The following is a 140,209-nucleotide window of genomic DNA, read 5'->3' as shown; positions in this document are numbered from 1 at the left end:
TGATTGAGATCTCTATTTTGATTTCTTGGCTTTATAGTTTAGCATTAAATGTGCTTGTTGGGATCTGATAAATGTAGCTGTAATGGCATGATTTATTTGCATGTGTATACAACTGATGATCTTTAAGTCACTACTGTGCATAACCTGCTCCCCCCACCTCCAGAGTGATAGCTAACCAACTCAAACAGCAACTAGAAAGGAAAATAAAGGAAAGACCCATGGAAATGGCACACAGACAAGGACAGTGGATGAGTGGTACTATTGTTCCTTTAAAATGAGAGGACAAAAAAGGAAACCGGGTGATTCAAACATCAGTTCCTGTCCTGACCACGAACTGCCTGGCTTCTGCCTGGTTTGGACAGGAACCAAGAGTTACTCCATCTCTGATATGTGTGGCATGTTTGGGTTTCTCTGGACATCTCTCTCATCTCCTCTACCTTTGATGTTTCTCAGAGGTTTTGGATTTGATGTTCAGGCTCAGACTCTCCAAGTGGGACATGTGCAGGCACTTGTATCCCAGTGATCGAGGACCCAAAACATCAGGGCCTGGATCTCACCAACAGCACATCTGTGAGCCAGGGCAATGGTGTCTGTTAGGGACTTTGTATCTCAGGTAGCACTGACCCCAGTGCTGGCAGTAAGAATTATAGAATGGTTTGGGTTTGAAGGGACCTTAAGATCATCCAGTTCCAACCCCCTGCCACGGGCAGGGACACCTTCCACTAGACCAGGTCACTCAAAGCCCCATCCACCCTGCCCTTGAACACTGCCAGGGATGGGGCAGCCACAGCTTCTCTGGGCACCCTGTGCCAGTGCCTCACCCACCTCACAGGAAAGAGCTTCTTCCTAATGTCTAATTTAAGTCTACTCTCTTCTAGTTTAAAGCCATCCCCTGTTGTCCTATCACTTCACGCCCTTGTGAAAAGTCCCTCTCCAGCTTTCTAATAGGCCCCTTTTAGGTACTGGAAACTGCTCTAAGGTCTCCTCAGAGCTTTCTCTTCTCCAGCTGTCTTCCCCAGCTGTCTCAGCCTGTCTTCATAAGTTATGCAGGGTAGGAGCATGCAGGAGTCGTCCTACAATGGCCTTCCAGGAAGAGTGAACAGTGTTTGGGACCAGTCAAAACTGTAGTGAAATATGTTCATTTCCCTAGAGAGTTTTTTTCAGTCAGCATAAATGCTGTTGATTTCTGTGGCCTTTGGAGCAGTCTTCCTTGTCCATATACCAGACATGAATTTAATAAACACAAAATCCCTGCTTTGGTCTTAATATTACTGAAGACATGAACTGAATGTGTAGAAGTACGCAGAACTGGTAAAACAGTTCCTGAACTGTTATTGGCAAAATGGAAAGCTGTAAGTCTTGAAGTGTTAATGTGGAAAAGCTAATGCCTTTTCCACGGACAAACGTTTAAAGTATTTTGTTCCCTATATTTTTGAAATCGTAAAATAAAGAAATGAAAAATCAGTCAGTAGTTCTTGAAATGAGAAAACAGGAGATCTTATTCCTAACAGACCACAGTAGCGTAACCTATATATAGTCATGCACTTTAGCTCTCTTGATGCTGCTTTTGCACAAAATCCTTCTGTCCCAGAAACATTTCGGCAGCTAATGAGCAGTATGAAACGTGGCCTTGGCAACTGTCAGGTTGCTGATGCACCGTGCTTCCATGTGTTTAGCTATTTCCTTCTCTTGTTTTTGCCCTCAGAGTTGAAATGACGTGGGTATTTCTTCTTCACTGACTGAAGCAAAGTAACCTTGGAAAAGTTATTTTGGGTCCATAAAAGCATGAAAAAAATTCCACTTTCAGAACAAAATGAAAAGAAAAAAAAAGAATTTAAAGGGTTTTTTGGTTATTCAGTGGAAAGTTTAATTTGTTTTGAGATTAAGTATCCATTTTATTTCTTTAATATTATCGTTGTTATTATTATTGGTATCATTATTATTATTAAATCCATGCAAAGTTGACTTGATTTTTTTCTCAAAAGTACAGGTATGCAGCATTCCTAGATATGGGGAAAGGGTTTACTCCTCCTCATTCCTCTGTTAAGACGATGAACTAATTCGCCCTAAATTTAAGGAATCCCTTTGTTTTCATCCCATCACGTCTCCGCTCCGCCTCTCCCAAGTCCCCTGCCTTAGGGGAGCGGGGTTGGGGCGGGGCTAGGCTCGGGGAGGGGGCGTGGCCGCAAGGGGGCGTGGCCTGCGGCTGCTGCCGCTCTGCAGCGGTGGGTCCGCACGGGGGCGCTGTGGCGCAGCGGCAGGAGGCAGCCGGAGCGTGCGGCGGCGGCCGGGGTCGGGGCCGGGGTCGGGGTCGGGGTCGGGGTCGGGGTCGGGACCGGGACCGGGGCCGGGACTAGGTGAGTCGCGGCGGTCGCTCCGTAGCTCGGAGTCGCTTTTCCCACATGTAAATATTTGCACTTTCGGCCTGTTTGATGTGTCGGCTCTCAAGAGACAAGGCGATAATAGGTGCCTTTGTAAGGTCACAACCGCTTGGGATTGCTTCCCCCCCCCCTTTTCAGGATTTTAGGAGCCCTTTCCCTCTCCAGCTCCTGAGGCGCTTTATCTAAACCCTGCTGGCATTTCAGCTATTTTAGTTAGTTATCAGCGCCATCCGTCAGCAATTTGCTGTTGTGATTGGCACTTGCTTTTTTTACAGCGCTCTGCTTTTTCTGTTGCCATGATAACATATTGTGCCATGTTTTCAGATCCTGGCCGATTTCGCCATATGGTTTCCATATGGGAACATGCTGCTCTTGTTAGCCACCTTCGAAGCAGCCTGTCAGCCAGGTCCCCGCTCAGAAACAAATAAATTGTCTAGTGTCTACTGTATTTCCTTTCAGGCCGCACTCTCCACTTTAAACTTGGCAGCATTTCAGAACAATCAAAATCCAATCAGCAGCCGTGCTAACTCCATATGTTTTATTTCCAGACGACACGAGGTGGAGGAAGCTGGAACTATTCTTGGCATGTAGCAGCGTTCAGGGTGACATGCCACAGATCACGGCGGTACCCAGAGCCCCATTCAGTGCAGAGAGGTGGTCAGGTTTCCTGCAGAAAGCTGCAGCCGGCCAAGCACTGCAGATCAAATTAGTTTTCCTGGAAAGTGGAGCACCTCTAATAGAGAGTGAAACAAATGTAAACTACAATTAGTTCGATGTGTTGGAAATACGCCGGAGTCCTCTGGAGCTGAGCCTTACAACATAAACAAACTTGACAGGTTACCTTTCTTTAAATGGTGTTTTAAACGCGGTCATTACTCCTGTCATGGGTCTGTTGGCATGTTCTGCTGGGCTGTGTGCTGGAGTCCATCCGTCAGTCTCCTGCCTCTAAAAACGGTGCAGCCTGCATCTGAATGTGAAGCAGCATGTCAGGAGGAACGCATGTGCACAGGCAACAGCAGTTTCTCCTACAGAGCTGCTTGGCATCCCCTGGGATTAGGCCTCTCCCTGCGAGTTTGAGCTAGGTCTAGTTTATTCTAGTCTATTTTTTCCTAGTCTGGGTTATTAGGTGTAGGTGATGACTGCAGTGCATGACCTGTGTTGGCAGGATCACTGGCATTCACCACAGCTCACCTGCCTGTGCTTTATGAAGGAGAGAGGTGGATGTAACAGGGTCAGGTTAGTGCCTGTGGTCTTGTAGCACCTCACACCAGCAGCAGGTTTGATCCTAGGCAAGGCACCTGACCCAGCAGCACGCAGGGATGAAGGACACAGAGCTGAGGAAGCTACTTGGTTAAAAGTAGGCAGGAGGCACAAGGCAATGTTGGGACTTGTGCTTGTATCAGTTGAGTGCAGACACCAGGAACCAGCTCTCAGAGCAAATTGTTCCTGCTTGGAGAAGTGCTCATGTTAAGGTGTGCAGGGAGAAAAAAGTCAAGCACACAGGAAAATCAGTTCTGATCCCAAAGGGACTGCAGTTCTCAGAAGAATGCAAAGAGAAGAATGAACCAAAACTAATGTGAGAGGGTAGGTTTGGGTTGGTGGCAGCTTGAACACAAGCCTGGGCCAGCCATGCAAGTAAAGAAGGAGTTGCAGAGTGGTTTCATGGAGACTGAAGAGAGCAGCAGGCTCATCTCCCAGCCTGTGGTCCTGTTGCGTTTCTCCCTCTGGCTGCATGTTGGAAGTCCAGCATAGTGCAAGCGAAGTCCTCCATTTTGAGACTTTTCCTGAAAGTGAGTTGTAGCCCATTCCGTGAGCCTACGACAGAGTGAGGAAAGCTCTCTGCCAAAGTGCAGGAAGCACCAGCAGAGCTGTTGAATGTTAATCCAATATTTAATGTTCAGTGGGTTGCCAGTAGTTATAAAACCGGTCATATGGTTTGATGGCTGTATACAGCTTTCTGTGGTTACTTTACATCTGGCTTCAAGAGTGACAGATTTGAGAATATCACTAGGATGTCTGTTAGGAAACACTGTGAGGCCTTAGGAAAGGCAATAAACCAAGATTTGTCATTGTCAGGGAGCTGGCTTGAAGGATGCTTTGAAAAAGCACTCTGCGTGACCTTCGAGTGCAGAACAAAGTCAAGCTCCCAGGCATCAAAGTAATGCCACATGTCAGGAAGACCCGACATGTATGGAAAGCCTAGAAGGTGATAGCCAGCATGAGGCAAACGTGCAGATCAGTGCTAATTAAGTGAGTGGTAATGTCTGAGTGAAAATAGCTGTCGGACCGTTCAGCTGTGGTGTTTGACAATGCAAAATGCTGGTGAGTGTGGAGGAAGAGATGCACAAGCAGGACTCCCAGAGCCTGCCTCTCTTCCCCAGGCTCTCTGGAAGGAAAACACAGTGCTACACACATGGCTTTCCCACTGGGAGACTGACAGAGGGATGAGAGGTGTTGGTGATGTCTGTATGGTGCTCCTGGAGGGAAGGAGGGAACTGGGGCTGCACCAGCAGAGAGTGGCTGTGTTGGTTCATGACTGTGCTCATTACCAGAAAAGCTTTGGTCAGGTTGATGACGGTGGAGGGTAAAGGACGTACGGGAACGAGTGCTGGAGTGGATAGTTTGGGGATCCACAGACTGGTAATGTTTTTGGTTCAGATCAGAAACCCATAGGGCTTTGAGGCAATGAAGTGGCCAAACTAGTGCCTATATCTGCTTTTTCTAGTATTCTTCTTTCCCTTGGAAGTGGAAATATCCTTCCTAAGGCATATAGCACACAGACAACCTTTACGGGTAAAACTTTACCTTTCAAGTGTGAATGTTTATGTGATGAACAGAGCGGAGAGCTTTGCACTCTTGAAGGAGGTCAGAAGGCTGGGGGAGTTTGGGACACATGGACATGAGGGTCTCAGGTTTGTCAGCAGCAATACCCAGAGCCTGATCTACAGGAGCTTGGAAACAGGGGTTCTTTTCTTTGTAGACCTCTTTTTCCTTATTCTGTTATTCAGTCTTGTTCACCTCCTGGGTTCAATATCCCTTTCCAAGCTTTTTGTTTTCCTGCACCTTTTGAGTCTTTCCAGCCTTCCCTAAATCCTGACCCACGTCCTCTCTTTGTGAAGCATTTTCTTTTCCTTCCTCATTACCTCATTATTTGTTTTTCACAATTGCCTTGCAAGCTGTTCCTTCCTTCCCTCCAGTTTGCTTGGTTTATTTGCACATCCCAGCTTGTTTTTCTTTCTAGAAGGAAGAAATGCAGAGGCTCACGTAAAATATTGTACAGAATAAAAGGTACGGCTTTCATCATTGTTTTACTTTACAGTAGTAAACGTCTTCATATATTTAAATTAACCATGTTGATGCGCTCAGGCTTTGCCCCTTCCCTGAAGCAGTATCAGGGGCTGCAAGTGTCTGCAGGGCCTGTCCTTGGATGGAGCAGGAAGCGGGACATGTCCTCTCTTCTTTCTCTTGCTTTCCTCTGTAGGATGCTTGCTTTGTTGGCCTCTAGAGGACAGCTGTTTCAATAAGAGCAGACAGGAGCAAGTCACAGGGATTAATATTTTCAATTTCATTTTAATTTAATTATTTTTTTTTAATTTTAATCTCGCCACGGTTGGAGTGTTGGGTCTTTCTCTTCCTGCCATCCCTCAAACACTGAATGCAGAAATAGCAGGATTAGTCTAGTCCAACCAATGATCTGTTTCCCCCATTTTTTGTCATTTTCCATTGCATTTCACCAGATGAAAAGAACAGACATAAACCATTTTCAATTCTAAGGTGGAACAATTATAATTTTATTATTTGTTATTAATTCAGTTATTAAAGCCTGAAGCTGAACCCAGAAATCAAACAGCAGGTTTTGAGATGGTTTTTATAGCTGCCTGTATTCCCCCTGAGAAAACCATGAAATTAAAGCTTTGGGCTTTTATTATCCTGTTTTCCCTAATGAGATGCATCTCTGTTGCCTAAACAAGGAGATGTGAATAGACTGAAGGAAACACAGAGCAAGTCAAGTCCTTCAGCACTTTTGTGGTGGCAGAAGCTGCTCGGGACAGCTCTTGATCCAAGGTATGTTGAATGCAAGGGCAGGAATCACTAGGAAGCAGGAGGGCAGTGTTGCCACGTCGTATGAGTTTGAGTGCTCTGGTACTTGCTGCTTTCCTTTAAACCCCCGCTGCCCTCTAAGCGGCGATATTTAATGTGATGGAGCCCGGCGTCGGGGAAACCGCACTGCTGAGTGAAACCCCGGTGTTTGCTCCCTGCTCCTCTGCTCCAAGTTCAGTTTTGGGTCCCTGCCGGGACAGTTTCTTTGCGAAATGAATTCGTGGCTTACGATGCCATGAGTCAAAGTTTTCTTTTGTCTGTAGTACTGAATGCTGCTTAGACCAGCGATGTTGTTCACGTTGGGTGTTTGGTTTTACAGATTATGCTTTGGAGCAACCTGCTGCTAGCGTAACTGCACTATGTCTGATTGTGCCCAAAGTGAATTTGGTGAGTTCCTGCAGAAAACACGTTTTAAATAGAAAACAAATAAGCAGGGCCTTGTTCATTTATATGCTTCTGTAAGAGGCTTCATTTGAGGAGAGGGAGAACAAATAACCTGCTGTTCAGTGACAGTGTTTTAACTCATACTAAAAATAATATACAAAATCAAAAAGCCAGCCTCCAGCCTGTCCACAAGCATATACATAAGTCTGCTTGTGCATGTCTATTATGATAAAGTATATTAGGCTGATTTATGGAATTATTTTGGGGGGGAGGGGTTTGCTTGCTGCAAAGTATCAATTTTACAGTGATTTCCATCGAGAGAAACAGAAAGCCAGTATTTGAAATTATTGTTGCTGTCTTCCTCCTTGAATTCCTTTCAGTATCGGTGAAATCAGTAAGAGCTTTGCCTTTGATCAAATGATCTGGGGCTGGGCGCTCAAGGTTGCATTGGCTTTTAGCTGTATTTTCCTTTTTCAGGTGGGTCTATGATACATTTAATGTTTAACCTGAATGTTCCACACATTTAGGTGCAGGGCAAAATGCACATGCAAATTGGATAACAGTAAAACCTGGGGAGCATTAACAGTGTATTCAGTGCCTTCCAAGTATGTAAGTAAGTTGCACACTGTGTAGAAACAAAAAACTACCAAGTGAACCTGCTTGGAGCCCACCGCTGCAGTAGGATGCATCTTGACGCTTGAGGAGGTAACCGCTGCTCTCACACCACACAGGCAAACCTGCCCTGTACCTGGTGAGTGCATTTTGTGGTGGGCACAAAGAATGGACTCTGAATTCAAGTGGCAAAAGGTGATTTTCAGCACCATCTTTTTCCTCCTGCAGGTGCTGTCCTTCTGGGCTTGGAAGGGGTGTTCGCACCTCCAGAGGCTGCTTGAGTTCAGGACTTCTGGTCCTTGCTTTTCCAGGTGTGACAAGAACTTTGTAATGACTAGTGTGGTGCCAGGGGCTGTTAGCAGAGATCAGTGAAGGCTGTGGCAGAGTGTGGCTGTCTGGGGAATTGAGAAATTTATGCTCTTCATATAGAGAAAGAGACCAGAAGGCCATTAAAATGACAGGGTGCAGATAGGCAGAGAAGAGGCAGGGGAGAGCCATCCATAGGAGCTGGATTTTCTGGCCAGGATTTTTCAAGCCAGAAGGGGGTCTAATGGGAAGGGCAAGATCAGCAGCTGAGCTTCAGCCTTTGCTGACCAGGCACTTGTGCTGTACGCACCACCTCTCCCTGCAGACCCTCAGACAAGATGGTTTATCTTAATTTTTTCCTTCATTTTAAGAGCACAGGCTCTGTGGTAACCCCGTAGTTCCCTGCTCCCTTTGGGCCTCTCCATCTCTTCCCGTCTCCCCTGGCTGCTGTTTGCTATAAACACAAATGGTTTGCTGAGCGGGACCGTGGCGTGGTGGAGATGTGGGATGGCTCCACAGAGCTGGAGGAATTACTTTTGCAAGAAAGGGTGTGATCTCAGATGGTAGGTACTGTGTGTTTGCGTAGCCCTTCCTTATTCTCTAGACTGGAGTAAAGCACAAGTTACGTGTCTCTTTCCTGTGAAAGCTTAGCCAGCAACAAATAACATGAGAATGAACAAGGATAAGGGAAGGAAAGTGACTCAGGTTGTCTGTCCTTCAATAAAAGGATGAAGTTCAACAAGGCCAAGTGCAAGATCCTGCGCTTAGTTTTGGGCAATCCCCAGCACAACTACAGGCTAGGTTAAGAATGGATTGAGCAGCCCTAAGGAGAAAGACTTGTGGGTGCTGGTTAACAAGAAGCTCAACATGAGTTAGCAGTGTGACCTCACAGCCCAGAAAGCAAATGGTATGCTGGGCTGCATCAAAAGGAGCATGACCAGCAGGTCAAGGGAGGCGATTCTGCCCATCTATTCTGCTCTGGTGAGACCCTGTCTGCCGTCCTCCATACAGCTCTGGAGCCTCCAGCACAAGAGGGACACGGAGCTGTTGGACCAAGTCCAGAGGAGGGCCATGAAGATGATCAGAGGGCTGGAGCACCTCTGCTATAGAGGCAGGCTGAGAGTTGGCCTTGATCATCCACAAGAAGAAAAGGCTCCAGGGAGACCTTATAACAGCCTTCAAGTGCCTAAAGGGGGCCTACAAGAAATCTGGAGAGGGACCTTTTACAAGGGCATGTAGTGACAGGACAAGGAGGAATGGCTTTAAAATGAAAGAGCATAAATTTAGATTAGAGATTAGGAAGAAGTTCTTCCCTGTGAGGGTGGTGAGGTGCTGGCACAGGTTGCCCAGAGAAGCTGTGGCTACCCCATCCCTGGCAGTGTTCAAGGCCAGGTTGGATGGGGCTTGGAGCAACCTGGTCTGGTGGAAGGTGTCCCTGCCTGTGGCAGGGATTGGAACTGGATGATATTTAAGGTCCCTTTCAGCACAAACCATTCCATGATATAGCAGTTGCACTTAGTGAACTCAAACTGTAAGAAATGGTTGAGTCAGTCACACGGTTTTTGAATTGTTCCTTCTAACATTTGCAAGTGAGTGAAAAGTTGTGGAAAACCAGGGCTCAATCTGCTCCTTTAGGCACCTGCAGAAAGCACTCAAGTGAACTGGCACCCCTGAGAGAAGGTAAACCTTGATCCTGGAAGTTACTCTTCATGCCTCCTCTGTGGAAGCATTTGAAGGGGATCCTTAGGAACACAAGCTGTTTTCAGAAGCCAGGAGGAAGGTGTCTGTGGGTGTCTCAGCAGGCTGTTTGGTAGCCTGTCCTGATGGGGAAGAAGAGCTGAACTCCCTTGGAGGGGGCTCAGTGTTCAGCACCTTCCTTGTGCTTGTCTCTGTGAGACCAGGACAGGACAAATTGTGAGGAGAAGATAGTTCTAAAACTATTTTTTCAAGCTTTGTTTTGTACATGTTCGTGTTTCTGTGGCTTCTGGTCACAGCACCTCCTTACACAAGCTAAAGTGATGAAGGAGCCAGAGCTGCTTTAATGAAAGTGCAGTTAAGGATCTGTTTTGTTGGCATGTTTTCCGAAGGATGTTCAGCTGTCAGGGCAGACAGACAAACCTCGCCAAGGGATCCTAGCAGGCTCGTGTCACATCAAAGGTCCTTTTTGTTTGTCTCCTTTGCAGCCGGTTATGCCACTGACAAGCGAGCAGCAGAGGCTGGGTGTCCCTGGCACAGCTGAAAACACAAGGGAGGGGATGACTGGCTGCAGTAGCTGGGATGCAGGGAGTGTCCATAGGACCCCAAAGGAAGCTGATGGGAGTGCAAAGCTGGGCTTTCTGGGGAGGCTGCCAGTGGTGTGCTGGTGTCAATGGCCCCCAGGGAGCTGTGGGATAACTATAAGAAGTAACTTGTGAAAAGTGACTGAGGAAAAGAAGCCTTGTGTTCCCTGAACGAAGGAATGAATGAACAAATGAACACATAAATAAGTGAATGAAAGAAGAGGGTGAGTAGCGGCTGCATCCGCAGGGGTCTGAGCCTGATCTCTGTGAATCAATTCAGTCACTGCTGCCTGGACTAAATGCTTCAGCAGTGACTTGGTGGAAAGCTATGGCCAAACTGTCTCAGAAATACTACCCCTGAAGTTTTTGCATTAGAGATGCTTGCTAAGGAATTGCTTGGGCCTTTGTAGTCTCTACCCACGTGGTTTAGAGAAGAGAGGGCAGAGCCAAGAGGATGCACACAGCAGGGGGATGCTTTTGGCCCTGCAGCTGCCAGCTTTGAGGATGCTGCCAGGTCAAGGGGGAGACATTCAAGCCAGGGGGTGGACTCCCAGCCCAGGAAAGGTTACACTGGTTACACTGCAAAGGTTAACACATCGTCGGCCCTCCACCCTCAGCCCAGAAGGGGAGAATCAGCAGTGCAGGCATTGACTGGTGCACCCTGTACCTTTTGAGGGAGGAGAGACACATGGCAGTGGGAATGAGGTGGCTCTGAGGGCAGGAGGGTGCGTGACCCTGCCTGCCCTGGGGTATAAGCCTCCTCTCGGTGACATTCCTGGCCACCTTTTTCCCCATCCCCTTCCTTGGGTCCCCATCTATTCCAGATCCTTACAGCTGCCTGTTTTCCCTTGTCTTTTTCAGCCCTGATACTAGGCCTGGGGAATGGCAGTGCTTGCCCTGTCTCATCTTCAGAGCCTTGCAGGGTTGCTAGGGGCTTACAGCCTTTCTGATGGTTTTGCTGTGATTCTGCGTCCCCAGTTTCATGTGAGCAGCACTGGGCCCATGGGCTGTAAAAATCTGAAGGAAACAATGTGTTCTATGTTGCTGATTATTGTTATTTTTTTAGTGCCTAACATACGCTGTTTTGCATAGGAGCAGTTTTTTTTAAAGTGTGTGCAAAGTGGGCAGGGAGACATCTCGGTGCTGTAAATTTGCCTTTCTGCATATAGAGAAGAACAAACAGCAAAACCTTCACTGGTTGCACTTTCTCAGTGCAGCTTTCTGGCATCTGTCAACTCTTCTTCCACCAGAATTCGTGCTACAACCCTAGGTGTAAATACAGCAGCACAGGACAGGCATAGCACGAAGCATGTATATTCGACACAGCAAGTACTGAGACGTAGCCAAATAGAGCTCAATATATTGTTTGGGTGGCTTTCAACATCCCAACCAAAAATAAACATCAGTTGTGCTTCTCTCGTCTCTGTGTTGAAAAGCAGCCTGTGGACAGAAGAAAGAAACCCCAACACTTGCCATCCTGTACTGGTGTGGCACACGACCTGTGAGTCAGAGATGCTACCTCATGGTACAGGGGTCAGTGGCAGTAAATCCACTGGAGACGTGATGAGTGACGGCTATGAAGGTAGAGCGAGTTGGCTGCCCCAACCCTGGCGGCTGGCAGCCTGGCTAGCAGGGCCACGGCTGTGCCAGCCCGCTGCAGCCAAGCACAGCCAGCCTGAAGCCAAGTCCCTTGGCACAGGAGGAGGATGGTCTGGCTCCACCTTGCAGCTGTGAAGGACAGCGGAGGTGGCAGCCCGGAGCAGGAGGAGGACGGGATGTGCTGTGCAGTGAGGTGTGGGCTGATGTTATGTGGCCAGATGTTGGGACACAGGGAAGGAGAGGAGAGAAGCCCTGCAGCTGGGAGGGTTTGTGAGTGCTGCTGCATGGTGCTTGGGGTTTTAGGCCCAGCTCAAGGACTGTGCACCGAATCTTGTTGCCTCAGTGTTCCCAGTGAGTGTGGTGGGACTGGTCATGAAGCCCACAACTCATCTGTGATCAGCCCTTCATGTGCTTTAGGGTACTTTCCTAGGAAATGGATGAAGCGTCCAAAGAGCTTCTTCATTGAGATGAAATTCAGAGACAGAAAGTAAAAAACTGATGTGATAAGAAACTGAAAGAAGGAACTGGAAGTGTTACGTTATTACTTTATTTTATGAATGTGAAGCATCAGCCAGGAAATCACTGAGGTTGAGGAATGGATTTTAACAGCACAGAATCACCCTCCCAAAATGCAGTCTGTCCTTCTGACAGCAAAGGAGCATTTCATATTTTACAGGTAGATCTTGTCAGTGAAGAATTTTGAAGGCCCTACACTGAACCCAGCTGAGGGATTGCGCTGTTTCTTTTTGTAATTGCCACTCCTCTCAGTTATGTACTCATTTACTGGGTATTGTTAAAACCCAGATCCTTATTCTCAATCCTCCTAAGGCCTGAACTTATCTTATGCTTCTGCAAAGTCATAGGAATGGCATAAAATCACTCCAAACTCTCAAAATGAGGCTCCAAAGGGGACACCATGTCTGTGTGACAAGAGCAAGGTTGTGCCCCCAAGTCTCCTGTCTTTTAATTGTTAATGGATGACTTTTCAAGAGATTATTTTATGAGACTCGGGATTTGGGTATGCGATGGCAGAACAAAAGTTGCAAAACCCCTGTAAGTACTCAGGGAGAGCAAATAACATGTTGTAGACTGGTTGATTATTTGTCACATAAGCAGTCTGTATTTAGAGAGTTAGTTACATAAAAAATATAGTTTCCATAGCAAGAAGTGAGAACACCCACCGGTGTTAGGCAGTTGGGAACAAGCAGTTTATATGCGAGCTAGAAGGAGGAGGAACATAAAGAATACCCTTCAGCTTTCCTAACTGCTGTTTTACTTGGACCGCAAAAGTACCCTAAATGTTGCTGAGAAAACTTCAAACTTTCTCCAATGTGCTCAAGAACCCAGACCCACATCTTTCATTGTCACTGGCTGAGTGCACATATTTACTTGTAGGGCACTTTTACGCAGTGTGATGGAGACATTAAGCTTGAGCCTGGTCTAGTATTCTGGAAATAACTCACCATTTGGGAGAGGAATAAAGGGTGTTAATCTCAGCTCCTTGGCTGAAAGTCCTAGTAAATTTTTTACTTCTCCATTCCCAAGAATAGGCGCAGTGTTCCTCAAGAATAATTCATATTCAGACTGTTACTCTGTGTATAAAATTTCAGTGCACCAGTGCACAGCTAATCCTTAGAAGGAAAAGTTGCCCTCAAAACCTAGCCAGCTCTGCAATACTTAATGGACTTGAATGATAGGCGAAACGTTGAAAGAATGAAGTTAAATGTATTTCACGGGGAAAGAAAAAAACTTGGGAAAACTCTTGGGCAAATCTTTTACAGATGGCAGACAGCTTAATTGCTGTGGTAAACTTGTCTGACATTTCTGGACAAATCTGGGTGCCACGGTAATCCAGAGAACCCACTGGACACAGGTTGGAATGGCTTGAAACAGAGACGGCCACGTCTTCATTTTAGCTGAGTTGCTAAAGTTTCACCCAGGTTTTTGGGGGTGAGATTTTCCTTCCTTATTTTTTTCCATGTAGCTCCTTTTACTAATTAAGAAGTTGTACACGTATTATTTGGACAGGAAAGCAACACAGGCTTTAAATGAAGTGAATGAGGTTACAGTATTCCCCTCTACCAAATGTCTTCGTGGAAAGTTTTATGCTGTACACAGCTGGACAAACTTCAGGAAAAGAAAAAAAAAGGGTTTTCTTTTCTGCATGGAGCATTGTGCAGGACACAGCACTGACTGCAGGGGCACAGCCTCCAGCTGTTGGTGGAAGTGTAAGGGCTCAGGTGTGACTTCTTACTCTGCGCTTACCAGTCTGGTGACCCAGTCTGCATCTGATGCCAGTGTGCAACGTATTGCTTTTAAGAGCTGATAAAGTGCTGAGTATGCTGCTGCTTTACAGGTGGGTCTTGTTCTGGTCTCTTTCCCTGCACATTTTTCTCCTTTAAGGACAGTCTTCCTGGCAGTGAGCAATCCCCCAATGGATAATATAATTTCAAGACAAAAATAAACCTGGCAGGGAAGTCAGGATTATAGAGCACTGTCATTCCTCAAAGTATTTAAAAAAATGCTGGAATATCTCATTACCTGCCTAGGTAGACCCCCTTCAGGGTTTTACTCTGCAAGGTGAGTGGTTGGCACTGCTAGTTTGCAGGTCGGTGGCTTGGCAGGCCAATGAACCTTGGGAATGTTCAGTATTCAAGGCAGGTGTGTCCCAGCAATGGTGAATCGGTGCTGGGGCATTCTAGAAGAGGGTCTGTGCTACTTTGTCATTTCCTAAAGGAGGCTTTGTGGAGGCCAGGGGGGAAGAGGCACAACGAGGGGGCTGGATGGGCTGTGAGGGGTCACTGGGAAAGAGGGCTGGATAGTGGAGATCAGAGCAGAGCTGGCCACAGGTGTGCAGGGAGAAATGTTTTCTTTGGGGCAGGCAGTGACAAACCCCTCTGTGCTGTGGGCTGAGGAGCTTTGGGAGCTCAGGCTGAGGAAGAGAAAGTGCTGCCTATGGGGACCCTGCAATGGGGGTGTGTGCTGTGGGCTGGGGAGAGATCAGCATGGGCACAGTTTCTGGAGGAGACTAAGGTGGGTCACCAGCCTGACAGGAGCCTTATGTGCATCACATTGTGTGAGGGACTAAAGTGACAGAGAGAGGCAAGCTGGGGAAACAGGTCCCCAGCACTTGCACTGAGGAGGGGCTCTTCCTCACCAGGTTTGATGGTTGCCCCGGGAAAATCCCTCCAAGGTCGTGGTGCAGTCTGAGCTCCACTGACATACCTGCAATGCCTTTCATTAAAAAGCACAGCAAACAAACAGAAAGGATAACAAAAAAGAAAGGTTCAGGACAGGACCTGCTACCAGTTACTTCCTGGTTGAACTGGTAGGAGAATATGAGAGGTTTTTTCTGTCTCTCCTCTCTTTATCTGCCTCTGTGTGCATACTCTCCTGCCAAAGACACTGGTTTGGGCTTCCTGCGCACTGCCATGTGCTGCACATTTTGCTTTCCCTGCAGAGTGTGTCATAATGCACCTGGAGGAGGTAGAGGATTGTGTTCAGCAAGTTCAATGCAGCTTATAGGTTTTGGGAGTGATGTTATTCTTTTATTTATGAACAATTTCAAATAACCAGCACCTTTCTGGATGTGTTTGTTAAACATCTTAACAGCCTGCTGTTACTTCTGCTAATGTGTTTTCAGATGCTCTTTGTAAGCCTGGCTGTCCCTGCTAACAGGTTTCACCTTCCTCACATTCAATGAGGAGAATGGCCTGGCAGATTCTGTGTTCCTATGGGAAACAGGTGTTTCTATTTGAACATGCTTGCCTTTTTCTTCCATTTTTTCTCTGAATACAAAGCACGACCTTCTGCAGAGCGGCTTCCATCAGCATCTCTACCCAAGAGTGGAGGAACTCTTCTGGTTGGCATTTCTCTCTTCCCTGCACACTCAAAGGCAGCTGTGCTACTGAGCTTGTGGGTGGTGCGAGTGCCACACATCCTGCCTAGAAAGGAAGGTCCAGAGAGAGTGGGATGGGAAATGCAGGTTATACTCAGAAAAGGATGAGGAAAGTGCCTCTCTGGCCATCAGGTTGCAGGGGAAGCACTTGATGAGCAGCTCTGACTCAGCTGGAGCAGTTCCTGCAGAACTGGGGCCATTCAACCCTCCTTCAGGATCAGACATGACATACATCCATGGTTGCCCTAGCAACACTGGGTGAAACCCTCTAGTCCATACAGTAAATGGACTTTTTGGGAGTGTCTTGAATGGGATTGTTGTTGCAACAAAAGACTGTTGTTTACCATGATGCCTCACATGAAACCCCCTTTCTAGTCAATGGAGAGAGACAGGAACTTCCAGGAGTGATTAATCCCAGGTATTTTAGACACTGACTTCAGGATGGGATGGTTCACCGGCTACAATTTTTTTATCTTTCTCCATTGACAGGTCTGCTACCAACTTCTCCAGCTTTCAAGAGATGAGATGAGATAGATTGGTTGCTTTATCCCACAAATGTGGGACCAGAAAGATCTCTCTATGAGGCAATTTTATGTCTTCCTGTTTTATGTCAATGTAATAATCTGCTCAGTGGGATGTACAATGGGAAGTTTATTGTCTCCTCGAGGGAATCTGGTCCCATGTTTGTGGAGCAAGTAACAAAATCCTAATAACTGTCTTTGTTCATCATTCTCCCTGAAAAGAGAGACAGGTACTTCAGAAGGGTGCGTTTGTGTGTTAAATGGGTAAGGAGTCCATTAAATAACCTGGGAAGGGTGGGTTCCTCTTCTTTGTGCAGATTAGCGGAATTCACATAGTTGTGGTGGTTTGTTTTTGGGTTTGGTTTTTTTTTTTTGTTTTCGTTTTCTTTTTGTTTTCTTTTTTAGAAATGATCAGGGATGTAAACTGCTGTTTAATAAATTGATTTATTTTCTCATCTGGTGTTGTAGGTGAAGAACTGCACTGAATAATATGTACATTTATCTGGTCTGTTAGTTTCATCTGCTAAGGAAGGTCTTTGCATCAGGTGATGCAGTGTATGTCATTCCTGTTCCCTGAGCATGTTACAAAACCAGATTTGCTTGAATCTGGAAAACACTGTATTTCAAGCCTGACTGCAAAGCATCTGCTGCTCAGGGCGATTGAAAGTGTTCTCCATCCAGAAACCTGCAAGCATTTTGCAGAGAAAATGCATGCTTTACTCTCTCTTCCCAGCAAGGATATGGGGGTACAGGCGGGCATCCTGGGAGCATGGCCTTGGAGCCACCTCAGTCCTGACCCCATTGTGCAAGTCGCTTGGCACAAGCACACCCTGCTTTAATAGTGACATGATGAATAACCTTGTCATCCTAACAAGGCCATAAGCATGGTACAGGGATACTGGTAACCCGAAATAATACCTTTCATTACAGAGATAATAGGAGAAAAGCCTAGAGGCTTTCCAGGCATGAGATCCTCTTCCCTTGCTTATATCCTACCGTGTGCCTGTCCCATGGCATTTATGCCTGAAGCCTTTTGCAGGCTGTTGCTACAATATCTGTACTTATGAAACAAACCCCAGAAATAGGATTGCTGTTCTGCCACTGAACCCAGGCCAGGGCAAAGTGGGAGGCAGTGTCTGCTGGCAAGAGGTGCTTTCATCAGCACTTCAGAGGGAATCTGAATGCCTACCAGTGAGGAAGCTGTGAGATTAGTTGTGCTAAAACCGAAGCTGACTCACCCACATTTAATACCTTGTGGGAGAAATTTAATTCTTTACTTCTGTATTTATGAGATGAATTTGATTTAATATCGAGCAGATTATGGACAGGTGGAAACTGGCATGTGGTCTACTGTAATATCCAAGTAGAAATATGAGTGTAGCATGCTTAATTTACCACCGGTGGTAAAAGTAACATATCTGAATGTATTGCTGTTGCAGAAGCTTTTAAAGAAAGCTGAACCAAAACACCAAAGCAGAAGATTGTGGCAGAAGATTCAGGTTCTCTGTTGCTCTTTCCTTTGATGCTATATTCATTATGGTCTCCAGTCCACCTCACTCTGCTCTACTGGCAAGTAGCAAAATGACAACATTTTATCCTGCTGTTTGTCTAGCAAAAGCTCCTTTCTTTTTAAATGTACAGCTCCCGAGCATACTTGACTACCGAAGTGAATAGGAGCTTTGTAATAGGAAGCACAATATGATTCAGCTCTTGAAGGTGTGGAAATTTCATCTTTAGATACTCAGAGGGGTATGTTCTGAGTTGTTTTTTCCTGTATGTACCCAAGTTGCATTTAGTTGACAGCTAATGTTTCTAGCCAGATAATGAGTGTATTTCTCAGAAATTGTACACAGAGGATTTCTTAAGGGTTTTCTTCATTCACTTCCTATTTTTAGAGTTGCATGTAATTCACAGTGCTTCTTTCTCCATTATAATAAGGCGGCAGGTGTTCAATTAAATTAAATAATTGTCAAATGTTGTTTTTCCTCTTCTTTACAGGTAGGGCTGAGAGATCATTTTCTAGGGTTTAAAAAAAAAAATTCGGCACAATGGAAACTTATTTTGAATAGGGGTCAAATGGATTCAATGGAAAAAATGCAAGGTTTTCATGGAATCATGAGAAGATTTGGCTTTGAAGGTACCTCTGGAGGTCCCTAGTCCTGTCCCCACATCCCAGATTAGAACCAGAGAATCACAGAATGGTTTGGATTAGAAAGGACCTTAAAGATCACCTAGTTCCAACCCCCCTGCCATGGGCAGAGACACCTCCCACTAAACCATGTCACCTAAGGCTCTGTCCAAGCTGGCCTTGAACACTGCCAGGGATGGAACATTGCCAGCTTCCTGAGGCAGCCTGTGCCAATGCATCACCGCCCTCACAGTGAAGAAGTTCTTCCGTATATCTAACCTAAATCTCCCCTGTTTAACTTTAATCACACTGCCCCTCATCCTATCACAGTCCCTGATGAAGAGTCCCACCCCAGCATCCTTATAGGCCCTCTTCAGATACTGGAAGGCTGCTATGAGGTCTCCACGCAGCCTTCTCTTCTCCAGGCTGAACAGCCCCAACTTTCGCAGCCTGTCTTCATACGGGAGGTGCTGGGTAACTTTGAAGCCAGATGGCTCTAGTGGTTCTCCAGTTGAGTTTTGACACTGCAGATTGGAGACTGCTGGCGGCTGCAGAGGAGTTTGTTGCAGTTGTCCAAAATTAATCCAAGATAAAACATCAGGTGAGTAAATGCTGTCCCTGGATGGATGCCTGGTGTGATGCAGAGACTCCAGACCGAGGACTGGCCTGCCATGGGTAGCTGGACCCAGACCCTTTTATGGCCTTGTTTGTCTCTTTTAATGTGGGGGTTTCAGGAGCAATTTCTTTGGTGACTCCATGCTTTTGCATGGCTTTGGATTGGCAAAGTCATTGTACTTTGCTGTGCATTCAGACCTATGGTTCAGTACTCTATCAAATCATTAAAATGCTAAGAAACATGGGCTTTTTCCTTTTATACTCCATGGACAATAGAAAATGCTTTCAAGCAGGATTTTAGCAGCTTTCTTGCTTTGACATTAAAAACATTCTTGTGCAAAGCAACAATCACACAAATTGCTGTAATAAACTGTGCCATTTATAGCAACATGAACAGTATTTATCTGCTATTGGTAGTATTTTGGACAAAATCTGTGTGTGGGCTTGTGTTTAAAAAAGAAACAGTGGAGGAAGAACACAACACAGAGGAAGAATAAGCCGTTGACTAAAAATTTGCCTGTTGCAGTGGCTGTGATAAACCCATGCACTAATACTAATTTTAAATTATCTTGGTTTTGAAACTGCAGGAGAGCTGATTTTTGGCAACTTCTAATCACGTCTTTACTTCCTGAGACTGATTTTATTAAAGCATCTTATAGTGATCACCTCAAAACCAGTGATGTTTGGAACTGTCAGGTAACAACAGGATAATGTTAACCATCACTCTGTGTCGTAAGTCTTGGGCTTGCTATGGAGTGAGTAAGTGAGTGTTTGGAATATAGCCCATAGAAACTGTTATTGAGTTTGCACTTGCACACTTACCACCTCAGTGAGTGGAATCTTTCAGGTTTCTGAGGACTGGCAAAGGTGTAGGAGCAGGATTTTCTCATTTATCTTTCAGTGGATTCTTTTCATGTTCTGGAAGTAAACCAATTGTTTGTTATCCCACCTGGCATGCTTGATGTGTGAAAGTCTCCACAATGACGGAGACAAATGTAGACAGTTATGACTGCTGTCAAGCTATGCAGGTGATAGAGTGCTGTGCAGTTTTTCTGAGAACCTGAGGAAAATACGATGTGTTGGTCTGAATTTATTTCATGGACTGACACTCCCCATGTCATGGTTGGCCCTGGGTGATGTGTTCACAACTGTAATGGAGAGAGGCTAACCAGCCTTCACACAAAGTCTTTGCAAGAGGCATCGGGGTGGGAAACAGCCAGGCTTGGACACTTTTGAGATGCTTTTTGGTGGTGGTGGTAAAACGGGATGAATACCACTGTCACAGCCTTTACAGGGAAAGGAACCTGTTACAGCCTTTGCTCTAATCTGTCACATAACGCACACCATTAAATTTCACCCTGACTAAGGTCTGGAGACTGTAAATGCTTTCCCCAAATGCAGTCTTTTTTCCCTGCTTCTTCCTGCCTGCCTGTTCGAGCAACCTGCCACTGTTTGTCAGCAGGCTCTAACATATGCCACTGTGGAAAAGAAGGCGACATGCCGCTGAGGTAAAGAAGACTTTTCTTTATTAAACCTTTTAGCGTACAGTCCCCTCTCCCTTGGGTGCTAACACCGAGGGAGGGCATGGACGAAGAGCTGAAACCAAGCCAGAGCCATGGCAGCAAGTATCGGATGACTTCCCTGTCACTGGCTTGCTGCGACGGAGGCATTGGCTGCTGTAGAAGCGCTGACTCTTTGTGAGTGAACTCCGTGAAAGTGCAATAGTAGGTACTGTATGCTAACTCAAAACCTAATGTGTTATTCCTGGCTTTTATATACCTGGTTACCCATGGGTAAAGCTACATGATATTTATTATAGCAAGGCAGGACTGCTTTGTAATCTGAATATGCTGCATTCACACCACTGACTTAAACAAAGTGTTTCTTCATTTCTCTAGCCATTAATGGTTTTCTCATAAGAAACCATGAAGTCAGTTTTGTTGTGTTTGTCAGCTGGGTTTAGACTGTGTGTATTTTGTTCCACAAAGGGGTTATTCAAAAACTCCCCTTCAGTCTTAATTAATTGCAGACCTGATGGAAGGCGAGCCCGGTGGGGCTGGAGAGGTTCCCGTCTGGTTTCCATTTCGCCTGCAGGCTGTTTGTGGAAGCACAGCTGGCTCCTGGTGCTGGGACCTCAGCTGCTCGGCGCAGTCGCACCAGTCTGCCACAGTGAGGGGTGAGTGCTGGTATTGACAGACATCACTTATTTATTGATTGGCCTGCAGCCCATTGGGGTTGTATGGAGGCAGAAAGTAGCTGTGTGCTGGCAAAAGAGCATGAAAGCCCCAAACAACCTTATCCAACTTCCAACCTTATCTCCTTCAGGTAAAGGCCTGTGTGACTCTTTTGGAGGCAAACCCCCTATTCACAGCAATTAAATCTTATGACATTTAGCTGTGCTTTCTTTCAGTTCTCGGTCTGTTCCAGGATTTCCTCCCTGCCCTCTCCCAGTGCCAAGGTCTCCTACTAGGGAACCACTCAAAGTGAGGGTTTTCACAGCGATCCCACCACCTTAAAGTGCCAATGTGTATTTTACCACAACTGTGAAAGCCAGATGTGAAGCAGTAATGCTCCCTGTGAAAAAAAACTTATCCTTAATAAATGTACACACTGTGTGAGTACCCTGGCTGGCTTAAACTCCTCAGAGCCTCTACCTACCCTTTTAATTTATGCCTGCTGTAGGTATACACAAAGCCCAGAGATTACTTCTCTTTCCCCAGGAGAATATTTTCTATTGAGTTTGGCTGTGCAGAGCTCTCTTTTGCAGATGAGTTACGAAGCGCAGACCAATAAAAGCAGGAGGCTTCTCCAAACATTGCACAACAGCATGTCGGGATGAAAGGTGGATCCACGGTCACGTTGCCCTCCGGGAAACTGCATCTCATCGCAAAGCACTGCAATTTTAAAAAGCACTACACAAGTCCCCTGCAAAGAAAAGTCATGTGTAAATACCATCTCCCTGGGGCAGAAAGAGGGTCTCTCTGAATGAAGTTTGAGCTTGCATCTGCCTGCTGGGTAGTACCCATGGGGAAAGCAGGGTTTGGGGAGCCACATGGTGCCAAACAAGAGAGGAGGTGAGAAATCCTGCTCTCACCGTGCACAGCCCCTCATGTTACACAAGGGCTTGTGCTGTGTTGGCTACCAGGGTGAGAAACAAGGGCAAATGTGCTTTGTGCTTCAAGCAGCTTTAAGTTTAGTAAATTAAAAGTGAGACATAAAAATGCCTCAGGAAATGCCAAGGGTGGTCCTGGCATAGCGCATGACAACAATTTGTTACTTGGTATTTTAGCATCTTCTGCACAGACAGACCGGGATTTCTGAGCTTTACAGGAAAAGTGGATGCTGTAAGAAGGATGGAACTGCTAAAAGGGCTAGAAATTATCTCAGCAGCCAAGCAGACAGCAGATGCAGAGTGCAGAAATGAGGCAAGATTTACTGACTGGTAAGTTCAATAAGGATGTTGCAGTAGGACATACCAGGTCAGAACACTTATTCCAGTACCTTCCTTTGATAAGTGATTTCAGATGCTTTCAAGGACAGAGTGGGAAACCCCATGGTAAAATGGAGTGAAATGGGAAAGAGGTGAAGGTATTAAGGAACCCTGGAACAGGGTAAGCAGCTTCAGGTTGCTGCACAGGACACGGGAAACCTGCCCATGCTGGGTAGGATACAGCTGTCTCACATCTCACCCTGTGCAGCTGGTTGGGTAGGTGACACGTGGGGCAGAGGGCTCTCACACCAAGGGTGGCACAGATAACCCAAGGCAGTGAAAGCTGGGCTGTATCAGTAACGTGCATACTGTGAAAGACCTAAGGAGATCATCTCTTCATGTGTGAAAACAAACAGGAGATTATTCCTGCCACGTGGCATGGTTACTAAGGGAAGCTGGCACCCACAGCTGTTAGGGAGCTGTGCCTACACTGTCTTGCTAAGCATCGAGGGTGCTGAGCAAGAAAAGCTGGGAGAAGGATGCTCAGCTATACATTGTCGTGGCTGGTGGAGGTTGTCGAGCTAAGCATAGAAGTGATGCAGCCAAGAAAACTGTGCTGATGCCATGAGAAAGAATACATTTCTGTGGGCAGGACCTGTGTGACAGGTCAGGCTAAGAGTGCTTTAGGCACCAGCGCCTTTTGGGTCCTTACGCACATTTCTCATGGCATTTCCGACTGCTCTGAATGCTGTTTGTGCTACTGGAGGAAGTTGGGTCCCATCGCACTGACGCTCCATGACAAACTGCTTGCTGATCTGTTTGTTGGCTTTTGAGATTAAAAGGATTTCTAAGATACACAGGCTTTCCATATAAAATTGCCACACAGGTCTAATGAATTATTAGCCAATCTGTTACACAAACACCTATTATCACAAACTGATAAAAATTACAGAAAATCTTTCAACTAAAAAGAAAGAAGGGATACGGTTCCTCAGTGCAAAAAGGAGGGTGAACCCCTAGAAATCATGGCACAAACAAGATGTAGTGAAAAATCATGCAGGAACCTCTCCTTTGAAAGGGCTATAATGAATGCCTGACACGGCACAAAAACACTTAAAGGCTAGACACTTCAGAAAAGATGAACCTGCTGCTTTCCACCTCCACCTCCCCCCCAAAAAGAGAAAGGGAAAAACAAGCAGGAAAAATTACAGTCTTCAGCAAAGGTGTGCTGTTTGTCTTTACATGTGCTGCAGAAAAATGTTGAGTATTCACTTGAAATTACTAAATTCAGAGGGGAAAAGAAGCTTCTGATCTCCTCCCATTTTCCAAAGCACTCACCTACAGAGTTCAGGCACATGAGCCCTGTTGACTCCATCAAGTGATTATGGGAATTGAGGGGTTTGGGCAACATTTAGACACAAAAGTTCTGCCAGGGTAATGGTCAGCCCTCTGGCTGCAGGCAGTGCACACAGGCAAAAATGCTTTGCCAATACATATTACAGGCATGGTGACCCGTGCAAGATATACAAAAGCAAATCTGTATGCTTGAAGGGCTGAGTCTATATTAAGACTTTTGCTGTCATAAAAATGTCGTAACAACAACAGCAACAAAATCACAGCAGTTATATCTGACCACAATAATTAGGCAAAAGTTTTATGTGACTATTTAGCTTAAAAAAAAGCCATGTCTTTCAACCTCAGCATCAACTTTTGGGATGTGTTTACAAAAGAGTTGTGGCAGGTGAGTTGCAAGTCAGTAGAGCTCAAGGGATTGACGTGAGAAACATGAAAAAAAGAAGAAAGCTGGAATGATGCTTTTCAGTCAGGTGAAATACAGTTTCACTGTTGCAAGCTTTTAGGAATGATTAATAGAAACCTTCCCTCCTAGGTTTTTTGGGGAACTAATTTCATTTGTTATTTTGTATATCTTGTACTGGGTCAGAAAGACACAGGCTTGAGGGGTTTCTTTCCACCTCTGACTTGGCTGGGCTGGAGTTGTTGGAGCATAATAACAACTTCTGAAACTGCTCTTCCCATCAGCTTTCCTCTTCATTGGTAACAGCCTTGAACAGCTGCTGACGTACTGCTACAGAAGAAATGTTTTCTGTCTGAAGCGCAGTTTAATCAGATGTGGGGCACTGCTCTAATCGGTGCTGCTTGATCAGTGTTTGCAGTCTAGTTAACTTCACTAGGTATGGGGCAAGCTTTTACTACAGACCACAGCACCCAGCAGGCAGGACCAAGGAACTATTACAAGCAAGCTGAAAGGTCATGGACATTAGTTTCAGGGAAGAAGAAGAAAGTCCAGCTAGAAAACTGTTAAAGCAAAATAGTTGCATAAAATAGGACAACCCAGATTATCAAAAGCAGTTAAAACAAACTTCTGTAATGATGACTGTAAGCTATTTGCCAAAGGTAGTAAAAAACCAGAATTATCCTTTCAGGTCTGTGGTTTAGACCACAGTGTCACTGATAATGCCCAGCAGGAGGAAGAATAAAATGATGGAGCTGAGATGCTGAACTAAAAACAGGGTCCCATCTGTCTGACCCGGTAATCAGTGAAGGATCTGTCCTTCTCTAATGCCTGAGAAGTGTCAGCACAAGCTGAACCTGAAGCCTGAGTGATGTTTTTCTTGCCAACCTCTGTTAGTGTCTCTTTCTTTAAGACAAGTTTAATCATGTTCCCAGGCATGGCTGTGCAGATACAGCACTGAAAGCCTGCAAGAGATTTCTGTAGCAAGCTACCCTTGAACTGGAACTGTCCTTGTGCTATGGCACTAAGACTTTCTCAGGTACTCTCAGAAGCTGATGAGACATGGAAGACCCTCAACTGCTCACCCAAAGACCTCCACAAATTCAGAGCAGTCGCAGTATTCCCCTTATGACTTTCCTGGTCATTGCTGATGTGTTGCAAAAGTATCTGTATGTAAACGCTCAGTTTGCCATGCTATGTCCAGCCCTCTCCTCCCACCAACAGCTGCTGTGGTGATGACTCTTCACGTCACCTGCAGAGCAGATTGTGCAGCATCTCTGGTATAATTGGGCAGAGGGATAAATCTGGTTAAGAAAAGAGAGAAACTTTATTTCCACAAAAATCCTTTTGGAAGCAGAGATGATGGATGGAAAAACCCCACCAGCGGGACTTTAGGAGAATATATATTTCAAAGCTTGCCAGTGTGTGGCAGTGGTCCTTTAGTAATGGCAGTCACACAAAGTAAAACACAGTTAAGTTGAATGCCTTGCAGTGAAGGTCAACTTGAAAGGGGGCCCAGACAGCCGCTCACAGGGCACACACAGGATTCAAAGACACCAATTTTCAAGACTCCAATTAAATAAAACATGTTTTTTAAAATAAATGGCTGCAAGATCTACAGTAGCTTAACCTGAGGTGTGACAGGAATGGATTGCCAATAAAACCTTCCAAGGAGGAGCAGTTTAAAGGATGCCTTTAACACTTTTCACAATAAAATAGTTTTCATAAGCAGCTCATGTATCTCCCAGGCTCCCTTGGATGTGCTGCTGCTGAGTGATTCTGCAGTCATTAATGGATTGCAAACTCCCCTTTCCCTGCAACCAACGTCAAATGATTAACAACTTAGTACCTTTCCGGGACAATAGCCTCCTTTGAAATATGCTTTGAAATGCTCTGTGTTTGAGTAATGGGCACAGCTGAAAACCACAGAGGGTTGGATATCTCACTGCTTTTAGGACCTCTGGGAAACTCCCGTGGAAAATCTGCCTTGTTTACAACTTAAGCTCTCAACTGTGGGGGCATTGCTTTGGCAGCAGCCTGTAGAGATGAGAGGCAAGCACAAGGACAAGCCCAGATCCGTTTAAGGACTAAGTTTGAAGCTGTGATCTCGCAAATGTCCAATCATCTTCTGCCTCAGCCTGGAAGCACATATTCTGCACCATTCACAGGGCCCAAGGAGCGGGGCGATGTCCTGCACAGGAGCCACCGTGGCTTCTTCTTGCATTTGGGTCATCTCTTTGCTGACCCAAATGTTTCCTCTGGATTTTATCCAAAGGCTGTTGCATGTAAAACAGAGACACTGCTGAGATCGGGGAGTAGGTGTTCCTTTACATGACTGTCCTAACCGTTGGGAAGAGGAGAATGAAGAAGAAGTAGTGAGATCAAGCTGTCTGCAAACAAAGATTTGCCAGTAGAGTGAGACAGGGAAGAGGAGAGCTCTTCTTGGAGCATGGGAGTGATGGGTGACTGGTTCATTTGACCCTTACTGGCTCTTCTAGGAGGTGCCTGTGTTGGATGCCAAGGTGTGACTGAGCCACAATGTAACAGTAAGCATGCTGAAGTCAATTTGCTTTACATTTTGTTCTCCATTTTTTTCCCTACTCTCAAAAGCACATGGGTATCACTGCAGGGTGGTAGGACGGGGGACATGGCTCTCATGGTCATAAATTAGAGCTTTGTGTGCACTCCTAAGAGGTGCTGTTACTGCACAGGGGCTGTACAAGGCAAAGGGGAGAGTGCTGAAGGCACAGCATCAGAGGCAAAGAAAATGAATCTCTGAATTCTGAGCCAGGTTCACGTTTAGCCTGCTAATTTGAAGGCAAAATGGTGGCTAGTTGCATGAATGGTTTTTACAAACACTTTGGGGTGTATGCAGAACTCCTCTTGCCCGAGACAATGAGCTACTCTGCTGACTGCAAATTCAGCGATTGTATTTTCAAATAGTTACCTTGGCATTTGGGTGGTATATGCCTGTAAGAGACTCTGTGCACATTTAAAATGCCTTGGCAGGCAGCATGACCTGAATCACCTCTTTTTTAGGGTGAAAACTCAGTGGAAAACTTTTCAAAGAGGTAAATATCTGAAATGCTTCTGCCAAAACCCTTTCCCCCCTCCCCAATCATCTGATTGGAAGGGCAGCATAACAGTGCTGACACAGTGTCATGGTTTAACCCCAGCCAGCATCTGAGCCCCACACAGGCACTTGCTCACTCCCCCTCAGTGAGAATAGGGAGAGAGAATCCGAAGGGTAGAAGTGAGAAAACTTGTGGGTTGAGATAAAGACAGTTTTTTGGTAAAGCAAAAAGTCGTGCATGCAGGCAAAGCAAAACAAGGAATTCATTCACCACATCCCATGGGCAGGCAGGTATTCAGTCATCCCCAGGAAAGCATCACATGTAATGGTTACTTGGGAAGACAAATGCCGTCACTCTGGACATTCCCCACTTGCTTCTTCCCCCAGCTTTACATGCTGAGCATGACCCCATATGGTATGAGTAGCTGATTCTCCTGCCAGCCACAGCCAGAGCTCCCTCAATCTATTGTGAACTTTACCTTCATTGACCAGGCTGTATTGTTTCTCTCTTGCAGATAACCAGACATGGAGCCTCATGGACCTTCCCTCATGCTGGTAGGGGCATCTGAATGAAAATCAGTGTCAATGATTCTAAACTTGCAAGTTTGCTAACACGAGTCTGAATACAGCTGAAGTACAAGGAAGATGCCTCACATGGGTGTTACGCTCTGTGCTGCACGGCCGTGGTCAGTGACTGTGGCTGAGAACATGAACTTTGGTGGGAAGTATCTGGCTGTGCTGTTTCAGGGACGATTGAGCACATGATTAACACAAGACATATCTAAACATAGATGGCAGAACAGTTTAACTAATCATTAAACTGTACATTTTATAGCTGTGGCTCTAAAGCTCTACAGGCTGCTCTCCTCAAACTCAGCTTCTGTGGCAGCACAACCACCCCAGTTTGAAAACAGTGGCAAGCAGCTGGGGAGTAAGATCACCTCTAAATCTATAGCATCTCGAACCAAAACTGTGTCTAGCCATGCCCTGAGAGAGGAGGCTCTGCCTGACCACAAGCCTCTTAGACTGACCTGCACCTCCAGATACAGTAGTGAAATAAGTTTAAAATACAGTGAGAGGTTGCCAGAGCCCTCAGAATTTATAAATCCTTACAGCAATTAAGGGATTTTGCCTTCATAATCACCCTCTGATAGGGAAAGCATGCATTCTCCTTCTACCAACTGTAAACAGATCTACAGGATTAAGTGGCTGCAGTAAGGTCATGCAGGAAGCTCTGGTTGCACTGGAAGTCTTGGTGCAGGCCTGTGAACCCTGGCCTGGCTCCCTAGTCGCTGGCTGACTGCTTTCCTGAGGGAATAGAAGGCAAATTTGCATCTTCTAAGTGCTTACTGTATTACTGAGATCAAGGATTTGCATTGCTGTCTCAAGTTCCTGATTTCTATTATTAGGTCTATTATATATTTCTCTGTGTTGAGTTTGCTGTAATAAGAGATAATAAAAGATATAAAGACATAATGTTGTATCTCCAGACACCATTTCAATGTGACTGGGACAGTAAGGAAGCAAAAACTGTGCTTAAACCAGACTACTAATTTAACACATCTACCTTACCAAGCTCTAAAATCCAGAAGGGAGCTATAACTAGAGCCTGTTGCAGTCTTGAGTTTCACTGCAATGTGTTGGTAGAAAATTGTGTAGGAGCATGGCTGAATGAATGGAGATAAATAGTATTGGGCAATTTAATTTTTATTTCCTTCCATTTCGTTGATGTGTGTTTCTTTAGCTGCATGTCAACGTCAAGTATTTCACAATGAAATTCTTTACTGATGTGTGCGCAGATCTTTCTCCTTTGATAGCGCAGCATAGGGGTTTGCTTGCCTCATTAAGTTTATTTTAAGAGTGTCCCATTTGAATGAAGTAGAGTATGCCACAAGCTCTCACTTCTTGTATGGGCAGAAAATGTAATTCTGCTGGGGTGGGGCATGCCAGGAAGAAACAGCAGTGCACACTGGTAGCTCATCACACTGGTGTTTATCTGAAAGGCATACATTCGGCAAGTCACACCTCCTCCCCTAAGAAAAAGAGACGTTTCCTCCGTAGGCATGTTTAACTCTTAAGATTTCACACTGCAATTATCCAGGAAAATTTGCCCATCTTATCTTTAGAATAGACTCCTGTGAAAAGAAAATGATCACAGATGTGGACACATCAGACAAATGACATCAAAAGAGCAACATGACTGCTGCTGCAATGCTGAGAACAGATGTCAAGTCCACTGCAAATAGCTGGCCAGGCTGTGCAGAGGTTATTCAGCTGGCAGTGTGGATTATTTGGTTACACACCATATTCCCCTTCTGCCCTGCTTCCAAACCTCTCAAAAGCAGAACGGACAGTGTAACAGGTTTGCCATGTTACCTTTAATAATAGTTTTCTTCCTTTGCAATCTCTGATTTTGTTATTGTGGCTGCTGTCCTATTTTAGAGAGAGTTTTCAGCTGAGGTCTTTCTCAACTACTTAAAATGTTTTGCTAAAAATTGTGCAAAGCAAATCCCAAGGGAAAAGCAAGACCTGTCCCAAACAAACTTTGCTAAAGAGGAGATTAGATTTCAAGTAATACCAGAGTTTGTAATAGAGAACATTTGCTTTAAGGGTTGCTGAAGATAAGCCATTTCAGGAAGGAGAAAGGCTCACTAGGTAGCAGAATGAATAGAGAGGGAGATCTTAGGAATGTGGGAAGAAAAGGAAACGACCAAGAAAGAGAACACAAAGATGGGAAAACAGGCTAACAGTGGCAATGGAGAACCGGGTAAACAGTATTAAACCAAAAATCCACTCATATTTGTGCATATAATTAAGGAAATTTCTTAATCATTCTTTCCTTTCATTTGCATGTGCTTGTCACAACCGTTAGGTCAACTGAACTGTTCTGCCACAGTGGTTCAAAGCATGATTATTTCAAAGCTGCAGGTACAAGTGTTTGCAAAGCAAATGGAAAATCATGCCGTGTTAATGTTAGCACTGAAATGACTTGCCTTGTCCTCCAGTCAGGAAATGGAAACAATGGCACACAGCTTTATGCGACCAACAAAACTTAATTGCCAATAACAAATAGTCCCAGGGAACTGTTGAAGAACAATTGATGGATGCTAACTGGGAGATTGCATCACTTTGAATCATGAAAGCATGTATGGAAATAGACATGTTGTTGGGTATTCCAAAGATAGAAAATTGTGGTGTCACTGGGTAAGCTGTTTGACACAAACATGCAAACATCTTCAGTTAGGGGAAAGTGGGCTTAAAGTTGATGTTGGAGGGAAGAAGAACCAGAATCTGAAGTGTAGTGTGAAGGCAAAATGATTGACTGGGAGGAAATAAGGGAATTCGGAAATCTGATAAGAAAACTGGCAGCAGAGTTTTGGCTGTTCTCTTTATAACCTTGGAAGTGCTTAGAAATTGAATAGCTTTTAATTCTGACAACCTTAGTATTAAGCTAACTGGCCTGCCCCTTCCTCCCTGATAGATGAACTTTTAATGATGTTTGCTTTTTTCCAGCTCTGCTACATCACTGCGTCATTTTCTCTGCCTCCTCAGATGATGGGTAACTAAAGATAGTAACTCTTTCTTACACAGGTTCTTGACAGCTGGCAGTAAATGACCCATGTCCCTGCAGATACATTTTTGGTTCATTTATTCCGTCATTTGTGTTTCACTAATCCTAATTCTCGTTATCTTCCAGGCTCCTGCTCCCTTCACCTGTAACTGCCTAGGGTTGCCCTTACAACCTGAACTTTCACAGAGCTCTTGTGCTTTTCTCTCTCTCTGCACTCCATTTCTTCCACTTCTGTGTATTTGCACTGAATTTCTAAGGCCTCTGAAGAGCTCCTCTTTGTGATCTCCCCTGCAGCACTCCTTGCCAGCCCTGCTTTGGAGGTGATGGAAAGAAATGCTGCTCCTGGGGAGTTTTTTGGATTGGTTCTGCATGAAACCTTCAAGAACACCTGGTAGGTGTAGGCAAAATGGTGCCATTTATTGGTGGTGAGTGCATACCAGCAAAACATGTGATACCTCCTGCTCGTGGCAGAAAAAAGGAAAACCACTTTGATGAAGTATTAAAAGATTGTTTTACTTTCACAGATTCCACAGAAAATTCAGTACAGCCAGAAACTAAAATACCACTCTGTATACAATGGCACTATTGACTCTGTTTTGCTTCAGGCATATAACGTAGGCACTTTGGATCACACCCCTGTCTTTCCTGGTCTCTTTCTTGACTATATAGGGAATCTGGTCAGCTAACTTTGGTCTTGAATCACACCCGCAGCAGATGACTAACGCTGCCCTAAACATATTTTGTAGTATAAACCCTCATCATTTCCACTAAATGGTTGTAGTGCTTTTCTCTTGGCAAACATGATACTAGAAGTACCCAGAGGCATCATGCAGGTGACCTTGGCCAAGCAGGTAGCTCCCATCCATCCCTACCACTGCAGGAGAAATAGCCAGGCGAGGAAAGCTCTCCTATCCTAGGACAGCATGGCTGGCCAGGCAGCCACAATGCCAACTACTTGTCTCCTTGGATTATTTACTGGTACCCTCCCCATTCAGTGGCTCCCCAGGTGGTGGGTGTTTGTGGGAGCTGGCTACAGCATGGCTTCTCCCCTTTGCCCCCATGCTTTTTCTGGGTACCAACTGATGCAGAACAAGAGTGGTTCCCTGCCAGAGAGGGGAGAGCGAGGGGAAGGAGCAGCAGGACTTTCTGGGGCTCCCCCCATGTACTGTGCACAGCCTGTGGGCAGCAGCTGCTGCAGAGCTCATGCCCTCCCCTGTGCAAACTGAGCTAGTATTTTCCCTAGGTTTTTTCAACATCCACCTCATGGTTTCCATTTTCCTTGCATCCAGATCTTCATCTTTTGCTTATTTGTCCAGTTTTACATAGGAAGGTTAATGTTTGTGAAGTCACATCCTTGGTGGGGGGGAAGCCTCCTCTCTTCAGCCTCCCCAGGGTGGGCACAGCCCTGCCCAAGCACTCACCATCCGTTTCCAAGCTCTGAGCCCTCTTCCTAAAGAGGAACCAGGTGTGATAAGGGGTTTCTTTGTGGACGGTGCAATCAATGTGCTTGTTCAGTGCTAAGGCTGCCTGACTCCTGCCTGTATCAGTGGGGAGGTATTCAGATACCTGCTGTGGGTACAGCTGAAGCGAGGTGCCTGTTCAGCAGAGATCCCAAGCAGTTCTCCACCAAGGATGTCTCCCACTCCCTTCTGGCCCACTTCCCTAGCTGATTGCTTTTCCAGCAGTGCTGTCACACCTTCCCATTCGCCTTTTGCCCAACCAGGTCGGTTTTCAAGCTCTTTGTGGCAAGGATGTAATTATTTAAATTGCTCTCTGTAGTTACAAGCAGCCTATAAAACTAATAACTTGAAACAGTGCCCTAGCCTAGATAATATGACCTGGAATCTGAAACGCTAAACTCCAGTGCAGGTAAATGTGTAGCTGGTGTGGGTGTGCTACCAAATTTCTGCTGAACCATCAAAATGCCTGAAATGCTCCTGAAAAACTTCCTAATGCACTTGGGCCCACCCCCCTCTTTCTCTCATTTTATTTTAATGGTCATGGCTGTGCAATGCTTCAGCAACACATCCAAAACCTGTGTCTGACCCAGGGGTGGATGCTGCAGGGGGTGATGTGAGGAAGGGTGTGATTGTTGCTCATTAAGCCCTTCCTTGATACACACAGACCAAGCTTTTGAATCAAAAATTAACTCAGTGTAAGTTATCATGTTCAGTCAAATCTCATGTGAAGAGGAAAAACCCTAGAAAGTCGTTGAAGTGTGGCCCATTCAGACTTCCCAGCTGTAAACCACTTGAGTTCGGCGCCTGACAGGACTCAAAACCATAGGTGGTGCTGCTGGATGGCACACCTTGCACCAGCCAAGCTCTGCTCACCTGCGCCAGCCCAGAGGCAAAGGAGTTTGCCAGAAATAAAAACCTTTGTATTTTACCAGCTTGTATAAACGCTGGTCCCTACGGAAAAGGAATAAAGTTGTCCTTTTCCCCCCACCTGTGAGCCATTAGGGAAAGTCAGAGGAGCTCCTTTTAAAGCAGTTGAAGCTGTGCTTTGCTTTGATGGTTACCTGCCTTATCAGCCCAGCTCTGCAGAAACCATACTCAGTGTTTAGTGTTTGAGCCTCTGGGCAGTGAGATCACAGAGCTGAGATATAAATACGAGTGTGTAAGAATAGGCGGGACGGCAACTGTGGCTTTCTTCTTGTTTCATTGAGTCACAGGGTACCTGACCCTTACGGCAATGAGAATTAAGGGTACAGATGGAAATATAAAGTGGAAAACCCCATCTATTTTGCGTAATAGCAATCAGAGACCTGGCTTTGTGGACTAGAGAGATCTAATGCTTTGAGGCAGGACTGGAGATGGGGAGGTTGTAAATCCCCCATCCTGCTCCCATAACAACCTCCCTGTCCGTGCCTGCATGGCAGCTGAACCACCCATGAGCTCTGGAAAATGCTCTCACATTTTTCCCCCTCGCCTTTTTAAGAAGCTGAGCTCCAGCACTGACAGCCTGGCCAGCAGAGAAGGTCAGGGCTGCCCTCAAGAGCTGGGTGTTTCCTCATCGTGGGTGTGAAAACAGCAGCCCTAACCCAATTCCCCAGCAGGAAACATTTCTTACTCCTACTCTGCTCACTTGATGCTCTGCCCCGGCAGCCAAGCTGATGGAGAGCAAACACCTCTGCCAGCCATCGGGAAGGGCTCCTGGTGTGAGAAGGTCTGTGGGCTGTGTGGAACACAATGCTCTTGCAAAGGGGAAGGAGGCTTGGGAGCTACCTGGCTTGTTTGGGGAGGCACAGCAGTGTGCTCCAAGACAAGCTGCTTTCACTTTGTTTCAGTCCTCCCACCCAAGAAAAGGGAGTAATATTTGCATGCCGACCCGGCCAGGGTGTTGGGAGGTGGCAATGAATGTCTGCACAGTGCTGCAAACATAGAAGGTGTTATACAAATGTGAAACCTTTAGGTGTCAAGCAGTGTATTTGAACGTTGCGGGAAAGGGAAATACGGCGCTCAGACAGTTGTGGGGCGAGCAAGACAGGTTTATTGCAGATGGGAATGTTTAAACTCGCAAATAGACAGGGTGCCAAAATGCATTTATTAAGAGGTGATGGACAGCAGGCAGTCCATAAAGTATGTGCCTCCTGACCAGGCAGTGGATACAGAGGGGTGAATGGCTTAAGCTGTGCAGGTTGCCACATCGATAACCTGGCCAGCACAGTGATCTGAGGCACCCAGTGTCTGGGAGGGTGCAGGGCAGAGGTGAAGGTGTGTGGGAAGGAACCTGATGTTTCCTACAAGCCACGTATGAATAGAGCCAGAGCGGTAAAAGAGCACTGCAAGCCCTTGCCTGCAGATACTTGTCAATGCTGTTATCAGACACAGGAGAAGCATTTGTGTTGCTGCAAGGGTGATGAGTGCTGGAAGTGCCACCACTTCACTGCCAAACACCATGCCCTATGGGGCAGGCATGTCTCTACTCCCATGGGTGCCCTGGCTGCTGTGCTGTGCCTCCATCCTGCCCTGAGGGTGCAGAGAAGGGGAAAGGCATTGTTCCCCTGCACTGCTTTCCTTGGCAGAGCTGGATCTGCGGGGTCAGGTTACCAGCACACTCAGCCTGAACAGCAGAATTTGGCCCAGGGTATTTCCCGGGGTTGCATGTGGCCAAGGGAATGTTTTCCTCCTGTGAGGGGTAATGGGGTGTTAAACAGTAACTTCATGGGGTGGATGGCACTCATTGCAGGGAGCACCCCAACAGCATTCATTGATATGAACATGCCTTCCACAGCCACCACAGCTCTTTTGAAAGGGCAGAAAACACATTGTGAGGAGAGGAGATGTGGTGATGCTTTATTGCATCAAGATACGCTAAGCCAGATGTTCAAAGGGAGAGAGAGAAAGTCTGAGTTAATGTCCTTACAGAGCTGTGAGCCCTGGGCTGGTTCCTCAGTGGAAGGAACGAGCTTTGCAGCACAGCCTCCCCATAGCAACTGACACAAACAAACCCCGGGCTGCCAGGGAGTGATGTTTGAAAGGAAAGGGTAAGGGAACAGCCAAACTATTTTTGTATTTCCGAACTACGCAGCAGCTATTTTTTACTTCTGCATGCTAAATTCTCATTGTGCTGCATTTGCTTGCTGGGTGATATCCCTTCGTTTCTTTTAGCTGAAGTCCCACCTATTCGACTGAAGAGCTTCACACTTCTGAGTGACTGCATGTCTTTATAAACCCATGTAATGCTCCAGCCCCTCGGTGTTTGCCAGGTGCCTCCTGGCAGAGCTGGGATGTGTGTTGTGTAGGTGTGAGCACTCTCCCTGGGTTACTACATCCCTCTAAGGGCTAGAGACAGCCTGCCAGCCACCAGGCTGCAGGGGATCCTGTGTGGCTCCATGCCACCAGGTGCCATCTTGGACATCTCTGGCTCTTATGCACCTTGGAGGGCTTCTCCCCATGACCAGACTTGGATGCAGGCAGTGGGGATGGTGAAGGGGAAGAAGGAAGGACATTGCTTTGCCCTATACCAAGCTGCAGGGGACACTTAGCACCTGTGCCGGCTTATCTGGGGTACAAGGGTTGCTGTTAACCCTAATAGCAGTTGCAGTAGTAATTAGGTGTAATAGCCCTGATCAATGAGACATTGAAACTTGAGAAGAACAAGCCCGTGGACTCAAGTGAGGTCATCAAATGGCCAGTTTGATGAGGTGAAGGTGTGAGCTAGCAGCCCTAGCAGCTGTGAGCATGTGCACCCGAAATTCTGGTGGTAAGACTGGTACTCAAGGGCCCCAGCACTTTATGCCAGCAGGGAGGCATTGAAGAGCACCTTAGCAAACCCTCCATTGAAACAGGTCTTCTTCAGATATGAAAGGCAATGATGGCCTCAGTTATGAGTAGCAAGAGCTTGGGCAGGAAACATCTCTCCATACAGCTCCTGGAGGTGAGGGAAGTGCTTTCTTTGAGAAACAAAGACCCTCTGGCTGCTTACATCACCAAGGCTCCCTTTACTGTCAGTGGCAGAAATAGGTGTGTTTTGGGCATGAGTCAACTGGCCTATTTTTGCTTTCTGACTGAGAGTAAGGTGAATTGCTCTGGATTTTCCTCTTCCTTTCCGTTGGTTGTAAAGGGAGAGTTAGCTCAGATGAACTCTGTGCCTCCAGTGGATCAGATGAATTGCCACCCCAAATGAGTTACTGAGCGTTAGCTGGTGTATTGCCTAGCATTAGCTAGGTGATTGCCTAGCCTGGGCAATCATAAGGCAATTGCAGTTAGCTTTACTCATACTGCAAGAAAGCATGTTGGGATTCCTGCGTGAAGTGTGAAGAAAGGAGAAATTCAGGGGCTCAGCAACCAAAGGCCAGCTGTGAGGAAAACAATGCTGCCATGGTTTCTCCTATTAGTTTGACTTTTCTGTTAAAAGATTCCTCAAGTATTTTGGTGGGAAGAGTTTCTCAGAGCCACAAAGGAATTTACTTCAGAGATAGCTATCTTTTTTGTGCTTCCAATTGCTTTTATTTTTCCACTAGCTTTGAACATCAGGCTGAAGGGCATAGCTATAGTACAAAGAAAAGAGGATGGATCCATGCATACAAGAGTTGTGGTTTCCCATCTGGTAAGCTTGGGTTAGGACACTACTGTGTCAGGCAGCGTGCAGCCATTTCCATACTAAAAGCAGTAGCAGTTGCTGGTGGTCATCATACTTTTGACATTTTTCTCCTGTAAACTCCTATAGGATCAACAGCTTCGTTCAGTAAGCAGCCACTGGGGCCCTGACCTGGAAAGGAGCCCTTGCTGGATGGTAAGCTTGTACAGCCATCAGCGGTGTGATGGACGTCATACCAGCTCCTGCTACAATCATCTTCCAGAAATCCTTCTTCTTACTGGAAATTTGTTGTTTATGGAGATGCTAATCAAGCCTGTACTTTTCTCTGGGCTTGTAACACACTCGGAGGTCAAGTTTCAGCATGTGATATGTTACATGCTAAGGTATGAATGAATCAACAGAAAAACTAATGAGATTTCAAACACAGAGACAAGTTAGAGCCACTTCTTTAGACCTATATACAAATTTGGCTTAAAAAAAAAAACAAAACTATGTACTTGCCAGGGGTTATAGCTGCTTGCTCAGTGCTTGTTAAGCAATCCGGTACTTCGCGTTCCTGCCTGTCATGGCAGAGACCTATCAGCTGAGACATCCACAGAGCGTCTGCTGCCTGGTGTTTGGAGGAACGGCTCATTTCTATTTGGGCGTGTATGTGTAGGAAATAAAAGAACAATAACACCATTCTTCACACGCCTAATAAAACGGTCCTTTGTTCTCTCCTCCTTGATGTGCTGGAGGAAGGTCGCTGGAAGTGCCATTGTTTTCCCAGAGTGCTTTTGAAGGGCTTTAGTGTGATTCTGTCCTCTGCTAAATTCAATGGATTTACTTGTTTTCAGAATATTTCAGACAGAAATATTCCAGGAGAAAGCTAAGATACTAATTCTGTTTTGCTGCTTGCATTAGGAACGAACCCTGGAAGCTTTCTAGGCTCATTTGTTTGCATAGTAAGACATGTCTGAAAATGCTTTGTTAATGATTTCAATCTAGTGAGTCTATAAAGAGGTTGAGGCAGTTGGATGGGGAAAACCATTCCTTATGCCTATTAGCCCTTGCTCTGCAGGTCAGGCTGGGGCAGATCACCTGCCCACTCTCCCCTTGACACAGTTCAAATGACCAGCACCATTCAAGCAGGCTGTAACTAAGCAGTTCCTAATTTCAACAGAAGAGTACCACAGAAGTGAAAAGGGTGGTCCTGCTGCCAAGCTCTCATTCATGCTAATAGCATTGAAGTGAACTTTTCTTTTTTGCCTAATGTGTGCTGTACATCCGTTACACATCCTAAAGCAATTATATGAGAAAGGAACCATAAAAAGGGCTGTGTGCCCAAAACCTCACCTGTGTGTTCCAGCTATTTTAGGGAACCTAAGAAAAGCCATTTCCTCTTTCCAGAAACCATCTTTCTTTGAAGGAAGCAATGTGTGGAATAAAAGGTATTTTTTTTCAGTGCCACTGCATAGTATTTAAGGAAAGTAATAATAAGACCAGTCTCCTTCAGAGGCCAGACGAAGAACTGTTCAAGAAACATCTGCCTCCCCCCTCCCCACACCATGGTATTTCAGGAAAAGGTGAGGTGCTGTTTCCCTAGCACAAAAGCCATCTGTGTGCAGAGGATCACAAAGGATGAGACAACTTCACACCTCTGACAATGCACATTTTGGCACTGTCACTGCAGTGCACTCTTGCTTTCCTAGCTAGTCTCACCTGTGGCAAATTTCTTTTTACCTCAGTGGCAGAAAGACAGAAGGGTGTTTCAGAGAGTGAAAAGCATCAAGGACGTACTTACAGCTCCGTGAAACACTGGAATGAGTAGGAAAAAGTGATTTAGTATCTGGAAAGTGATGGATCCCTCTGTCTATTCACATAACCCCTGGCTCTCAGCGTATAACGCAGAAATTTTTTCTCTGTAAGATGAACAGGACTGGCAAAGTGGGGGTTGCATCCAAAGTTCAGGGGGCACAGCAAAAAAAAAACCAAAATCTGAACTAAGTCTTTTGGGAAAGTGTGGCTTTGCGCTTGGAACTTGGAGTCATAAACATGTGTGAGCGTGCTGGGATGTAATGAAAGCCATGTGAAAATACACCTAAGGTATTCCCCGGGAGTTTTTAAATTGTTTATTGTTCTCAGCTATGGTCTGGAGCAACAAGATCTGTAGAGATAAGGAAAAGCTTGTTCCAAGAGAGCTGAGTGAAGAGCATGAATGTGTTTCAAAAAGAAGTCATTGACGTATCCATTCAAAAGCTGCAGCTCTTGGAGTGCCAAAACGTTGGCAAGCTGCTAGGCTAATGAGAGTGAGCCTGGAGGCTATTGTATGGGTGTAGGAAAGTCTTCTGAGATGACGTGTCAGAACCGGACTCAGACAGCCCAGGGTGAAAGAGAGGATGTCTTGGGGGAGGGAAAGAAAAATGAGAGCTATGACTAGGGATGACTGGAAGGAGAAACAGCTTGCATGGGAGTAGTATGTAGGTAACAGGAAGCATATTTACAGGGTAGGTCTGTGAATGGGACTTGAGTGGATACAAGAGCTGTGTGCCTGAGCTGGTCACACAGAAACAGCCTCTAGCTAAGGGCAGTGCAAAACCTACCAGTTGGTCTTTTGCTATATTACTTTTGCAAGGCTGCAGAGAGGCAGGGTAGGCTGTGATGCAGGGAAGCAGAACCATATGCAGAAAATGTGACAGAAAAGAGGAGCCCATGAGGTGGACAATGCTCAGATGGACATGCTCTGCCTACTTCTCTTTTTTGATTTACTAGGAAAGTGGGAAAACATGAGCAGGGAGGCATTAGTCATACCTTTCCATGTAGTCTCCAAATACATTGGGTTACTGGAAAATTCACTAATAGATGAGTGACGACTTAAAAACAAAGAGCTTTTAGGGAAGGAAGTCCCAGTTGTTAAGTGACAGTAATTCATTAGTTTTGTGATTACACGTTATAAATAGAACACTGTGAAAGACGTGCCCTGAAAAGCTGTGCAATTCCGTCATGTCGGATGGTGCTGTAGGCATCAAAAAATGAATGCTGCACAAGTAAAAGTGCCTTCCCTGCCAACCTGCCAGCTCAAGAACCTCCATGTTTGTGAGGCCAGGTGAAAATTCCTAAAAATCGAGTGGCATATATATTTATTATCACCACTGTGGGTCTGTAGGTCCCTGTGGAGCTGCAGTGACCGGACAGATAGGAAGCATCTTCTGAGCCTCTTGGAAGTTTTTCAAAGGGGATTGGTAAACAGGAAAAATCTGTTTGCTGTGGAAAATACAAAAGATAGCCTGGAAAATAGAAATATTCAGTCTTTACTGCTTTCAATTCTTTCAATGGGGGTATTAAAAGACCCTGACATAGTCAGATTTTTTTTTTCGTCTGAACAAGTGGTTTGGACACATCTTTAAAAATCTCATTTTTATATTCTGTGTTGCTACTTCATACCTAAAAACCTGAGTCCACACTGTCTTACTGGAATACTTTGCAAGCAGAACATATTGCATGGCTTATGAACACCTTCAATTCAAAATCTTTAGAAACCTGAGATAAAGTTGGAGTTTCAAAGCTATCCATACATCTCTATGTTTTACCACTTATGCTATGATGAATAGCACTGAGGAAGCATGCTAGGATAGGACAAATGATTAGAAAGGGTTTGTTTACTCTCCCAAGTCCAGGTATATGCTCCTTTTTCTAACTAACTCATCAAACTCCACATATGAGTAGGTGGATTATTTGACTCCATGATCCCCTAGGAAGCCTTTTCCAGACTCTGGCTATCCCAGTGGTCTAAACCAATTTCATTTAATTTAAATTTAATTTAATTTACAGTCTAAGCATGTGTATTCTTATGTTCTTATGATGAAACTGTCCTGGTGCTTCAACAGGTCTTCTTCCTCGGTGTTTGTGCCCAGCACACTTAGACAGCAGCTGATTTTCTTTTGAGATTTTGTTCTAGTTTCCCAAACCAAAGCTTTTAGTAAAAGTATTCTGTTAATACAGCCTTTTTTCTTCTGATTATCCTGATAACTATTCTCCATCCTAATTTGGTGTCCCTTAGAAATCTATGTTGGGAACTGGAAGCAAGAATTGTACCTGCTATTGCAAATGAGAGCTAACCAAAAGCTTGTACAGTGGCATTAATGTAATCCTTCCTGAGGTACTGTTAACAGAGATACCTCTTTGGAAGCATTTTAAAGCTGAAGTTCCCTCTTCACAGCTGCATCAAGTTATCATTCATAACTGCCTTTTGCTCAGGGGAAAAATCTTTGTTGCTGCTAGCTGATGCATTCCTTGCTTACAGCAAAAAATGAGTAGTTCCAAATGTATGACCTTGTTTTTTTGTGCTACTGAATTTCCTCCCTTTTCTGCTACTTTCTAGGTTCATGGGGTCCTCCTGTAACATGTCTGAATTGATGTTGCTTCCCAGTTTTGTGTCATCAGCAAATTTTATTAGCACATGCTGATGTTCTGAGTCAAGGTTATGACAAAAGTATTGACTAAGATCAGTGTTGGAAACAGCCCTGGGGAAGGACCCTTTGTTGCTCTGACTCTTCTCCCCGGGGCCTGAGGCCCTACCACTTTAGCTAGAGTTTTGCCCATCTCAACCTCCTCCTTTTCCGGGTAAACTTATACCTTGCTCTGCAGACTTTTTAGAACTCAGAGAGGAAAGGGTCTGATATCCAGGTCTGATCTCTAGAGTATCAGAATCAGATTTGACAAGAATAATCTATCCTGTGGTGGGCCTGTCTTGCATCTTACACATCCCCCTCCATGTCTTAAGCTGCACGGTATTTTTCCCCCCTCCAAAACACATGAAGAGTATTTGCTTGCAAACAGGTGAGTCCAGCAGGCTCACAGCTGGACATGCATGTATTTTTACCTAGGAGGGAGGATGGGGACCAGCTTGGGCATCAGCTTCCCACTTCCTTCCCTGTCCTTCACAAAAGACTTCATTTGCTTCTGTTTAATCATACATCTCTATCCCTGACTAGGTGGGCATACTCAAAACAAGTACTGAAACACAGTTTAAGCAATGTCTGTATGAAAATGTGCTTTGCTAGTGCCTGTAACTTCACAAACCACACCATTTCCCCTTCATCGTTGAGAGTCTTCTAGGAAAACTTCAGGTAAGAGCTGACCTTTTGGTCTTTAAAAACAAGCAGAAATGAGACAATTAAATGAGTAACTGTCAATTGTTTCCTAGAAGACACAGAAAACAGCACCGCAGGTTTTTCAGGTAACATCTGGCAGTGATTTATTTCTGCATCAGCTTTCGTCACAAGCAATCCACCAAGAGGAGATTCTGAGAATCTTCAGAATTCTTTTGATTCAAAAGAAAAAAGATCCAGACCCAACCTCCAGCCCCAGTCTTCATCGTAACATGAAATACAGAACAAGCAACACATTGCAAGTCTCCTTGTGGCACATGATTTTACATTGCAGCACCTTTTGCCACAAACAGGGGCACTAATCTCCTTCCAGTGGCAGCATACCCATCACAATATTCACTTCAATGTGTTTTGTGCTGCTGCAAAGACAGATTTAACCTTTCCCAGATGTATTTTCCAGCATGCAGACATGCACAAAAGGTTTGCCATTTCCTAAATTATCGTCATCACCCTGTTGCTCAGTGACAGCCTCAGGTTGCTTGTCTGTCAGAGCAGATGCAGAACAGGGCTGGCACAAACCCTGGGGCACACAAATACACAAGTGCCCCCACAGCCAGCCTGACTGCCCCAGCAAGCTCCATGGCACACAGCAGGCTGGCAGAGATCAAAGTGGGGTTTGGAGGCAGCAAGTCTTGCACTTGCCCTCCCATCCCTGTAGCACAGCCCTGGATTGCAGGAGGTCCTGGTCAGACAGGGCGGTTGCAGCCCTACCTCTGAGTGAGAATGTCATCTGGATGGTGGCACTGCAGGACTATGCCCAGGGAAAACAGCCCATGGGCATCCCTAGAGGGCTGACATTGGTATGCCAGTGCTATAGGTCATTCTGCTGCATGAGAAGCATCCCCATTGTCTGGGTACTTGCTTATCTCATACTTCCCAGTTGGTGAAGCTGTGAATGGCTTTATCCTTTACAAAGAATGAATACTGTAAGGCTATAGTTAATGGGTAAAAGCTTCATTGGCATAGCTACCAGGAGCATGGAGAAAAGTCACTCTCTCACTTAACAAAGTGGTAGCCAAGAAAGGCCAGCAGAGATGCAAGTATAGCCATAGTAGGTATATATGGTATATCCTACCCAAGTTATCTAAGGCTGTCTAAGCTATGTAAGGCGTAACATACCTTGCTTGAGGGCCCATAGTTGGCTATGCTGACACTTTTTGTCACAGACAAGCACTTGCTGTGTCAAAAAGTCCTGTGATGTCCCAGGGCAAACACCAACAGCAGCTGTGTTCCCAGGCACACAAACCTCTTCTCCCACCACCATCACCCCAAGTTGGCACCAGCCAAGCCCTATTCACTGAGGGTTTGCATCCTCTGCACAGCTAGAGGGGCCATTGCCTTCCCAACTCCAAACTGACTCCAGTGAAACAGTGAGGGGATGTGGCTTGCCATTTTTCAAGCAGTCGGCATCTTCTTGAGGCTTGGTGGCAACAACTTGTCACTGCTCCGCCAATCCAGGCATGGCATAGCATGCTATGACCACCACTTTCCCTGAAGTTATATGTTCAGCACCACTGCCAGCCTTCACCTCCCCGCTCACAAACTTGGTATCATACCAACCTGTCACGGATCAAGCTGATCCCCACAGAGCACTTACAGCAGTGCAGTTAGCTTGGCTGGTGATGAGTTGTCCTCTGAATGTGTGTGCAGGTGTGTGCCTATGCACGTGTGCTGCCTGCTGCTCTCTGCAAGGAGCAAGGGAACTCCAGCCTCACGGTGCCAGGCTGGGATGACTGGGGCTGCAAGCAGCACAGCTTTGCACTGCTGACTGGTTGAGAAACAGTAGGGTAACCTGCAGGGCGAATGGACCCTTGCTCATCCTTCACTTGTAGATCTATACCCAAACAGTGCGGACAACCCAAATTAGCGCTTGCTGAATCACACTCACCATGTCCTCTTCCTGTAATCACTGTTCACCAAGAGGTTAACATACCCCCAGTCAAAGGAACTGAAGCAAAACCATTTGTTTCAGCACCACTTACTCCTGATTGCTCTGTATTCATGTCAGGTAAGAGGGATGTAATTTGTTTAAAACTTCACATAGAAGAAGTGCTCTCTGATTAGGAAAAAGGGCAGAGAAGTACCAAGGATAAAAACATCAGGCATAGCTGGCTGTATGGTACAAGTCTAAAATAATTTCCAATTACTCAAATCAGTCAGGAATGAAGAGAAGTAGGAAAAGCTGCTTATGTCAATGAAACAGGAGTACAAACTGTGGTTTTGGATAGACAGAAAATAAACACTGCTTCTGTTACTTCTAATTTGCTGATTTGTTATAAATCTGTCATAAACAAAAACAGTAAATATACAGTCCTTTTATTAGCACTTTTTGGCTACATAAAGTAGCATTTACCTCTTGCATAAGGATGTAATACCCTTTCCAAATGAATACATCTGTGCCTACTCTTGGTATCTCCCTCTCCTTGTGTCCCTGTTAACAGGTTATTTATGAGTATGTGGTGTATTATCTAATTAGGTATATTTTCTGGTAGCTGAAACAAGTGAGAACAGCTTTATTTAGTAGATGGTAATTAAAAATGAGTGTTTCTTTGAGGAGAAAGAGGGTTCCCTTGAGTACCATTGCTTATTTTTAAAGATGCGATAAGGAAAGGTTCAGTGAGAGGAGGCAGTTCTTGCTAACACCAGCTATAATGTACTTAGAGCACACTGAAAGTGCAAGTCAGCTAATGGAAACTACAGTGGTTCCAAAAGCCAAGATAAGCTACCTGCATTACACATGGGCTCAGGTCTACAAGGCAGCATATTGCTGTGGCTTGAATGATATGTTGGAAATGGCATTTGCCAAAGTAAGATGACAATCTGAGGCAGGTGGCTTGAAAGACTTAGCCCCCAAAATACAAAGTCCTGAAAACAAGCAGGATTCACCACTGCTTTCTATAGCAAGAATGACTCCTAGCTGGCTGTAACTGTCAAGCATTAACCTACTGTTTCCAAATCTCTGAAGTAAAATCCAGTGAGAGGGATCAGAAATGCAGACTTTCCATGGTCCTCTTCCAGCTGGAGACTCTGGCCCCTGTGACTCCAAGTCCTTTGATCATGACTGAGGGTGGAGTGAGGTGTGCCAGGAATTATTTATCCCATCCTGTTTTAGGATTGTTAACCAAGTCAGTACCAAAGGAAGCTAGTAGCTACTCATCTGTGACTTGGGCAAGTTGAGAGGCTTTGATTGTACACTGAGGAACCTGGAATAAGGGAGATGCATGGTATTCACAGCAACTTCTGTTTAGAGTGGCTCATTTCTTATCCTTGGTAACTTTCTAACTCTAAGGAAAGAGGCAGCTTCTTCAAAAGAAATAATGGGATTTACAGCAGTGTTTAGAGGCATCCTTTATCTACTGATATTCCCGAGTGCAGGTTTTAGTCAAAGAGTAAAGTGCAGGTCTGATCCTAAAAAATTATCCTCCCTAGTACTGGAGAACACGCAGACTTAATTTGGTTAGCATGCACAAAGGTAGCCTATACTTTAGTCAATGCTTAAGTTAAATACCATAAAAGATGTCATACAGCAGTAAGACTAGCACACTTACCAGTCAGATATTATATGTCATAATTTGAAGACATTGTATAAGCTATAAACCAAGAGATAGCACCCAAGCAGTCATAATAGGAAGCCAAAAGTTTACTAAGAAATGATAATTCATTCAGTCTTCCAAGCTTGCTAACTCTCTATCAATTTTACCCACACCTAGTACAATTTTAGTGTCTGTCCTTACTCACCTGCTCCTTCTTGAGAGTAGGTGAGGTAAGATTCTCCTACTGCACTTTATAGCCAAGAGCTCAGCACAGCAGGAATGAGTTGAGTTGATGCCTAAATGAATCACTTGTTGAGGTACTGAAGCTGTTTGTTACCATTCCAGTCTCAAACAAAAAGGCTTCTTGAGAGTTTGCCTGTTGGTGAAGTTAAATTAGAACTGGTCTTTCTGACATTTGTGTGTCCAGTTGTGGAGTGCCCTGGACGCTATTACGCCAAGTAAGTTATTCGAACATTTATTCACTGAAGGAGAAGAGGGGATGGATATCTCTGCTTTTCTTCTGACCCGTTGCAAGTTTATTTGGTTTACAACTTCTTTTTTTTTTCTAAAGTCTGAGCATAAGCGTTGTCACTGGGCCTGCTGAACACAAGCGTGTTCCATTGTGCTACTCCCCTCCTGTCACTGAGAAACAAACCATTTGCTTTGTCGTTTCAGTTTGCACTGAACCCCAGTATTTACCTGGCATTGCTGCTGAAGCAGAATATTCATGGGGCAAATTCTTCTTTGGAAAAGCTAAACCTATTTGTATGATTGATAGCTGGAAACACCAAATTGGGTGTATGTAAGAGTTTTCAGAGCTTGGATAGTTGTCCTGCTGCGAAGTAATGACCTTAGGAGGTTGCATTATCTGACTGAGAAGTCTTAAAAAAAAAGTACTGCAGCAAACAAGTCTGACTTGAACATCTGGAGGACGAGGAGTAGAAAAACAAATGAAAGGGCCTGCTGTATTCTGTGCCAGTAGGATTGCAATCCAGAAAGAGATGCAAATGACTAAGGCTGAGTGATCTACTTTCTGTAAGCAATCAGTGTGACAGACTTAACCCCTTTTCTTGTTTGCAAATCATCCTGAAGTAAGTGCTGCTGCTTACAGATGTGTTTGCTATTTGCATACACTTTGTGAATAAACTCCTGGTTGTGGGTTAGTCATGTGCTATTCAGCATGACTGTTGCTTGAGTGTTGTTGTTTGTAGGGTGTGATTCATTAGACCTGCAAGAGAGTTGTAAGGAGAGCTGCATGAGCATTACTGGAAATATGTGTATGAATGCATATTCACAAATTGTGAGCATGTTTGTGATGCTTTTCATCCCTCTGCAAACAATCTTATTTCCAAAGAAAATCTTGTTTGCACCAAAAAGCACACTGTAATTAGTAACTTTTAGAATGGAAGTGGTCACGGAAAACTTCTTGAAACCTATTACACCTGTCTAGTAATCTGGCTTATATCAAGCAGAGTAGCAAGTGGCCAGCCAAGGGCAGAAAGGTGTATATGACAGTGAGTGCAACTTAGTAATATGCCTACACAATTCTCTGTGTTGGCTCCCTGAGACAAGTTTTTTGATCCTCAGCCACAAGATGCTTCTCTGTGGGATCCATTATTTTTAACTTACAGCTGCAGACACGCCTTTAGCCTGAGCAGTACACTGTCCTGATGTGGTCTTGGTCTCTGGAGCCATCTCTGCCCTCAGGGTTGCTGCAGCAGGGTCTGCTGCCCTGCTGAGCCCCTGGCGTGGGGGGCAGAGGCTGTAGCACTGCTGGGTTTGCAACTCTATGGGGCTGGGAGGCTTTGGTGCAGGCTACAAGAGCTGTGTAGACATGGAAAATTTTGGGTCATGTGGTATCAGGTCTGGTCACAGGACATGTAGGTGCTCCAATATGAGTGCATTAAAAGATCTGACTGCTTCAGGTCTAGTTATCATTTGATTTGCACTGAGAAAAAGGCCCAGTGTCCACATATTATGTTCTCAAAAAGACTCCCAACCCCTAAAAAACACTAATCTCCCAAAGGTGAAATGAAAGCCTGTCCCAAACTATCAAAATCACAGGATCACAGAAAGGTTTGGGTTGGAAAGGGCCTTGAAGATCCAGTATTTCCAACCCCCCTTCATGAGCAGGGACACCTTCCACTAGACCAGTTTGCTCAAAGCCCAATCCAGCCTGGCCTTAAACACTTCCAGGAATGGGACATCCTGTCATTCCCATCTGTCATGGCCCAGACCAAGTTCCTGATGAGTACAGAGCCAAAGCTTTAACTATTTGAGTGCAAAATAGTGACAAAAAGACATTTTGCTTCCCCTTTCTTGGAGTCCCTGAGGCAGAAGACCTCTGGCCTGGTGAGGAAGGGGTTGGGGAAACTGTGGGGTGCAGGTGCCCCTTGCGCAGCTGTACCTGTGGGGAGGGAGGAATGTGTCCAGGGCTGATTTTCCCAGCGGAGGGAGGGATGGCATTTTGCACAGATGGTGCTGTTTTGGGTGACAGGTACCAGTGTCAAAAGTGGACCGGCACCGAGCAGCCACCCCAACCAGGACCAGGTCCCTTCTGCACCTCGCAAGCGTGAAGGTAGATGCAGTTCCCAGCCCCCAAGAGTTTTCAGCCTGGTTGGACACGTCACGTACCCTGGCCTCCCAAGACATTTGCAAATTTAATGAGCACTTAAAAAAATATACTTTATATCAAATGTGAACTGTCTGTGCTCCGCAGCTGCCTCTGTTCCCTTTGCCTAACTTTCATTAGGAAAACGTAATGAGCTCTGCTTGAGGGTATCTTTTCTGGGGCAAAGAGAGAGGGGAAAAGGAAACCGATGAAGATCCTTTCTTCTTCAGTTTTGAAGCATGAGAAGGCAAGAAAACAAAACACATGGTAGGGATTTGTCCTAGCCCCAGCAGTCCCCTTATCTTCCTTTTTTTCTGTTGACTTCCTGCTCTGAATGCTTTGGCAGCTTATAGGACAGCGCCTAAACTTTGCAAACTTGAAGGAATTCAAATGGAACCCTGAACGTCGTCGCATTTTCCAAGTTGGCCATAAATCACTGGTTTGTTATGGTTATTCTCTTGTGAGGCAGAACATGTGCAAGGAGATAAGAGCTTGGAGGAAGGAGAGGCAGAGGGTATCTCAGCAGAAAAGGAACACCAGTAGGAAAGACCTAATAAGAAATGTTTTGACAGTCTTGATTGGGCTGAGCAGCCATTGAGGAAGTGGTGTGAGTTCTCATTGTTGTGGGGACGTTGCCCCACCTAATTATAAGTGAGTTTGCTTTGGAACTGGAAGAGAGCTCTTTCCCTTGCCATTCAGATTTTGTGTCACTGAAAGTGGGATTTTCCCAGTGAGGCAGTATTTTCCAGCCACAGCAATACAGTGATTCATCATCCAGATCCTCAGGTGATATAAATAGACATAGCCTCCACCAGCTTCAGTGGTCTTGCACTGACTAACATGAGCACAAGTGGCTTAAGATGGAAAGTTTCCATCAGTTTGCCCAATCTCTATCCCAGCCCTGCCTGCTGGTCTCTCACTGTACATCAGTCCTAGCTAGAATTAGGAAGAGCTGGAAAGCTTTCCCAAGTTAAACAGAAAACTCACTTTCTCTTAGTGAGCATAAGGCATAGGTTACTTTCTTCTCAGGAAGGTTTCTCTTACATGCATCATGTATTTTGCCTTGCTTTGCTCTTGTTTTGATCCTATTGTTGATTGCTGGTGCTGTTTTAGGATACGAGATGTTCTGCTGCTCCTCTACAACAAAACTGGGCATGCAGGGGGTCCGCTGGAGGGATTGCTCCAAAATTCTGAACCCTGGATTTAGACATGGATTTAATACTTTTAAATATTAATATTTTTAACAGGGGTGGGAGGTTAACCTGAGGAGCAGCTCCGCACAAGGAGGTAATTATATTTATTCCTTGGCTGCATTGTGTGGAATGCAGATGAGGGTTAAGTGGCTGTAATTACCCACACAGTGTGCAACATGTCACTCATAGGAGTGATTTACAACAACAGCAGCAAGCTTGGCCAAGCCTGGACCTATTGCTTTGGCTTTCCTTGGGTTTCCAAGCAGCTTCCACCCTGCCACTTTTCTCCTCTTGACCAGCATATTTCATAAGAATAGCACCCAATCCCTGTGTTAAATAATGTTCAGAGGTGTTTTTATTTCCCCTGCTATGCTATTACTTGCTCCGTTATGATGCCGCATAATGGACAAGGGTGAACGACTGGTTAGGAGATGTTCGTTATTTTCAGGCATATTTAATGGGGCATTTTTTTGAATCTCTTATACTTGGACCTCTCAGGAGAGGAGGAATACCTATAATTTGGCTGAACTTGTTTCTTCCTAGTGAATGATGGCTTCAATAATCTCCACAAATTCCAGAAATAAAATACAGTGAGATCTGTTCTGTTTATGCTGGGTTTGGGGAAACAAAGTAAAGGTCAAAAAAGAAAAATAGGAAGATCCTTGGATCACCAGCAGGAATTTAGATTTGGGGAAGGCAGGCAACCACCACCTGTCCTAACTATAGCCAGCCTGTGATTAGTATCAAGAATCCATATCAAGAATGCAGTGGTTGCATTAGATGTGATCTCATCAAGCATCTCACGTCCCTTCATTTGCTCAGAGACAGCAGCCTGCTGCAGCCTGGCTGCTCACCACCTGGCCTGGGTGCACTGATGTGCTGCCTCCTTACTTTGGGCTTTCTGGGTTTGACAGAGAAGCCTGTGCCAAAGGTGAGGCAGTCCCAAGGCCTGGCCACACAAGAGGAGCTTATGAGTGATGCAGCAGAGTCTTCAGCCCTGCATGGTCTCTGCTCTGCACTGACGTTGCTTCTCCTGGTGAGCACCCTCCATTAAACATCTTTAGGTTCCCCATACCAGTGGCATTCCTATGCTACTTTTTCTCATTCACTTCTCTGCCAAAACCCTGCTATGAATCAACGGGGATGCCACTTTAAATGGGTTCAATTGCTCTGTGGTGTGTGCTTCCTTGGCCTGTGTCCTGGGTCTGCCTTGCTCAGTGAGGTTGCCTACTCTGTGTGAGGGAGAGAGAGCAGTGATATGGACAAGTTGAGCTGAAATGAACTTCACAGAGTTGTGAACAGCTCCTGGGCAAGTAGCAGTGACTCCCTGCAGTGGTGCAAACCTGGAGGCTGGCTCATGAGCTGGAAAATTTGGGAGCTGCTGACAAAGCAGTAACACTCATGGAGACACAGTACAGCTGCCATGGGTCCCCCAGCAGTGGGGCAGGGTCAGAGGCTTGGGGTGTTTTGGAGAGGAGAAAGAGGAAGAAGAGGAGGGAGGAGGAGGAGGAGTGGTTCACTAGATGGCAGTCTGTCCTCTGACTGCTGGCAGCAACATGGACAAGTGGATGTCACAGCTAGTCCTGTGGCTAGAGGTCCAACATTCATGTTCATCCTGTGAGCTTTGGTGTAGCTGGTCTTGTTTGCCAGAAGCTCAGGCAGGTGATTGACTGCACAGGGGCCTCTGCTCTGTTTTTGTAGGAGAAAGCTCAAACTGGTGACCAGAATATGACTACAGAGTTAATAAACCAAATTAACTGAACAGTGTTAAGTTTTAGAAAACTCAAGATTTGAGCTGTGGGTCATGATTTTTTTGGTATTACTGTATATTTTCATAGCTGGCATATCTGCCAACATTAGTCCTCATGTCAGGTCTAGCTGGTCATATTGCTGCTTTCAGACTTTCTGGTTGCCTACATCTCTGTTATTTCAGTTGGACCACTTTCACCCCTGGTTCTGCACTGCTGCACAGGGCAGCTGTGCTGTTTAAAGGCTGTCAGGCCTGATTCTCATTTACACTTTAGCAGCATGAGCCTTCACACCCACTTGTGGGTCCTTTTCCTCTGCCAGAGCATTGGAAGGAGGATTTGTCTCTACAAAGCATGGATTCAGGAGGCAACCATCCCCATCGTATGGGGCTGTGTGTGTTATGGGATTTCTGTGGTCTTGAGTCGGCTTGCGGAGTGCTCTGTGATCCTGCTGGATGAAAAGCTAGTTAGAAAAAGTCAGCTGGGGTTTATTTTTGCAGTTGCTAAAGCCATAGGCCCACCGACTGCTCCCATCTGCCACAGGATTCCTACCGGTGCAAGAGGTGCTCACATGCTCTGGCTGAGGGTAGCGCCTGCTTGCAGGTTGGCAGCAGATACTGCATCAGTTGAAGACCTGGTAGAAAACTTTCATGTGTGCTTTCTCTCCAGCTTTGAGCAGCAGTCTAATAGCATGATAAAGGTCTGTCCCTGAGAGTGCCAAGGAAATGTATGATCGATAATCAAATTGCATTATGTGCAAGTCTGGTGCTTCCAGTGTTTGTCACGTGCCTGTGGTTCATGATGAACACCTGCATCCAGTGTAGAATTAGTAGGTGTGTCTTATAAACAAAAAGCAATAATCCTGTGAGTCAGAGTTAAAAATTTTTCCTTCTGTGTGAAGTGCTCATTAATGTGGAATTTTAAGTGAAGGGAAGGGCGGCCTCGAGATGGTTTGTGCTCACTTGCTGCTTCTTCCGGCAGCTGGCAACGTGGCTAGGGATGGCACTTCTGATGCACCATCTTCTGCACACATGTGTGCCGGGGCCACCGGCTGGTTTCTATGTCTGCTCCAGCGCCAGCTGTCCATGAAGGGGCTGGTAGGATTGTTTGTGATATTATCAACAGCAGTGAATTATAGGCAATTTTTAGGGCTGCTGCTCCTTTGTTAAGGTGGCAATTTCATTTCCTGAATGTGAGGCTGGGGGTAAATGGTTTCATTGAGGCTTTTTTTGTTGGTTTTGCACAACTTGTTTTTTAAGTGCATCTGAAAAAAACCACAGTTTAATAGTAGACATATTTGCCCTGAGATGTTGTCATGACATTTAGGCTTATGTCTATATGATGGGCTTCAAATACCTCTCTGCTTCTGAGGATGGTCTGTTCTGGAGCCTGGACTGGCATGTGTATATTTGACCCTTACTTCTGCTATTGCCCTGAGGGAAGGTGCTATGTCGTTATTCCACGCAGGTAAATAGCTGCAGCGGGTCAGTGTCTAGATCAGAGGAGAATCCCTTTTATAATCCCGATAAAGGGATGTCACGCTATCAGTCCTCCACAAAAAGATCTGGCAGACAAGATGACAATGACTTCCTTGCCAGTTCAACCAGAAGACCCCTGGGGTTTGGTAGAGTCCTGATGTGATAGACCTGAAATGCCAGAAACATCACTGCATGCTTTTAGGCTTTTTGTCAGCTGCAAGTCTCTGCCAGATCTCCAGTGTGGCAAGGAGGCTGCTTCTCATCTCCTCACATCTGGACCCCATGAAATTAATGGCAAAAGCAACTTTCTCTTGCAACTCCATCCAAAAACTGCAAGCATCAGCCCTCCACATCTCCTAATGAGGACTGAGCTGGGGGAGCATGTTTCTCTTACAGTACCCCGTGACAAGTCAGCTACATGCCTCTTGATCCATTTAATTATACTTCTTATGGAGACCTCACATAAGCAAAAGTACAGAGATTTGAAAATAGTGTTACTCTTGCTTATTTGTCTTGCAGTAAATTCAATGTATTAAATCACTGCCCTCCTAAAAGTCTGTCTTTCTCCAAGATCACTTCCTATGAGGTCAACTTCAGCAATTAAAATGGCTACTAAATCTTTGGTTGTCATTACAGCACTTTAAAAAAAAACCCAAAATGAAACAAACAACAAAACACAGCAGTGTTCATTTTAGTGGCACAAACACACTAAGTAATTGAGTACTTATCTGAACAGAATAAGAAATGTGGAATTTATTTTTAAAACTTGAGCTTTAAATAAAGAAGACACTTTTAAACTCTATTTCGGATAATGAGATGTTTTCATGGACATAACGGCTATTTTCAGTATGTTCTCCCGAGGCTCTTCTTTTAAAATGTGGCAATCTAAATTGGAGTAGTACAGAATATTTGTACATTAAGAGAGGTCAGCTCTTCTTGAGAGTAAATATTTGTGTATATGTGGGTGTGGGTGCTATGTCTCATGCAAGAACAGTGTGTAACAGTAGGAGTTAATTTGGTTTAATAATCACGCTGTAAAAAGCTAACAGATTGATTAAACTCATAGATTGGTTTCCTAGTGTAAAAGGCATTACTTAAGTACATTTCACTATGGCTATCAAATGTTCTTTATGTAAATATGTATATACACCTAAGGAAACAGTCACTGTTGTGTATGTCACCAAACTGCTGTTGTCCCCTTTCTTTGTACAAAAATTTGACGCTGTTCAATGAAAGTAATACGACATACATGGACATCAGTATTTTCATGCTGTTGTGTGGTACTTTCTAACTAACACAGACTACATGATTGACCCCAGCACCAGAGGAAGGAGCAGCTTGTTACAGCAATAAGCAGAACCACTTTATGTGTTAATGTAAGCATGAAAAGGGAGATTTCAGTAACCTGGCTAGAAAGGGGTATACAATATTTCTGTTTTCCATAGGCATGGAACATTTTCAGCCATGCATGCTTCTCTGCTGAATCATCCCTGACACACCTACACAGGGCTGTGATTTGCCTGGAATAAGTACTGATGCCTGAAATAGATCTGAGCAGACATGTGCATCAGTGTTTGTCAAAAGAGAGAAAGACATTTTGTATTTCATTTTATATATAGTGCAAGCTGCCAAGCTAGTCCATGTCAGGAAAGAAAAGTTTCAGCTCTTGTTTTCCAAGAACTGGTGCTTTTTCTCCTTGTGTTTGTCCCTTGCAAGGGACCTGCAGAGAGGTCACAGCAGTCTTTCTCCATCCTATATGCTCTGATGCATGTGACCTGATGCAGTTGAATGAGAAGGAATAAAAGGAGGATGAGCAGGGAGATTTTTGTTTCTTTTTTAGGGGGGTGTGCGTTAAAGTGTGGAATGGAGGTAGATAGGGTGGCTTTATTCACACCAGACATAAACAGAATCGAGCCCTGGCATTCGAGCGTTTCTGTTTGGCGAGTGCTCCTGCTGCTGCTCCTTGGTATAAAGCATGTCCTGTCTTGGACTTCCCATGCTGAAAGATGCCCAACAGCACCATGTCTGGGCAGCAGACTCTCCTCACTGGAGATGAGTGGCCTGGTCCACTTCCCCCTATTAAATATCTATTACACTGGGCTTTACCTCTTGCATGCTGTGACTGACCTTTCCCAGTTACAACTGCTGGGTAAGTGAATTTTTGGTTTTGTAAGGGCCTAACTCCTCCCCACCCTTTTGCTAACCCACTTATGGACAAAGCTTCCCACTTGGAAATCTGGCTGTCCTATTAACCTTTGCAATCAAAGTGATGATTTCAAATGGTGGAGTGCTTGGGAGACACTCCCAGCTGATAGCAATGCCTACTACTTAAGGGAACATCTCTCTAGAGTTGTTTATGGCTCAAAGCAGGCAGTGAGGGAAAAAACCAGCCTGGACACAAAGAGGGTTTGCTGCCACCTGCTCTGGCCTCCCACAGTAGTAGAAACATGGTTTTATTCCCAGCCAAGTATCCTGGTCTCCAGCATGCAGAGCAGAGAGTTGGGACCAGAGGACACTGAATTTGTTCCACATGTGGCGCTGGTGGCACACTCCTGGATTATTGACTTTGCTCATTATGTGTGCTCTGTGCTTTGAGGTGATATCGGTACACACATTAGGGTCCAAGATATTCACACTTCTTACTTTCTGGTTCAGTGATGCAGTTGTACAAATAGAATCATATCATCGAATGGTTAGGGTTGGAAAGGACCTTAAGATCATCTAGTTCCAAACCCCCTACCACGGCCAGGGACACTTCACCCTAGACCATGTCACCCAAGGCCCTGTCCAGCCTGGCCTTGAACACCACCAGGGATGGGGCATTTACCACTTTGGGCAGCCTGTTCCAGTGCCTCACCTCCCTCACAGTAAAGGACTTCTTCCTTATATCTAACCTGAACTTCTCCTGTTTAAGTTTGAATCCGTTACCGCTTGTCCTGCTGCTACAGTCCCTTATGAAGAGTCCCTCCCCAGCATCCCTATAGGCCCCCTTCAGATACTGGAAGGCTGCTATGAGGTCTCCACGCAGCCTTCTCTTCTCCAGGCTGAACAGCTCCAACTTTCTCAGCCTATCTATCTTCACATGGGAGCCCCCTTGCAGACCTTCACAGTTGCAAATTCACTTTTTAAAGTGTGTAAGTTTCATTCGGTCACTGGTGTCATTCTGTAGGCTCAGTAAATCTGTGCCAAAAAAACATGCCAGATCCACATTGCTCAGGAAAGTCCCCACTAGAACAGGAGCAGAACACACTGGTGGTGATGGGATTGTGTCATCCCAGAAGATGAAAGAGAAACATCAGAAGGAGACTGAATCCCTTACAATACTTGTATGCGTGTGTATCTGGTATTTGTTTATACTGTCATCTATGTACAACTGGGCAGATAAAATGAAATAATTTAGGACATATTTGACATGACCATGCACTTTTAGAACACAAGATAAACAATAGATGATTGCATGTTTAAAGCATTTTCCTTGATAACAGATTGAATAATTTACTGGTAATGACAGGGAATGATAGAGCAGTCAACGAACTGCATTGCACTACAATTGAACTATATGAACTGCATCCATGCTGTTTGTGCTATGTTGTTTGTTTGTTTTGGTTGATTTTTTTTGGCAACCATCTGTTGCCTTCACAACAGAACAGATCCTGTGGAAAATGCCTCTGGGGGAACATGGAATGGAGTGAGCATGTAAAAGTGGCATGAGGGAAATCTGAAGATTTATTTTCTGCCTGCTTAAAGGAGGTGCACTGAACTTGAGAATGTAAACAGGCACATCTGGCAGAAATGGACCCAGGAGCAGGATTATTCTATCCAATCCCAGCAACATGTTTGTTAAGCAGGAAGCAGCAGAAGAAAAGAGCTGTAAAGTCACTGTTTTCTTCCCATTCAGGATCATGTAGCCTATTTTCTGCACATCTGCTCGTTCTTCTCATGTTGCATTCCGCTGCTCCTTCTCCCTCACTGTATTTCAGCATCTCAATCTTCCTTGTGACTTCACATCTGCAAGATGATCCAAAATGTTACCATCATTGCAGTGATACGGTAGGGAACAAAACCTTGCTTGCAGGTACTCTTTGCTCCCCTTGCCATGCTCAGGACCAGTACCTTGACCTCATTCCCCCTTCCCAAGTGACTGCTGCTCTTCTATTTCTTCAGCTTTTCATTGCTGTAAATGAAACACAGAGCACCATGAATTCATTGATTTGGTGCTGTCAGCTTAACTAGATGATGCTAAGCTATGTGAGCTCATGGGTTCAACACCTTCAGCTTGCTGGAGCTGATAGAAAATCACTAGCTTTGCCTAAATTACAGCTTGGCCCTTGGTTAAGTGTCATGGAGTCAGGTCACCGCGTGGGTGCCGCTGTGTGACCTGGGTCAGTGGCTGCCTGCACACTCCAGAGCTCAGTGACATGCATTTGGGATCTTTCCTTGTGGCCAGGCTCCAGGCTTGAACTTCAGTGACCCAGTGTTCAAGGGGTTTCCTTTTGATGGACACCATGTGAGCAAGCCTGACCTCCTGACTCGGGAAAGTTCTTCACAGACAGGCCAGACTTGCAAAATATCCACCCCTCACTGAAAAAAGGGATTCATAGCATATCAGATATATGTAGGACTGGTTTTGTTCATGTTTGGTTTGGTTTGGTTTGCCTTGACTCTTCATTTGCTTCTTTCTGGTTTCTCTGTCTTTGAGAGCATCCCGTTCCAGTTCCAAGGATTTCCCAGCTTTCCTTGGCTGTCCCGTCTGGGCTTTTCAAATCCTGCCCAGAGACACCTTCCCCCCATCCCTGCCTGAAAGACAGTCCAGCAGCCCCTGAGTGGGGCAAATGGGCCTGCAGGCAATGCCAGTTTTTGTCCAGGCCCCCTCTTACCATTGCAGGATGCAGCACCATGCACAGGGCAGGCATGACACCCTTTTTGCATTCCCTGGTCCTCCCATTCCCCACCCTGTTCCCCTTTGTTCCAAGTTGTCACTCATCACCATACATGCTCACCCTGAGTCCCAGTGCCATGTGAGAGAAAGTGGCTGAGACATCAGCTAACCCTCCTGCCACGCTAGCATAGGCTGGACCATGGCACCACGTTTCAGCCTGTAAGTGATTTTTCATGGGGATCCTCTGGTAGGCTTTGGCTATGCAACAGAGGTAATTTTACTGTACACAGCCTCATGCAAACTTATTTTACCATCTGTTTACAGAGACCATGTGTGGGAGGAAGAATTTAAATGATGGGGAATTTTAAGAGGGAAAATGTTTCTGTGGCTTTTAAAGCTGAGATTGCAGATAAAGAAGGGAAAGGCAACCCAATGATGCAGGAGATGAGCAAGCGCATTGAGAAATATATGCATGTGAGAGCAGGAAGGTGCATGAACAGGTCTGAGATCTCTCTTTCTCATTTCTTTTTGAAGAGAAGATGTTTTTGAAGTGAACCCTGCCCTCAATCCATCTCACATGGGATTTCAGAGTGAGTTTGCATTTCCTTACTGGCATAATAAAACGTGAAGGCCTCTATTCAGTCTAACTGCATCAGTCTGAGAAGTTGTTTGCTGCTTCACCAAAAGTTACTATTCCCGTATGTGGGCTTATGACTCACCATTCAAGCTTATGTATTAAATAGTAAACCGGACTTTGACCTGTAGTAGCTGAGTGGCACGTGTTTGCCTCTGCCAGCTCTGTTACAGGGGTGCTAGACTGGGGCAGGAGGTGGAGGGACCAGTGTGTGCCAGTCAGAGCCCTGCGCAGCAAAGCTGTCCATATACACAGTAACTGGTGGAGTAAGAAAAAAGCCTCACCTTCAGCAGGAGCTGGGAAGCCTAGCTTAGCTCATGCAAAATCACTGTGTTAATGCTAAAGAGCAGTAAGAAACTGGGAGATCTGAAGGCACCTGACAGTGCTCATGCTGACCTGTGGTTCATTCTGCATGTGAGAGAGAAAGAGAAATCCATGCTGAAACTAGATGGACAAAATGTCAGTCACAGAGCAAGTGTGGTGAGGACCACTGCTCCGCTTTCCTGGTCTAAGTTTAGTTAACCAATATTCCTGAAGAGCTGCATCCTGATGTTTAGACCTTTTATGGCTTCTGTTGGCAAGGTCATGGACATTCAGGCATATTTGTTTCTGGCAGATCTGTCTTCACCCACAGCAGATTCAGCTGTTCCACTGTGGCTTACAAAGCAGGGGTTTTTCAAGCTTGCATTTCGCATTTTTTTGTGTGGACCTTTTGTGGTGCCTCGGATGTTTCCCATAGTCATGTGGCATGCAGGCGGTACAGCAACAATGACCTTCATTGCTGTGGGCCTGTTGATGGTTTAGGGTTAATTTGTACTGGAAAGCAGTTACAAAATCAACCAGGGCATGAATTCATAATAGAAGAGTGCTTCAGCTTCAGTGTAAAACATGAGCATGCCAGACTAACATTATTTCTATGCTGCAGACAGATCCAATTTGAAGTAAAGCTAAACCAACAGTGAAGACAAAAGAGCCTCAAATTTAACATTTTAAGATAAAGGGATTGAACTCGAATTTATTAACCACTCTTTTTTTAATCTTCCTTTCTACTTCAAATAAATTCTGGCTATCCAGATGCATTCTGAGCATGCCTATTCTCTCTGCAAAGAAATACTGTGTATCATGAAGTACCATTTTTCCATGAAGCACAGATGCAGTGGCGGGGTTTCCTGTTATGGTCTTGAAACTAGATCAGCAAGAAGGGGAGAAAAGTCAGTGTCATGATGCCCCTTTTTGCCTACCTCTTTGCCCTTTATAAGCAAGAAAAAAATGTGTGCTACAACTGCTGAAGTTGATGATTTGCCCCAGTGAGTTGGTGCCATGTGATGCATTTTGAGCAACAATTCACTGCTGCCTGGCAGCTGTGGCTAAATTGTTCAGGATGGTGCTTTCTTTCTAACTTGTGTCTGAGACAGATGTTGGCTGAGGATGGTTCCTTGTATACACATCTGCACTGCTGCGTGTCAGCCACGAGATCTGCTGGGCTTGTGTAAGCATGTGGTGAGCTCTTCTGGCATTGGATTTTCTCTGTGCAGATCATTGCCAAGTATTTCAGCAAGAATGAGGACTCTACGCTTTGACAGACTGTTCCCCACTGCTCACACATATGGTTCCAAAATCATCGGCACAGATTATTTTCCTTCTTTGACAAAGCCAAGTGTCATTATACTATGGTACTGGTACATTTTCAGTGGAAGATTGTTTTAAAAATATATCTCAGTGTTCTTTATTCACTAGTTGCTTTTGAAAAGAAACTGAAATTTCTCTCAGAGTTTTGTTTACCTAGAATTTACTCTATAAAGTAGCAGCAGAGAGGAGAAGTATTATGATAAAATCATGATTATCAGTGAACTCGGTGACCTGCATTGGCAAAACTCCCATACCAAAATTCCACCCTGTTACTTGGCAGTAGGTGCAACCAGCAAGTGACGTTAGTTTCGCAGTTTGAGGCTTAAAAAGATCCCAAAACAAAACCAACACATAATAATTTGCAGATGTTGGCAACCGGCAGTGATGCATGAGCTGGAGCTCTCTTTGGGTGCCAAACCACAAATATATATCATTTTTTATAGTCTATCATTCCTGGAACTGAAAGAGGCTTCAAAACAATCAATATGTAAACATGAATACAGAGCACTCCCTTCTGAGCATCACCAGGGCTGCTACTGCTATGAGCTGTCTGCTAGATACAGAGGGCTTTTTCTTATGAAATATGTCTTTCTCCAAAACATGTTTGTTTTTTGTCCTCTATTTAGAGATATAGGTGTGCAAGACTAGTACACCTCCCACAAGAGGAGGGGAGGTATTCATTCTTTCCAAAATTTTGAAGTTACTGACCAATGCAGACTGTTTCAAGCTGAAACCAGAAAAGGGTTAACTATGATATATTGCTATGTTTCCTTATGTGCTTTCTGTTTGACAGTACCATTTCTAATGGTTTTGAAAACTGAAGTTTTCTCTTTATCCCTTCAACAAGACTTCCTCTTCCCCTCCACTCCCCTCCATAGGGATTTCTAAACCAAAGAGGCCACCTTAGAAAATGAGTTTTCCTTTGATTTCCTTTCACAGGGTTATGCAGCAAATGCCATGAAAATTGCTTTGAGAGCTGCTTTCAGTGTCTTTTTAACAGATTTGATCACTGAGAAATGAACTGGTACCATCACCGTGCTAAACTAAGGAGTGCCAAATTGTGGTCAAATGCAAACAACTTGCAGCCAGTTGCTATCAAGGTTAACTTCCCACTATGACTGGTCATGACTTGGGGGTGTTTGTTGTTGGATTGTATCTAGGACACCAGTCAGAAACTGGGATAGCACTGGGCTAAGTCTTGTACAACTGCGTATTAGAGATAGAGTCTCGTTCCCCAGAAATGTGAGACAGAAATGCAGGACAGCAGCCAGTGGGTGATGGAGTGAGATGAGAGGGCAATAAGGCAGCACAAGGACACTGTGAGTCAGGGAGGTATTTGGTGTTTTCAGCATACCAAGCATTTATTGTTGTGCTCATTTCTGCATTTATTTATTATGTCCTTCCTGACAAAGAAAAATTTAAGAAGAGTTTGAAGAGGCTAATGAAGTTCCTGGGAGTTTTTTTGCTGTTTCTGGAAATCTAAAGCATAAAGGGAACTTAGAAGTTCATGTTCATAACGTGGCAAGCTGAAGACAGAAGGGACACCGCTGGCCAAACACAGTAGGCTGGCAGCTCAGCAGTGAACGAGGGATGATGTGTGAAGTGGTGACAAGCTGCTGATGGTTTCATATGGCAGAGAAGGTGGGGGAACTTACAATGTGCAGGGTGTACCAAGGTGAGAGTGCTGGTGAGAAAAAACATCTCTGGCAATATCTGGGATGTGTGAAAGTAGAAGTTGTTTTTATTTATTAAGGCTAAGGGAAAAGTTGCTGTCTGAACAAAGACATGAGGTGTTGAAAGCCCACAGATGACATTTTTAGCTTCCTGGTTAGGTTGGAGACCATATAATTTAGAGAAATGAGAGAGAGATAATCTGCATAAACTGGACATAGCAAGAGGTCTCAGTAAGCTATAGGGGCCTGTAATCATACTGGCTAAATCCCCAATGATACAATGTTGGAGAAACAAGACAAAAAATGAGATGCTATTCAACAAAATCTAGTGTAAAGTACTGGACATAACTGAGAATAAAGCAGCCAGGTAGCTATCACTGCTGTCTGGTAATTCTTCATAAAATGGCTCTGGAAGTTAAAGTGGAAGAAAGTATGGCAACATCATGCTATTCTGGAAAAGGCAAGCATCATACTGGGCTATGTGGATCAAAAGACAGTCTGCAGGACATTTGAATTAATCCATTTGCTCTAGTGAGTACTAGTAAAGCTGAATTGTGATTTGAGAAAGAAAAGCTACTGGAGACCAGAGGACAGCAACCTCAGTGAGTGGGAGTTAGATGAACATGGTCATGTGTGAACTGGGGTTGCTTAGTTTAGAGAAGAGAAGGATGAGAGAGAATATTGTAACACAAAAGGGTGTTTCAAAGATTAAAAGAATAATTCATTCTCCTTGTCTGTGGTCATCAGGGCAAGAAGTCCCAGGCTTAAACTGAGGCAAGAATAACTCAAGCCAGACATCAGGAAAGAACTTTCTTCCAGTCTGAGTAGCAAAATCAGGCAAAAATTGGCTGAAGAACCTTTGCAGTATCTGTTGTTGGAAGTTGTCAAAAACCTTTCATAAATGACAGCTGGGCCTGCCCTGTTCCCAGGGATTTACCAGATATCTGCCTGAGGTCTCTTTCAGCCCTGAGGTTCTGCTTCCCAAAGATGAGGTCTCTCACAAGAATTAAGATGAAGAAGGATTAAAGACAAGGCTACATATAAGAGAGGTCCTCCTTCCATATGCTAAAAGAAATTTAAAATCTAGGGAATGAACCAACAGAGACCTACAGCTTGAAATAAAGGGGGGTATAGGAAAAAATGGTGGCTGGATAAAGACTTGGAAGAGCTCATTTAATAAGACTGGGAAACATATTATTCTATGATTCTATATCCAATGAGTTACCATTGCAGAAAATTGTTATAAGAGGGTCTAGAATGATATTGGAAGAAAGAGACCACTGAAAATAGGGAATTCAATGGACCTGGAGATGTAAGAAGAAAAGAGATCAGTCAACAGTTGGAGAGGGAGATAGGTTTAAAAAAATAGTAGCAGTGAAAGATTAAAGTGCATTTATAATGTGAAAAGAAAGATGTTGGTAGAGGCATGACTGTTTTCAAAGAAAATCAGTAAATAATGTATAGGAGGGGCCACATACAGATAAGATCAATAAATCTTATCTCCCTTGTACTCCATCTCACTGTGCAGTGCAGTCACAGAAGAAGTGGAAACAAGAGTGGCAGAAGGGTATGTGGGCTTCTTGTTCATCTTCTGTCATGGGAAACTGGTGCACTTCTCTGTAGAGAGAGAGAGAAGTGGAAACAGATGGAAGAGTGTAGTGGTGAGTCAGAGGTGATGAGAAGAAAGCTGGGCTTTCTGGTATGGGATCTGGAGTTAGGGATGCTGTGTTCTCCTAGGTAGGAAGCTGTCAGGACAGCTGGAGGGTAGGACTGTCTAATAGTTGAGGGAAGTAAGCAGAGTCATGGGACCTCTGCAAGTCATTAGTAGTATGAGCAAGGGAATAGAGAAAAGAGGTGTCAGATGTTAGCCAGGGCTGATAGTGGGTAGGGTAGGCCTCATGCTGGAAGGAGAAGCCAGCAAGAGTATGGTTTGGAGGCATGTGTGAAAGAATCTTAGCCATGCCATTGAATTAAGAAAGGAAGGAACTCAGAGTGGGTCCCAGCAAAATAAAAGTAGTCAGTGATGACAGGTTGGAAACTGTAAAAACATATATGTACAGTGACTGGGTGTGAAAACAAGGATTGAAAGATGATGCATAAAGGAACTGGGAAACAGATGGGGAGCTTCTGATCTGGGGAAAGAGACTGGAAAGGGCCAAGTGAAGTGCCCAGCCTTTGGGTGAATGGGATAATAGAGCCAGGAGTAGGGTGTGATGGTAACGACAGATGAAGGAGATATAGGACCAGGAATGGAGCAAGGGTGAAGGATGAAGTAGTGGGGATGTAGTCTCTGGAATGAGGGTGAAAGCAGGGGAGAAAAGGAGGCCCAGTGTGAAGAGCTTCATACCTGTGGAGATGAAGGTAACCATAAGAGGCCTGTCAATTACTGGGTTCTGGTCAGCAGTAAGCCTATAGAGACTTGTAACTTTGCAATCAGTCTCCTCCAATATGTATCCCTTACAGCTCCTTTACTTTCCTCTCCAGCTGCTAATCAGCCTCTGAAATCCAGGCTAGAAACTTACCCAGTGGGAACAGCCAGCCCCTCCCCACCTGGCAGCAGTGCTAGATGCTGCTGGAGGAGACTGAAAGACACTGCCTTTTGAACTGAAACTAGATTACTTGTCCCCAGGGTGGATCAGGGGACTTCTGTATTTTAGACAGAAAAATTCGAGTCAGCTATTTAAATTATGGGCATTCCTCAAGAGACCTGTATCTCTCTGTGTATCAACGTGAGCCCAAATAGTGCATGTGTTTGAGCAAAAGCCCATAAAGGCTTTCTGGGTAAATACTACATTCTTTATAGTAAGTTTCAATGGCTGCTGTGTTCCCCTCCAGCTGGTGGGTGAAGGCAGCCCTCTGTACATACTGGGTTCATTGCCTGGAATCTCCTGGCACCTGGAGTAACCTTTATATGGCTGTACCTAAGAGCTGAGCTCCAGCCCCAGAGATGCAGAGCTGTCTGTGACGCCCAGAGGGTGGCACTTCTTTGGCAGTTCTTCCTCACTGCCCATGGGTCTGTGGAAAACCTGGGCAAGCTGCAGCACTTCTCCACTGGCTGCACCACAGCCCTGCCTCCAAGAAAGCAGTACCACCTTGTTGCCAGGGGTGAACATCAGTGCCACCGCCTCTCTTCTTTCCTCCAGCTTACTCTGGAGAGAACAAGCTCACTCAAACGAAAATAAGTGCCCCATTTAAGGGATAAAAAAGGAATCCCTCTGAAAACTGGGTCCTCTAGGGATGAACCTGACTGAAGTTTACAGCAACCAAGAGCAGTGACATATAAATAAGAGCCAGGGAATTCATATCCAACAGACATTGCCATGCTGTGCTTGCTGCAGATGCTTTTGAAAGAATAGGAAGCAATCTAAGCCTGAATCCCTTTCTCATGGTCTACTTCTAAGAAAGACTATGGAATCCCAGGCATCACCAGCAGTGGCGCTTTTCATAAAAATCAGGCTGATTTCCTTTTTGTTTCCAATGAAGCTCTATTATTAGGACTTCGCTTCATGCTGAGGAATTCTATCATGTCAGATCAGCGGTGTCTGAACTGTGAAGTGATAATGCATCATCTTACACAATGATCTCTTGTTCTGGGACTAAAAACTGTCTGTTTACATAACATAAGATGGCCTTTCAGAAACACAATGTTGGTTCAGTTTAATGATACTTCTGAATTTCGTAAGATCACGATGCAGGAGAGTGGTGACATTGTGCAACCAACGGAAAAGTTTCCCATGCCTGCTGTGACTCAGTGTGTTACTGATGTCTTAGGAGAGCAAGGCATGAAATCCTAGTGCTAAGTAAGGCAGGGTTTGTGGGTTTTAGTTTGTTTGGGTTTTGTTTTGTTTTTTAAATTATCCTCTCCCACAGGCCCAACAACCTGCTAATTCTCATGCAGAAGGGGAGTGCTCTGTTTCCAGAGAGAAGCACCAGGAGACTTATCAGGCAGGATTCCTCTGAACTAGTCACTCTTAATCCCTTTTACAGGAGAGAAACAAATGCAAATAGGATGCAATTCCCCTCTTCTGGAGTGTCTGCGAGATGCTCTGCCATTAAATTCAATTACAGAGAGGAGCTCAAACCCAGCAGTTTACACTGCCAGTAAGACGCCGTGCTTTACAAAATAGGACACGGAGCTCAAAGATCACCTGCAACTGCCTGCTTGCTTCTGGGTTATACTGAAGACTAAAATGTAAGGAGTGTTGCCTCCTATATCCGAATACCTTAGCTGACCCGGTTCATATCGCCTGGTTCCTCCCCATGCCTTGCATCTGGGTGTGGAGGGGCGGTGGGGTAGCTCTCCTGAGCACTGGCTACTCCTGACACGGAGGCTGCCCGAGGACAGCTCTGAGAGCTCTCTCCCTTGCTTTCTTCAAAGCATTTGCCCCCTAGGCCTGCTCCAGTGTGGGGCACTGGGAGATGCAGGACAGGGGTGGGAATGTGGCTTTTCGGAAGAGTGTCACACGACTGTTTCTGCGCTGTCCCGCAAGGGAGGGATGAGGCGCTGTGTTGGCTAGTGTGTTTGCCATTTACATTGCAAATAGCTTATCTTAACAAAACGTCATATTGCCTCAAAATGTGTTTTGGTTTATTTGGTTATTGTTTTAACATCTACATAACAATACAGACCATGGATGGAGTGCATTTAATGAGTTGCCATTAACCATAAGGATTCCACATAGTAAGTCTGTGTATTTACAGTACTTGTGTCACAAGGGTGTCACATGGAGAAAGCACTTGCAAAAAGGTTGAGAGCTAAACTGACAAAAGAAACATTATTACCACCACTTTAGCAAAGCAAAGCAAGCCTCTGAGATACTGGTTACTCAAAAAGTCTGTGTCAGAGCTAGGAACTGAGAGAAAAAAAACCCTTCTCCAGTTTTAGTGAATTCAGGCCATTACAATAATTACAATTTTGTCTTAAACACCTGTGACATTAACATCTAATTTACTCAAAAAGAAAGCCAGTTGCTTCTCAGAGCTGTGATTAATGTTTCTGTCCTAAATTTCAGGCTTTGCTTGGACTATCACAAACTTCTGAAGGCTGGAGTTTCATCTAATTGTGACAGTTTCTTCTCAGCTCCCTCCACTGTAGGCAGGTATTTAGTTACTGGGTGCCTACGCAAGGAGGCTGGGTGTGGATGTCATTTCATTTTTTCTTCTTTTCTTATTCTTTTTTAATAAAATTTGATGGATATCACTAAATGAAATTCACCCTGCATAATCACGCTGAAGTCCTACAAGCTGTTTGAACCAAATAATAATGTAAATAAACCAAGTTAATTCTGTAGCAGCCTTCTCAGTGGGTTGGCACTGATGCTTGAAAGTGCATTTCTCTTTTGTTTGTTTTTCCTTATTCTTTCTTTAGATAATTGTTTCTTTAAAAGATTCTCCTATACGTATATTTGTGTTTTTTTCCACAGTGCAAATGCCAGAGCTTTATTACAATTTAATCTAGCTGCTCTTTTTGAGTACATGTCTTGGCGTCACAACCCCACTCCCTGGAGATCCATTATTGTAATTGTGTAAAATGTTATTAAGTGTGGGAAAAATCTTGATCTCCTGCTATTGCGTTTCTTTGTGGAAGGGTGTCTTTTTCTCCTCCCCACTTGGAGACAGCTGATTTATGGGAGAGTCCTCGGCCAGCCCTTCTCATTAACTCGCTATTCTTTTATGCTTCAATATGAAATACAATCAGTATCTTAAAATCTCTTGTCGGCTCTCCACCCAATGGTACTCCCTGTGCTGGGGGACATTTGCTCTTCCCTCCTTTTCTTTCCTTGGGTTATTTGCTTCCAGGCTTGCTGCTGGCCAGGGAGTTGCTCCTCTGTGGCTATGGATAAGGTTCGCCTGTCTTCACTCACCCTCATACACTGATACTGTTCTCTTCTTTGTTTTGCTTCTTGCACTTCTACCTCTCCTGTTGTTTCAGCTCTCATATGATTTTCCTTCTCTCTTTTTATGGCTTTGAAAACATATTCATGACTATTGAAGAGAGTCAAAATGCCATGCTATCATTTTTCTCACACACATATTTTTCTTCCAGAGGTCATGACTTTTTGACTCTATGAGTTGAATAGCAAAGTCAAAATGGGATATGAGAGAAGTCAATATACTGGGCTGGGGTTAGGGAGTTGTGTTTCCTCTCTTGACGAGTTGTCTGGTATAATTGCAGCTGCACGTATAAGAGGCTAGGTACTGCTGAATGTCTAAAGACTATAAAGTTCTGTTCAGACAGATTAATGTAGAGAGATAAACTAGCAAGGGAAGTCTCACCAGCTGAGACAGTGAGAGCATACAGTGCTTTTCTCTTCAGAAGAACATTTAAAAACCAGGCTTCAACTGCTCATTTGAGTGGTGATATATGAACACTCACCCTTCTTAAAGAAAAAAAAATGTTTCACTGATCATAGAATAGTATATTAAACCGGTGATACTGGAGACTTCATATGATAATCTCATGTACAAGGCCAAATTGAATGTCATCACACTACAGCATTGTAAATTGTCAGAGATTAAATTAGGTCTGAACTTGGTTTCATGACTGAGGAGTATAAACTGTGATACCCTTATCAAAACCTTCCTGGATGCACAGAGATGGGTAAGCAGAAGAGCTCATCAACACATTTCAGTTCAATGAGGGCTGGGTCCCTCTCCATTCCTGGAGGAGATTGAGTAGAGGATGACTGCAACCGGCAGAAGAGCCGTTGCAGTTTTAAAGTGTGATTCCAGCTGCAAAACAGATGTCAGCTAAGCCAGGCTGTGCCACAGCATCAGGGCAGGCTGAGTGGTGCTGCTCCTGCAGAACAAGGCAGAAGAGAGGCACCTTGGGACCAGCTGACCTGGGGTCTGCCAGGTTTTTATGGCGCTATTTGTGCACATGCCATCCCAGCCATGGTGTTGCTGTATGCCAGGGGCACAGCTGATCTAGATTTGTCCTGACAGGTATTTGTGGGGTGGGTACTATTTTCTTTCACTGTCTTCACTCCTTGTTCAGCGCAGGGACACCTGTGCCAGAGGGTGTGTAAGTCTGTGTGTGAGTAAAAGCTCAGTTCAGCATCACTCTTCTGATATTCCTGATTACAAGGCTGACTGGAAGACCCCGATTGTCCTCTGAGTGGTAACACTGAGCACAAAGATGAGCTTGCTCACCCTGTGAATTTCATCCACCTGTCCCTTTCTTTTTGACATGTGTTAATACACCGAGTGTGCTTATCAATCTCAATTTTCAGACATGATCGCTGAAAGCAGGACAACCAGCTGGCTAAATGCCCCTTTATCACTCACCAGTCTGGTCTGTGCTGACTTTCTGCTCTCCCTGCCTGGTGCCCAACAGGGAGACCCATCCTTTCCAGGCTGGATCCTCATGGTTCCGGTACCCTAGACCACTGCTTGTCTTTAAAATCCAACCAAGTGCTAATTTAATCTTTTTTTCTTTTTTTCTTAATGTTGAATTTCCACAGGTTTTGCAAATTCTGTATTTGAGGTGCAGGGAATATCCCTGGGGAATAAACATCATATTTCTTTGTGCTGAACCTCCAAATTCCCCTACAGACATTTGATGTAGTATTTCTGACAGGCGATAGGATGAACTCACACAAGTTAAATGTATGTATGTGCTGCTGTAAAAAGATGCATTAAATGTGTAAAAGGTCTGTGAAGCCTGACTTTTCATTCTTGTAAAAGTTACCTAAGATATTTGAGAAGATGGAGTGATTCAAAGTGAAATTCAAACCTGAGTCTGAATTTTCAAGTTTAACCACTGACTACAAGATTCACTTCCATTTGTCCACGCTCAGCACAGAAAGCCTGTTTTTTCCCTGAACTACTAATGAAAAGTTGCAAGCGAGCATGGTTTCTGATTCATGGGAAATCTTGTGAAAGTTTTGATTTAATTTAATTTAATCTTATTCCTATTTCCCAGAAAGTGGAAATTTACTTTTTAAAAGTACCGAAGCCCGATGTTTGCTAATGAAATAAATAACAGCAGCTGGGAGACTGAGGACAGTGCCAATTTCACAAGGAGCTGCCAGGACAACAGGGAGCTGTGGCTCAGGAGCAAACCCATTGCCAGTGCTCGCAGGGAGATGGGCTGTTGGAGCGGATGCTGGCTCCAGCTGGCACAATGAAGCAGGGTGCCTGGGAGCTCTTGACACCCTGTTTTTATCTTGAAAGTCAGGATTTCCAGGTTCTGTAGGAGAAAAAATTCAGGCCCTAAGTAGATCTGGATCTCAGTAGGGTTGAGAGTTTCAGTGTGACTGCAGAAATTGTGGGGATCTTGGTCCCTCTGATTGCCCTTGGGTGTGGAATCCTGCATCCTGGACCCTACAGGGCTTCCCATGTTTAAAGAAGCTGGACAAGTCACATATCTGGCTGTGGGATCACCATCTCTGGCCTTGGGCACCCCAGGCTCTCAGGATTGCATTTCTGCTGGGACTCAGCACTGAGTGTCTTGAATCTTAGCTACACCCAATGTCTCTCTTCTGGTTCTCAAGGATTTGACTTGTTCTCTGTTGTTCCAAGGTAACTATTTTGAATCACGTGGCATGGCAGGTTGCAGTCTTTTATAAAAATCAGCATAGTTCAGTTCACAGCTTTGCACAAATACAACTCAGGAAAGATTATGGCAAATTTTAATCTCATTTTTGTCTCTTGTCTTGCTTTTATTTTACTTATAACATGTTGAGAGAGGAGAGGAGGTTTCCCCCTTAATCAGTGTATTTATTTCAGCTTCAGGAATGCTTTTTGACATCTTAACTGGTTGTGTCAATCAGTCTCTCTCCATGGGGACTTGGAAAAATCAAGAGAAAATGCCTTTTTTACAAAAACCCTGATCTTGAGCTAAAATCTCATGGCCTTTTGGCGGAATTGTCTTATCTTCTGTAATCTTACACTATTGCATGCTTTTATCCACCCAAATTCAACTTGCAGTTTTAGCTACAGACACTTTTCCCCTTTGATTGGCTTATTAACTTTTTATCAGGCTGTCTTCCATGGGGTTTTTTATCAAATTTTGCCTCCAGTTCTTTGACAAATAAGAGGGCTGATAGCCAAAAAAATCACTCTTGACATGGCCCATTTCTGTGAAATGAGTAGTTTACAGTTTGTTATGACTTCCTTCAATTTTTCTGATGGTTCAAACAAACTGCTTCAAGTCTTGCTCCTTGTTCTTGTCTCTTATACCTAATACATGTTAATTTTTGACTGTGTCTCCCTGACTCCTGCTAATGGCCCATAAAAAGATGAGCCAGATAAACCCTACAATGGTGCCAAATGTTGATAACTGAATCTGCAGCAATGGAAAAAACTTCTTGGTTTTATAGGGATACTTCCTTAAAGCATGTAAGAGATTACGCTTTTATTTCAGGGGGCTGGAACAATATATAACTTCCTGCTAAGGGCTCTTCAGCACAGATGGGGTTTTCTTTATTTACATAAATTTGTATAATTTACAGACCAAGAATCATTTGATGGAATGATAAATGATTAAAATCAGATTAGTTGAAGCAAAATTGTGGTTAAATTCATGGCTATTCTTGAGCACACAAAGGCAGAATTTGTATTTTAAATACTTGCTTCAAACTATTCCCGCAGCTCTCTTCAATGTGTGCCATGTTTTCTATCTGTCCTTGGTATCCAACACTTCCAGACAGATCTGTTCCAGTGCAGAGAACAAGGTTGGTTATAGCCCTTTTTAATTAAGCAGGCAGTGTGAGCATGTGTTGGTAAATTTTGGCTTTAAAGGTACTGTGGCACAGTTTGACTTTTCGAGGTGGAATGCAGTCCTGCTTTGCTTCTGTCCCACTCAGGGCAGGTTAATGCTCTGGAGGCTTCTCTGCTTAGATCTCCCTTCGTTACCAAAGCCCTGCCTCTGGTGTGAAGTGATGGATGCCTGGAAATGAACTGTGTGGTGATTTATTCCGGGAGAGGGGATAAAAATAATTCAACATGTTTCTCTTTGTCATGAAACATTGAACATTTACGTGAATTATGAGCAGCAAATATGTCTTGTTCTTAAGAGAATCAGGTAGGAAAAGAGTTTATAGCTGGTGAGATAAGCCTTCCGCAGAAGTTGTCGTTGACCTGTGCATCCAGAAATAACCCAGAGTTTTCAAAGGCGAGGGGGCTGTCCAGTGGTTTAGGAAAAAAAAACCAAAACCTGGCAATGTTTCAGCACAACTAGGCTGAGAGGCAAAGAGAAAGGAACAGGAAGGGCCATTATAAAATAGTGCCATTGGAATTAAAAAGATAACTGGTGAGATGGGGAACTTCCCCAAATAGGATCTGGCTGCGTGCCTGCTCCAGTTAAGCACTGTAGTTGTTCCAGTCTTATTCTCTAATTGGCCTGGATTCTGTACATTAAAAAAGCTGACAGATGCTACAGGACTAAGAATATTAGTAACTAATGCAGTTAATGATTTTGAATAGGCTTATTACATGAGTGATGAATTCTCCTTTATTTCACAGGAATGTAAAGGAACCTTGCCATAGGCATTAATTGCATTTAATTCCATGTTAGGGCCCATTCATCCTAACAGCATCTTGGATAACAGCCTGAGAGTAAATGTGATTCTCTCTGGAAGTGTTTCCTCTGCTGAAGTATTTCAGATACACAAAACTGAAAACACTTTGGTGACATTGCTTTAAGGATTATTTTTAATGTAATATTAAAATAATCTGCTTTCACGAGTGTAGAAATTGGCCAGCAAAAGTGTGTAACAGTACAGATGGGTGCAATATTTTTATTTTGTGCTTCAGATGATACCATATGCCAAGCCTTAGGAGGTGCTCTGTTGCCAACAAGCTACAACTAGAGATTTACAAAAGGTGAAACTGAAGGTTGTCTCCTTGCCATGTTTTCACACAGCATGCCCTGGTGAAATTTCAGCCTGTCCTGAGAGAAATAGCAACTTCTTGGTTCAGAAATTCTAGTTTCACTTTTTGCCAGAACATTTTCTCTTGAATTACCTTCTCCACCATCCTTCAAGATAACTGTGAACACTGTGCTCAGTTCTAGGTGAGGGAGGAAGTGGGTAATGTTTTTGAAGATGGGTAATGTTGCTCATTTCTGGTGTTTGAGAACAGAGCAGGAGGCTGAGGATTCAGAAGGAATTTAAGGACCTTCATTGTCTTTTTAGAGTACACCTCCTATCAATTAGTAGTCATGCAATTAGCTACCGTAAGATATTGGGTGAGATGGTTTAGTGTGAGGTGTCCCTGCCCATGGCAGGCGGGTTGGAACTAGATGATCTTAAGGTCCTTTCCAACCCTAACTATTCTATATTCACCTCTGCCCATAGGCAGAGTATATTGTGCTATATCCCAAAGCAGTCTCCAAGCTGTTAGCGTGGAAATGCTGTTCGGAAAACAGAGGGGGTGAGATGATCTCTTCTGTGGCCAGAACGCTTACTCAGCTTTCACATAAGAGAAGCCACAGATAGCTGAGCTATTTCCACAGCACTTACCTCCATCTTACCAGCATTCACCTACATTGTCGTTTTGTGGGATTTGTTTGTAGCTGTTTCCTGTGGTGGCGATGATGATGGCAGGGCTTCGGAAGGCAGTTAGCCTACAGTTTAGTGCACCTTGACCAGCCTTATGTGTCCTTTAAAAACAAAACCAAACTTGTGAACTCCTTCAGCCTCCCCACTCCCTCTGCATTTTTTTTGCAATGAATCCACGTGCCTCAGACTGTGTCCTCCACTGGTGTAAACCAGTGTGGCTCCACTGGTATCAGTAATACTGCCCTAATTTACATGCAACATGGGCCTGCCTGGCTTTGACAGCACTAGTGGAGTGTTACAGACATGGTGCACCAAACAGCATGATGTAAAAGGCTGTTACATCACTGAGCACTTTTCTCAATTGATCCCAGACCTAGGGTATGTGGATCTTGATATCTGCTCCTGCTTGTTTCGGGATGTCACTTAAACACTGTGTTCCTTCAACACCAGGAGAGGTTGATGATTCCTGTCATAGTTGAGTTTCCAACATAGCGATGTACTGCTCTGTGAATAAGGTTGGAAGGGAGTGAGACTTCCATTTTGGGGAGAATTGTGAGGGTTTCCTACCTGTTTCCATTTGCTTTTTTTGGGAAAATACAAATATGACTCACCTTCAGAAAATAAACCCCTACAAAACTGAGCTGCAAGACCTGCAGTCATGGCTCCCTAAGTCAATGATGATCCCCCAGCAACTGCTGCTAGTGCAGGGCAGGGGACAGAGCCTTGGGTGGCCTGAGAAGATTTCCTAGCAGTGATGTGTTTTTTGTGTAGAGGTTTGTTTGTTTGTTTTCTTTCCCCCCCCGCAAGTTAATTAATTTAATTTAGTTTGCTTTTTTATAGGCTTTATCAAAAATATTACCCTAACCAAAGAAACAATCACATTTTGGTTTCCAACTTCCCAGGTCAGGGAAAATGCTAGACTATCAAAACGCATGGCAAAGTTCAAACAGTTTATTAAACATGAAGCAATGTCATCTTAGACTCTGTTTTAAAACATTATACTTCCAGCTTTTCCTTCATCTTACTTTCAAATAGATTCGAACTATATTAAATCATTAATTAATAGTTTTTGCAGCAAATTTGTTTTCTCCCCCCCCTCTTCAATATTCACTCTGTTCACTGAATTTTTTGCATAATGCCTCTGCAATTTATTGACAGGTTTTCTTTGGATAGGCCTAGAATGGAAATAAAGAAGTTAGAATTGTAAGTGGAACAACTTTATCCTAAATTATTCCAGAAAGTGTTGAGAAACACAAGAGAAGTAGTGCTGTTTGCTAAAATACAACTTAGGGAAACTTGAGCAAATGTCAGCCCGACTAGATGATTAAGAAGGACCCAACCTTTCATAAAGTCCTTGGCAATATCGCAATTATTAATTAGGAAGGATATGCCATTCACAGAGATATCATTCTGCAACTGGAGATAAAATATTTCCATGGTTTGTGATTTGAAAGCAACATTCAGGAAACTGCATTAGGTGGTTGGACTGCTGCCATGGAGATGCAGCAATGCAGCGTTTTAGGGCTGTCTGGTGCCAGAGACCAGGAGGACGCTGATGCTGACCGCTCTCATATGCAGTCTGGGAGGGGAAGGGGGTTGATAAATGTCAGCTGCCGCGCTGAGCCCCACTGCCCACCAGGAGGGCAAGCTGCGTGCTGATCTACTCCAGGTAAGTCGTGCCAGCTAAAGCTGTAACTTTCCAGTCTCCCTGAAGCTCGGTGCTGCACCAGGAAGTTGCAGTAGGCAGAGGAAACGAATATCCTCCATGAATTATTTTGTGTTAGTTCAGTGCTAACCTCAGAACAAACCAGTCTGTAGCTGTGTGGCTTTGCTGGCCAATTTGTTTCCAGAAAAGATGAAAGAATAATTGTGGTCACACACAGAATCATTTGATGATACACTTAATGCTCTGGCTGCTCGTTGTGGGTGTTTTTCTTGTTCACCATAATTTAACAATTATTCATTTCACCCATTTAAACACAGACCAGACAATGGGCTTTCTGGAGATATGAGCAACTGCTGCATCTTCTCAGGCCCTACCATGGTGGTGAGTGGGGACCTACCCCAGAGGCTTCTGGCAGCAACTGAATAGATTTGAGGTGAAATGAACATTCTCCTGGCTGATGTCACTGCTTAGCCTCTGAGATTTCTGGTACGTGTGATTGCCTCCTCTCCTGTTACCTATTTATAACCTTCATTACTCCTGAGCTTAAAAATGCAAACCCAGACAGAGAGACAGAGGCTGGGACCCTGCAGCTCACCCCCTGGAGCAGGGTTGAAATGCTATAGGGAGCTCAGGGAGAACAAATGGCTTGCTGGGGGGTAGGAGACTCACCAGGACCCACAGGCAGGCTGATGTCCATGCTGGAAAACACCCTTTTCCCCTGAACCTGTGCAACCACACAGCTGAAGCACATCTTTCTGCTGCTGGCTGGATATATAGTCATCCTCATCTGGTGACCTATCTGCTCCCAGCAAAGCCAGCGGCTCCTCTCTGTAGCAATGGGAGCAGAGGCAGGCATGAGCATCTTCTGTCTTCATTGCAGTCATCAGTGCTTTGTCAATGTGTTATTTGTTCCTTGAACTTACAGTATCTCTTATGTTAAAGTCAGCCAAAATGCTTCCCAGTGTCTTTCAGAAAATAAAAGGGGAAAGGAAAAAAAAAAACCAAACAAACTCAAAACTGAAAAAAAACCCAACCCAAGCACAGCAGTGTAAGAGGAAATGCTACTACTGCCTGAAGGCAGTACCCAAACGAGATCCACAGCAAGATTTGATGCTGCAGGTTACATCTACAGTAACAAAAAAAATGGACCGGTGCTTGTTTCCTAGTGCCAAGGGCAAGACTTCTGCTTGCCAGCTTAACTTTCTTCCCTGCACCCTTGCAAAACAGGGTTGCCTTGTTTCTGCTGTGTCCTGGGAGAGTCCCTGGCCAGTGCATCAGGAGGAGACGGCTCAGGCCACAACTAGCCAAGGCACAGGCAACCAACAGTGAACATGAGGAGAGAGCCCCACAGACAGTGCTGGGGGCCAGGTCTCCTCAGGCAGGAGAAGCCTCTTCTTCCCAAGTCACTTGTCACTGCTAATGAGTGAAAAAGGTGCCCAAACAGAATGCCCTTACCGGTGGTCCCTGTGTCACCTGCATTTGGCTATATAATCCTGGAAAATGAGGAAACAACCCTGAGGACTGCTTAAGGTTCTCACTTGGGTTTGTTTCTTACATCCGCAAGTAGGTTGATGCTTTACATTAGGTGCTTTTTAGACTAAGTAGGACAATTTTGGATCCCCTTTTGTAGGCGGTGGCCCTCACACTGGCCACAGGCTGCCATGCTAGCCCCATGCCCTTTCTTCCGTCTGCCTGGTCCTATTTTTTTTCTGCAAGGCAGCAGGCCCAGGGTTTAGAAGTACTTCATGGCAGCAATGTAATTCAGTTAACAGCAGTGGCTGTAAAATGCCCTGATAAAGCAGAGCAGATGTCAAAGTGCAGACACTTTCTGGACATGCGTGCACAGCTTTCCCCAAAGTGGCCTTGCAAGGCGGAATTGCTATCAATTCGGTGACATTGAGCTGACTGGAGAAATTCTCCTGTAATCAGATAGCTGAGAAATGTGACTGGCTTTTTGTCACTTGAATGTTTGTCATCAGCATCTCCTGCTGGATATTCATTTGTACATAAATTACTTCCAAAAATAATCTGTCATGAACATGATGCCCACATTTTCCAGTCTCCAAACTTCTCTTCAAGAGAAAAAAGCCCAACCCCTATGTTGGAGCACAACGATGTGTTGTGCACAAATTTGTGTAATGTATATTCTCAGCTTGGTGCACCGAGTGACCTTCCATGGGGTTAAGGCACAGCAAACAGAATGTGTGATGAATGGTTGAGGGATATTGTTAGCACGTGTGCCTGGCATATGGGAAAGAAAAGATGAAATATCTGACTTGTATTTTCCAGTCATTTCCATCCTACATCAAAACAAACTTTTCCTTATGTAAACAGAGATAATTAGTTAATCCATATACTGCCAGTATCTGCTTTGCTACAAAATCAAACACTGTCCTGCATTCAGGATATTTTCCTGCAGCAGAAACAACAACAGAAGTGATGTATTCAAGTCTCGTGAAATGGACTGTAACATTTGGCAACATATGCAGGTCTTGGAATATGTGTTTTGCTCAGACTAAGCTGTGCTGAATATAATCCTTTGAATTCCCAATCTCACACACATTCAGAAAAGAAATAAAAAAATCAACAGCAGAGTGTTTGTTGAGCAACTGTCTTTGCCCCTCAACTCAAAGGAGGCATTGTGCTGTCCACCTGCAGATCTTCTTAACTTTCCTCCTGCTTTCTCCTCTTTTGTAATAATGAAAGCTTTCCCACTTGAAAGTACAAAAAGGCATTTACTGTTTTTGCAGTGAATTGCAGACCTTCATATGTGGAATTTCCAGGCAATACAGTTAAGATACAGAAGGCCTTCAATCTTAAAAATAAATAGCAGACCCCTTTCTTTAACACAAGAGAATAACCTCAGAAAAGCTGAAGGAGGAAATCACTCAGTGTCTCTACCCTCTGGTGTCTCGTTCCTATGCAAATACATGATGCTGCGTGTTAACACTGTGGTGTAGCACTTCTTGCCCACACTGCGTGGTTGTGTACACCTCCTGCCATCGTAATGTGTTGTTCAAACACAAACCTTATTATCCATATGCTCATCAAGTCTGAGATGCAGCAATGATGTATGGTACTCAAATGGTTCTTGCCACTTCGGTAAAGTAACTAGGGAATTACTCAGCTGTACTTTAGTAGCTGTGATGGTTTAATATAACTCTTTCATTTAAACTCTCCCACTTTTGTTGCTCTGTTTGTAGTAGAAACAGTGACTACTCTGAAAAGGTTAGAATAAGCCTGTTAAAGGAATTCTTGCAGAAATGCAGGGCCTAAGTGAGCTCATTGCTTGATCTTGGGTTGCCATCAGCACTGAGGGATGCTGAGGTTTTGCCACTGGCCCGTGGGTGGTATGTATGCTTAGCCAGGCAATCGCTGGGGTAATGCAAACTTCAGTGAGTCATGTAAGCTACTTCTTAAGAAGATCTGAAATCTTTCAAGCGTCTCTGGCTCATTAAAATCCAAACTAAATGGGCAGGACCCAGACTTGACAGCTCAATGAGTCGTATGAACTCTTACAACATTTATTTTGATACCATAAAAACCTATGTCCAAAAAGTGTCACCGAATCTCAATCTAGAGCTATTTGGGGATATTTGACCTCATTTCATCTCAGTAACCACTAAAAACAAATACGAATGAAACTTGTTCTCCCACTGTAGTACTGCCTGCATGTCCGTCTCTTGGCCAGCAGTCTGGACACAAACCATGTATGTTAACTGAAGTCTTATCAACAGGTTTGGAAAGTCTGCTGCTCCTATTACTTCCTTTTTTTTTTATTATTTTTTTATTTTTTTAATAGGTGTTAATGTTTCTGGATACACTTTAAAGGATACTTTGCAGATGTGTATGAATAATAGTCACCAGTAATGTATTGTAAACCAGGCATGCACTGCAAATTGCACAATACATCACTGCTATTACTAAGCCCTGATAAAATGTCTACTTCTGTGATAAGTGTTCTAGCCCTTTCATATGTTACTTAAGTAAATGATAAAAGACGCAGTTAAATTTTAATAGGGTATGTTTACAAAGGCATTTTTTAACTAATGCCAAATTATACATTCTGTACTCTGTATTTTTATACACCCCAAGGTGGAATCTAGGTTGTTTTTATGGTAAACATATGGAAACTTGGTTTGCTTCCTATTTTTTTCCAAATAAAGTTGTTGTTTTTTTTTTCATTAGGCTGGGCCTTTTTGTTGATGTATTCAGGCTGTTGGAAGAATTGGGAATGATGAATGTATCACATTTTGGGGGAGTATAAAGGGCTGGCATGCATTCATAGTTTTCTTTCTGTTAAAAACAAACAATATATAGAAGAAAAATGAGAAAAATGAGAAAATTTGGGCATATTGCTAATGATCTGAATCTGAAGAGGTTTTTGATGGAAAAAACTGTTAACTTCTGAAGATCTTCTGACTCTTTATCCCAAAATAAAAATGAGAGGTCCTTTTCTAGGAGCATTGTAATGGGGTAATACTGTCTCTGGCGTGCTATTCCTAGCTTTTTTTTTTTTTAATGCTTGTATCCACAAAAATATTCCAAAAAATACCTTCTCCTAGGGCTTTGTCCAATGCTTACTTCATCTGAGGGAGGTCTTTCTTTGACTTCAACAAACTGGATCAGGACTAAACTCCTGCAAAAGCAAAACCATTTGAAACTCTTTATACCTGTAGAAATGGGAAGAGCTGTTCTATGGAAATGACGAAAAGTGTTCACTGGGAAGTGAATGATTGTATTAGATGCTTTGGCTCTCATTTCAGTCTCGCTCAGCTGTATCAGACCTCAGTGAGGCAGTAGCACCCAAAATAGATACCTACATTAAGCAATGTCTAACCCCGTCTCAGTATTTTGACTGTCCTTACAGAGTGTATGTAAACCTTTGTTCCCTGCCTGATACTTAAACCCAGTATATGTACGGTTTATCATAACAAGTAATAATAATAGTTTGTAGTTGAGTAAATTAGTTCACAGGAGATACCATTAAGTCAGAAGAAAGTGTTGTCTGTCCTAAATGCCATGAAATGTTACAGCTCAGTCCTAGCTAATAATTGTGGTGATGGATGAATGTTAATATGCAGGTACAAGCACTAGGATTTATTTTTAACTTGATCCCATACCTTGTGTAAGCCACTTCTTTTACACCAGGATGAGACTGGGAGACATCTGGTTGCTGTGGCTTACAGCTGTGCTCTCCGTTCCTTTCTCATTTTAAGGGACGGTCCCCTGAGCCAGCCCTGTATTGTGGCTTTGGGGCCATGGGACCCTACCTAATTTTTTGTTTCACAGAGCCCACTTGTGGGATGTAGAAGACCTTCAGCCCCAGACCCAGTCAAAAGAACTCTAACCAGCCCCTTCCCTTTCTGTGGCTGTGAGCCTCTGTGCTTGTGGGCACGTGCTTTCCTTCACACACGGGCATAGTCCCAGTGCAGGCAGCACCACAACTCATGCATGCAATTAAACAAGTATGTGCGTGCTCATAGGGTTGAGGCCAAAAATCAGATCATACTGGCTTAGCAAGGGGCAAATTTGACCAGCGGTTTTCCAAGCCGGTGACATCACATTTGCCTGACCTACCGTGAGTAATGTAATTACAACTGGGGATGAGCAAGACATAAAAAATAGGATACGAGAAGAAAGAAATGGCAAGGTAGTGATGAGACAGAAAAGTTAATTTTGGAGGAAGGTCCAGCAGAAGTGAAGTCTGGACACCAGGGGACCTGATTGCAAGCGTATATGAGCTGCGTTACCCAGATGGGTTTCTTTTCCCTTAACACCAGCAGTCACCAAGTGAGCTGCCCACACCAAGCTCCTCCTGCCAAGCATGGGGGGAAACGGGTACCTCCAGCCACCTCTTCATCCTACCAGTCCTAGATGACTATCTATTGATTTTAAGGCGAGTCTGGGTTGCTGAGCTAAGAGTCTTGTTAGATGACGAAATGATTTAGGGGAGATAAATTCCATACAAAATCATATAGCACAGGAGGGAGGCAGCAGTTGAGATTAAGATCTGAGTCTAAAGTTGCTGGACTTCCTCGATCAAAAGGCACTTGGGATTGGACTCCAGAGGTGCAGGAGAAGAAGGGAAGGGGGAATGAATAAGGCCATATTTGATATAGACAGCAGTTAGTCATGTAATGCCTAGGGTTGTTTTGTTTAGGCAGGAGGATGACGGTCATCTGGAGAAGGAGGTTGCAACAGCAGGAAGGAGGAGGTTTTTGGACCAAGAAAGGTGGAGTGGAGATAGCATCTTGCCTAGTTAAACTGTAAGGATCAGCAGGGAGGCAGATGTGGGCTTTTGGGGAAGGAGAATCATAGAATCACAGAATGGTTAGGGTTGAAAAGGACCTTAAGATCATCTAGTTCCAATCCCCCTGCCATGGGCAGGGATGCCTCGCAGTAGCCCATGTCGCCCAAAGCTCTGTCCAACCTGGCCTTGAACACTGCCAGGGATGGAGCATTTCCAACTTCTTTGAGCAATCAGTTCCAGTGCCTCAACACCCTCACAGTGGAGAACCTTTTCCTTATACTTAACCTGACCTTCCTTTGTTTAAGTTTAAACCTGTTACCCTTTGTCTTATCGCTACAGCCCCTGATGAAGAATCCAACCTCGATTCTTGGGGGTAGCAGTGATGATGCAGAGGGTATTGGAAAACCCAAGTGAGAGGGAGGATGGAACAAAGTCCCAGCTGTGTTCAAGGGTGAGAAGAGATGTTGAGCTGGAGGGACACTGCTGGACAGGGCTTATTTCTTCCCCAGGTAGGACAAAGGTGGTTACAGGTGTCCCATAACAAAGGTCCTCTTCAGAACCTGGTAGTCTGGCAGCTCACACTCACTAACTGCATCCCAGAAAACACCTGGTTCCTGAGCATGCATGAGAGGAATTCACTGAGAAGATTCACAAAGATTTACAAGAGGTTGAAAATTTGTCAGTTTGGGGCCAAGAGTCTGGAATTATTTGTTCTGCCCACAAGTGAAACGAAACTGATCAAATACCTTCCCTCCTCATCATTGAGGACTGTGGGCTGGTGCACATGTTGAATCCTTCTTTCATCTGTGCCACCATCACTTCAGCTAATTTCTTACTCAAAGGGACAGGAATCCCCAGAGCTCTCTTTTGGGATGTATATCTAGGGTGGAAGGAACCATTAACAGCAAAACAGATCCCAAAAGGCAAGGGGAGCCCCCAGACCACTCTCCCCTGCACCGCCATCAGAAGGTAAGTATTTTTAAGAATACCCAGCCAATTACATTTAATTTATGTGGGTTTGGGATGGACCTGGCCAGAAAAGAGTTCAGCAATTTTGAGGATGCTGGGGAAAGTTTGTAAAAGATGAGGATTTAGGCACAAATCACTGATATTATTGCAACTATTGATTATGTGGCAGTATTTCAGAATATGTATCATATATTATATGGATAAAAACTCAGGGGTATGTTATGTATCCTTATGAATTAACCTTTTTTTTATGAATGTGTAAATGATGCTTTGTTAACCAGAGATAGGTCTGAAGTTGTGGAACCCATAAGTGAACCCATAGAAATACTACAGCTTCAGAGGATCCTAGGGGTGTCTGCTTCACTTGCCTTAAGAAACCATAGCATCAAGTCCTAGAAGAATTGAACTGAGTGAAGTTACCTGTCTTGGTGTCTTGGTGTATATATAAGCAAAGAAAGCTGCCCCACAGATACTGAAAGCCACAGACTGAGAGTTGCTGTGAGTGAGCTTCAGGATGCCTCCCTTTGCAAAGATGATATCATGCAAGTGGGATGGTTTGGTACAACTCCCACTAGTTAGTTCTTCATTAGCAGTCATTACACACCCGATAAAATCATCTTACACTGCCTGTAGAGGACGTGGCCTTAAGTGTCACTGAAAGGGGTAGGTTACATGGACACCCCTGTGTAGTGGAAGTTTTGTAGGCATGTGCTCTGGAAAAACAATGCAATCACTGTCCACCCATTACTTGTAGGCAGCACTGATGGGATGTCAAACTGTGATGAAGCCACAGTACCATTCGATATGTTGAAAAGGATGTTGTGGTGAGCAACAAGTCTTTAGCTTGCTATGTAAATGTAATCATAGTTGTTAGACCTGGGGAGGTGGGCATGGCCAAAACAAAGTCTCAGAAAGTGCAGTCTCAGGAAGATGCTTGCCTTGGAAATAAGAGTAAGGTCGAATTCCAACATCTATAGGGGATGGTCCTTTCTTGGCATTGTGTCATCCTCCAGGGGCCCAAGTGAAGGCTCAGGATGCCATTGTGGTGGCAAGCACGGATGAGGGTGGGGTAGCTGGTGTGAAAGATGTTTATACCTGGTGTTTGGTACCTGAACCCAGATGAGCTGGCCAGAAAGCAAATACTTAAAGCAACGTGTTTTTTTTTTGCTAAATAATATCTATACATTTCGATTTGAGTTAGCAAATGGCCTTTGTCTTACTCTGAAGATTACTGCAGTGACAGTGAATGATGAAGATACATATGGGTCACCTATAGAATGCACCTGTGGCACACAGGGTTCCTAACCACTGGTTAAACCCCAAAATGCAAACTGACTTAAATGTTGAGTGCAGACTCCTAGCAGATGCCAGTCTTTCAGTGGACAGATGATGCATCAGAATGATGCCGTGAAGATACCAGGTCAAACTGCTGCTCTTCATTATGGTAAATCCAGGTCCAGATGCTACTGCTTGTTGAAGCAGCAGTCCCAGCGATGTGACCTTCTGAAATTACAGAGTGGCCATTGACTTAGTCAAGCTTGGGACTGGACTTTGCATCTTCCTGCATTCCAGATGCAGTACGCGCGTGGGAGCTCCAGTTAAAAGTTGTTTCTACAGGTGCCAGCTACCCATGCTTTTTGCTTTGGAGGGTCTCAGGTTAGTCTTCAACATATTGGATGGGATGCCAGGTACAACAAACTGTTGTGACTTCTCTTGGATCTTCCAAAACTGTATTTTTTTTCTTTTTTCTTTTCTTTTTTCTTTTTTTCCTTTTTCCCTGTAGTGCTCAGGTCCCAGATATAGGAAGAAATTTGTGTGTGTGTTTGGGGGTGGGGTGGGGGGGGTGGGTTAAATATACAGTAAAGTTTCTGGTCTTCATGAGGTCAGAGAAAACAGGGAAGTGAACACCCAGAGGCCAGAAAAACAGAAGGCAAACAGAAGGAACATTATGTTAATATGAAAATTAAAAGGTTCTTGAAAGAAGAAAAAATGTTTTGATGTTGGAGCTTTCCAGTACATGATTTTTTTTGTAGGCTTGCAATTGACCATAATGGTGTTGTCTAATGTAAAATTGAGTGATACAGGCCTTTTCCAGTTGTTTTTCCTTCTGAGTGACGAGAAGCAGTTTCCAGTAAATGAAGAGCAATCAACTGCTGAATCATAGCTGTTGAGCAGAGGTTTCAAAACCTGAGCCAGATAATTGTGTGAGTGCTGTTGGCACCATGTCCCTCCTCTCTGATTGACGGAGCCAACCTTGGGCTCACCTTACCCGGGCACGTGGTTTCCTTGGCTTCAGGCTTGCTCTGGCGAGTGAAGGCTGCCAGAGCCAGCCCCAGGAGGTCAGGATTGAGGGATCTGTAGGTATTTGTCAGCCTATTCGGTGAGGCAGTTCAGCTAATGTTCCCCTCACTTGGCAGCCTTTCCTTCCATATGCCAAAAATATTTACTCTAAAAAGAGAACTTCAGTCTGGGTTTGGTGCCTGCTGGCTCTGCAGTCAAAAAAAAACAGACCTTGATTTCAGTCGTGCATTCTTAAAATGTGCAAATATGTGACTAACAGAGACATAATGATACCTAACACTAAAACACGTGCCATTCAAGACTTTTTCTTAAGGCTTACCTGGTTTTGGACAAGATGGAGGATTCATCCTGCCTGACCATTACACTGTGTCTCCAGCTCAACTACTCACCCAGGCTTACTTCATAGGCAATGGAAGGAGACAATACTCTCCTCGAGCAAAGTACACCCCATCCTAATAGCAAGCACATAGAGCAGAGGAGCTGGATGCAGAGGGGATTTATCGCCACACTGACTCGCACCTGGTGGGCATCTAAAGTCTGGAGAGAGGAATCCCACCTTCAGCCGGTAAGAAGTCAATCTGAGGATCTCTTCCCACCATGGGTGGGAGCTGTGGAAACCACAAGCTGGTGTGCAGTGTCCCTCTGAAGACCAAGGGAATGACAAAAGAGACTCCTGAGTTGTGTTCCTAGGACCTCTGCTTTGCCTTTGTCACCTGTGTGTGCCTGGAGTGGTCTGCTAAACCAGCACTGTCACTGCATCATGATGGACCACTTGCTAAGCAGCTCCTTAGTCATGGCTGTGAGCTTTTCCAATACGTGTGAGATAGCCTTCTGCTGCCAGAGCGTTATTAGTAGTGTCCTGAGGTGAGCAGGGATTAATGTCGTGTGCTTGGTTTGATGTATTAGCCAAACAACTTGTTCCAGCAGTGGTGAAAAATGAGTTGGAAATGGCATCAGAAAGCATCTGCCAAAGCTCTCTTGTCAGGCTTGGAAATAATGTTTTGCTGAACACAGGATCTACCTCCTTCTGTTGAAAGATAATTTTACTTTAGCAACACTGAAGCACATTTTTATGGGGGTCCCTTTTCCAGCACATCAGTGGGGAGAACACTGTACCTGATTTCCTGGTTTTTATTTGTCTTCAAGGTCTATAGTAGGAAGGTCAGAAATATGACTCAGGGAAAGAATTTTCCCTTAGAAAGTCTGCTTAAGTGGAATACCAAGGTGTATTTGTTTATTCTTTACAATGACTTGGTACTTTTATTCAACCACCTTTAAAAGTTACGTTTCGTAAGTTGTTATCCACCCACAGGACCAGCCTGATTGCTTTAGATTCAAATTGTAGCATGCTGTAGACACCTGCGACTAAGCAGCAGCTGGTTTTCATACCTAATTTTTCTGTGCTTCTTCTGTAGAAAACCAAACGAAGAGAATTGATAAAAATGAGACACACTCGGTTACTTTGAATAGTTTGGATTCCTTGAGGTTTTGCTAGAAGCAATGTAGGAACATAGAAATAAAGAAGAAAGTTGCAATAACCCAAGTTTAAAATGGTAAGATAGAATTTCCAGTTGTGGTATCAAGCAAGCAAAAAATAATAGTAGTTCCTACATAACGCTATGGACAGAGAGACCTAAAAAGCCAGGGAATATAGAAAGAAAAATTACGTGAGTAAGGATGACTCCAAAATGTATGGCTTAAGCAGAAATGCAAGTGATAGAAATGCTTATGATGTTGGGCGTATGAGAGAAGCATAATAAAGTGGCTTTGGCCACAGGGCAATGGGCTGGTCAGCTCATGAGGGTTGTGCAAGACATGAAATGTCTAAGAGAAGGCAGTAACAGGAGAAACTCACCAAAACTTCTGTGAGGGATGGAGGGAGAGGCTCAGCTGAGCACAGAATCATAGAGTCATTTAGTTTGGCAGAGACCTTTAAGATCATCAAGTCCAATCGTTAAGCTAACACTTCCAAGCTCACCACTAAACCACTTCCATCAGTGTCACATCCACAAAGCTTTTAAATACCTCCAGGGGTGGTGACTCAGTCAACCCTGACAGAATTTTAGATTTTAATAACTTTTCCTTGGAATTTTTTTTTATGTTGTGGATTGGGGTGTTTTTCAAGCTCAACTGTTTAATGTACAGGAAAAGTGGGCAAACTTCTTACTGACAAATTAGAAACACCATTTACTCTTCACTGCTTCATTTGGCAGAGATGAAGCATGTATTAATGAATGGAGATACTTCTTCAGGCTGGCAAAATTCAGTGAGACTTATGTGTCAGGACAACGTATCTAGATCTTTTACTGATTGCAGAAAGTTTGAATTCATTTGCTATGAAAAACAACAGCAAACCAAACCCAAAACCAGAAAAACAAACAAACAAAAACCACCATCACCACCAAAAAACCAAACATAAGTTTTGGCAATATTGTGGTAAAGGTTAGAGGTAGTGAGATCACAGCTGTAGAGGTGTTGGTGCCTTTTGCACATGGGAGGTGATGTCAATAGCAAAAGGAGGCGAGACAATGAGGTGGAAAAATGGGTGATGGAGATAAGTGAGGATTTAAAGCATGTGCTGGAGATGACCTCTGTCTTCAGTAATTACTTACGAACCAAATGTGTATGTTTAGACAGACATGACACCATGTACACTGGTAGAGAAAAAGACATATCTGTGAGGGGTGCTGTATACAATTTCCATGAATTGTAGTAGCATCCTTACTCATGAACATCATTGGCAGATGAATAAAGTGATCTTAATGAGCGAAAAAGCCAGCAGGCAGTTCACCGCGCCCTCAAAGGCATGTGGCTGCCTTGCCTCACAAGGGAGGAGCACCCTGGGATTGCAGTTTCCATTTCAGTGGCACGAGATCCATACTAAGTAGGAAAGGGTTGTGGGTTTGGCATGAAAGAGCATGTGCTAATGAGCCAAGGAAAGCAGCTGAGTGTCTCTGGGGGGGGAGGTGTTTGTGGGCCTCTCCCTTGCTGCAGCAGAGAGGCAGTGAGGTCTGGGAGGTCTGGCACTCAGAGGCATGCTATCATGTAGGCTGGAAGGGACCTCTGAGGTCCTCTGGTCAACCTCCTCCCTGCCTTCCCTCCTGCGGCAGGGCCCTGTAGTGTAATGTCAGGCTCAAAGAATGTGCAGACACTCTGTAGTAGAATTAGGGATAAACCCTGTGATGCCAGCTGTATTTGTCTGTCTCTTTTGAGCCACCATTTAAGGGGACATCCCCAGCCAGCTGTGCTGCTTGCTCACCTCATTTCACTGCCACTAGCAGATTTGAGACTGGCACCCACCTCTGGTTGGTTCACCCAGGGCTGTCCCTGGTGACTGCCTTATTGCCTGCCCTCCTCTGTCTGTTCCTTTTGTGGCTGTTGGCCTGTGGGAAGGGGCTGGGATCCTCCTAACCATCATCTCAGCCCCACCTAAGAAGTAGGCTGGGAGGGAGAGGGTCTCCATGTGCCATCTGGTTTCATTATATTATGATGGTCTCTCTATGTGAGGTCCTCAGCACTCACCACAGGGGCTCGTTGTCCCGGGTTCAGCAGTAGCAGTCATTTTTCTCCTTCTTAGTAGCTGGTGCAGTGCTGTGTCTTTGACTTTCAGCCTGGGAACACCACTGACAACACCGATGTTTTTAGTTGTTGCCCAGTAATGTTTACTCTGACCAAGGACTTTCTGAGTCTCATGCTCTGCCAGGGAGGAGGGGAAGCCAGGCAGAAACAGAGAAGGGGGGGGGGCGGGCTCAATTGCTCTCAGCCCAGCACCACTCACTGGGAGTGAGTGAACAAGTTGCCTGACTGGGTTTAAACCACGACGTTTCTTGGCCGGTGGTATCGTATTCTCTTCCCTTGTTATTTTTTCTTATCATTGTTGTCGTTAGTGGTAGCGGTGGTGAGTTCTTTTGGCACCCAATGTGGGGCACGAGGGGTTGAGATAAGGACAGATCTGTCCGGATTAATAGTCACTCGTCACAATGCTGATTTATTGGCTCTCAAGGTTGTTCCTCTTGATCTCACAGTTTCAGTATATCATATCTTACGTCCATCCGGTATTTGCTGTATTAGTGTTTTTCAAGTGTGGGGCTTGGGCTAAGGTTTTTGTCCCATTGTACTTTATGGTAATGACTTGTAATACAATAGAATCATTGATCATGAAACTGATCTGGCTTATGTTCCCAGTGTGGTCACCACCTTTATACTTTGGGAGGTATATAATAGAAGTGCTTAGCAATTACATATCTTTTTTCTCCTTCTCAGGTGCTCAACCTGTGAAGGAGACATCCTTTTACCCTCCCAGTCCTCCCCCCAGACCATTTACATTTGAGAGTTTTGAATTTTTTGAATGGCCTTTTAATGCTGTTGAGACTTGTTTGCTGATGGTGATGGGAATCACCATGCTAGCACGCATACAGAGTGTGTTTTGCCCATGACTGATTTCAAGAGTTAAGCAGAGTCAGGTTTGGGTCTTGTCTGGGGTCAAACAACGATGTAGGAGGACCAAGAGATTTTCCCTGAGGCTGGACAGCCATGAGTGGCAGGGTGTGTGGGATAGTATGGGCAAGTATCTAGGTCAGTGGGCCCCTCCAGTACTTTGGAATTTCACTACCGAACAACTGCAAAATCCAGAAGAATTAGTAAAACACTTAAATGAGGTGTGTGGTCATTCTGGCCATACCAGAGATGGACAAATCATGGCAACGTGCTGGGGCTTGGCCTATGCTTACAGGGCCTTGTTCAACGCTATCCAGCACCTTCAAAAGGAAAAGAATGTCGGTGGATCTGAGGGCAAAGCAACAGACAGCGCAGCTACTCCAGCTCCAGGCACAGCAGCTTCACCCTCCCAGCGACAAGTACAGTCGCTACTCAAACTTTGGCTGCAATGAACAGCGCAGCTACCCCAGTGGCAAGTACAGAAGCTGCTCAAACTTCGACTGCAACAGACAGCACAGTTACCCCAGCTCCTAGCACAGCAGCTACACCACCCCCAGCAACAAGTACAGTCGCTACTCAAACCACAGTGATAATCACTGCAGCCAAACCAGAGGACCAATTCGTACCAATATCAGTTGCCCCTGTACGCAAGAAAAAAAGCAAAAAGGAGGCAAGAAGGGTGAAGCAAGATAAGAAACAATGAATTCACCACCCAGTCTAGTCATCAGGAGTCATCATCACATGGTGAAGAAGAAGAAGAAGAGGTAACTTCTCGACCTCGGACCTCAACCGAGCTGCAGAATATGCAAAAAGATTTTACCCATCAACCAGGGGAGCACATCATCACCTGGTTACTCCGATGCTGGGACAATGGGGCCGATGGTCACAAATTAGAAGGTACAGAAGCCAAGCAGCTGGGATCACTTGCTAGAGAAGGGGGAATTGACAGAGCAATTGCAAGAGAGAAAAGGTCCCTCAGACTTTGGAGGCAGCTCTTGGCAGCTGTGAAAGAAAGGTTTCCATGCAAGGACGATGTTACGAGTCGTTCGGCCAAGTGGACTACTATAGACAAAGGCATCCAGTCTCTGAGGGAATCGGCCATCATGGAGATGATCTATCACATCAAGCCGAATAACGGGGATACACCTATAGATCCAGATGAAGTTGAATGTACACGACCCATGTGGCGAAAACTTACACGGAGTGCACCATCATCATATGCCCATTCATTGGCAACAGTAACCTGGAATGACATAGTACCACTAACAGTGGACGAAATGGTTCATAAACTCTGAGAGTTTGAAGACAATCTCACCCCTTCCATCATCTCAGCTGTGGAAAAACTGTCCCAGGACCTCAGACAATTGAGGGACGATCTATCTGATTTATCCAGCTCCTCATGTGTACCAACACACGTCTCAGCTATTAACAAAAGGCGTCCTATTGTTCGAGAGAGGAGATACAGGAGGTATATGCCACGGGGTACCCTATGGTTTTACCTGCGGGATCACAGAGAGGACATGACAAAGTGGGATGGAAAACCTACTTCAGCTTTGGAGGAATGGGTGAGTGAAGTGAAGAGAGGAGCAAGGGCCAAGACTGATCATCCCATGAGAGCTACAGCTTCAGTCTCTGGTGAGCAGTTTCCCAGATGGAGTGGAAGAGCTGATTTTACTCCAGCTCCTGTGATAACGAAGAATAATCCCTTTCACCACGACTTAAGTGTCCAACGCTGTGATGACCATTAGAGGGGCCCTGCCTCCAGCCAGGTGGAGGTAGGGGACAATTGGATTTACTGGACAGTGTGGATCAGATGGCCTGGCACATCAGTGCCACAGAAGTATAAGGCTCTATTAGATACCAGTGCACAGTGTACCCTGATGCCATCAAGCTGTCAAGGGGTGGAACCCATCTATATTTCTGGAGTGACAGGAGGATCCCAAGAGTTGACTGTGCTGGAGGCTGAAATCAGCCTGACTGGGAGGGAATGGCAAAAGCACCCTATTGTGACTGGTCCAGAGGCTCCAGGCATCCTCGGCATAGACTACCTCAAGAGAGGGTACTTCAAAGACCAAAAAGGGTACCGGTGGGCTTTTGGTATTGCTGCTTTGGAGACTGAGGAAATTGAGCAGCTGTCCCCTTACATTGGTTGCTGGACTGTTCTTGTCTCAACCCATAGGAGTTGCACTCTTTCGATCCTCCTCCCTGTTCCTCCAGGAGCGGGGAAGGGGAGAGCCTGAGGGGGGGGGGGCGGGGGGAGGGCCTCTATTGCTCTCAGCCCAGCACCACTCACTGGGAGTGAGTGAACAAGCTGTCTGGCTAGGGTTTAAACCACGACATGCCCCCAGTTTATTTAGTGGGCATGAGGTGCTGTGGTATGCAATACCTCTTTGGCCAGTTTGGGTCAAGTGTCCTGTCTCTGCTTCCTCCCAGCTTCCCCTCCTCCCTGGCAGATCAGGAGACTCAAAGTCCTTGGTTGGAGTAATCATTACTTAGCAACAACTAAAAACATCGGTGTTATCAGCGTTGTTCCCAGGCTGAAAGTCAAAAACACAGCACTGCACCAGCTACTAAGAAGGAGAAAAATGGCTGCTACTGCGGAACCCAGGACACTGGTGCACATCATCCTTCGGTGTCATCATCAGGCAGTCCCAGAAAGCTGTGACAGTCAGCTTGAAATTGGGGAAAGCTGTGGTTTTGTTTGCGAATATTTGTTCCCTGAGCCTTTGGGTGAGCTCAGGCCACATAATCTGCACAGATACCTGAGAAACAGATTTGTTTTTCTTTTCCCTGTGCTCTTCTTTTGTTTTAAACAAAATCTTGCATTCTTCTGCTGCCCCATAATTCTAAGACCTGGGGCTTCATAGTAGAAATAGTGGGTCTGGGAGCTCATGATAAGATCAAGCTGTTAAAATAAAGGCATTTTCAGATAATTTTCCACTCTGATCACTACAGAGCCCTTTCTAAGTGGTCTTTAAAAAAAAACACGTGGTCTCCCTTGCCACCACAGAAATTCAGTCACATTTCTCTACTCATCTGGCAAACACTGTTTACATCTTCCAATGTTTTGAAAGGAATGGCAATTAACAAAGCTATTTATGTTCCTAAGTAAATTAAAAAAAAAGCTATGTCATAACATATTTGTCGTATCAGCATCATCTGCTTAGACCAGATTTTTGAATAGCATTTGCTGGGAGTGTATTTTGAAAGATCTCCAAAAGATGTGGCGGTGCCGTCCAGCGGCACAGGCGACCTTCCTTTCCTGGTGCCATGGCAATGGGCTGAGGCAATTCTGCCGCCTTCTGCATTAAATTACTTTAATCTGATCTGCCCACCCTTGTAAATGGCTCAAGTGCCTTTTCAGCCCTATCTGGATGGAGATAAACTGGTCCTGGGTGGAGCGCTGGTAGGGAGAGCGAAGTTCCTCCCCTCTGTAGATGGCTGAAATGTATAATCTCTGGAAATTAAAGGCTCTAGTTACCTTGCAGAAAGCAGTGCACCCAGGAGCACTGACTGCCACGGTGCAGGGGTGGAGGAGAGCCAGCAGTGCCTTGCCAGGGGTTTCTCCTTTCTGGACTGTGGTCTGGGTGCCTGCACAAGGGCCAAGACTCAGGGAAAAAAGAGAGGACAACAGGGTTTGATGGGAAAATAGTGGAAATCACCTGGAAGAGACAATGCAGTTTCCCTTAATTTTTTTTCAGCACATCCCCTTGCTAGAAGGCTGCACCGTCCAAGCTGATGGGAAAGGCACAGCTCTTGTGGTTTTCAACATTTCCTCACCTGAGCTGTGAACAAAAGGGTGGCACCTGAAATCTTCAGCAGCAAAACCTGATTTCTGCCTTGGCAGGCTAGCTGAAGAGCCGACATCCCCACACTCATTCCCATCCCAGTGTCTTCTTTAATGTTCTACAGGTCAAAGTGGCAGTGGAACCCAGGCCACCAAGAGAGTCTTGAGGCTTTTCCTCTCAGGTCCTCTCTCAGTTGCATGGTTGTGGGAAGTAATGGAGGTTGTTGTTAGCTTATTTGTTATTGAAACTTTCATTTGTCATCACTTAGAATGTATTACTAAAGGCAAAGAGCACTTGCAAGCTGCCCAAGGTGGGCAAATTGTGGTGAGCTTTATGGGAGACCTGAACTGCCATTGAAAATGAAGTACAAACCTGCACTTTGATGGACTTTAGGAAGGTGGACCCATGCAGGCTGAGGGTGGATACACAAACCAAACAGAGTCCCAACAAACTGCAGCAGTGCTCGCACAGCATGAATCCTAGTGTGGCTCTTATGCAAAAATTTAATTAATAAAAAAGGAAAGAAAATCCAAGCCCATGCAGGGTATAGCACAATCATGTCATCGGGGTTTTGACCAGGACTGTGGGCATGCTGGTATGTTCATTCATTGAGTGTCTATTCCTCAACAGCCATCCTCCAGCTGAGTGGCTCCAGCCCACATGCTTCTCCCACCCCCCCGGACCAAATCACCAACATTCCAGCAATCTTCTGCTCCAGCTTTTTAGCATCTATAAAGCACCACTTCTAGCAACCCAAAGGCAGGGCTTTGCTTTGAGTTCAGTGCTCCAGATGCATGTGATCGAAGAGAAGAAAGGGATTCCTACCTAGAAAAATCAGTGGAGGGGTAAGAAACCCTTCACAGTGCAAAGCAAGCCTGAAAGGAAAGCATCACCCATGCAGTGCTGTGGGTTGTAACTCACTGTGGCTGACCAAATGGGTAGGAGAGGCCAGACTCAGGGTGCTGGGCCCTTGTGCACACTGCTCCCAGTAAAGGGAGATCCCCCAGGGCCTCCTGGAAGCAATAATGTTTCTCCCAATTTAGGTGGTGAATTCAAAACCGACAACAAATATGAGTGCTGGCTGCCTGAGTCTAGTGCAGGCACTGGCCAGTCAGTGCTGCTCACATGAAAGCTGTTTTGCAGGAAGCTGAAAATGCCAAGAATAGCAGTGTTTGGGTAAACCTTTGTATTTGCTTACAGATGTGTGGGTGCCTTTAAAGCCTCAAGAAAATGCATATGGTCATTTTTTCATTAGAACCGAGCTTACAGTAGTCAGGATGAGAACCGCAACAAGATGACCTTGCTTTGTATTGTACTGGACAAATAATTTGCTCCCTTCATTTTTAGCTGAGTCTGTGAAAAATGTAAACAAGCACCAAAACATGAAATGTTTTGTGCATGGATATTTTCAACACTCACAGTCTTTCCTGTGTTCCTCCCAAGCCTCCCTTTAGCCTTTCTAGCAGGTCTTTTCTGATTTCACCCAAGCTTATTTAAGAACGGGCTATTTTTTCCCCTGGAGTAGCTGAAGCACAAAGGCCATTTGGCATTTTTTTTCCTTTTAAAAGGACACAGTGTCCATTCTTAGAGTGCTAAAGAGTACTTGTTAAGCACTTGCTGGTTACGGCTTTCCAAGAAAAAGAAGTCACTTATGATCTAAAATTAATCCTGGGAAATTTCAAACCAACAGGAACATCCTTGAGAAAGCCATAGCATAAACAGGGGGTGAGAAAACAAACATTGCTTTGAAAGTCACTGCTTGTGATGTTGCTCCGACAGAAGGAAACAGGCTCAGACTTTAATGGATCAAAGGAAACAAAGGACTGGCTCGGCTTCACTCACTGTGCCCAGCAAGCTGTATACGCTCAGTAACAGCTAGAAATAGGCTATTTTTTTCTTCCTACAAGTAAAAAGAATGTCTCAACCAACTATCATTTATAAACCATGGTATGTAATAGTTTCTGAATCGGGGGGGCAGGTTCTTTGTTGCAGAGAACTGTTAGCAGGTGTTTTCATTGCATGGCAGGTTTAGTAAAATACTGTGGGAGAGTGGACTGAAACTAATTCAAACTTACATTTAACAGAGTTCTAGGAGCACAGAAAGTGCATGATGAAGGGACTCTGTTTGTTAAAAGGGCATCAAGCTAAGTTCTGTGGATTGTAGTACTGGCGCATCTTCCCAGATTTTTTATTTGAATGCAAAGACATAACTGTATTGTAGTAGTATGGCACATATAACACGAGAGAAACATATATATATTGCCTAAGAAAAAAATGGTAATTTATAAACGTTTCAGCTCCATGTGCAGCATAAGTTTGAATAACTTTTTTCTGTAATTAAAGAGCATTACCATAAATACATTGGGGTTTTCCATATGCCTGGGTCTAATTCAGTGCATGGCATGGCTGGTGGTCTTAAAAGATTCAAAGCTGATCTTTAATACTGCAGTCCAATTGTAATATTAATTTTACAACTAACACAGTCAAAACATCAACTGCTGCTAAACATGGTTGCACAAACTCAAATTAAAGCGCACTCTAATTTACCCACAGCTATGCAATATATCATGTTTTATACTGGTTATCATCAACTACCCAGTTTGTCCAAGACTTCAGATGTTATTACTTCAAGGAGGGGTTGCAGCGCTCCGTGCCAAAATTGCCAGTTGCTCTTGGTTGAGACAACCATTAAACTCCTGCAGACTGAAGCCAATTTCATTATGAATCATGGAGTTTGTGGATTACCACATGCTTACTTAAAAGGACAAATAGCTTTGCTACTACAGGAATAACAGTCTCGGTGAGATCAAAAGCGAGAAGGAAAAAAAAAATGCCTCCAGTCATGAAGAATGCTCAAAGCAAGTAGTGGCACAAGGATTATATATTACCCATGCACACAGAGCAAAGCAATCTGTCATTAAATGTTCCCAGGAAGGCAGCTGAGGAGTGCTGGCAAACTCTTTTAGACAGTGGAGATCTAGAGGCCAGCATTTTTATTTTTCAAATGGGTGCTTTTGTTAAGCTCCTTCCTGCAGCTGAAAGATGTCAGGCTTGCCTTGGACTTTTATGAACACGCTTGAAAATCAGGGCCAAGGATGATGATCTGGAGCTTGAGGAGTTAGGAACTCAGCATTGGATAGGAGCAGAAAGAGGTGGCTGGAGTTCTGCTCTGGTTAACATCTTTGGAAATCTACATACTTACCGGTACTTACTTACCCTATTTTAGATGTACAAGTCCTGTTCAGAACTGTAATTACTGAAATGCTGCATATAGCCTACCCCTGTGTATGCAGGAGAAGAAACTGAAGAAACAGCTATTTTGACCTAATAGCAGTATACCCTGCATGAAAACCTCTCTGATGTGTTTGCAAGAGCCAGCTTCCTTTAAGAAAACGGTATTTGTACAGCACATTGTCCCTTATGCGCTACACACCTAGCTGGAGGGATAGCTCTTCTGGCTGCAGAGTCTCCAGGAGCAATGCAGGAGTCTCAGGCAGCAGCTATTTTTCTTTCAAGGATCTATTTTTAAAAGATTTAAAAAAAAAATTAAAATCAAAGAGCAAAATAACAAGCATGGCAATTGAGCCACAGGTTACTTGAAAGCATTCTTCAACTGCAGTAGGCTTCTCACCAGCCTTTTGAGCTACATGTGCTGAAGGAGAACAGACCCCAACAAGTGAGATGTGACTGCAGTCCAGAGAGTGCCAGCCCCTTTATTTCTTTGGACTATATGTGTAAGCTGTCTCCATGGGCTTTGCATAGCTCCTCTGAGAGCTTTGTTTCCTACCGTCATGAGCTGCCAGGCATCTGGCTGGCCATTGTTATTCACATGTGTGTACAGAGACAGTCTCTCAGGAGTTTTGGGTGATGGGCTCATGCTGCACTGTGACCTGAGGCAGGGAAGCAGCACAGGCTTGGTGCTGCAGTCATAGGCTGTGGAATAAGCGTGTAGCACAACTGTTTGGGATTTTTCATTCTAGCTTTGTTTCATGGCAGATACATTTGTTTTCATTGACCCTGACCAAATCTGTGCTCAGCAAATGAAAATGCCGGGGACTTTAAAGCATTGCTCATTTTCAGGATGAAGCAAATATTTTTTACATGGGAGCTGGAGCTCCCCTCTGCCAAAGACATGGAGAAGGAAACATGGGATGTTGTAGTTCAGAGTTGTGAGGAGAGAGAACCAAACTGTCCCCATGCCCCTGGCATGGACAGGGAGGCCCCATGCATCCCAAATCATGGATGTTTCAAGAGGTAACAGCCTCAAGCTGTGTCAGGGGTGTTTAGACTGGATATTAGGAATAATGTCTTCACGGAGAGGATGGTCAGGCATTGGAACAGGCTGCCCAGGGAAGTGTTGGAATCACCATCCCTGGAAGTGTTTAAAAACCATGCAGATGAGGCCCTCAGTGACATGGTTTAGTGGTGGACTCAGCAGTCCTGGGGTGAAGGTTGGATTTGATGATCTTAAACATCTTTTCCAACCTAGTTGTTCCTATGATTCTGACTCTAGTCCCAGGGATGTGTCTGTGTCTGAGATATGAATCTAATAGGAGCCGCATGAGGAAGAGCTGCCAGGTAACTGAGGAATAATGCTATGTGGTGTGGATAGCCTTTGGTTGACCACCCCAGGTCTCCACAGTGAACAACCTGAGCCAGCTGCAGGAAGATTTAACTCCTTTCCATTCCAGTGCCTTCCTACCCACAAATAAGGGTTTGATGATCCTGTTGCATCTGCTTTGCATAGCTCTGTCTTGGATTTTATACATGTAAATTGTTTGGTCAGCTGAAAATACTGTGTTGCATCTCATAGAGAACACTTTCCTTTCGCAAAGTGTAAAGAGCAGTGAGCATTTACATAGGCCTCCATGGGAGTGAGTGAATCACAGGAGATAAATGAATGAAATGACACAGCCCGTATGACTTGGTGCAGTCCCATGACAAGTGCAGAGCATGTTAGGTCACAGTTTCACCTCCTTCAAATCCAGAACAGGTGTAGATGGTACTTCTCCTGTATACTTTGGCATGGCCAGCAGGATCATAGTTCAGTTTCCTTTGCAACTTTCCAGTTTTCTTTGCAATATGTAACAGGGCATTTCTTCCTCAGAAAAACCCTTCTACATGCAGCACTGGGATGGTGCAATGTAACACTTAGTGATCTGTCGGTATTGCACCATCAGTATGAACAGTACAAAACGCACCAAAGAGAAGCTTTGAGGCCTTGCTAACAAGCTCTTAGCTTGTCCTCCCTACCTGCAGCAGACCAAGTGTAGGACAGCCATCCTCACTTGGACTGCATCATTGCTTCAAGGCAAATAAACCTAGACAGAGAGCTAGGGGCTGGGGGGGGAAGGTGTGTGATCTGGGCAGCTGTACAGCCAGACAGGGCTTGGAGCTGAGATGGTTTATGCCTCACCACCTTAGGGCATGGCTATAGTCCCTTGTGTCTGGGCTTCCTATATGCAGTACTAGTGAGCATTATGTTGCTAAGTTGAATGCAAACCCCTTTGGGCTGTGCTCCCAAATGACTGTTCCCCATCTGCCCACTTCTACAGTCGCTTTCTGTTGCCTCTGGCCACCCCTGAGCGTGCCCCAGCCCTCCCATGCCTTTGGGGCACCTCTGCCCTCCACCCGGAATGGAAATTAATGTCATTCCCTGCTAGGGTGACCTGCACGGGCAGCTCCTTGCTTTTTGCTTTATAAGGGCTCAGCCAAGACAGCCCTGCTTGCTCGAGTAGTTTGTGGCTGAAAGGACAAAGTTCCTCCTGTAGGTGATACGGCTCACCTGGCAGCACTGAACTCTTGTTCAGAGCACACCACCTACACTGCTGGGCAGCCAGCCCGGAGCTGCGCCCACAAGGAGCCCGCCCCACCAGGATGAAAGAAATCAGCTTTCTGGTGGCATGGGGCTTCTACGGGTTGCAAGGTTTTATTCCCCCCTTCCCCTCCACCCCCTTCCTTGTTAAAGCAGTTTAATTTTGCTGCCAGATTTCATTCTCTTTTTCCCTCTGCCAGAAACCTGTCCACATCCTTCCCAATTGTATTTAAAACCTTCTCCAACCTGTAAACAAACATCCAGAAAAGCTGAAGCTCTAATGATAGCTGTTAATGCTTGATTACAAAGCATCCACCAGGCAACACGCAGGTGCTGACAGCAGCTAAATGCCAGCTTGTGTGGCCTTTGCACTGCTTTCCACGGGGTTCTCAACACCTTACTGGTATTAATGTGTTGCTACGCTACTGTGCTTGACCTGGAAGTCCCAGCATGAACAGTGGGAGACCGTGCAGCTCAGGTACACCGCTCCCTCTGCCCAGCCCATCTTTGCCCAAATCCTGCCTTTTAGGACACAGGGCAGGGTGCCCATCCCTAGACTCTCTCTGCACCTGCTTCCACATCTTGGTCCTCCCAGGTGTGTCCAGAGGGATAGTGAGGAAGGGAGTCCAAAGGGGCAGTGAGCCAGCTGCACCCAACTGGCTGGAGATAAGAACCCAGACAGTGATAGCATTATGATTCAGGCGATGAATGAGGGCTGCTCCCTCTTGGACTACTGAAACCTTTGCTCCTTCAGACAGAGAAATGGAAAGCTGGCACACTTTGTGCTCCCAACCACACTCAAACATGCTGAGGACAAGGCTGCTCCCTGTCCTGAAATTTACTCACAGGTCAGGACCTCAGGTGCTAAGCTCCACTTCTAAGGCAACTCATAACATGGATTTATGAAAGCCAAGGAGTATTATAAAAGCTGACACACCCTTACTTGTATTTTATGCACCTACAAGTAGGTGCTGTTTAAGTAATTGCTGCCTCGTAAAGGGATCTGGCTCCAGCTGCCATTCTCTGCATGTCCCTACTACCCTTGGCATGGGTGCTACCGCCATGGGCTTCTTAGTTGTTCACCCCGTGAGCATTTCCTTGGTGCACTGTCAGCAACAGAAGTTGCTCTCCTTTAACACCCGTGAGCCTGCATCACATGAGCGATAAGGAGCTAGTCTTGACTGAGGAGACCACAAATAGGCTCAACTGGGTTTTGACGTAAGGCTAGGTTTGAATGGGTTGCAGAATCCTGAGTCAATGAAAGGCAAACAGTTCTACAGTGGACGGACAGTATCTAGCTGTACTCCTCAAACCAAAACACACTTAGTCATCTTCTCTTCGTTGTGTTGGAAACTGTGCTGTGGGGAGGGTAGGTCAGCTGGGGTGACCTGGTGGTGTGAATCCTCTTTGCAAATCCTGGCCAGTCCCAGCCATCGCCAGGGAGGGCTCAGCTGCTGCCGGCATAAGATCAGCCTCCAAAACTGGAGGCAAAGGTCTATTAGGCTGCCCTGGTACCCTCATTCTTTCTGACCTCTTTTTGGTGCATGATCTGTGGGTGTTATCAAGGGAGATGCTCAGAGGGCAGAAATCCCAGCCTGGGAACTGGCAAAAAGGGCTTCCAGTGGGCAACTGAAGTCTTCTTCAGTTTTTCACCCCTCCATCCTGTTTGCTGGTGAGGCAGGAGAAGAATAACTGCAGAGTGGAGCAGCTGGAGCTAACACTGATGGCCAAGCGTGCCAGATTGGCTCCGGGGCCATCAGTGCAGCAGGAGAGGGGATACCACCACTGGCGCCCATGGCATCAGCCCTCGGCCACAACAACTCTCGGCAGTGGGTAGCTTCAGAAGGTCAGTGCTGGGCATCTTCCTTGCAGGCTCCCGCCACCCCTCCCCCGTTGCAAATTTAAGCATACTTCTGGACATTGTAAACAGCCTGTAACAAGTTTTGTCAGGCTTTAACGACCTTCTGGGGCTTAGCTGAGCAGATAGGCTGGCAAAGATGCAGTGCCTCTCCTTACACACACATGCGAACGCTGCTTCTGCAGGTTATGTTTCAAGTCTCCAGGGAACGCTGATTAGGAGTGATGCTATTCTTAGAGGGCAAGGAACAGGCTTCGCATGCTCCAGAAAGGCTGTAGCTTGCAAAGGCTTGTCCCTCCATCCCCAGTTTCAAGTAAGTTAAAGGCTGATTTAACTGTCAAAGATAATTACTGGATTGGGCTTGCTTTTCCCAGAAAGATTATATTCACTCAAAATCAGCTTTTTCTGAAAACACTTAGCAGACAATAAATGGTTATTGGCAATATTAAGTCCTGAACATCGTTTATCAGCAGCCGTGCTGCAGGACACAGGAGCAACAAGGTTTCAAATTCCATGGCAGGGACATGGGCTATGTTTCTCATGCCAGCCCCGGGTTCGCATGGAGAACACACATGGGCCCCTCACCAGCCCAAATTCCACTCAAGTCAGGGCTGCACAAAGCTGCCCTCTGCTCCCCCATGGCATGGCAGCCAGGGTGCCTTCCTTTGCGACCACTTTCCAAAGGAGCCTGCCCAGCTCCATTGTTTCCTCCATGTCGTTTTTTGAAGGATAGAAGTAAAATCATCTAATTGTTGCAGAATGAACAATTTTTTGGGAAAAAAGATAAGATCTTGAGGTTTTGCTAGTAATTTGGAAGAAAACATCATTCCGAAGGCTGAAATCCCACACAGTATGGGATAACTTTACGTTAGATGTAAACCTACATACTGTTGTAGAGGTGTTCATGTTGTATTTCCTGCATGACTTTTTAGATCCTACTAGACTAGACTAGACTATATTAGACTAATCTCAGTGGAAGGGACCTACAATGACCATCTAGTCCAGCTGCCTGACCAATTCAGGGCTGACTAAATGTTAAAGCATGTTATTAAGGGCGTGGGGCATTGGTCACCTCTCTAGGATACCCGTTCCAGTGTTTTACCACCCTCTTAGTAAAGAAATGCTTCCTGTATGTCAAGTCTGAACCTCACCTAATGCAGCTTTGGATAGGAGACATTCACAGGTGAGTATACATCTCTTTCACCAAAACCTCATCATATTTCTTCTCCCAGATTACTTCAGGCTGGTCTATTTCATATACATTTTTGTGTGTGTTTTTAGTCCTCATAGATGATGTTCTTCAGGTACATCCTGAATTTCAAAGGGCCCTCTCAGGTGTGTGAATACTGGCTTTGTCCAAACATGGTGGTTTATGGGACTGGCATCCTTTGGAAGCTTTGTGCTGTCGCTTCAGAAATATAACAGTCCTCTGCAAAAAGTCCTCTCAGACTTCTTTTGCTAACCCAGAGAACTCACTGAAGTTCATAAATAAAGTTGTTTCTAGAAATCTTTGTGTAAGTCTATATTTGCATCACATGTGCTATTTCTACTGACTTTGGTTTATGAAAGAGAAGCATGGTCTAAAAATCTTGATTTGGCATCCTAATGTAATTTAAAAAAGCTGATAATGTTTTATTTCCAATAAAAATAAAGTACAAATATAGTCAGGCATAAATATAGAACGTGTGCATATATATACATACACACACACTATATATCTTCTTTTGTTATCAAGGCTATTAGGCAGGCTTATTAATGTTGATAAAGATTCAGTCGTTCTGTTTAGTCACTCCTACACCTTTCTGCAATGGCTAAATGAAAAAAAGTCTGATTTCAATTACAAGAAAACCCCCAAAAGACAGGAAGAAGTTATCCTGTTTACTGTAGGTCCTTGTAGGCTGGTTGGATTTCAGCGCCAAATTACTTTTTTTTTTTTTAGCTAACATGAAAATTATTTATTTTTCTTTTTTTTTTGGTAATGAGTTGAGTGAAACTTTGGCTTTACAGGGGGAATTAACTGTGCAAACTCAGTTGCCATAAGTGTTCATCCCAGCTGCTCTTCTCCCTGCAAGACAGCAGACTACTCTGTGTTTGACACTAGCGCCATGCGGATGGAAGAACTGAACTCACTTCTAAGCCTATTTTAACAAAGGAAAAACAAAGACTAAATCCATACTGGCAAATTAAACATGACCAGGAATACTGTCAAGCACTGATGCCAGAAAACACAGACCAGTCCATGTCTGAAGTGGTAACCTGGCTCACCATCTAAAACAAGGTGACTTTGTGCAAGGCACCTTTTGGGAATGATCCCTGAAATGTTCTACATACCAAATCATGCCCCAGAGTTATTTAGGGATAGTGCTAGCAACAATACCAGGAAGTATCCCTATAGTTTACCAACCTAAATGATTGTATTACAGGGCCTGGCAATGCTTAAGGGCTTTGTCATAATATTGTACCTTCTGACCAGTACATGGCTTAAATCTTCAGCTGATGGGCAGTATATGGAGAATTTAAGTCAATTTTCCAAAGCCAACATAAGAATACGATTGCATCAGAATATCTATACATGGCTAGACAGTGAGTTTTGCTCATCCATCTGAAAAGCTGAAACACAGAGAGTTCCTGAAAGTTTATGTGAAAGACAAGTTGCTGCTAGTGCATGTCTTCATGATCTGCACTGAGGATGGTATGGCTTGCAGTGCTCTCACTGCAGCATGAATACTTGGCATTACTTGGAGCCCCCTTATGAAACAACACATTTTTCCTGACCTCTGCAAAAAGTTGCTACTCTGTGTTAGCCACTTCCCTACAGCCATTATATCCCCAGAAGCTCATCTCCATGGTATATTTGTTGAATGAGTACCAAAGAGACCCTAAAAATTAAAGGAATGTGCTTCTGATTCACTCCTCTATCCTACTGCTGCATACTCATAAACCGAGAGGTCAAAAAAAAAAAAGACTAATTTGGGTGTACATATGTCTAAGAAAGAAGAATGTAGTGCAGATGGCAGCACATATTCTCTTCAGCCCTGCAGGGAGTAAGCGACTGAAGGGAAGCTAGCGTGGGCACAGGAACGAATGCATCCAAACTTGCCTTTATTGCATTTGGGCAGGAAACAGTCTACTTCTGCTCTATCAAAACAGTAAGGTCCAAAGACAGTTTTCAGAATGAGTAGTGGGACAACTTCCTTCCAACCCTGAATAGTTTCTAAGTAAAGTTTATTATTATTCCCAAATGATATTATTTGCAATGGTAGCAAGAGAACATGTACTAAGCAATCTGTGGACCTCCAGTCATAAGTTCCTACTGGCAAGCCAGAGATGATGCGCTTAAAAATCTGTCCTTGAACTGCTTTCTGGATTGCTTTGGCACCAAGACAATTCAACTGGGAAAGTCAAGATTTTTACTGAATAGTTTTATAGCAAGCTGCTGGAATCACTTAGCAGTCAAAAACCTTGCTTCAGTTATCAGACTCTATAGTTTAATGGGCATCATCGGAAAAGCAAAGCAGAAATTAAACAAAAGCAAAATAGGATGCCCTGACCAGAAATTCAACTCTGCCCCATAACAGTTTGGTATTATATATACAGCTAACTTCTGCAGTTAAACTGCATGCCACATTTTACCTCTAACTCATATGTCAACACAATTTACTAAGCATTAAATGTAGGAACACTTCTCACTTCTGCGTGGGTCTGTGAAAGTAAAGTGAAGTTTGCAAGGGAAAAAATCTGCCTCTTGTTCTCTAAACTTTATTACTTTTACAGATTTTTTTTTTTTTTGAGCTGTGTAAGATTTTTGTACTTCTAAAGTAACCACTTGATGAAAAAGACCTCAACACCATTTGCTTTCTAAAACCATACATTTCTAACCATAAGACCACATCACGCTATATGGAAGCAACTCCTAGTAACATCAATTCATGCAAATTGCATGCAGAAAAAATCAGAAAGCATTAGCTCCCCCTTGCCTGCGCTCCACACAGCTTGACATTTGTCAATGTTTTTTTTTTGACTGAGAACTTCTTCTCTTAGGCAGTCTTGGAAGAGTTTCAGCTTTGTCCTCCACTGTGCCCACACAACGCCTCTTGGAGGAGCTTGGAGGAAAGAGGAAGGAGCTCTTTAGGGGCAGAGAGGCTGATCCATCTGGGCTGTATTCTGTAGCCTGACACTAGCTAAATCAAGTGTCCAGTGACCCTTTTGGGAAGCAGCCTTGCAGGTAGTTTTTTCTGAAAGGTTTTGGAGACTCTTGGTTTCATTTCAATGACAAAAGTGTTTGTGGTATTTTTATGACCTTGGTTTCTGATCACTGGTTCACACCTCAGATGTTCTTGGCTTCCACCTAAACTGGCTACCTGAGTGATGAGTCACAACCTACTTTCACCTGAGGGCAGGATTCAAAAATGTCCCTTGTGTGTTAGTGGTTTGGTTTTTATTCATTCTCAGATATCACAGTGAGAAAGGAGTTGTCGCTGAGTTATACCACAGAAAGCCACTGTAATCCTCTACAAGCTGAACATTGTGCCTTGTGGGTGTTAAAGATTAGTACTCACTATGAGGGACACTGAGACAGGGAAGAGGTTTATTTCCTAAATACTTTTTGTATGTTTGTTTTTTTTTCTCTCTTGACACGCTAAAAGTTAGTTCAAACCATTTGTGGAGAGCTTGCTTTCCTTGAGACATCATATTTATGGCCCAGCTCACAGGCAGTTAGTTTGCCTGCTGTTTCATAGTTAAATACTCATGTTTCACAATGTTTTAACCCATAGGGCTTGAAATGACTGGTAATTTGTCTTCAACAGTATTTCAGTCAAGTTCCTCTCTCTGGACAATCCAGATCTGCAGCCAAGAGAAAAGCACAAAAGTGCCCTCCTCAAATAGTGGTAGCAATTTTTGGTGATAAAGCTCTGTAATGAGATTCAGTGCACAGGCAAATCTGTCTTTGCTTTGCTCTGTAGGAAGTGTTTGTGACTCTGTAATCTGTTTGATTGGTGATCCTTAACTGAAATGAAACAGACCATGCAATCCCCAAGCTTGCTGTTTTTATTTCCTTGTCCTCTCAATTTTGCATTGGGAGAACACGACTTTGCCACTGCAAGAGCTCGTGACGCGTGTCATGTGCTGCCCTGACAGATATATCTGTAATAAATGTGTGTCTAATCTTCGTAACAACAGCTGATTACAATTTATCCCGTATCATGAGGGATTTGTCAACCTTTTGGATCCCTGGCCAGCAGGGGTCTGTGAATGATGAATCACAGTGGCTGTCTATGCCCGATTCAGACAGACACATTGACACACATGCTTGTTTTCTGAGAAAAGTAGATTTTTATAGGACACAGAATCATATTACCTTGCTGTATCCTTCAGTCTTGTGATAGAAATAATCCAGTACCCTCTTGATAAAGGGTTCAGATTCAAAGTGCAGCACAGATACTCCTGCTGCATGTTTTACTGCCCCAGGCTTGGGAAACTGGTGCAAGAGTGAAACCACAGAGTGCTTCTGCATTTGTGTTGTGGCTTCTGCTGGCTGCTTAGCCCTGTTCAGATAGATCCAAGCTGAAGGTATGAGCGACTGTGCTCATCTGTAAGTTTCATCTCTGCTGGTATTTCTCCTCTTCTCCCCATTATCAGAAAAAAAAGAGGGCTTGACCCTTGATTAGGTATCTTAACTGTCTTCATATTTCCTGTCCAGGTGAGGCTGGTCTTGAATTGGACAATGGCACAGATACCCAAGTGTCTAGACCAGGCAAACTGCCTGCTACTTACAGCACCTGCCGCCCCAATCCCTCAAGCACCTAGCAAGTGAATAATTCACTGGGGTGATATGGAGGTGGGGAACTGGAAAAGGGGGTTTCTGCACATCAGCAGCCTTTGGTGCAGCTTTGAGGCCATCAGTGACACCACAGCTCATGCAGCAACCGCATCCACCTTGAGGTCACAGGGATACCTGCTTGCCAGGCTGGAGCCTGCTGCATTAATGCCAGTTGCTTCTTTACATCAGCCACCAAGTGCTGACTTTGCCTTCTGCAGGTGTGGGAAACCTGATTTTGTTTTATAACCAATGGCTTTCATTATCCCACTTACAGTTTTGTCCACATTAAATTACTGTCTAAGTGTTAGCCATGCAGTTTGGTTCTAAGCATGCAGCTTAGATCGTGCATCAGGCTCCTAGTCTCTAGCTGTTCTACTCCACTGCATCCAGGGCATGGAAGATGAGCTAATGCACCTGTGGTCTCACACTGGCACAGTGTCAAGAGCACTCCCACGTCCACTGGTTCTGCTGTAGTTATAATTGTGTGATACACACCCAGCACAGAGAAGTACAATGCTGCAGGCATAGTTATGCAGTCTCAAAATTGCACCTATTAAGGGTGAGACTGAACAGGAAACTGAAGGGTACAGCCACTTCCAGAAAGAAAACCTTCCCCTTTTCTTGAAATGTCATTCTTTTCAAAGCATGGAAAGAATGAGGATTAAACAGAGATGTCTCTTTAATGACACGTCAAATGATCTTGAGCAACACCAAGAAACTGCCTGCATGTTTGGGCATTACTTTGAATGTTTGGTAAGAACAGTTTATAGAAGGCCTTTCCAGGCATTTGCACAAACAGAGCTCCATTAAACTGCATACCAAACTGAAGACTCCATTTGCTGATCAAAAGAATGGGAATTTAGAGGGATCCAAGGAGCTGTAATGGGTTGGAGAGAGAACAGCCAAAAAAGAAAGGATGAGGAGGTATTTTTTCCTCACTTTCTATTGCTCCTGAAGTACAAGCTCCTGTTGAAGGGTTGTAGGTTGTATCACTGTCACCCCATAAAAGGCTAGAGCTTAGAGACAGTCACAGTGCAAGTCGGAGATATGGAGATTTCCTGCTGAAAGTGAACATGGAGTAAACCTGATCACAGAGTCTGATCTCAGCCGTCTCACGTCATCTCTTGGATTTCCTTGAACTGACTTTACCTTGAACTGATTCTCATCTGAACCTGAGCACATCAGCTGAAAAACCCCTTTCCTGTCTTGATGATGACATTTCTAGAGATGAAAAATCCAGTACACAACATGAAATAATATTTCGATTGGTTAATTCCCTCCACTATGAAAAATGTGTTTATTTTCCATAGACCACTCAGGTCTGGCTTTAATTTTGAGACACTGAGTTTTATTGTATTTTCATCAGCTATGCTATCATCATAGTTGTATTTTCCAGGGACACATTTTTTGGCCTAAGGCTCTGCCTTTTTCTTTTTGTTCAGGCTGAGTGCTTGAACTTCTTCAAAGGAAATACCTGTTTTACTGTAAAAGTTTTGGGTATTCCTTTCTTACCTGATTTCACAGCTCTACTGTAAAATATTTCCTATGAAGCTGGACAGAACTGATACACTTTTCTGCAATTACTGTGTTTGGTTGCTTTACCAAAAGCTGTACCTACATCTGCCAAGGCTGCTGTGCATGTGAACGCAACAGCATTCCTACTGGTCCCAGCTGAGGGCTTAGCCATGATCTGTAGCTGCGGTGGTCCACAGATTACGAAAGGATAGCTAGCACCTACCACCTTCTCTTCACTGCATTTGGTCATGGGTAATGTTCACGTCAGGACCCACAAACTCAGAAGGATTCTCCAAACCACTGCTCCTTTAGACATAGCCACTGCACTTAGGGATCCAAGCGGAACCTAGGACACCATTGTGCTTCATGCTAAATACAGATGCTAGCCATGGCGAGGGATAAATCAAGGAGACAAGAGATGTCAGCATTGCTAATATGGCAGGTGATGGTATCACTGCAGCAACCAGGACACAACAGGAGCTGGACCTTTCTCCAGCTGTTCGGCAGATGACACAGTGGAGGAAAGCCTTACTGTGGGACACAGGATGAGGTAGAAGGTGATGGTGAATGTTTATGGGAAGTTAACCCTGTGCACACAAGAAGTGAGGTGTAGAGGAAAATGTGTTTCAAGCTTCAGTGTTATAGTAATGCAGTTAGGTACAGAGGCATGACCACAGGCAGGGTATGTGCTCTGAGCTGTAGGTCAGCATGTTCTCAGCCTCAGGACCCTGGAGGCTGCTGTACCACAACTCTAGCATGTGCACTGTTTACTCCCTCGGTATAGATATGTGTCATCAGGTCTGGAGGTCTCTGCATAGCCCAGGGTAAGATGTTTGCTGTGGCTGTTATACATCTTCAGTCCTGGCTTCCAACATCTTGCAGAGCAAGGAGAAGTCAGTTTCACAAATATTTCCAAGTAGTAGTTGTGTTTGGTCACGGCGTGTTTCATTTCGGGAATGGGGTATGTTTTTTGAGATGATAACTTCCAAAACCTGGAAAACACTTAAAATGTTTGCAGTTGTGAATCTGCCCTTGTCTTTGCATCCAAATACAGGTGGTTTTCCTGTTGGCAGTGCTTTGTGTATTGTCATTGAAGTCATGGATAAAAATCGGATTTCTTCATGATTCCACCTTAAGTTTCAAATATGACAAAACCAGTAATAAAATAATCACAAACCTAATTCACAAGGCTAAAAAGCAGATTTAGTGCTCTCCAGATCTAAGAAGAAGAAACAATTAGAATCCTTCTGCTAGTCATCTGTTGAAATTTTCTTGCGAATTGCTCCACAGTTGCTTGTTTTCTTTTAAATAAGCAAACAATCAAAGAACAGACTACTTCCCTAAATTAGATTTATCAGTGTTTATTTGTCTTTCTCCATAGAAATTCAGGCCTTGTCCAGACTTGGAGTCTGTAACAATGACTGATACTGTATTGTGAGAAATGAAAAAGATGAATACAGCTGAGGAACAGATATACTGTCAGGACTTTCATTGGGTTGAGCTACGTTGACTTGGTTTTATTTGTCTTTTCCATAAATATGAAAGCCAATCTGCATTAGAACTAGAAACACGATGATGTAAGTAGTTTTTTTCCATAAACATGTCATATTAAAATGTAAGGCTTAAACTGCTTTGTACACAGCATGCACAAAACCCCCATCTCCAGCAAGGAAAATATCTACAACTCCTTATCTTTTCATGCGCTCTTAGGTAACTAAAAAGAAAGGATGGTAAAGATCTAATATGCTTTGTTTAAGACACTAGAATTAAAACTACTTTTTGGTCTGGTGTCTTTTCTCCCACCCCCAATTACACAATTTACTTCTGATCAGATTAAACATTTCATCCATAAAGTATGTGATGTCCTGTTTTCAGTTCTCATTTTAGGCAAAATTGTGGAGGGACAAAAACATAGAAATGAAGAAGCAGATCTTTCAGTAGAACATTTTGAAACATAAGTCTTAACTTTTGTCCCCTACGTATTTTGTTTGCAGCTGAAACAGTGATAAGTCTGGCACAAGAGCGAATCATGTCAACTGGCTTATACATACGTTTTTTGGCAGATGAAAATAATCAACTAAGGAAGGTCTTCAGCTCAAAAAGCATCTTCCCTGAGAGTGCTAGCCAGGAGAGGCTGCCTTTAAAGCCACCTAAACTTCATAGCCTGCTACTACAGGTAAGAAGACAGAGAAAGTAAACTTAGAACAATTAAAAACTTAAGAAGTTGTAAGTGACTTCTACTTGTGATGTGGTTGCATCTCTAGCAATGTTTTCCGTATGCTGACACACATGGTTACTCAAGAGCTCAGCACTTGCTCCTGACGTGCAGGCCTCCAGAGCCAAAATAGTAGGGACATTTACAATACAATGATGTAACTTTCTCCCACATTTTGTAAATGTGGTTGCATGTTGCAACCTTCCTTGGTTTTTAATAGTAAAGAAGCAATGTTTAGCTCACAGTCTGTGCTGTAACATGAAAACTCTTTTCCTAGCAGCTCAGCTGGTGTTTTGTAACTTGGTGGAGAACTCTGTGTTCACAGAGTTATCATCCATGACTTAATCCGGATACAACTTTCTGTTCCTCTATTTTTGCAAACAGAGCTGACCAGCACTGCTGTTCTACAGTGGATGATGGCTTCATGTCCAATCTTGACAGCAAAGGAATCCACCACTTCCCTATAGCACTGGGGGTTGTTGCGCCCATGGCCAAAATCTTGTGTGTCCCACAGAGACAGAACAGGGCAAAGTATCCACAATGACACCTTACGTATATCTTCCTGCTGCCCCTACTGTCCTATTCCAGGGACAAGAGGAAAGCTGGAGCTATTTCAACTTTGGACTTGTCTACATGGGAAAATTAATCAGAAGACCAATACTGCAATAGTCCCCTGTCTCTTCCTCTAGCTTGGTTTATCCCAGCCTGGAGCAGAATTACTCCAAATCCCACTTGACAATAAAGTCATCTTTTACGAGATAACCATTCTCCCCCCCTGCAAGGAGACCCACACACAGTCCTCAGGGAGCTCTGGGAGCACTGAGCAGCTGAAGGCAATGCCTCTCCCCTCTCCTCCCTTCCTGCCCCTTGTGCTGGCTTGCAGGGGTGAGCAGGAATGAGCTGGAGTGGGCAGAGAGCTTGGAGCTGGGCAAGGAGATGAGGGGACATTGATGGGGGAACGACAACGAGCTCTGGGTGTTTCCTGGATTGTGCTGCTGAAGCTGCTCTGATTTATAGCCAGGCCAAAGAGGCCTCTTCTAAGGAGAAGCTCTCATATTTCTCTTACCACCCACACACAGGAACAAGGAACAATAAGGATCTTGACCCACTTTCCACTCACATTCCCAGCCCCATCCCTGTTGTCTGTAAGTGGGCAAAAAAAGCACTGTGGGGAAAGAGAAGTCAAGTGGTGGCAGCCGGGGCAGGGGAAGTCTTTGCTGGGCTGTAGTGAGAAGGCAGAAGCCATGTTCCCCCTTTTCCCTGCCTTGCTTTAGGGTTTGCAGATCTCTGGCTGGCTGGCTGGGTGAAAAAGCCTGTGCTAGCCTGGTGACTTAAAACCAAAGCAAAACAAGGGCCTCTGTGAGCAACTGGCGAACCAGCTCTCCTATGTGGACTCCTTCACTAGACTTCTCCTGATCTGCAGCTCATGACCAGGAGTCCCATGCAGGTACCTGGCATTGCCCACCATCATGTCAGATCTCAGGCCTCAGATTAGGGCAGGACCCTCTATAAGGGGTTTGTTTCAACATTTCCAACTCACTGAGGAGGTGCCAAGGCACAAATTTTACGGACTCCCTGTCTCAGCATGGCAAACTTGCCTTATGCAGCTGGGTGAAAACAATATCAGGAGGTGGCTGGCTGCTGTCAGCATCTGTTCCTGTTGCTGTGCCATAATCCTGGGATGAGTTGGGCCTTTATGAGCAAAGGACCAAGACGTAAGGTAAGTGAGGCTGGCTGGGACCTCTGGCGCAACGTTCTGCTTAAAGCAGGGCCAGTTTAGGGGTTACATTAGATCAATAAGGAGGCAAACCTGCTGATGGTAATGAAGCATTGCTATAGAGTTACACACTACAGGCACTTTGTGATACCACGGGGTGAAAGAGGAGGTAAAACCCAAACCGAACAAACCCTAGAGTGTCTGGGTTGTGTGCATGACATAAATGGCTACCACTGGTCCCCTGCAGCCCCATTAGTGAAAAGTTAATCCCTGCAGTGAAGAAACCGTAAAAATGCAGCTGCAGTGGCCAGTTCCTTATCTGAGCCATGCTTAAACTCTATTTCTGGAGAGCCTTATGGGAAGAGCTGGGAGACCTTCTACCTAGCACCGCCTCTACTGCTGCAGCAGAGACTTGCAAGAGCAGCAGAATCTCAGTAAATTCTCATTTCAGCTGCATCCTCTGCACATCCGCCACAAGCGGAGGGAAACAGGGACAGTAATTGGCATGGAGCAGCAGCTCGGTTGTGCAAATGACTGAGAATACTGTGGGAGATATTAACAGGCAGCTGTTAAGGCATTACTAATAATTTTCAGAATCATTTCTATTCTTATTCTTCCCCTGATGGCCTGAAAATGCTGTAGGTCCTTTTAAAACCGTTCTGCCTGCTAATAGTTTATTGCTTTGTTTGATAGGTTGCTTGGGGATAGCTAGGCAGCTTGTGTGTTTTAGTCCCCCCTCCCTTCAAATAGTGAGAGCATTTTAATATTTCTTGGAGAAAAATGGATGCAATAAAATATGAATATCTAGGGCCCAATCACGCTGCAGTGGAAAGCTCTGCCCTGCGAGGCTGTCTTGCGCTGGCTCTTCTGGTTGCTGTGCTCTGCAGAGCTGGCAGCACCACCAGTGATCTGGTAAACATCTTCTTACTTCAAATAGTGGAAACGTTCACTCATTTAGGAAGGGCAGATGGAGCATATATGGACCTCTGTGGTCTCCACTGATGGAGTTTTCTTTTTTGAATGAGTCGTTGCACATGGCTGACCTGGGTAGTCACACAATTATGGACAGAATTGCCCAAGCTCTGGGCTTATCACTAACAAGGGTCATTTTGGACTGCGTCTTCAAGGCTTGATAACATGGAAGTGATAGCAACACCAGCACTGAGAACTAGTAGTACTGATCCACTGGAGAAGTGTGGTGTTTGGGACTTAGCAGCAGACACCATAAAACCAAACAGCATTTCTCTGAGTATGGGTAAGGTTTGCACAAGGCTTCTCTAAGGGAAATGACAAATCCCCTATTCCTGAGCTGTTTAAGGCTGGAGTAGGCAGAGAAACAGGGAGCACTGCGCAGGGACTGGCCTCACTGCTCCTCACTGGCAGGAATCTCCTTTCCTTGCAAGCATAAGTCATGGGACTGGGACTCAATCACGGCACTGGGATCTAGCTGGGGATTTTAGAGATTGCTTAAAAATGTGTAATGAAAATTGTTCATGTGTATGAAAGAGAGAAGGAAGAATGTGTGAATTCTGGAAGGTGCTGCCTCTGGAAAAGGTGTATCCCGAGCTTTTAGATCCTGGCAAAGCCCCTTTAAGAGAAATTGGAATTTTCCCTGCATAAACAACAATACCTCTATTTGTTTAAAAGGAAAAAAAAAAAAAGTTGGGAAGCCAGCAGAGCAGACGTAAAGTCCTGATGAGGAAGAAAAGGAGCGTTGTGCCCAGGACACTGGGGAAACTGTTCAAAGCCAGTTCATCCTTACGCAGAAACTGTCCCTGCTGGCTCACAAGCGGCAATGGTCAATTGAGCTATGGGGTAGGCAGCCCGTGGGGCAGGAGATTTGGGACCCAGTCCTGACTTCAGCCAGGGACCTGGATTCTTGGCATCTCCCAGGGGCTAACACTCGAGATAGGGAAAAACAAACAAACAGGTCTGTTCAAAGGCATGTAGGAGGAATTATATTTCTTTTGGAAGAGCTCATCTTCCTCCGTAGGGCAAAAAGCACCCTGTGAGAGAACAAAAACTCCCTGCAAATGGGAGGAAGCTAAATGGAAGAACTGCATCTGCTAGGCTGCTCTTTGCCTTCTGTCAGGGTAAAAAGAAAATAATAGAAAAAAGAAATAGGAAAAAGGATAAGATTGATTCGAGATTCATCCGACCAAAGAGAGGCAGCACAAGTGGGAACAGGTCTCTTTAGTCTGATAATCAAGCATCTAGCTAAAGGAGAGGGGGAATTCTGGTCTCTATACCTGAGACTGAGTTTCAAACTGCCTCTGCTTGATGGAAAACACTTTCCTCCTTTTCTGCACTTCACTAATAGGGCCAAGGTGGGAGATGGGCACTGGAAACTCTCCCATGGCAGTGCAATCCCACCCCAGACCTTGCGATGGAGGCAAGCAAGTTACAGGTACATGAACTAGGATGGAAGCTGTTGCTCCATCATTATCCCCCCTGGCCATGCTCAGGAGGGCGAGCCCATACCCAGGTTTCCATAAAGGAAGGGTATGGCCACCAGCTTTCCAGAGGGACTGCAGGTTTTAGTCCCTGTGTGCGTTGCCTTTAGCTCCATGTGCACATACCTGGGATGGGGCTAGGAGACAGGGTTAGCCAGCTCCAATACACAGTGGTGATGGCCTGGAGTGGGTTAACCACTCAATGTGATGCCCTCTTCTGTTTCCAAACTACAACCTCTAGTCTCAACTTACCCACCTCCCACTGGGCTCTGGATTTCCCTCTGTGGCCCAAACGCTGAACATTAAGTAATGCATGGACAAACCTGTTTTCTTTTGTGGTCGTGTTCACAATGGAAGAAAATATTGAACAAATAGTTTTTTGATATGCAGGCTTCAAGGGGATTCAGGTCTTCTGAATCAGGTCTTCTCCATTTCCTCTCTCATTTTTGTTCATGATGCAGAATATTATGGCAAAATTTCTATATAGGAGTTTGGGCCATTTTGCTAATTATCTAGAGAGCATCTTTCAAAGAACACACCCTTTCGCATGTGCAGGGATTTCGTTATACTTGTTATACTTGTTATTCACTGTGTTTTGTTAAGCTTCTTTACCTTATTGTAAATGCCAAGAGATGTAGAGGCAGAAAGGAGAAAAGTGGCAAGATCTGATGATGTTTCTTCCTGAAACCACAGAATTATCTTAAAACTCTCCTATTCATAACTGAGACTTATCACTTGAAAATCTCAGCTTGCACAGAGCAAATTATGCTGTCACTGGCCAACCTATTTTATTTATTTTTAATAAATTCCCTTATTGTGTGGTTCCAGACTGCACATCACATGGCACACATTGCAAATGAGATGCTGGAGGTCTTCCTCAAAGATCGTGCACCCTAGCCTGAATTTTTAATTCTTCTTGCTTACAGGGATGCCTTTTATTCCCTCTGTAGTGTTTTGAGCGTTCATGTGTCTAGCATATGAAGCACTGCTGCAGTCACATGGCTGTGTGAACACAGACGGTTCAACTAGTGCTCTGCTTCACACAGAGAGAAAGAGAAACATGAGACACAAGATGAACTGCAATGGCTGAGATCTGGCAATTCTTTGCCAAAATTTGGACCATCCTTGGAGAGGGCATCAAAAAGGTTTTCCGCTAGTGCTGTGAACATGTAAATTTGTTTTTAGGTCTTGCTTCGTTTTCAATTGCATGAGACTTTTTAGCAAAAATACAAGAAATTCCAGTATCTGGTTGGCATTTATAGAGTACCAGTTTCAGAGAGTTTTACTGAACTCTCCTGAGGACCAGATGCTCTGTTTCCACTTTGAACAAGCTGCTGCTGATCCTGTTCATTGCCAGATATGGTCCTGCACCACAAGACTGCTGGTTTAAAACCTACTTATGGAGAGGGAAAACCCAAAAGAGATTTGGCAGAACACCAGCTTGGTGCTGCTAGTGGCATGCATAAGGGTGAGTGAATTTGTACTAGAATAGCAGCAGCCATGTCAGAAAGGCTCAGTCTTGGGTATTTTACCTGGAGCCATCCAGAAACCTATGGAGGAACTGGGAACTGAAAAGAGAAGAAGGGGTGAATCCTGCAGCAGCCCTCTTGGTCCTTACCATAGTAACAACCACCTTGGCTCTAATGTGGCCAGAAATCCCAGGCTGATGGGAGGACCTCTAGGTTTGCAGATTGCACCAAATAGTCTGAATAGTCAAATACCACAGTGCTGGTGAGGAACTCCAGGAGGACTTCACAACATGATAAAAGTTGACAAAAAGATGGCAGATGAGCATCAATGTAGATTAATTTAAAGTTAATATACCCAAGAACATATAACCCAAATAGAGTGTATGATGTGATGCTAAACTAGGAAATGGTAGTTACAAGGCAATGGAACTGAAAGTCATCACTGACAGCTCTCTGAAATTATCAGCTCAATGTGCAGGGACTGCCAAAAAGCCAAAAAAGTGTAAGGTACCAGAGGAAGGGTACTGAGAGGAGTTTGTACTTGTTTTGTTGCTGAGCAAAAGAGGGTACTTGTTCTGATGCTGAGCAAAATCATGGTGTACCTTTACCTCAGCCCCGGGGAGAGGTGCTCCTCTCCAGTGCTTAAGGACAAAACAGCAGAGAGTGGTGGGTGTTGGGGGGTCACATGGGAAAAGGAAGAGCAGAGAATGGCCAGGTATAGTCAATCTTCCTCCCATTGGTGGAGATATAGTACTGGGATAAATAATCCATCATATGCCCCATTTCTCATGCTCCTAACCTGTGCCTGGTCGTGGCTGAAAGCTAAGACCTAAGGCGAGTGTAAGAATAGGGTGCAGCAGGCAGATGTTTCCCAGAATAGCCTCCTCGACATGGAGTGTTTGTGGCTCACAGATTCCCCAACCTGGAGGTGTTGCTTTACTTAGGATGAGATCTTACCTTTTTAAAAAATACCAAATTTAAAAAATAATAAATTTTTAAAAGAGAGCAAAGAAGGCTTTGAAGTCAGACTTTGTTATTAGAGGTGACATGCCAACCGTGGGTAGGTGCCAACTGCAAGACTTTATTTTGACTGCTGTCTCATGAGGAAAGCTGGCAGCTGGAAGGACAGAGAAGCATGTCCTGAAGAATTTAGCCAGACTGCTTTCAACAGCCTCTTTGATGCCGGGTGGCTGAGAAAACAGAGTGGTGTTCTCTGTGTGTGCTATGACAAAATACCCTTTAATAATTGTCTTCCGGGTCACACTGGGTTGCAACTTGGACCACTGCATTGGCCTGACCCAGTACAGGATACCAGGTTTTGCCTCTGGAAGGCACACTAGCATGGGTTGCGTTTCAGGATGCTTCATTGCTTCTGTTATCATGAAATTTCTTTTCCTGCTGAGGGGGGGAAATAAACAACTTCCCTTTAGTCTCTAGTTTGAAGCTAGCATTGATCAAGAGGCAACTCAAGTTGTGACTCAAGAGGCAACTAAACTTTCAGTCTAAATGAAGAAACAGTTCTCTGTTCAGGGAAAACAGATTGAAAATGAAACTTGTACAGGTTGAGAGGATGATTAGGGTTCGGCAACCACAGCGTGAGAAAGACACACAGGGAAAAAAAACCAACATATTCATTGTGACAGACTGACCGTACATTATTTCCTGCAAAATAAGGCATCTTCCCCAGTTAGGATCACAGCTGAAAGGCATGTAACACATAGCACTATGTTTTTAAGGATGTTACCCAAAGCCCAGGAAAACTTGTTGGTTTGAGGGGATTTTTTTCCACTTGGTGCCAAGCTCTGGCTCAGCTCAGGGGAGTGCAGCTCTCTATGCCTTTACATCCTCTTAATCTTTAGTGTGAGACTAGTTTGTGGGTTAACACCCACTGAGATGCATCTAGACCTGCAGCAGTGGTGGATGTGAAAGGAGGAATGATGTGGGAAACTTCTTTTCTTTCACAGGGACAATGAAAAGCAAGGCTGAAGGACGGTGTCTGCAACTGTTCAGGGAAGTCCAAGGGCCATGCTGCAAGACTCACAGCTATTCTTTCAGCTCCCTCCATTTAGAAAGGCACATCTTCAGAAAAAAACCCACATCCTTTCTCTCCAAATTTTTAACATACTGCCAAAACAGGGTGACTACTCTGAAAGCAACATCAAGACACAGCCACTGTTTGGTAGAAAGAAGCACCATTTTTATTAATAATCACATTTACTGTTTTTTTAATATGTGCTTAAGAGCAAATGCTTTCGTATTTCCTACTTTTCTGTAAGATAGAGGAATGGAGAAAAGTACAGAAGGGCTGGAGTACCTCTCCTATGAAGAGCAGCTGAGAGAGTTGGGGTTGTTCAGCCTAGAGAAGAGAAGGCTCTAAGGGAGACCTTACAGCAGCTTCCAGTACCTAAAGGGAGCCTACAAGAAATGTGGAGCAGGACTTACAAGGGCACGTAGTGACAGGACAAACTGAAAGAGGATAGATTTAAGATTAGACATTAGGAAGAAGTTCTTCCCTGTGAGGGTGGTGAGACACTGGTGCAAGTTGCCCAGAGAAGCTGTGGCTGCCCCATCCCCGACAGCATGCAAGGCCAGGTTGGACAGAGCTTTGAACAACTTGGTCTAGTGGAAAGTATCCCTGCCCGTGGCAGTGGGGTTGGAACTGGATGAGCTTTAAGGTCCCTTCCAACCCAAACCATCAGCCTATGCACTTTGGCAGAATCAAGCTCCCTACCAGTGTAAGTTTGGCTGTTTGGGTGGTGGTTTGTGGATTTGTTTGGGGTTTTTTAATCCTGCAGAGACTGAGGGTGTTGGTTGGATGGACAATGGTTGAACCAACAAATAAACAAAAAAAAGGAACTTCTCTAATTTGGGAAGTTTCAAAGAGCACACGCACCATTTTCTTATTCAAGAGGTTTTAATGAAGGCTCATTTTAAAACCTCTCACACTGTACAACACAATTAAATGTACATCAAGCTCAGATAAAAAATAAAGCTTTCTTACAAAGTACATTTTTCCAGTGAATTTTTTCTTTTTTTTCTTTTGCAGTAAAAATAGCTGCTACATAAATCCCTCCTGATCTTTGAAAAGGAGTCACAGTTATTTCCAAAAATAGAATTCATATTTTAATCATACAGGATAAACTGCAGGAAGAGACAAGTCAACTGAAAAAATAAGGCTTGTATATAAATTTTTTTCAGAGGACATGCATAAAAGTTGAAAAACAGATGCCATTTATAAAGAAAAAAGGTAATTTTAGCCATATTAATATTTTCATTTTCAGTTACAGAAGAAACCACAAACAGGCCCTTTATGTCCCAGAATATAACATCAGTGTCTTGTAAAAATGCCAAAACGCACAAAGAATTGCCAACTTCAGTCTTGGCAAAATACTGAGCCAGCCCTCCCTCCCCACCCCCCCATTTCATATCGTAGGCATACCATATGCATGCACACTGAGCACTTATGTTGTCTCTCAGGCCAATTAAATATTTGCAGAAGGTTGTATATCCTAGACAAACATGAAAAAATCCATTTGATAAGTTTACATTCATCCTATTTCAAAACACACACACAATTAGTTTAATTTACACTATACAGTATCTGTTAAATAGGAGCATTACAGAGTTTCAAAAAGAATCACAGAATATATACAAACTGAATATTGAAATGGTACAATTTTCCTTCCCTTCTTTACAGGGTCTTTTCTTTTGTTAACCGTTGCTACATCTGGTTTTGGACACAGAGTGTTTATGTACCTATGCAGCACATTTCTGGAGGAGCAATAATAATAATAATCATAAAACGTGCTTTAGAACAAAACTAACATCAATTCTCCTTACTGCTCATTTAAAATAAATTACCTTTGTTGGGGTTCTTTTTGTTGCCTTTTTTTTTTTTTATAAATTGCATTATATTACATGTAAGCAAGGACGATGGTATTTTAAAATATCTGAGCAACAGTTCTGCTGCATCACTGGTTTCTCATCCAACCTTTGGTTTTAAAGCCAACCCAGTTTTCATGGCAGTGAAAGTAGCCAAAACACTTCATACGGCAGTACAGGCAGTTGAAATGCTTAACCTGAGAGCATTTCCATATCTTCATGACAGAGCTAGGGTCTGTGCTGACTTCCATGCTGCTCAAGTGCCCGACATGGCAACACCCAAGGCTACTGATGAAATAAGGCCACTTCCTTCCAGCTCTCCCTGGTTACAAAAAAATCGGGTAAGGTCCTTATTTCCCAACAGTTGCAGCCATCTGAACAGCCAGAAGAACTGACTACTATAGACGGTTCCCAGACACAGTCCCAACGCGTGATCTTCGCCCCTGCAGCATCACGTTGTTGGGCTCAGTCCTCCGTGTCGGGCTGCACCCCCAGCATTGCGTGCAGCTCCTCTGCTGTGTACCCCAGCAGGTTCTGCAGGTCACACACGAAGCGATACACGTAGCGTTTCCCTGAAGTCTTGTGGATGATGTTCTTGTCATAATAGTAGCGTAGGCCTCGGCTGAGCTTCTCATAGTTCATTTTTGGCTTGTTTTTTCTCCTTCCCCACCTCCGTGCCACCTGGCAGTCCGAAAAGAAAGCGAAATGCAAAGGGTTTATTCAAGTCATGTTCTTCTAGTCAGTGGCTGATAAACAGTTATCAAAGCCTTTTTTCAGTCACAGCATTTTACTTGCTTTGGATGTCCCAAACTCAGGTAAGAGAAGAGTTGGTGACTGATCCCACAACTGAACATACCCCAGGAAATTATCAGTCACAGCTTCAGGAGAAAGTGGCTGATATCAGCAAAAAGGATAGCTATTGATAGTGGATAGGTCAAAATGTGTTTAAGGAGATCAGGTTTACAGAAATATAGTCTCTCCTCTCTCAAGAGGACACCATTTAACTGTTAATTTGCTATTGAGCAGCACAGGACAGGTCTTTAACTGGAAGCTGAATGAGATGAAGTTTGTTGGGGTCAATGACTTCTGCCCTTTTTCTTTTTTATATAAAGCCTTTGTATCACATCCCTTGATACAATAACTTTCCTGCTGGTAACAGTATCAGAAAATGAAAATGCATTCTGTTTATTTTTAATGACTAAAGCTCTAGTTCCCAAAATATTTCAAAAGTGGCGCTACTGTGTATCTAAAAGAACAGCAACAGGCAGAAGGCATTTTCCCCATGCCTTTGTGCAGTCTAAGGCATTGCTGATTCAACTACCTCCAGTAAACTAATCTTACAGTATTCCACTGTCTGAAGAACAAACTTGGTATACTACCTTTACATTTCAAGCTATAAAATGTGCTCTCCTAACTACAACCAAATGCTAATATCCTTGGGTGGGAGGAGAGGGGGAAACATTCCACAGCAATCCTGACTGTACAATAAAGCATTTGCAGATGAGATTTCAGCAAGTGTCTGATCGTGTAAATGCTTTAATATTCAAGACTAGGCCCACAGATGGTGGATCAGACCTTAAATATTTGTGCTTATCACAGTTAGCCACATACCTCATCTGGGTCAGCAAGTTTAAATTCCCATCCATCTCCTGTCCAACTAATGAATGACTGACATGACTTGTCAGTCAGTAGCTCCAGAAGGAATTGCCATAGCTGTATAGGTCCACTGCCTATTGAGAAAAAAGGGTGGGGAAAAGCCACAATTAATACTTCTGCAAGCTCTTACCATAACCAATGTATGTAACCATACTCATATCTCAGGGTAGATCTTGCATTACTGTGATTTTTTTTTTTAGCAAAAAACCTAAGGTTTTTCTCTGTAACACAAATCTGATCCTATACATGTTAAAATGAAAAGTCTACTTTTCCAAGGAAACACAGGATTTGACACAAGGTATGGCTTTCCCTTTCATATGGATTCCTTAACCTTCACTGCTGCTTCCCATCAGCTGCATTCAAAGCTCCAGGGCTTGTCCTGCAGTCCTTGGCTTGGCAAGTGTTCTAAAGCAAAAACAGATTTCGGCAAGGACTGCAGGAACAAGTTCTTAACAGGCAAGCCAACACCTGCAGAAACTCCCAAGTACGGTAGTTTTATTTCCAAGTTTCCCTCTTTTTCAGACAGATCAAAAAGTGCATTTGATTTTTAAGTGCTCTGGCACACCTGCTTGTCCTTGCTTTAGATGGATGGATCTATGAGACTTTCTTCAGTAACATTTAAAATTGAAGCTCTTATGAGTAGTGGTCTCTTGACTACATTACAAGGCATACCTTACAACTATCAATAAAGTACATACTTATAGAGAATACTGATGTTACATAAGAATAGGAGTGACCATTTTGCTTCACTACTTACCAGTAAAGCCAGCTAGAATTGCTGCCGGTATAACTGGTTTCCCTTGCTCTACAGGATCACTTCGTTCTTGAATATAGTCTTTGAAAGACATTGTAGGTTTGCTCAGACACAAGGACTGGCTACAGTCATCTTCAAAACTCTCATAGGATGGCACCCGCTGTAAATCCACTAATGACGACTGGCTGTTCCAGGACTGTAGCATTGAATCTGAGCTTTCATAACTTTCCGCACCGCTGTCACTAGATTCATGCTCTCTAAGTTTACCTTTATGAAACAAACAAACAAACAAACAGTGTTGGGTTTGGTTAGTTGTTTTGTTTTTTTTTATCCTACTCAATCCATCTTGTATATATCAATTATGGAAAGGAGGAAAAGCCATACAGAATATGGCCTCAGACCCATGGTTATGCAGATAACAACTCACCAGAATTATCTATGAGCAAGTTCAGATTGCTTCTTGGGAAATCTTGATTTACTGCACAGTAGTTGACACCAACAGCATCTGCTTGGGTTTTAGGGAACAATGAAAACTCTTGCTCTGGATTAAGGAGATTTGGTCCTGTGGAAGTCTGACAGACATCAGTCAGGAGGCTAGGTTTGGGATAACTGAGGGCTTTAGGGTATCCAGGCATTTGCATACCATATGAGTTCTGATCTACATTTACAGCTGAAGAAAGAAATAAAAGAATTAATTAGATGATTTGCCCTGCAGACCCTTTAAACACACTAATAAACCTCCTGCACCTCACTACAGTTGTGCCACAAAGAAATTATTTGCCCATGAATACCTAAGAGAAAGATAGATGCTACAGATCTACTGAAGTCAATAAGAAGATCCCCATCTAATGGGCTCCAAATCAGATTCTGTAAATCTCCCTCTGTAACTTGCTGATCACAAATACATGTATTATTTGTATTTCAAGGAAACTACAGGGGTACAGAGAAAGCTAAAGAAGCTTAAATGGTTTTGAGTAAGGCCCTCATCATTAAGTGGTGTAGTAAGGTTGAGCTGAAGATTGACTATGGTAGAATGAAATACAACACTAATCAAAGGGAGCTAGCACTGCATCCCACACACTTTGAAAAGGTAAATTTCACTTCCAGAGTCTTCAGAAAAGCCTAAATATAGCTCTTACTGCTCCCCAGTGATGCTAGTTTTTGACAGTGTTTGCTAGAAGTGGGAGCAGTCATTCTGCTCCACAGATGTAGGCTTTGGCATACCAAGAGGAAATTTGATTTTCTCAAAGCCTTTGCTCTTCAAAAGACTTCTGATATGAATTAGATGACAATTAAACAATACTAGGAAAAAAGGCCCTAGCAATTGAAATCAAGTGCTCTCTTCAAGCACAGTGACTATTCTGGTGTGCTTTTTTGTTTGGGATCTGTGACATGATTACAGTAAACAGAGATGTAAAATGTCAAATTTCATAAAATGCTTACTTAAGGAATTATTATTGACCCAGTGAGGAACTGAGGTGAGATGAGAATTCTCCACATACTGATCCTGTGTCTTCTCTTGGCTGTCTGGAGAGAGAAGAGGGGAAAAAAAAAAAACAAACCAAAACAAACTTTAATTTGATTTTTTACTTTTATATATCTGACCTGTGGGCCACAAAAAGTTTCCAACTCTCATGAGTATTTTGGGGTCATCATTCACATGAATTTTACAAATACACTCCACTGAACCCTCTCTCTTGAAAAAAAAACCAAACAAAAACCAAAAACACACCAAAAACACCTAACCAATTTCCAACAGGCTTGAAAACCATCATACCAATTGAATTTTAACATAAAACTTAGAAACAACATAACTGCAGTGTATTTTAAAGTCCAAGTCTTTAATGTTTGCAACTACCAAGTGCTACAGTCCAAACCCCATGGACTTCACAAAGCACTGCATGTAGGGATTTAGCAATACCATCAGCGTTCACCCGAGACACCTACAGGTGTCTTTGATTTTTTGATATTCATTCACTGAATTACCTCAAAACACTACATTAAAAGAACAAAACCAGAAACTTGTAATGAGAACTGAACAAGTTTTGTGCAACTCTTGTTTATCTTTTTAAATGGGGTATTAGTCTCATCCTAATCTCATTTCAATAATTACTCCAAATAAAATCTGACCACAATAGTACTCAGCCTGAATACCGAAAGACTTCTGCAGATATCTGTATGTGCTTTGCATACCAAGAATTTATTAATGGTTAATAGAAGCATTATCAGAACTAAGTTTTAAAGTTCATTTTGAGTTTTCACATGTAATAAAAGCCCTTCATAGAGAAACAAGTGTTGAAAGAGTCCCATTTGTGTTTCTATTAGAAGAGCCTTAAAACAAAAGCTTTCTGGCTCTATAATTACCTTTTATCATCTGTTCCAGGTGTTCCCACAGAATATCACCCACATAGTCAGGTGCCAGTTCCAGGAAACGCTCCTTGCCCAGGTTGCACAAGTCTTGGCCACTCATAAGAAACTGATGGAAGTTCACATTTACCAAGCTAAACTCATTAGTAGCCCATGAAAGCCATTGGCAAACTTGCTGTTCAGTCCACAACCAGGGATCTGCAAGACAAAGTATTGAGCATTTAGAGGTAACTCCTGACCTTTGTGAAATAATCTTCATTAGAAGGCAGTGAATGAACAAAACTGTTTACCCAAGTTACTTAGTTTTGAATGAATTCAGAATGAACCTATTCTGATTTAAAAAAAAATGCAAAACTGAAAAACAGTCCTCTGTTGTTCTTCTGCATTTACTTGTAATCAGAGATGTCCTCAGCTTACTTGATTCTCTCTTACGCTGCCAAAGCATGAGCTCTTCATGCACCCATTTTTAATACCAGCAAGTCTGGTCTTTCCAAGTCAAGCTGTGGTGCCAGATTCACATAGGATCCATTCTTGTATTTCCTACTGACATCATTCTTTCTCTTCTGAAAGAGATGCTATTCAGCCTCCTCCTTAGCATTAAAAACAGAAAAAAAGCTTATAAATAGAAAACACTTACTATTTGGGATACCCAGCCGACACTGTTCCTTTGTGAAACCACTGAAAGTATCTTTCAAGGCCTGACTCATCACAGCCTTACTGCATGGGGTTAACAGAGGCAATTCACAGTTGTTAGACTCTACAAGAAACAAAAGGGGTGGAGGGAAAAAAAAAAAAATACATTAACTTTTAGGCCAGTGAAAGGAGTGACAGGTTTTTGCTGCACTATTTGAAGAATAAGAAAAGGATGCTGGAAACTAGGTATTTTAAACCCAGAAACAAACAGCATAAATGATTTTCTGGTATATTCTTTGACTTAATATATCAACGCTAAAATCTCTGTGCTACTAGTTGGATAGAAGTTGCATCATGCTAAATTAAAGTTTTGCAGCTTTCCATAATCCTCCTTTACTCTTAGTACTTACATAAAGGGCCTTTCTTGCAGGGAAACTTTACTTTTTCTTTTTTAAGGAAATATAAGACTGCTTATTCCCATTTTGACATCTATAGCTTGACCTCAGACTTTCTTATAACACCAGTCTTCATTTAGTTTGAGAGCTAAGTAACTGATAGCGGGGTTGTGAAGAACCAGCTTGCACTATTTATTCCAATGGAATAGAAAGCAGTGTTTTAGATTAGGAAGCCTTTTACTGATACTTCTTGGTCAGGACCATTAAGCTAAGGGCAATTTGAAGACAACTTCAGCAATTCACAACTGCATCCCTGAGCATTTGAGAGCCTCCAAGAACTCGCGTGCAGGTTGCATTTGGAGGAGCTCTGCTGCACCAGTCATGTAACGGTGGCAGGGTATAAAAAGGTGATGAACTTGGCAGACTCCAAGTTAGTTCATAAAGCTGTGCAGCTCTTCTTGTTCTCCTAGACTGTCTACAGGCTCCACTTGACCCAGCAAGTGGAGCTCATTACCAGCCCATGCTTAACTACTATTTTTACCACACCCATGCTCAATATCTGCTGGGACTTGCTTTGCTGACCAGAGCGGGTTACTGATTAGAGTCACATTATAACAAAGGAGTGCTTTTCAGAGGCTTGAGGGTTGGGCGTTTTTCCTTCCCCAAGGGGAGATAAAGGCAGTACAGGGTAAAATGTCTACATTTCAGATAAGCCCTCATATTTTGTCAGGATTCTAGGCAAGGATTGGTAGAGAACTCATGGTATGTTTGTCCTACACACAGACACAATAAAAAAGGATCTGTAAACATCCCCACTCCTGGGTTTTAACGTATTGAGTAAAACACACTGGGATTTACCACCACAGTTTTCAAGAAAGGAGCTTGCAGAGCACTTGCATTTTGATTATGGTTGAGATGCTGCAAGTTCAAATACACGTAAAATTATTTATGTATTTTTAAAATTCTCTTAGTTCTGTTTTTATACCTACTAAGGCTTCTTCCATGGACAGTCAGTCTATTAGGCTACTGAACCCCAGTTCCCATTCCTTTTCAGTACAGAGAATAGCAACTATCCCCAGAACAAAACTCCCATGGGCAAAATCAAGCATGTATACAGAAGTCTATGTACTAAACTACTCCTTTTTGGGAAATCCATGTAAGAGCATAGCCATGAATTGGTAGTTAGACCCCACAAATTTCTGATCTGCTGACTGGACTAAGGAACAAAGTGAAGAGTTACCGTAAGAAGTAGAATCAAATCCTGTTGGCACTTCCTGAAGAGTTTGATCTTCATTTAGTGAGAAGAAGTATCCAGCAAAAAGAGAGTTTGAGCTATCAAAGGTGTCAAATGCTGGTTGACGCTGAAAAGCAACACAAATAAAAATATAAACAATGTGAGCATTTTGCTAGAGCACTATCAACTTCACTGCTGGAAAGTGGCTGGGTTAGGTTTCCTAGATTTGAAGATCATGCACAAGTACTACCCTCCATCAGCTAACTTGTGCCCTTGAAATATAAACACGATAGCATAGCTTGTTGTACATTAATACAAAACACTTGATGTTCAGACCACAGTGCTAGGTGGGTGGCATGTTCTGCAGGTTGCAGTAAAGCCAAGTAAGGATATTCTTAGTTTACCTGCAAATGAGGCTTTTAACAACAGGGAATGCACATGTGTGTGTACAGCTATATATTTATTTATTTCTAGGTATATTTTAAAGAAATCCTTATTTCCTTAACCTTTGAAATTGACTATTCACTTGATGAATGGTTGATGGCAGAGGCAGGATCAATAAATTATGGAAAAACAATTGCCAGCGCAAGACCTTGAGTAGATTTATTGTTTCTGTTTTTTTGTTGTTTTTTTTTTTAAATAAAGAAAAAAATTAATCTGAACCATATCACTTGAAGCCATACAGTCAGCCTTACAGGATCTGCAGACAGGTATTACTCCTTTGCTGTGACTTTTATACTTGTGAGTTACTGCATTTGCCAGCTACCACATTCTGCAGGCTTTCAAGTGCTCAGTGAAAGGCTGCTAGTTTCATTATACACAAAGGGATGAACAGGACTGATAAAAATGTTCCACATAGAGTGGATTCTACTAATACGTTGGCAACATTCAATAATATTGTTATATTTTGGAAACCTAATTTCTTTAAAACATGACTTGTGTCAATTGTGTATGCCAGAAATACTAGTACTTTTACCAGATTACCCCACAGCCACATTAGTCTTCAGGGGACAGAGGGAATGTTAACAAAGAAATAAATTTAAAAACAACTTATGCAACTTTCCTGTTTATCACAAGAAAACTGTATCTGTAGTATCTAGAGGCATGGATAGATAAAAGTTGCCACTGAGATTTGTAAAAGCACCCGAGGATAGAATATTGTTCTGGAAAGCTACAGTTTGTTCATAGCAGCTACTGCAGTTCAGGGAGCTGGAGACAAAGGCAACTTGCAAATGCTTATTTGTTTTAGGCATCCACTGGTCTGCCAGCTTATGCCAAGGTAGGAGATTTAGATGAGGACAAGGCAAAGATTTTTTAGGGCAGTATTCATTTATGATGCACAAGCAACCCAAGTTATGTTACTGGAGTAACAAATGAGTATTAACATTTCCTCACATTCATAGAATCACAGAATAGTTAGGATTGGAAAGGACCCCAAGATCATCTAGTTCCACCCCCCCTGCCATGGACAGGGACACCTCACACTAAACCATCTCACCCAAGGCTTCGTCCAACCTAGCCTTGAACACCGCCAGGGATGGAGCATTCACAACTTCCCTGGGCAGCCCATTCCAGTGCCTCACCACCCTAACAGGAAAGAACTTCTTCCTTATATCCACTCTAAACTTCCCCTGTTTAAGTTTTAACCCATTACCCCTTGTCCTGTCACTACAGACCCTAATGAACAGTCCCTCCCCAGCATCCCTATAGGCCCCCTTCAGATACTGGAAGACTGCTATGAGGTCTCCACACAGCCTTCTCTTCTCCAGACTGAACAGCCCCAACTTTCTCAGCCTATCTTCATATGGGAGGTGCTCCAGTCCCTTGATCATCCTCATGGCCCTCCTCTGGACTTGTTCCAACAGTTCCATGTCCTTTTTATGTCGAGGACACCAGAACTATATACAATACTCCAAGTCAGGTTATTCCCTACCTTTCCTTTTTATCTCACCACAAAATTTCAAGTGGCTTGGAGTCTTTTTGCACCAGGTGCCTTTAATGTGCCACGTGTCATCCCCCTCCCCCGTCTTCCCAAGTTACATTAACTCTAGTAAGAAATAAGGAACCATATTTTTAATGGTTGTATTTTATAACAGGCTGCAATACGTCCTAGTAGACGCATTATGAAAGCATGCACTTCACAGAAGAAGAGATAAACAGTACCATGCCTCAGCTAACTGGGTTCAGAAATCTCCACTGAACACTATCCAACTGAGACAAATTGTGTACAGTTGATACCCCCACAACTAGAGTCAAAGCCAACCCGCAAAAGGCTCACATCTAAATGAAACATGTTAATAACAATTGCCAAACCTCCTAGTAAAAGATTCTTTATACATTACTAGATAAAAAGCACTGACTCATCACTAGTACCTAGAAGAAAGGGCAAGTTCTTTCAACACCATCTGGAAACTCCTGCTTTTTGTGTAAATAGCTGACCCTTATCCTGAGTCACTGGAAAAAATGCTGTGGCATGTGAATGAGTAAAATCTATACTGCGCTAGTTTCACATTTCAAAAAGGAGAAAAATTAATGTTTAAGCAGGTTCTTAATTTAATACTAAAAAAGGGGAAAACCCAATACACAATAAATTCTACTTGCCCTACAACCGTACTATTTGGATTTTCAACATATGTAAGAGCAATTATTACAGAATGAAAAGAAATGTGAAAGCTACAAAACAGTAGAATACAGGACTCTACATCAACTTAATTATATGACAACTGAATACTAAATAACTGCTTAGAACAACCACTGTGTTACAGAGCACACAGCTGTTAAGTTGGGGATCTCTTGTGGATTTTGTTGTTGTTGAGGGCAGGAGCATAAGCTAAGAGGGGACGTAAAGCATCAGAGAAGTTAGCATACCAGTCTCACTAACTCGTTCTTCAAAATATGAACATTCCTCAAAGTTAATCAGAGTGGAAAGTCTCTTCCTAATCTTTAGCTGGTTTACATTAATCAATGTAATGTAAAAAAAATTGATACTGAGATTTAAAAACAACTTGTATAAATGGGGAGAAGGGAAGCCCTTAAAGACCTGAGTCCTTATGATTTGCCTCTCATTAGTCCTCAGCTGTAAGTTCCTTTCAAAACAAGGTCATAGACACAATCTATAGAAAGATAAATATATTTAATAACTATCTTTGTTTTCCTACAATGTATTAGAATTCCATTTCATATAGTTGCATACAGTAAGTGAATAACCTACTTTTTTTTCTTCGGTGAAATGAATCAGATCTAACCAGTCATATCAGGAGAGCCCTTTGCCACTCTCATCATGTTAAATATATAAAGACCACCCCTACTGCCAGTCCTGTAACTTTTATTTAGGCAAAAGTGCTGTGCCAACTCCAATGGATTTCTTATGTATCTCTCATTTTCAAATTCTTCAAATTTAGGGGGCGGAAGGAGGGAATCTCCTTGGGGGAAGAGGGTTGGGGGTGTAAGATTTACATCTTCCTATTTCAGTTCCTCTTTTCACATCTCTACTGGAAGTGGAAATACTCTAGAAGATTGAAGCTTACAAGTAAATAAAACCTGAACATCTGTGTTCATGGTCATACAATTCCTGTGATGGTATTAATAAGAACACAATAAATACATTAGCCGGGAGATGCCCCAATTGGCTTTAGAAGGCAACAGCTCAAGATTACTCACCTTGAGCATTCCTCTGTACATGTTAGACACAGGAGCTACTTGATCCATATTCCTGATCCCAAAATCACTCATCTGAAAAAATGAGAAAGGTCACATGAAAAATCTTGCTACCTAGGAAAACTTATTAACAGATGGATCTGACTGCTTCAGTACAGACTACAGAACAGCTCTCAGAATGAGATCCAGGGAAAGCTTCCCTTCTCATTGCTCACATCCCGACCACACAGGGCACAATTTCCATCTTGCTTACGCAGCTTTTTAACTGGAAAACCTTTCACAGGCATTACTGGTGTTAAAGTTCTATGAAATGAGCAAACAAGAGGATGATTAGCCTCTGATACCCAGTGTGAGGGCTTTTAGTACCTTATACTGTTAGTCTGAAAAGCCTCCAGAAGTCCTTTATCCACCAAGAATCTATTGCTCTATTTTCCAACTTTCACCCATTATCTTAACCATTCAATTTTGTGCTATTTTTGCTTACTGTATTCCTGCTCACACATCATGATTCACTTTGGACTTTAGCTTTCAAATGAAGGAAGAAGAGACAGAGTGCTCACTGTGATACACCTTCATGTACTAACCCTTTCACCCTTTCATGAATAATCACTGAAGCCAATACCCACTATTAGCAACCTCCTTCCTCTACTAGGCAAAGCATCGCCCAACCATGTTATCTCGCACATTTTGTAAACATGGGATTAGCATATTTATAAAGCTTTAGAGGGCTTAAGTTTTAATTGAAGAAGGCTTATTCAGTAAAATATCCTTTTTAAAGTGCTAATAATGGCACCACCATTAATACGTTCATATTATTGAAGTTAAAGCTATACTGGATTGCCTGTATTACCAAGAACAGTGTTGTGTGAAGGCTGTATAACTTGTTATCCCATATATCACTTAAGGAAAAGAGTGATAAGATTGATATCCTTTTACTGGCCTTTGGGAGAGATCAAACATAAGGAATAAAGCCAGTTTTATGGCCATTGTTCAGATTTATCATGATGCTGTAATTCAGGTGTTGGTGAATGATACCTTATCAGACTACACTGCGGCAAGTTGTCTCCACGATTTTTCTTCTCCTCTTTACAGCACTGGGCTAAATTATCTTGCTCCACAGAAACTGCCTGAAAATGTGTGCTTGTTTTTAGGTAGTCACACAGGACACCAGTAATATTTCCACAAAACTGTGATCACTTATTATGAACAAGTTCTCTCAGCCATGTTAACACAAGGAGAAACAGAAATACAATCTTAAACTCAGAAAAAGAATGCAAATCAGGAGTTTAACAAAATAAGCTCAGCTTAAAGTAACAGCACATTCAAAAGCTGTCCATATAAATAAAGAGGAAAATAAACACATTCAACAGCCAAAGACAAGGAACCCTTTTATCTTCTTATATAGCTGATCACTTGAAAAAATCAAGAGTCCTTAACCTGAAAGGACCACTTCAACTTCACTGTTATCAGATGTATGGGGCTCATCATAATGTTACCCCAAAAGTACAACCATAGAATCATAGAATAGTTAGGGTTGGAAAGGATCTACTGTAAGCCGGTTTTTGCCTCAAATAGCATGTACAAATATTTGATCTAAATTACACATCTCATTGAGCAGCAAAGAATTTTACACAGCATGAGTCTCACTCAGCAAGCATCCTAATCTTTTCATTAAATTTGCCACAGTTTAAACAACTGTTTATCCTTGCATTCGGCTGGGCTTTAAAAAAGTATATGGCAATTTCTAACACTCTTTGCTTTGCCTTCGAAATCTGCTCTGATGCCTGGGGATAACTAGCTGTAAGCCTTACCAATCAGAAGGTATTTGTGAAAACATCATCTGTGTTTTCAGTAATTTTAGAGCTGATTCCCAGTGAGGGCTACAAATAAGATTTCTGGCACTTTCATGTGCAGTCTTGGCCTCTACATCAATCCTGTTAGGGACCTCCCCACTCCTTAGAGGGACTAGAATTCTCTTCTTCCTGGGTTTTTTTGTTTCTCTGGAAGTGTTTTAGGGTCCTAAGACAAAAGGTTCACACAAAGTCTTCATTACACGACACTGCTCATTAACCCAAGGCACCGTTTCTCTACTGTAGGCTGCTTGTCTGTTCTGTGGCCTTGCCTGGGCACGACACAGCTTACGAAAAACTAACCACCAAGCTCCAGTCTCATAACACATGAAGATTTTTAGTATGTTCTGTAACAGTCCTTTTTCCTTCCTCCAGCCAAATCCCTCATGTTTTTATGTGTTTCTATAGCCCTTACTCATCATACATCAGTTCTCTCCCCATCTGCAGTATGAGCTTCCAGTCCCGAGATCTGAAACCCTTACAGAGTATCACAAGACGAGTGGAGCTGAAATGTCAGTATGTCTTTTTGCGACACAAAGGATTAAAGCCGGCTTTCTGCTGGACTTCAAAAGCTGCTGTTTCAGTTCAGAAGAGACACTAGGGCAGTGACTGGGCCTCCCTTCCAACTCCTCCACTAATGCTGATGACTGCTACTTGCCAGCTATAATTGGTTTAACTGGCAGGACACCTTCTCTAACACCCCCGCATAGCTGAGTGGGTGAACCAGAACAGGGTCAACAGGATCAGGCACTTATTAACTAATACGCATGAATTCTGATCAACTTCTTTTCAGCAACAGCCAGGTGCTTGCCCATAGCTGGATTCAGCTAGGAACCATCCCCATGGAGAACTAAACCATACTAGTGTCCACAATGCATCTCCACTGGTTTTGGGGTTGTTTTTTTTTTGTTTGTTTGCTTGGGTTTTTTTGCCCTTAAGAGAGGTGTCTGGTTGGTGTTTTGCTTTTACATGGCAATTTTCTTTTAGCCAAACCATCTTGGTACCAATAGGTTAAGACACAGCCGAACAGCTCCTCCGTGCAGCTCTCGGGCTCCCCGAACAGGGATGAGCGAGATAGCCGGTATGACTTTTCGCACATATGACACACTCGCCCACATTAAAGTTAGATGGGGAAATCATTCAGCCCAGCGTTTTTTTTTTGAAGTCCCTTTAAAGTACTAACCAAATCCAGAGCGCGCTGCCCATTAACCCTTCCCTGCCGGCCGCGCAGCCGCCTCAACACCAGCATCCCGTTTCCCCGCCGCTTCGGACGCGGCCCGCCCGCCTCCGGGTTAACCTCACGGGGTGCTCCCGCCACCCTCTTAGCCCGCCGGCTCTCGCCATACCCTCGGGAGAGGTCGCTCAGGCCGCGTTCCTCATGATAGGAGCCGAGGGCCGTGCCCGGCTCTCCCAGGCGGCCGCCAAGATCCCCCCATGGCGGAGCCCCCTTCCTGTCGTCCGCACCTCACCTGGTCCCCGGCGCTCGCCTTGCTCCTCGGCGTCCCTCGGCGGCGGCACCGGCACCGCACAAGAGTCCAGAAAGAGAGTGCCCGCTGCCTCTCAGGGAGCCAAAATATCCTCGATGCGGCGGAGCCGGCCAACAACAACAGCGGCCGCGGGCTGATCCCAGCTGAGAGTCCCGGAGGAGGAGGAAGGGGGGCGGGAGGAGGGCCGGGAGGCGGGTGCCCGGCGGCGGGTGTGTGGGCGCTGGTGGCCGAGCCGCGGATACCGCCGCCCCGTGCAAAGCTGAGCCGAGCCGCGATCAGCCGCGCTACGCCGTGCAGTGCCGCGCCAGCCGCCCTCGCAGGCGCTCTTCAGCGGGCGGGGGGAGGTAGCAGCTGCCGGTCCCGCCTCCCCGCAAGCCCGGCCCCTCTCGCCGCCGCGGGACCGGTTGTTGTCGTGGCTGTCGCTACGGCTGCGCTGCTGGAGGCCTCGGTACCGGTAGAGTGTGTCGTTCTCCTGACCCTGACGCTTGCTCCCCCCCCCGGGTGGTGCTGCGGGGCTTGAGGACAGGAGCAGGCAGCCTTAGCTCGTTGAGAGAGACAGATTTAATTACGTTTTTTCCTGGCTATACAGGAGATAAATCACGCTGAACGTTTTCCGTGCTTATTTTTTATTAACACTCATCCTCGAGATAGATAAGGTCATGAGAATGAACCCATAAAATCCAAGTATCTGTACAAATAGTCTGTTTCCATAAGTAAACTGTGGTAGTCGCTGCTGTGGAAATTCAGCACTTATGTCATGTTGCACCTTCTACAATTATTTTTGGGAGTTCTTAATATAAACTGGATGCAATGTGAAAGCTGCACTGACAGTTTCATCTTGTGAATTGCAGATCCAACTCCGAAACTGTGTTGGCGTTCCTCAGACCTTGACAAAATCTGGTAGCCCTTGGAAAGCTGCAAGAAGCTCTATGCCACCAAAATGAAAACCAGCTTTCTGTAAATGTATTTGTCAAAGTGAGCCTCCCTTGAGAGGCTGGAGAGATGGTAGGGAGGCAGACCAGAGGCATGGGTTGCTTCCCTTATTCTGCTCTGAGCTCGTTGGAGCCATATGACTTTGTGGACTCTCTTGTCGCACTGCCTCCAACTGACTGCTTTTATGTGCTGTTGAACACTGTGTGCAGCCAGCTGGGGGGATCCATGTGTGCTTCCCAGCTCCCCAGCCTGGTTGTGCATTGGAGTGGGTTTCTGACAGTGTCTTGGTGTCCGATGTGCCTGTCTGCCAGCTATCAACCTGCACGCTCCAGTTGGGAAGAAGCTACCGTGCGTGCATCTGTCCAGCAGCTCTTCAGCTGTGGGTGCTCAGGGAAGCTGTATGGCTGTGTCCCACAGCACCTACCTCGCAGGTTCCAGATACAGTCCTTGGTAAATCACCGAGCTGTAAGGAGGAAACAATCTGGAGCTGCAGTTTCTTGTTGCTTCCACCCTCAACTATTCTAGGTTTTCAGTGAACACTAGGGACCTAAAACTGCACTTAAAAAGCTGTTCTTTAAGCTTGCTATTACACCTTGCTTTATTTAAACTAACTCCCATTTCAAATTAACACTTGTGTCATATGGTTGTAACTTTTCTTGTAATAGGAGCCCAGCAACTGCTACTTTGCAGTTCCTCACCAGATTTCAACTGACCCTTTACCATGTGCCTAAGCTGTGATTATTTTTGCCATTAAAAGCCATAGTTCCCTCCTTCTGTATTTTTTCAGCTATTTCTGGCCACAGCCAAAGCTGGACCATGCAACTTGTTACCCTGGAGAAAGGTTCTCCAGTATTTCTTTCAAACTCTTTAGAAAGCTTTCTCTTTAGAACACCAGGATATATTTCATTCCTTAAGGTCAAATGTTACTGGGCAAACTGTGACAGTCTACTTCGAGAGAAGTATCTTAATTATGCCAATGACATTTCTTACTTCAGGAGAATCTTGATCTAATAAGGCAAGATCTGTTATAATCCTAAGGGAAGCCATTAAAAACTGTATGTCAGCTGCATAACAATTTTAATTATAACACTGACAAAAACAATTATGCCACCCTCTATATAGGGGAAACATCTGTCGAAAAGATAAGATGAAAGGCTGGGAGTTATTTATTTATTATTAAATTCATGTTCTGGCATCCAGAGCAAAGTTATTAACGTGGCCTGTTTTTTTCCCTATTAAGAGTCCTTATTTTTAGAGTAGTTCTTCTTACAGAAGAGTATTTAATTTCATTAAATACTACTTATAGTTAGTATACAAATACAGTTTTGCTCCCTTAGAACTGGTACATGCTTTGTCGGCTGGAGCATGTGATGGATGAGGAGGGGCCAAGGGAGCTGGGTTTCATTAGTTTGGAGAAGAGCAGGCTAATGGGGGATCTCGTTATTTTCAACTGCTTAATGGGAGGCTAGAGCAAAGAAAGAGCCGGACTCTTCCCGAGGTGCACAGTTGCAGCAGGGCGAATGCCAACTGGATAGTTGGAAATAAATGTTCCCAGTGCGAGCGAAAGCTTCATCTGTGGAGAGTCTCTGATCTGGACCAGCCAAAGCCCCAAGCAACCCAGGCTGAAGGTTGGAATAGAGGCCTGCCTCACCCCTCTCAGCCCAAGTTACTCTATAATTCTGTGATCCCTCTGCACTGCTCATTTTCAAAACATAGCAACTTAAAGCTAGAGAGTCAAAGTAGGTTTGGTTTTGTTTCTCTTCTGTAGAGTACCTGTCTGTTTTGTTCTGTTTTAGGAAGTGTCCATCCTCTCCACAATTTCTTTAGCTCTTACCTGTGCGTTTATGCATGTGTGTGTTGGCATACTGTCAGCCAGAGAGACAGAAGTTATGTATGAGCTAAAGAATAACCATGGCACCAGCACCATGCTGCAAACTTTCAAGATTGTTTGTTGTTGTTGCAGAAAGAAGGTGCTTTCTTGGTTTTTTTTTCAGGAGTGAGGGAGCACTAACTGTGGTACTCAAGAGTGAAGTGGCTAGAAAGGGAAAAGGAAAGAACAGGGATAAAGACTAAAGAGCTAATTGCTGCAAAATCATTGCGCTGGGGTTCTGTGGTAGTCCAGAGAGGTAAGACTTTTTTCAGTCCTTCTTGCTCATCTATTTCTTGTTTGAAAGAGGACCCACGCTGCAAGTGAATGCTAAGTGGTTGTTTCTGTTTTTTTGATTATCTTTTTCTGTAATGGTGTCTCAAATATGCTGGAGAGTTACCTTCTTGTAGTGAATTAAGGCAAAGGATCTTGTTAACTTTTTTTTTAAGTATGTAAGTACATGACAATTTGCACTGAAAGCAGTGGGTGGTTGTCTGAGGTGGTAGTTTGGCCCCATATTTCTGATCTGAACAGCTGCAATGCTGATTTGTGAGTTCACTGGCAAAGAGAGGGAGGAGAAGAGCAGCAGCTGATGGTCAGGGCATCCCAGGGGAGGGCTTCACAGTGTCTGCACATCACGGTCTCACTGTGGCCACCAAAGAGGGGGAATAAGATCCTAAAAATGTAGAAGTTTAAAGCATAGAGAGGGAATGTGAGTGGCAGGTATGTGGAAGAGCTGCATTGCAGCCAGTACTCCAGAGCACCTATGACTTACTCCTCCAGAATTTCTCTTGCGCCACAGGAGAGGACACACAGGAGTGAAAACCCTGTCGTGCTCTCAAAGTATGTGTTGTGCACTCATCTGCATGTTGGCTCAGCTCCTCCACCTGAGTATGTTTGGGGTGCACGTGTCCCTACTCCTCCTCCTCCTACTTGTTTTCCTCCTCCACCTTGTCCTGCTGCGGCCATGGGGAGCAGCATGGCTATGCTGTGCTGTAGCAGCCCTTGAGAGGGGGGCACCATAGGTGTGTGGTGGGCACTCAGGGGTGCAGAATGGCTGATAGGCCAGCACCTCCTCACGCTTTTCCTCGCATCCCTGCAGTACTGGGGATGCCTCTTTGTTCATTTGCATTCAGTGATATAAATAAACAGAGTCATCCTGAATCTGAAAGAAAAGACTGTATGTCTGTGCCCCTAAAAGACAATTAACAATGAAGCTCCAGTAGTGACTGTCTATAAGTTCACAGCATAAAGAGTCTCAGGAAATACAATCTTTGAAAAATAAAGGCCCAGCTATTTCGGTTTGAAATAGCTTCAAACAGGACGCTATTATGATTGAAACAAAGGATGAAACTCATTGACTATGCCATTCAAACACAATTAAACCAAAATATTTATACAGGGTCCAGGAAAGGGGGGTATCAGATGACCTTTCACTTAGATGTATATTCTTTGCTGTTAAAATGAAGCCTTGCTGACCTTCCCCACTGAAATGTTCTCCCCGTGGTGTTTGGTGCACAAAGTGTGACCAGGACAATTTCTGTGAAGGCATCTCAGTGAGTCACAAAGTGTAGCAAGTTATTCATGTGCGTGTCATTATTCTAAGCCCATGCAAACCAACATGAATAATTACTGTGGAGAAAAAAATGCTATGTCAAAGTTGTCAGCATGTTCAGAAATTGCTACCTTTTGCCCATGAAGTGCTGCATTTCATGTTCATAAAACTTAAGGAAATTAAGTATACTGCTAGCTCTGTAAAGTATCAAAGTTTGAAGCCTTATGCTTCTGATTTTTTAGTTAAGTGAAAATGTTATAAGCATGCCTCAAATAATGTTGCCAGCGGACAGGAGAGATGCCTAACCCATGAACTGTGGGATGATGTCTCATATGACTGAAAAATTTAAGCCTTTACCTTTCATGCTAAAGCAGAAGATTAGTTGTTAAACTAGCTAGTGCTTAAGAGATTGCTCATACCATTTTGGGTGTATTTAATTCATTTCATGCAGTCTGAGGCATAAAATAAAAAGCACATGTTAATATTTTAGGGCCAAGTGTATTCAGAAACAGCAGAGTTTAATAACTGCTTTTGGATGACTGTGTTCAAAAACGTACACTTGAGCTTCCTTTAGCTTTTTCTTTTATCCTCTGCATTTCATGTACTCCTGGTTTCATGTAAGGATTACCTTGCTTGTGTACAGACTCTGTTCAATGCTCTGTGATGTGCCCTTTATCACCACATTTGCTCTCCCACCTATGTGGGCAGCGGCATGCTTCTCTTACCAGTGAGGGTGCTACTTCATCTTGTGATGAGTATAGTTCCTCTCTTCTCCTCCACCATCAACAAATGATATAGGACTTTTTCATCATTCTGTGGTGGCTGTAAAAGCTGATGCTGGCAGTAAAAGCTGATGCTGGCACTTGGCAAGTTGTGATTTAGAATTTTACATTAGCCTTAGGTGTATTGATAATGGTGTTTTTGCCATGGAGTGGAAGAGCCCATTGCCAGGAAACCTTGCTTGTTGCTGCTGCTCTTGTACTTCTGTTAAGTGGGAACTGTGTGAGCACTGGGTATATTTTTGGAACAGTGATTTAAGATTATTTCTTTTGTACTTACATACCCTAGAGTGTGTGAGTGCCCAAGACCCGGCGTAATTGAATTTCTTCATCTTTTATGCTTTCTGTTACCTTCTTTATTATTCTCAACCTACTTTATTCTCATCTCTTACTTCCCAGAGCAAATTCCCAGTTTGCTTTTTTACCTCTTTGACTTATCTTTGTGTAGCGAGCAGTATAAGCGAAGCACCGGGTGGTGGTAGAACTCATGGCACAGAAAGTGAGTGCAGAGTCTTATCTAATCGCTTGTTTCTTTCTGGCAGGAAAATACTATGATTTCATCCCTGTGTCCCTCTTACTGCATGTTTAGTGTGTATATACAGCCTTACATAAAGAGAAGTGGAGAGTCTCTTTCTGGTCAGTGAATAAGAAGAATATCTCCATTTACACAATACTTCGAAATTCTTTCAGAGCCTGGCAGTTGCTACATGTTGGGACCTACAAGACATGCATTTTTCAGTACTAAGAGTGAGGGAGAAGTTGCTGGCCTCTTTCTTGACCTAAGCAAAAATTCAGGCGTAGACCACTGTAGTCAGGATCATTCATCTCACTCCATGTTGATGATCTCAGCCTGGAGCGACCAGAGAAAAAAAACATCTATTGAGCAGCCTTGACTTAAATAACATCTATGTAAGAACAATATCATATTTTATTGACTTACTCTTCTGCTGGAAGACTGTTCAGGCCTTCCTATCTCAATGAATTCTACTGCAGTCTCACATAAGTAGGAAAAGGAAAGTCAGTGCCAGCTTTAGCTGCAAGTGGATGTGTCCATTTTTGTGTCCACTGGTGCATACATGGGTAGACTTGGAAAACTGCCTGTCTTTGATTCACAGACATCTTCTCTGTGAAGAATTACTCTGTCTTAGCCAAGTTGGCCGTCTTTTTGCTTTTACTTCCCCAGGGGCATAATGTCAAATTAGTCATTTTTACAAGAGAGGGAAGCTTTATAACAGCCACAACATATATTCTCTGGAACACTGACAAGATAAATTCACTTCAAACAAATATAAGCAGTTGCTGTATTGTTGTATCTCTCCTGGTTTCTTTTTTTCTTTTTAATTTTTTTTTCTTTTTACAATGGAGCAGGTGCAATGCCTATATCTGTTATCAGTATATAATACGGTTTAAGCAAACACTGAATTGCTCACGTTGTCTAGGTGTTGCATGTAGTCTATTAGTCATCTCATCTAGTACTTATCAGAATGCAAAAAAGACAACATTTGAGATGAGTCATTAAGATTCATTAAAGAATACCTTTGTCATAACAGCAAATGAGGAAGAGATACAGAAGGGACAGGCGGGGGTATGTCTAATATTTGTGGGGAGGACGACATATGCCATATACCAGAGATCTTGAAAACAATACTCTTTGTAAGAATATTATTAGCAGAGCAAAAATGCAATCTTGGTTGTGCTGATCGACCTTAGTCAACAAATTCTGTATGTGGAGTTTGAAGTAATTAGCTGGGGGGAGGAGGAACTGGATTATAGGGTATCAGGGAAGCTGATATCCTGCACCAGTGTCAAATTGGGGTCAGACCATAAGTCTTGCTTCACACCATGTGCATCTTTGTTAGTGGCAGAAACCCCAGGGCACTGTGGTCCCCTTGCCCTGTTAGCAATGTCCCCAGCAAAACAGACATTCTTGCAGGTTGTGACATGGCCGTTCATGTGGCTGCATGTCCCCATCCTGTGTGACTGTGGCTGTCTGGCCCTGCTTGAAGCCCAGATGCTGCAAGCACTCTGCAGGTGCTTAATGACACACAGTACCGAAACCGCCACCTCTGTGTCAACACTGGCCAGCAAACCCTCTGAGTGGGATAGCCTATGCCGGGCTGGCACAAAACAAGGGGGAAATAATTTCCTTAGCACA

The 140,209-nt window shown here is 44.1% G+C and overlaps 1 protein-coding gene and 1 long non-coding RNA gene across 2 annotated transcripts; one reads left to right on the top strand and one right to left on the bottom strand.

The window, feature by feature from the left end:
• Nucleotides 1-70,816: 70,816 nt before the first annotated feature.
• Nucleotides 70,817-110,026, top strand: LOC134155351 (uncharacterized). The gene is made up of 5 exons (XR_009961513.1): nt 70,817-70,901; nt 80,987-81,156; nt 105,230-105,386; nt 109,146-109,327; nt 109,751-110,026. It is a non-coding gene; the product is annotated as an uncharacterized LOC134155351 (long non-coding RNA).
• Nucleotides 110,027-117,900: 7,874 nt separating this feature from the next.
• ETS2 (ETS proto-oncogene 2, transcription factor) lies at nt 117,901-133,239 on the bottom strand. Its single transcript, XM_062602589.1, has 10 exons — nt 132,903-133,239; nt 129,587-129,658; nt 125,933-126,053; nt 124,302-124,421; nt 123,662-123,862; nt 122,741-122,824; nt 121,725-121,967; nt 121,301-121,564; nt 120,499-120,617; nt 117,901-119,568 (listed from the first exon to the last, which is right to left on the bottom strand). Exons 2-10 carry the CDS (start codon nt 129,656-129,658, stop codon nt 119,353-119,355), a joined length of 1,440 nt encoding a protein of 479 aa, XP_062458573.1. The 5' UTR covers nt 132,903-133,239; the 3' UTR covers nt 117,901-119,352.
• Nucleotides 133,240-140,209: the final 6,970 nt, after the last annotated feature.

The sequence above is a fragment of the Pezoporus occidentalis genome, unplaced genomic scaffold (assembly GCF_034315485.1).
Source record: "Pezoporus occidentalis ecotype Australia unplaced genomic scaffold, CSIRO_AGI_Poc_V1 ctg77, whole genome shotgun sequence".
NCBI classification, from domain to species: Eukaryota; Metazoa; Chordata; class Aves; order Psittaciformes; family Psittacidae; genus Pezoporus; species Pezoporus occidentalis.
Note: the sequence above shows the minus strand (reverse complement) of the source record. Positions and strands in the feature narration are given on the sequence as shown.

Excerpts from the sequence above, each read along its gene's own strand:
- ETS2 (XM_062602589.1), bottom strand. The coding sequence starts at position 129,658 with ATGAGTGATTTTGGGATCAGGAATATGGATCAAGTAGCTCCTGTGTCT. Across the intron at positions 121,565-121,724 it reads CTTGCTCATAGATAATTCTG|GTAAACTTAGAGAGCATGAA; the intron begins GTGAGTTGTTAT and ends TGTTTCATAAAG. Across the intron at positions 120,618-121,300 it reads AATTCTAGCTGGCTTTACTG|GCAGTGGACCTATACAGCTA; the intron begins GTAAGTAGTGAA and ends TTTTCTCAATAG.